Genomic DNA, 143,610 nt, shown 5'->3' on the forward strand with positions numbered 1-143,610 from the left:
ACTTTAGACTTCAATAAGTTAACTGAGTTGCAGATTGGGAGAGGTGTTGTCTGTGAATCATGGGATGGCAATGAGGTCATAGAACTGTACAACCAGCTAAGTCACAACAGTAACCCGCATAAGCAAGACTGCAAAGCAGAGGGATATGGAGCGCCAGGTCCACGGCATGTGACACTGCAGGAGCAGGTGTCAGGAGCCAGCAGTCACTGCCATCCACTACAAGCCGGCGCTTCCCTGACATCACGTGACATGAGAGGAACCTGCACCTTCCGAGCCAAGGACCATGAGTTCGAGGCCCAGGGCTCTACCTCATTTGGTCCTAGGACCTGGCTCTAAGGCCCAATTCCTTTCTTAGATTCTTCTCTAAGAATTCTTTTTTGTTTGTTTGTTTGTTTGAGGTAGGGCCTTGCTTTAGCCCAGGCTGACCTGGAATTCACTCTGTATTCTCAGGGTGGCCTTGAACTCACGGCAATCCTCCTACCTCTACCTCCCAAGTACTGGAATTAAAGGAGTGCACCACCACACCCAGATTCCAAGATCGATTTGTAAAAAATTATATTTGTGAGCCGGGCGTGGTGGCACACGCCTTTAATCCCAGCACTTGGGAGGCAGAGGTAGGAGGATTGCTGTGAGTTCGAGGCCATCCTGAGACTACATAGTGAATTCCAGGTCAGCCTGGGCTAGAGTGAGACCCTACCTCGAAAAACCACACACACAAAAAAAATTGTACTTGTGAAGAGAGGGAGGGTGAGGAAGAGGGAGAGTGAAAGTATGGGCACACCAAGGCTTCTTGGTGCTGCAAATAGACACCAGACACGTAGGCTGCTTTGAGCACCTGGCTTTACATGGGTACGTGTGGACTCAAATCCCAGGCTGGCACACTTTGCAAGCAAACACCTTTTTACCACTGAGCAATCTCTCCAGCCCTAATTGGCAAGTTTTTTTTTGTTTTTTTTTTTTTCCCAGGTAGGGTTTTGCTCTAACCCAGGCTGACCTGGAATTCACTATGTAGTCTCAGGCTGGCCCCCAACTCACAGTGATCCTCCTACCTCTGCCTCCGAAGTGCTAGGATTAAAGGCGTGAGCCACTACACCCTATTATTTTATGTTTATTTATTCTGGATACAGGGTCTTGCTATATTGTCCAGGCTGGTCTAAAACTCCTGTGCTCAAGCAATGCTCTTGCTGGAACTACAGCCATGCTGTGGTGTTCACCTTGGCAGGTGTGTGTGTGTGTGTGTGTGTGTGTGTGTGTGTGTGTGTGTGTTGCTGGCAATGGATCCAAGGGGTCATGCATGTGCTAGGCAACAGCTCTATCACTGAGTAACATCTCCATCCCTTGGCAAGATTTTTGTTTTGTTTTTTGTTTCTTTCGAGGTAGGGTTTCACTTTAACCTAGGCTGACCTCCCAAGTGCTGGGATTAAAGGTGTGTGCCATCATGCCCGGCTCCCTGGCAAGATTTTAAAAAATTATTTATTTATTTGAGAGAGAATCAATATGCCAGGGTTTCTAGCCACATTGCAGACAAATTCCAAACACTACACCACCATTTGCATCTGGTTTACCTGGGTACTGGGGAATTGAACCTGGGCCCATAGTTTTCACAGTCAAGCACCTTTACTGCTAAGCCATGGCTCCAGCCCCCTAGGCATGATTTTTTTTTCTCAATTTTTATTAACATCTTCCATGATTATAAAAAATATCCCATGGCAATACCCTCCATCCCCCCACTTTTCCCTTTAAAATTCCATTCTCTATCATATCCCCTCCTCATCTCAATCAGTCTCTTTTATTTTGATGTTATGATCTTTTCCTCCTCTTATGATGGTCTTGTGTAGGTAGTGTCAGGCACTATGAAGTCATGGATATCCAGGCCATTTTATGTCTGGAGGGAGCACATTGTAAGGAGTCCTACCCTTCCTTTGGCTCTTACATTCTTTCCGCCACCTGTTCCGCATTAGACCCTGAGCCTTAGAAGGTGTGATCAAGATGTTACTCAGGACTCCAGTCACTTCTTTCCAGCACTATACCTTCTGAGTCGTCCCAGGTCACAGCCTAGGCAAGATTTTTAAAGACTTAGAAAATTGTAGTACATTTCAAGTACATCATACATAATACCTTTTCTCCAGTTATTTCTTTTTTGTGGTTTTTCAGGGTAGGGTCTCACTCTAGTCCAGGCTGACCTGGAATTCACTATGTAGTAGTCTCAGAGTGGCCTCAAACTCAGTGATCCGTCTGCCTTTGTTTCCCAAGTGCTGAAATTAAAGACATGCACCACCACACCCAGCTTTCAGTAATTTCTTTCTTCCTTTTTTTTTTTGAGGTAGGGTATCACTTTAGCCCAGGCTGACCTGGAATTCACTATTAGTCTCAGGGTGGCTTCAAACTCACATCAGTCCTCCTACTTCTGCCTCCCGAGTGCTGGGATTAAAGGTTTGCACCACCACCACTTTTTTTTTTTTTGTCTTTGAGGTAGGGTCTCATTCTAGCTCAGGGTGACCTGAAATTCACTCTATGGTCTCAGGGTGGCCTTGGACTCTCATCAATCCTACCTATCTATGCCTCCCAAGTGCTGGGATTAAATGCGTGTGCTCGGCTTTGTTTTCTTTTAAAGGAAAGTGCACTGTATGAGCACTAAGGCTAAGACTAGCTTTATTTTTATTATTTACTTAGAGACATGGTCTCATTCTGTACCCCAAGCTAGCTTTGAATTTATGGCAGTCCTCCAGTCTCAGCTTCCCAAGTGCTGGGATTATAGGAGTAATCCTATTTTCCTATTTGGGATGAAGAGAAAGCTCCAGATTGCTCTATGGTCTGAACCCATGAGGTCTTCTATAACTAAGAATTTGGGCTGAAAATTGAAGGGTTCATCCCACATCAGGGTAAGCAAGCCCTGATCACTCTCCCTACATGCTGGGCACTGCACCTTTGGAGGCCCCTTCCTCAGCGTTCTTTGAACCTCCATAATCACCTTTCCATTGCTGGGTAGGTCCTGGAAAATGACCACTTGATGTGTTTGGAAGATACTCCTCAGAGATTGTCGTGTTTTATGTGTCTGAGAAATGATGGAATACTGAGACTCAGAGGACACTAGACAATGAGGATGTAAGTCATGAAGCACTTCCTGGAGGAAGGGCTTCAGGATCATGGCTTGTCTTGTCTCATGAGAAAGTGAGGACACCAGTCAGTGGCTACTTTAGAGCCAGTCCTGGGAAAGGGCCAAAGGACTAGATACTGTTCTTAGTATATGCCAGTCAGCCATCACACACTCTGTGTGTAAGACCCTGTGTCTCAGTATCTCTCTGATGTCAAGATGAGGACACAGGAACCCGCAGAGATTAAGCAATTTATTTGAGGTCCCCTCTCCACTTCATAAATAGAGTTATGGGTAAGGGAGGAATTACCATGGTTTATTGTCTATACTTATGAAAGCTGTCAATAAAAAGTGAATAAAAATGGACTTAAACACTAGGTAACCTTTTTGTTACCTAGCCTAGCTTCTTCCTTGATGGAGGAGACTGAGGTACCTCAGAACAGGAGGGTTAGAGATAGGCTGTCGTATCACTACTGGGACAGGATGGTAGTAAATATGCCAAGGACAGAGGAGAGGAGTCCTTTAACAAACTGCCAGTGAGTGTTCCCACCCTCAGGCTTGCGTCTTTTTTTTTCCTTTTTGGTTTTTCGAGGTAGGGTCTCACTCCAGCTCAGGCTGATCTGGAATTGTAGTCTCAGGGTGGCCTTGAACTTATAATAATCCTCCTACCTCTGTCTCCCGAGTGCTGGGATTAAAGGCGTGTGCCACCACACACGGCTCAGGCTTGCATCTTAACAGCCTCTGACCAACAGCTCACTTGATGGCCACATTAGAAAGGATTAAAAAAAAAAAAAAAAAAAAGGCGGGGTAAATGTCCCAGATATATTGCTGGTGGATCTGATGTCCTCCGCTGTCAGTCACAGGAGCTTCCTCACCATCACCATCCCTGACTATTAGTCCAAAGGCCATGAAGTTTGGTGAATGGCATTGGTCCAAAAACTGACCTCCCTTTCATTTAATTTCATGCCAGCACCAATACACACCCAGCTGCGCAGACCTCCTCTAACTAGTGAGCTGCTCAGACACAAAGGCCTCTAATTACCATTCGCAGCCAGGCTGACAGAGATTTCAAGTGTTTTCATGTTTATGGAGATCAGAGCAACGCGTTCTGTACATCTTTCCCACTGGCGGCAAGTAGAAAATAAAAGTGAACAAAAAACCCCAACACATTTATTCAAAACAGTTATTTCAGTTAAGTTAAAATCCTATAATCAGGACAGCCACAATTTCAGACACTCCGCTGCGAAGTGTAGATATGTCAATAGCCACATCTGGACGCTGAACAAGCCATTGACTATAAAACTAAAATGAGGCGGTTGCTCAGAATGAGTGAACAGCATTTCCAAGTACTTCACCCCGAGCACAAAGGCAACGCCTGCAGTTTCTCCGCTGGAAGGGTCACAATTTCATCTGGGCTTCTTTTACTTACAAAGGCGGGTTGGCACTGCTGGGGGGAGGGCCAGAGGGAGGAAGCCAACTCTATCCAGGGAATTGCAGCTGTCATTGCAAATGGCCCCAGAGAGCCCATTATAAGCGGCTGTGTCCCTGGAGTGCCCGTCACGTGGCTCCTCCCCAGGCCCTCTCCTGGGCCCCCGGGATCGCCAATGCCACCCTCTTGAGGAGAGCTGCGGAGCCCAGGGGGTGAGGTGGGACTTTGAGCTAGTGTCTCAGGGCCATTTCTGTGAAAGCCAGAAGCTGGGGGTGGGGGGAGCCAGGGGCGGTGGCCGCTGGGGGGAACCACAGGCGTCCTGCATGCCCCCTTCTTCCCACTCGCGGAGGCGGCGCGTGTGTCCTCGAGAGACTCTGGCGCTCGCGGCCAGCACAGACAGCTGGGTTTCTACTCTTCCCATTAGAGCCCCGCAACTCAGTGCATGTCCAGGAAATAGTGACCTTGAACCCATGAGGAGGGGCGCGGACCCCCTGGGAAAACACGCTTGAGACAGGACGGAGGATTCACTCTCCACTTCACCATACTCTTTGCATCACCCGACACCCCCCCCCCCACGCCGCCTCCCAGCTCTACTTGTGGCGAAAGGCCTCCCCCACATCCCACACTCTAATAGCAACCAGTTGCAAGAGGGGACAGAGGCATAGGTACTGCAATCCCAGAAGGCCCTTTCATGGTACCACATGGTCTACATTAAAACCAGCACCACAAAAAGATAATCAGACGATCTTTTAAGTGTCGGAAATGTTCAAGCGTGACTTTTTGGGGTACTCCCTGAAATTACGGTCTGCTCACGTCTTTCCCTCCCCTAAAGCGGATCAGGAACCAGCCCTGAAAAGAAAGGTAAAGTAAGTAACTGGGGCCATCATCCGTCGTTCCAACGCTGGGCAATCCGGAGAAGCATGAACCATGACCACGTGGTCCCTGGTAGGCCCCCCCCCCCCCGAGTCTGCGTGGAACTGGACACTGCGTGGCCAGGATGGGTCACACCAAATAAGGATTCCTACTGGCAGATTGCGGTGCTTTCCATAAAACCTGCCTTAAATAGGCTTAAGTCCTAAATTTCAAATAGTTTGAGGCCCTCGACCTCAGTCTCCCCGCCCCCCCCATCCCCTCGTCTCTTCCTCAGCAGATTTTTCTCGCTTCCAAAAGAACCAGGTCTCTATCAGCTTGAGCTGGGTTGCAGCCCTAGGGCGAACCCCTGGCCCTCCAGTCAAGGCCAGTGCTGTGGCCACCCTGGTAGTTAGCTACCAGGGACAAGAACATCGTCCCCAGTTCTGAGCTGCGCCCTCCTCGCGGACGGGCCAGGGTCACTGCAGGCCGCGCAAGGACTTCGGGGCGAAGGGGGCTCGTGCACAGGGGCGGACAGAGGCCCCAGGAGTGGCCGCGGGGGAAGCTTGGCATGTAACTGTAGCCGTCGCGAATGAAGCCTCCGCACCGCCTCCTTGATGAGGTTTCCCGAGAGCACGAGCTGCTGCAGGAGCCGGTGAGGGTCGTCGTCGCCGGTGCGGGTTTCGGGCTGGGACCCGCGCCGTTGTTGCAGGCGGCGAGACGCAGCGGCGTTGCGGAACCATCCTCGCCGGCACGGGCCAGACAGCGGCTGAGGGATGCTTGGCTTGCCAGCTCCGGGAGGTCCATCAAGGCCGGGCTGAGGGGACCGTGGGGACAGCGCGTTGGGGCCTGCGGCGAGCTCCGCCACGCAGTAGGGCGCAGCCCGGCCCCGCACGCGGCCGCGGTCCCCCAGGGCGCAGCGCAGGGCCCCCGGGGGCGCCGGGCCCCCAGCCTCAGCCGACCCGAGCGGCCGCAGCAGCGGCACGGCGGGGGCCCGGGCCTTGGCCGCCGGCAGCGCCGCCTGGGGCCTCGGGGGCTGCGGCGGCGGCGGCCCGGGGGGCGCACACGGGGAGGCCGGGCTGTCGTGCGCCGCGTCCAGCTGCAGCGTCTCGCCGATCTGGGCCACCAGCCGGTCCACCTCGCCCGAGCCGCCCAGCGTCACCGACTGCTCCAGCAGGAGGAAGCTGTCCTCCTCCTCCTCCTCCCCCTCCGCTTCCTCGCCGGCTTCCTCTTCCTCCTCCCTCCGGCACGGCATGGCCCCCCGCCCCGGCCCCCGAGGCTCCGCGGGCGTCGCTGGCGGCTCGGCTGCCCGCCGGCTCGGCGGGTCACGGCGGAGGCGGAGGCGGAGGCGGGAGCGGGGCCGGGAGTGGGGCTGGGGCCGGGGGTGGGGGACGCGGAAGCCGGGGCCACCGGGCACTCGGGCCGCGCGCCTGCAGCCGCGGGAGCCGGAATCCTGCCGGCTCCGGTTGATTTGTAAACAATGGGTGACGTCGCGCGGCTCCTACCACCGCGCGGGCCCGGGAGGTGCGGTACTGGGCAGCGGGAAGCCGGAGGGGCCCGGGTTGCCGAGAGAAGCCTGGCTGTCCCCGAGCAGCATCTTTATGCATGCTGCCTGCGGGGGTGCCTTGGAGAGCTGACTGTGGCGCGCTCAGCCCTTGGTGATTGGCATTCCAGCAGATGGACACCCCGGTGGATTCGGTTGGTTCCGTCCACACACAAACGCCTACACTTACACCTCCTCACACTCTTCCCCCTCAGCATGTCAACTGCTGTCGCTCCGGCGTTTGCTTATTTATTAATTTATTTTTATTTTTATTTTTTTAAGGCCTGCGTGACGGCTCTGGCGAGGAAAAGAAATAGAAGGAGTGAGACTACATTAGGGAAAACAGTGGTTGACAGCGATGGACAGCGGGAAGGTCGTGCCTTGGTGATGGCTACGTTGCAAATAGGACAAAACGGCCTCAGAATGGATCTTGACTGGCGCCTGCGCGTGTGGGAGCAGCGCAGACCCGCGGGGCTGGGTGGCTCGAGGTCGCTAGCTCCTGGGGCGGGGGTAGGCTGTAACGTGGAAAATCTTAAAGATTGAATTAGCCCAGCCTGCGGGGCGTGGCGGTTCACAGCTGAGGAAGGAGGATCTCCGTGAGTTCGAAGCTAGCCTGGGCTACAGAGTGAGTTCCAGGTGGAGTAGCAGAATTGGCCAGCTCTATCTAGGTTGAGGAAAACACCTGAGGTACATACACCTCTGGCCTCCACATGCATATGCATATGCATAATACAAAGAAAAAAGGAACGTAAACCTCACAGGAATAATTTCCAAACCTAATGCTTGGAAATGGGAATTTGGTAGGCCAGACTATTTTTTTTTTTTTAATTTGAGAGAGAGAGAATGAGAATGGGTATACCAGGGTCTCTAGCACTGCAAATGAATTCCAGATGCATGTGCCACCTTGGGCATCTGTCTTACGTGGGTCCTGGGGCATCGAACTGAGGTCTTTTGGCTTTGCAGGCAAATGCCTTAACCACTAAGCCATTCCTCCAGCCCTCAGGTTGACTTTTAAAGACTGGCCCACTGGACTGGAGAGATGTCTTACCGGTTAAGGCATTTGCCTGCAAAGCCAAAGGACCCAGGTCCCATTCTCTACGACCCACATTAGCCAGATGCACAAGGGGGCGCACCTGTCTGGAGTTCGTTTGCAGTGGCTGGAGGCCCCTGCACGCCCATTCTCTCTCTCTTTCTCTGTTAAATAAATGAATAAATAAAAATAAAATATTAAAAAATTCATTCTGCCGGGGGTGGTGGCACTACGCCTTTAATCCCAGCACTCGGGAGGCAGAGGTAGGAGAATCGCTGTGAGTTCGAGGCCACCCTGAGACTACATTCCAGGTCAGCCAGGCTAGAGCGAGACCCTATCTTGAAAAAAAAAAAAAAAGTCATCCTGAGGATAATATCTACATGAAAATATTTAATAAAATTTAACCTAAAAATTGAATAAAATCAGCCAAACGTGGTGACCCATGCAGAGGTAGGTGGATCGCCATAAGTTCAAGGCCACCCTGAGACTACATAGAAAGTTCCATATTAGCCTGGGCTAAAGTGAGACCCTACCAAGCCGGTACACTCACTCTTGGTAGACAATCTTCTCTTTTCAGATGGCAGTGATCTTGGGAAGACTCAGAAGGTATCATGGTGCTGGAAAGAAGTGACTGGACTGCTCAGTACTGTAATATCTCTATCACACCTTCCAAGGCTCAGGGTCTAATGCAGAAGAGGTGGCGGAAAGAATGTAAGAGCCAAAGGAAGGGTAGGCCTCCTTACGAAGTGTTCTCCCCAGACACAAAATGGCCTGGATATCCATGACCTCACAGTGCCTGACACTACCTACACAAGACCATCATAAGAGGAGGAAAAGATCAAGACATCAAAATAAAAGACAGACTGAGATGAGAGGGGGTATGATGGAGAGTGGAGTTTCAAAGGGGAAAGTGAAGGGGGGGAGGTATTACTATGGGATATTTTTTATAATCATGGAAATTGTTAATCAAAATTTGTAAAAAAGAAAAGAAAGAAACCAAGCCGGGCGTGATGGCACATGCCTTTAATCCCAGCACTGGGGAGGCAGAGGTAGGAGGATTGCCATGAGTTCGAGGCCACTCTGAGACTCCATAGTGAATTCTAGGTCAGCCTGGGCTAGAGTGAGACCCTACCTCAAAAAACCAAAAACACAAAATGAACAAACAAAAAAAATTGAATAAAATCATTAAGAGGTCCCAGGTTCTATTCCTACCAGTGCAGTGCACACACAGACATACAACACAAATACATATGCAAAAAGCTCATGTAGATGTAGAATGAGTGAATTTACAATATGTGCATTGTACAATAAAGTTTAAAAAATTATTCATAAAGAGCTCAAAGAGGAACACAGAGAAGCCGAGCTAGAGAGTTTGGACTATATACAAGACAGTGTAAAGCCGCCTTTCAGTACTGAGCAGGAGCCAAGCACAATAGCGGGGTGCACAGGCAGTGGGAGGATCATTTGAACCCATGAGCTTTAGATTTGGACAAAGTAGTTTAAAGGTCCACTGTAAAAATGAATAAAATACTGAACAGGAGGTCAGATACAGAAAGGGGGGGGGGTAAAAGAGGCAATTGGATCTTAGAGAGCCAGATAGTAGGAAAGAAGGGTCTCGGTAGGTTATTCCAAGGATGAGAGGCCAGCCTGGGATTACAGAGTGAGTTCCAGGTCAGCCTGGGCTAGGGTGAAAAAGCAAAAACAAAACAAAACAAAATATATATAAAATTTTAGGATCTATCAGCCTCAGAAATGGGGGACCAATAGTGTGACACCCTTCTGAAGGGCTAGGACTGATAGTTGGGGGGAGAGGGAGGAGAGGGAACATGAACCCCTGCCCCAAGGTTGGCAGGTGCATTTCCCTCCAGGGGGAAAGAATGTCCTCGAAGTTGACTGTGAGTTAACTTACTGTAGGCAATTTTATTTATTTATTTATTTTTCAAATTTTTATTAATTTCCATGATTATGAAAAATATCCCATGGTAATATGCTCCCTCCTCCCAATTTCCCCTTTGTATTTATTTATTTTTATTCTTTATTTTTTTGGTTTTTCGAGGTAGGGTCTCACTCTAGCTCTCAGGCTGACCTGGAACTCACTATGTAGTCTCAGGGTAGCCTTGAACTCATGGATATCCTCCTGCCTCTGCCTCCCGAGTGCTGGGATTAAAGGCATGTGCCACCATGCCCAGCTCATATCTCTTTATTTTTAATTAATTTCTTTATTTATTTGAGAGATAGAAAGAGGGAGAGATTGAAAGCGGGCAAGTCAGGGCCTCCAGTCAGTGCAAACGAACTCCATATGCATGAGCTGTCTTGTGCATCTGGCTTACGTGGGTTCTAGTGAATTGAACCTGAGTACTTTGGCTTTGTAGGCAAGCACCTTAACTGCTAAGCCATCTCTCCAGCCCTATTTATTTATTTTTAAACTTTTAATTTTACTTTATTCATGAGAGAGAGAGAGAGAGCAAGCCAGGGCCTCCAGCCACTGCAAATGAACTCCTACCTCTGCCTCCTGAGTGCTGGGATTAAAGGCGTGCGCCACCATGCCTAGCTTTTATATATATTTATTTATTTGAGAGAGAGGCAAATCAGGAGAGAAAATGGGCATGCCAGAGCCCCTAGCCACTGCCAACAAACTCCATATGTACGTGTCACCTTGTGCATCTGGCTTATGTGGGCACTGGAGAATTGAACCTGGGTCCTTAGGCTTCACAGGTAAGTGCCTTAACTGCTAAGCCATCTCCTCAGCCTCAAATGAGGCTTTAAACACTTCCTAATGGAACTGTTGTGGAAGACAAAAGTTGAAAAGTCTTTAAGCTTCTAATGCTGTAAGGAAGATAATCAGCCATTGGTTATACAGGTACCTGAACCTGTAGTGGTTAACATGGCCAGGTGGCTTTGGTCTGACACCAATGCAGTGGTATAGATTAATAAAAGGAGAAAACCCTCATAGGGGTTCAGAGGGACACGGCCCAAAGATGGGAAATTTATGTCATGTACTGTATTAAATAGTGTCCCCCAAATTCCCTACCATTTTGACACAAAGATATATGAGAACTGCAAGGACAAAGAAACAGGAAACGGGCGTTATTTGCATGGCTACAACTCAGACTGGCATCAGATGGCCTGGGTGGTGGATGTTGGGTCACAGTTGGCCTAGTGGGTTTCCTTCCCTTGCACCCCCCAAAAAAACAAGTATCAGCGTGAAGAGATTTAAATACAAGGGATCCACAAACCCCTAATGGTGTGCTGACCAAGAGCCTCATGAGGACCCCATCTCAGAGCTGATTAGGATAATCCCGTAGGCTGAAGTACCCGGGACAGCAGCAGCCTAGTGAGTGGGCTGCAGTGTGGGTGGGAAAGGCCATGCGGGCCTTGCAGTGTGATTGCTCACAGTGGCCGAGGGGAGGAGGCAGTCTTGGATCTAGAGGCTTCCTGTCTGTCAGGATGCCTGTGTTAGCTGAGATGCAGGCAGTGTTGGAAATTAGGAAACATGATCAGTTACCATAGTAACTGGGATTCACTCACTCTGTAGCCCAGGCTGGCCTTGAACTCATGATCCTCTTACCTTAGCCTCCCAAGTGCTGGGATTAAGAACCTATACCACCACACCCGGCTGTATTTGTCCTCCTCCTCCCTCTCCTCCTCCGTCTTCTTCTTTTTTGTTTTTTCGAGGTAGAGTCTCACTCTAGTCCAGGGAGACCTGGAATTCACTATGGAGTCTCAGGGTGGCCGGGAGTGCTGAGATTAAAAGTGTATGCTACCACGCCCGGTTCTCTCTTTTTATCTGCCTCTTTCTCTCTCTCTCAACTAAATAAATTATTAAAAAATCATTAGCCAGCCTGGTGGCACACGCCTTTAATCCCAGCACTCGGGAGGCGGAGGTAGGAGGATCGCAGTGGGTTCGAGGCCACCCTGAGACTACATAGTAAATTCCAGGTCAGCCTTGACTAGAGCGAGACCCTACCTTGAAAAACCAAAAACAACAACAACAAAAAATCCTATCTATCTATCTATCTATCTATCTATCTATCTATCTATCTATCTATCTACACATGGGTCCATGCATACAAACTGTGTGTGTGTGTCGTTGGGGTTCTCCTTGTGTATGTCTGTGTGCACACCGGGGTCTCTTGCCAGTGCAAATGAATGCCTGTCTAGCTTTATGTGTGTGGGTGGATGGCTGAACCCAGACTGGGAAGCTTTGCAAGCAAGCACCTTAATTGCTGAGCCATTTTCCCAGGCCTTTCTTCCCCCGCCATCTCCCTTTTTTTTTTTCTTTTGAGGTAGGGTTTCACTCTAGCCCAGGCTGACCTGGAATTCAGTGATCTTCCTACCTCTGTCTCTTGAGTGCTGGGATTAAAGGCGTGCACCACCATGCCCAGCTGCCCTTTATTTTCTTTTCTTTTTTATTTATTTATTTATTTATTTATTTGAGAGCGACAGACACAGAGAGAAAGACAGATAGAGGGAGAGAGAGAGAATGGGCGCGCCAGGGCTTCCAGCCTCTGCAAACGAACACCAGACGCGTGCGCCCCCTTGTGCATCTCCCTAACGTGGGACCTGGGGAACCGAGCCTCGAACCAGGGCCCTTATGCTTCACAGGCAAGCTCTTAACCGCTAAGCCATCTCTCCAGCCCTCTTGTTGTTTTTTTCCAGGTAGGCAGGATCTCACTCTAGTGCAGGCTGTTCTGGAATTCACCATAGTCTCAGGGTAGCCTTGAACTCACCATGATCTTACCTCTGCCTCCTGAGTGCTGGGATTAAAGGTGTGCACCACCATGCCTGGCTCCCTGCTCCTTTTTTTTTTTTTTCGGAGACAGGGTTTCACAAAATTGCCCAGGCTGACCTTAAGCTTCCCAGATTATAGGTGTGTGCCATCATGCCCAGCTTTTTTTTTTTTTTTTTTGTCTTTGTGTCTGGATTATGGCTGTGCTCATGAAGCTCTAACAGCCATACTGAACTCTGGGGATATGAGTCTAAAGAAAAAAGGCAGGGAGAGATGGTTTAGCTGTTAAAGCCTGCGAAGCCTAGGGACTCAGGTTCAACTTTCCAGGTCCCACATCAGCCAGATGCACAAAGTGATACAAGCTTGCAAGGTCGCACATGCGCACAAGGTGGCACACACCTGTAATCTATATTATATTTTCTATTCCTGGCACCCTGAAAAATGATCTCTTCCTTTGTTATTCCAATAATGTCTGAGTTTGGGATTATTATCCCCTTTCAGTTAAATTTTTTCAAGGTAGGGTCTTGCTCTAGCTCAGGCTGACCTGGAATTCACTCTGTAGTTTCAGGGTGGCCTCAAACTCACAGTGATCCTCTTACCTCTGCCTCCCAAGTACTGGAATTAAAGGTGTGCGCTGGGCTGGAGAGATGGCTTAGCGGTTAAGCGCTTGCCTGTGAAGCCTAAGGGCCCTGGTTCGAGGCTCGGTTCCCCAGGTTTCACATTAGCCAGATGCACAAGGGGGCGCATGCGTCTGGAGGTCGTTTGCAGTGGCTGGAAGCCCTGGCATGCCCATTCTCTCTCTCTCCCTCTATCTGTCTTTCTCTCTGTGTCTGTCGCTCTCAAATAAATAAATAATAAAAAAAAAATTTAAAAAAAAAGGTGTGTGCCACCATGCCCAGCTTCTAAAAAAAACTGTATTTTTTTTTGTGGAGGAGTTTCGAAGTAGGGTCTCACTCTAGCCCAGGCTAACCTGGTATTCACTATGTAGTTTTAGGCTGGTTTCGAACTCCTAGTGATCTTCCTATTTCTGCCCTCCAAGTGCTGGGATTAAAGACATGCACCATTATGTCTGGTTATTATTCCCTTTCTATGAATAAGAAAACTGGAACATAGAGATAAAGTAAACTTGGCCAAGATCATACAAATTTCTAGCGCCAGAGTCAGTGTCAAGGATGTTTTGTTTTCTGACATAGGGTCTAACTAGCCCAGGCTGGCTTGGAACTCAGTCTGGAGCACCAGGCTGGCCTTGAGGTCACAGTGATCCTTGTACCTCAGTTTTCCTTTTCTCTCTTTCTTTCTTTTCTTTTTTTTTTGCATTTGTGTGGGTGTTTATGTGAGAGAGTGCAGGCATGCATGTGCAATGATGTGTTTGTGGAGGTCAGAGGACAACTTTGGGTACTAGATCTAACCTTTCCCCTTGTTTGAGGCCTTGTTTCTTGTTGTTCGCTACTGTTTGTCAGGCTAGCTGGCCCTCCAGCTTCCAGGCAATTCTCCCATCTCTGTCTCCCTTTGGCTCCTAGGTGTACCGGGATTACAGAGGCTAGCACTACAGAGTCTAGTTTTTTTTCTTTTTAAAATCTTTTATTTTTACTTATTTGACAGAGAGAGAGAGAGAGAATGGGCCTGCCAGGGCCTCCAGACACTTTAAATGAACTCCAGATGTGTGAGCCCCCTTGTGCATCTGGCTTACGTGGGTCCTGGGGAATTGAACTTGGGTCCTTAGGCTTTGTAGGTAAATGCCTTAACTGCTAAGCCATCCCTCCAGCCTGAGTCTAGTTTTTTTTTTTTAAGATTTTAAAATTTAATTTTATTAATTTATTTGAGAGCTACAAACAGAGAAAGAAGAAGAAAGAGAGAGAGAGAGAGAGAGAGAGAGAGAGAGAGAGAGAGAGAGAGAGAGAGAATGGTCACATCAGAGCCTCCAGCCACTGCAAATGAACTTCAGATACATGTGCCATCTTGTGCATCTTGCTTATGTTGGTCCTGGGGAATTGAGCCTTGGTGGGGTCCTTAGGCTTTACAGGCAAGTACTTAACCACTAAGGCAACTCTCCAGCCCCAGAGTCTATTTTTTTTTAATGTAAGCTTTGGGGATCGAACTCAGGTACTCAGAAGTACCTTATATATTGAGCCATTTCCTCAGCCCCCTTTATTTGAGATGAGTCTCATGTAGCCCAGGCTGGCCTCAAACTTGCTATGTGGCTAGGATGACCTTAGACTCCTGATCCTCTTGACTCTGCCTCCCTGTACTGAGATTATAGGTGTGTGTCATTGTACCCAGTTTAACCTTACTTTGGATTGGTGCCAAAGCTTGATCTTCTCACACCACTCCCCAGACACCAGTACCGCAGCTCTGGAAGCTGCCTTGCTTGTTCCTTATCTTATTTTCTGTGTTGTGGATTGAGCCTAGGGTCTTGTACGTGCTGGGTAAAGACTCTAGGGAGCCACATTCCAGCGCTCTGCCTTGTTCCAGTTCCCTCCCGCCTGTCCATATTCCTTTTTAGTGCCCTGGCCAGCAGTCCTGCCCTATTTCTATCCCATTGCCCATGCCCTTCATATTTCCTTGGCCGGTCTTGAGCCATTTGAGTCAGGCCCAGCCTCCTTCCTTTAATCCACTCTCCTGACAGATCAGTTCCTTAGTGCCCAGCTGTGCTCGGGTTACCCACCACCCCCAACAGGAATAGGTCTGGGCAGCCTCCCGAGCTTCCTCTCAGCTCCTTCACATGGAATCCTGCGCTCAGACACCTGGCCCTGGTCCATATTTTCAACTTAGCCTGTCCTCCACCCCCACATAAGCCCTTTGCTCCTGTCACAGTGGGCCCATGCCAGCTTCCAAATATGTCTTGCATGTTCCCATCCCTCAAGCATGCCCGAGTTCCTTACATAGTAAATATCCTTCCACAGTCTCCAGCTGATGATCCATCCATTCTAGCTGCAAGCCCTCCAGGAAGCTGACTCTGCTCAGATAGGCGCCGCTCCCTTAGCCTCGGCCCTTCCATACCGCTGACTCCCCTAGACCCTGCACTTCCTTTCCTCAGCAACTTGGGCTGCTGTAGCGTGCAAGACCCTTCAGTTCAGGGGTAGAGCTATCTTGTTGACCCAGCCTGAGTCACTTGCTCCAACCCCATAGCCCGAGGTAGGGCCAGCCCCATTCAAAACACACAGACTGAGGTTAGGAAAGCAGAAGACCCCTAAAGAAATGTTAGAGATATCAAAACAAAATTATGTTCAGTAGGATGGGTGGGATGTTGTTTTCCCATAAGACCCCCAACATAAAATTGTTTCATTTGTTAACTTATTATTTTTCGTGTGGGAGAGTCCATCTAGGGTCTGGATAATTCTAGGTTAGTGCCTGACATTGAGATATGTGCCTAACTCACATTAGTTCTTTGATTCAATTCATGTGTCCAACCAAAACAATTGAGTGAGCTAAACCGAATATGGTTTGTAACCTGTGGATCCTACAGTGCAGTGAGAGAATCCAACAATAATCAGAAAGTCATATAAACAATTGTAGATGCACCACAAATGTAAACAGTAACCTGGAACCTGAGGATTGAGTTTTCAGAAGGTTTTCATGTTTCCTAGTACAAATGATTATACGAGGGCTAGAGAGATGGCTTAGCGGTTAAGCACTTGCAAGTGAAGCCTAAGGACCTTGGTTCAAGGCTTGATTCCCCAGGGCCCACGTTAGCCAGATGCACAAGGGACGCACGTGTCTGGAATTTGTTTAGTTCCTTTGCGGTGGCTGGAGGCCCTGGCGTGCCCATTATCTTTCTCTCTCTTTCTGCCTCCTTCTCTCTTGGTCTGTCATTCTCAAATAAATAAATAAAAATAAACAAATGATTATATGAAATTAACTAGGAGGGCTGAAAAGATGACCTAGCAGTTAAAGCACTTGCCTGCAAAGCCAAAGGACCCACGTTTGATTCCCCAAGACCCACATAAGTCAGATGCACATGCATCTGGAGTTTGTTTGCAGAGGCTGAAGGCCCTGGCGTGCCCATTCTCTCGATCTGCCTCTTTCTCTCTCTCTCAAATAAATAAAAATAAATTTAAAAAAGTTAACTGGGTGTGGTGGTGCACGCCTTTAATCCCAGCACTTGAGAGGCATAGGTAGGTTTGCTATGAACTTTAGGCCACCCTGAGACTGCATAGTGAATTCTAAGTCAGCCTGGGCTAGAGTGAAACCCTATCTCTAAAAATAAAAATAAAAATAAATAATAATAATAAAGCTGGGCATGGTGGCACACGCCTTTAATCCCAGCACTCGTGAGGCAGATGTAGGAGGATCTCCATGAATTCAAGGCCACTCTGAGACTACATAGTGAATTCCAGGTCAGCCTGGGCCAGAGTGAGATCCTACTTCAAAAAACAAAAACAGACAAAAAAAAAAAATTAACTAGGAGAACAAGCCTTTATTTAATAATTAGAATGCTCTCTCTATATGTGTATATATATTTCATATTTTATTTATTTGTGAGAGAGATAGATAGTGATGGGTATGCCAGGGCCTCCTGCTACTGCAAGCGAACTCCAGATGCATGCATCCCTTTGTGGATCTGGCTTTACATGGATACTGGGAAACTGAATCTAGACCATCAGGCTTTGCAGACAAGTACCTGTAACTGCTGAGACATCTCTCCAGCCCCTAGAATTAATTTTCTTTTTGCGTGGGTATGTGTGTTTGGGCTGATGCAAATGATTATCACATACTTGTGCCTCTTTTTGTATCTGTCTTATGTGGGTGGCTGGGGAATTGAGTCTGGGCTGGTAGGTTTTGCAAGCAAGTGCCTGTACCTTCTGAGCCATCTTCCCAGCTTTGTTTGTGATTTTTATGTATTGATTTGTTTCTGAGGTAGAGTCTTGCTCTAGCCCTTACTGACCTGGAATTCACTATGGAGTTTCAGGTTGTCCTCAAACTCATGGTGATCCTCCTATCTGTGCCTCCCAAGTGCTGAGATTAAAGGCGTGTGCCACCATACCCGGCTCCGTGAGTGGTTTTTATGTGTTCATTTTGTCTCTCCAAGTATACTGTGAACTCCTTGAGGGCTGAGGACGCTTTGTGACCTTTTGTTCAGCTCAGATGCTTGTACAGGTTGTCACAAATTGCCGCTGACAGTCACGTTTATCACTAGGCTGATAATCTGTACCTGGGTAGAGTAAAGACCTCAGGTGCATTGTGACACTTTCAGAAACTGATATCAGCTGAGTGCATATTTCTGCAGCATGCAGCAGTGATATTTGCTTTTAATCAGCAATCACAGCAGCTGAACAGTAGGTTTTCAGGAGAAACACGCTCCTCTCCAGAGTAACTGATTAAGCTGTAACTCCACTGTCATGTCTGGTCCTCACAATTCAAGGCAGAAAGATGTGTTTTCTGAGAAGGCCAGATGGCGTCCTGAATGTTCTTCATGTCATCTCAAACACTGATCTGGTCTCAGTACATGCCAGACACTGTGTTGCCAAACAGCTTTCTGAGATTAGCACATTTAATTTTTTTTTTAATTTTTATTTATTTATTTATTTATTTGAGAGCGACAGACACAGAGAGAAAGACAGATAGAGGGAGAGAGAATGGGTGCGCCAGGGCTTCCAGCCTCTGCAAACGAACTCCAGACGCGTGCGCCCCCTTGTGCATCTGGCTAACGTGGGACCTGGGGAAGCGAGCCTCGAACCGGGGTCCTTAGGCTTCACAGGCAAGCGCTTAATCGCTAAGCCATCTCTCCAGCCCACATTTAATTTTTTTTCTTGGCTTTTCAAGGTAGGGTCTGTGACCTCAAATTCGCTAATGATCTTCCTACCCCGGCCTCATTTTACATAAGTGGAAATGGGATCAGAAAGTTAAAAATCTTGTTCAAAGACACAAAGCTAGAATTTATGGAACGGGGATTTGACCTGGGTTTACCAATTCCAGAATCCATGCTTTTAACTACTATGATATTTCCCCAGCATTATATGAGTATGATTTTTTGGAGGGCTGGAGAGGTGGCTTAGCGGTTAAGCGCTTGCCTGTGAAGCCTAAGGACCTCGGTTCGAGGCTCGATTCCCCAGGACCCATGTTAGTTAAATGCAGAAGGGGGTGCATGCGTCTAGAGTTCATTCGCAGTGGCTGGTGGCCCTGGCGCACCAGTTCTCTCTCTCTCTGCCTCTTTCTCTCTGTCTGTCGCTCTCAAATAAATAAATAAAAACAAGCAAAAAAAATTAAAAAAAAAGATTATGATTTTTCATCAAAGCAGCAGAACCAGAAATGTTCGCTGAAGGGCTGACGAAGGTGTCGCTCAGAGGTAGTATGGTACGTGCAAATCACTGGGTTTGATTCTCAGCACTAGGAAAAATAAAAGGGAAAAGTTTTGCTGATACATGCTGAATTTTATGTAACTTTTCATGTATTTGTTCAATAAAGATGATGTGTTAGACATAAAACAAAATGTGATTTTTTTTGGGTTTCACGGTAAGGTTTTGCTGTAGCCCAGGCTGACCTGGAATTCACTGTGTAGTCTCAGGGTGGCCTCAAACTCATGGAGATCCTCCTACTTCTGCCTCCTGAGATTAAAGGCATATGTCTACCATGCCCGGGTAAATACAATATTACTTGGACAAATTTATTTATTTCTTTATTTGGTTTTTCGAGGTAGGGTCTCACTCTGGCCCAGGCTGACCTAAAATTGACTATTTAGTCTCAGGGTGGCCTGAAACTCCCAGCAATCCTCCTACTTCTGCTTCCCAAATGCTGGGATTGAAGATGTGTGCCGTCACGCCCAGCTACTTGGACAAATCCAACAAACTTCCTAAATAAATTCAGCAGTTGAGAAAAAGCAACCTTTTTTTTTTTTTGGTTTGGATAATGTAATTTGAAGACTTGCTTATATTTATTTGAAAAAATTTCTCGCTGGGCATAAGTGACACCCGCCTTTAATCCCAGCATTCGTGAGGCAGAGGTAGGAGGATCATCATGAGTTCAAGGCCACCCTGAAATGACATAGTGAATTCCAGGTCAGCCTAGGCTAGAGTGAAACCCTACCATGAAAAAAAAACAAAAACAAAAACAAACAAAATAAATAAATAAAAATAAAAAATAGTGGCTCATATGTCTGGAATTTGTAGTGGCTGGAGCCTGGTATAGCCATTGTTTCTCTCTTTGCCTCTTCTCTTTCCCTCCTTCTCTCTCAAATAAATAAATAAATAAATAAAATATTAAAAATATAAACTGGGTGTGGTGGTTCATACCTTTAATCCCAGCATTTGGGAGGCAGAGGTAGGAGGATTGCCTTGAGTTCGAGTCCACCTGAAGCTACATAGTGAATTCCAGGTCAGCCTGGACTAGAGTGAGACCCTACCTGAAAAAAAAAACAAAACGGGGAGCAATTGAGGAATATACCTGATATTGACCTCTGGCCTCCACATGCATACATATACAAGTATGTGAGCACCTGCACACATGTATACCCCTCCCACAGATACATACATATATACCACTCACATATACAAGCAAAAATTTTTTCCTAAGGGGAGACATTTTCTTCGATGGTGTAGTCACTTGTAAACTCCCTGGGCTCCACAGAATAGTCTCTCTGCCCATGCCTATGCACACTCAGGCGACCCTAATTCAATTCAGAGGGTGGCCAGGCCAGTCTGGGCTAGAGTGAGACTCTACCTTGAAAACCTCCAAAATTCAGAGGGTCGCACACACACACACACACACACACACACAAAAGACATCAAAGTAGGAGTGAGAGATAAGAAAAAGTAATGATAGGCGTGGTGGCACACGCCTTTAACCCCAGCACTTGGGAGGCAGAGGTAGGAGGATTGCTGTGAGTTTGAGGCCAGCCTGAGACTGAATAGTGAATTACAGGTCAGCCTGGGCTAGCGTGAGAACCTACTTTGAGAAACCAAAAATAAATAAATTTAAAAAACAAAATAAATTACTTACATCTATAAAATTGATTGCAAAAGAAATTAATTTTTTTGGTTGTTTTGAGAAATTAGTTTTTAAAAATTGCCTCTTTTGCCTGGCATGGTGGTACACACCTTTAATCTCAGTACTTTGGAGGGAGAGGTAGGAAGATCAGTGTGAGTTTGAGGCTAGCCTGGGACTACAAAGTGAGTTTCAGGTCAGCAGTGCTAAAATGAGCTCCTACCTCAAAAAAAAAAAAAAAAAAAAAAAAAAAAAAATTGCTGAATAGCCTCTATGTGCCAGACACCATGGGGAACAAAGTGGATGTAACCTCTGCCCATTTGTCAGGAAGCCTTGCTGGAGATGCTCACATCAAACCAATAGTCACAGAAACAAATATATAACTGGTGGTGAGAAATGTGAAGGGTCTTCCTAAAAACTGTGGGGTCAAGGGGCTTTCTCCTCCTATGTGGTGGAGGCTGACCTTGGCTTTACCTTCTCCTGAAGGCTGGGATTACACGCATGACACACCACACTGGCTTGTTCGGCAGTGGGTGGAATTGTGCTTTATATACTGGGGCTATGGACTTGAAAGATGATCAAGTGAAAAGGGGGTCAGCCAAAAACAACAGTGTGTGCAGAAGCCTTGAAGCAGGGCTTATTTGTTGAGAAACTGAACTGTGTGGGTAGTATGTGAAAGACAGGGCAAGAACAGGGCATGATGGCACATGCCTGTAATACCAGCATTTTGTAGGCTGAGGCAGGAAGATCATAAATTTAAGGCCAGCCTGAATTATCTAGAGAGTTCAAGGCCGGCCTGGGCTTCAGAGTTAAGACCTTGTGTTAAAAGAAAACAAATAGGCTGGAGAGGTAGGTTAGTGGTTAAGGCTCTTGCCTGCAAAGACATGGTGGCTCACCTCTGTAATCTCAGCTCTTGAGAGCAAGAGGCAGGAGAATCTCTGCAAATTTAAGATCAGACTAGTCTACACAGTAAGTTCCAGTCTAGTCAGAGCTACTTAGCAAGATCCTGTCTCAAAATCTAACCAACAAGCCAGGCACAGTGGTACAACCATTCATCTCAGCACTTGGGAGTCTGAAGTAGGGGGATTGCCATGAGTTTGACAGAATGAGTTCCAGTCATCCTGGGCTAAAGTGAGACTCTACCTTGAGAAAAGCTAAAAAAATAAAAGTTCGGGCTGGAGAGATGGCTCAGCAGTTAAAAGTGCTTCCTTGCAAGCCTGAAAGCTTTGGTGGATGTGCCTGGAATTCATTTGCAGTGGTAGGAGACCCTGGCATGCCCATTCTCTCAAATAAATAATAACAACAACAAAAAAGAAGGGCTGGAAAGATGACTTAGTGGTTAAGGTGCTTGCCTGTGAAGACTGAGGACCCATGTTTCACTGTCCAGATCCCATATAAGCCAGATGCACAAGGTGATGCAAATGTGCAAGGATGCATATGTGTACCACGTGGTGCACGCATTTGGAGTTCAATTACAGTGGCTGGAGGCCCTGGTGCACCAATTCTCTCTTGTGGTCTTGCTCCCTCACATAAAACAAAACCAAAACAAAAAGGCCAGTCTGTTGGGTTTGACTCAAAAAAAAGAAAGAAAAACAAGTTTCAGTTTACAACATTCTCATACCATTTGCCTCACTACTCAGCATTGGTTTGTGAAAGCAAGAACTTTATGGTTATTTCTACCATGGAAGAAAGAGGAAAGCTCATTTAGGAACAAAGTCATACAGCTTTGGGTGCCATGGTTTGTACTAGGTCAGCAAATTATGTGGGGTCTCTTGTGAAGTGGGAAGTGAGCCGATGGAATTTAGAACAGAAGCGACCCACTGCTATACTATGTGACTACCTGAAGCAAGAAGGCTTTGAACTATGTAGTCCCTTGGGTATCTGTGGGGAACTGGTGCCCTGATCCACACACAGATGCTCAAATCTGTCATATAGAAACAAGTAATATTTACTTCATACCTACTTATTTCTTCCTGTATTTATCCTTCCTTCCATTTATTTATTTTGATCTTTCAAGATAGGGTCTCATACTAGCCCAGGCTCAGGGTGGCCTCGAACTCATGGTGATCCTTCTACCTCTGCCTCCCAAGTGCTGGATTAGAGGCATGCACACCCTGCTTCTTTTATCTATTTATTTATTGGTTTTATAATTTTAATTTTTTTTTAAATTATTTATTTATTTATTTGAGAGCGACAGACACAGAGAGAAAGACAGATAGAGGGAGAGAGAGAGAATGGGCGCGCCAGGGCTTCCAGCCTCTGCAAACGAACTCCAGAGGCGTGCGCCCCCTTGTGCATCTGGCTAACGTGGGACCTGGGGAACCGAGCCTCGAACCGGGGTCCTTAGGCTTCACAGGCAAGCGCTTAACCGCTAAGCCATCTCTCCAGCCCTATTTATTGGTTTTAAGAGGTAGGGCTTACTCTAGCCCAGGCTGATTTTTTTTTTTTTTTTTTTTTTTTTGAGGTAGGGTCTTGCTCCAGCTCAGGCTGACCTAAATTCACTATGCAGTTTCAGATTGACCTCGAACTCACGGTGAGGCAATCATCCTACCTTTGCCTCCCAAGTACTGGGATTAAAAGCGTGCGCCACCACACCGGGGGAAAGTGACTTTTAAAGTCACTTTCAAATTCGACAGTTTTGTACCACTGGGAGTTATTGGGGATTTCTGACTTTTGATTCTAAAACCGACGGAATCGATAGTTAGTCAAAACGAGAAACTACATGTCCCGATAGCAGTCAGGGTCATGCCTCTTCTTTTCCATCAGGCTGAGCCACCAATGACAGTTAGATATTTGAATAGACCAATAGTATCACGGAACTGTTCAGGCGTAGGCGGGATAGTTGGATCCTCCAATCACGAGGGAGAAGGGGAAACACCTTAGCCAATCTGCGGGCGCGGGGCGGGGCCTGAGGCGGGGACAGGGAAAGGCTCTGCTGACGAAGATGGCGGCGGAGGCGCTGAGTGAAGGGGAGGTGCCAGCTGGCGACCGTAGCCGGAGGTGAGCTAAGTTCTTGGTCCAGCTGCCTTGGAGACGAGACTGTTGGGCCAGTCGTACACGCTCCCTCGCTCTGAGTCACTGTGACCCGCAGGGCCCGGCTTTGCTCCTTCCTCCCACGGTGTTTGGAGGTGCGGCGGTGACGCTGGGCGCCGCGGGTCCCGCCGGTCCGCCCGCGGCACGGGCAGCGCACCCACCGGCCCGCGGCCAGCGCTGCCACCCGTGCTGCGGGGACTTGGTGATGGGCGCCGAGGGCCAGAGTGGGTCAGCGTGTTTCCCACAGTCAGACTGGGCTTTCCAGCGGGCACCCGGGCAGCTCAAGTCCGAGCAAGGATCCCAGTGTCAGGTGCCAAACGACTTTGCATCCTCTGGCTGCCTTTTAAACCACTCGGCTTCCGCTTCTTCGTCATCAAAGCTGTTTCACAAAATCGACCATCCCTTTAGAGCGCCTCGTGCTGAGCCTCGCAGACAGTCCATTGTCTAAGTGACAGATCAGATCCCAGCTCTAAAGTCCAGGAAACTTAGACTCTATTTCTACAGAGTCTTCTTTAAAAAAAAAAAAAAAAAAGCTCTGAGATGTAGCGTTACTAGAAAAGATCTGGACTTACCCAAACCATAAGGCTGAATCTGTCTTGATTACAATTTTGTTTTTTTTGGGGGGAGGACTAATAACATCTAATAGAATGAGATTGTTTAGGTTGTCTCAGCATAAGACCAGTAACATAATCTGCTGTGTTTTTGGTACCAGGCTAAGCGAATAGGAGAGTCGAAGAATCTTTAGAAACTGAGCTTGCGGCTTCTTCCCGAGCCAAGATGAGCTTGTTTAGATTTTTTTTTTTTTCCAGGCTGACCTGGAATTCACTATGTAGTCTCAGGGTGGTCTCGAACTCACGACGATCCTCCTACTTCTGCCTCCCAAGTGCTGAGATTAAAGGCATGTACCACCACGCCCAGCTTAGATGTTATTTAATATTTTATTATGGATGAGTTTTTCATTCTTTGGTCTACTCATAAATGGTTGGCTGTTTTTGCATGGGAACTATACAGTGGGTAGATAAATGTCATTCCCTCATCCAACTCTAAAATCCTGAATTGTGATGAAAATCCGAGGACAAATGAAATAGTGTTCTGTATCAAGAGTACTTTGAGTTCCTTTACAAGGACATTGCCAACTGAATTTAATTTGTGTGTGTGCGTGCATGTGTGTAGGCACACGTTTATGTGCTCAGGGCTGGGAAGGCCATTGGTCTATGTAGGGTGACTTTTTCAGTTGTTCTCCACCTTACTTACTTATTTTGAGGTAGGGTCTAGCTCTAGCCTAGGCTGACCTGGAATTCACTATGTAGTCTCAGCCTCAAGCTCACAGCAGTCCTCCTGCCCTGGCCTCCCAAATGTTGGGATTAAAGTCCTGTATTACCATGCCTAGCCACTTTATATGTTGAGACAGGGGTCTCTCCCTGAATCCAGAGCTCACTGATTTTCAGCTACTTTAGCCAGCCAGCTTGCCCCAGGGGGTCTGCTTCTCTTCCTCTTCCAGCACTGGAGTTACTGGGGGCTTGCCCAGCATTGAAGTGAGTTCTGGGGATCTGAACTCAGGTCCTCATACTTTTGTGGCAAGTACCTTACCAGCTTAACCATCTCCTCATTTAAATTTTGGGAGTGTTACTTATGTATCAATAGATGTTAACATAATTTTATGTGAAACTAAAACCTTTTTTTTTTTTTTGGGGCCAGGTCTTGCCGTGTAGCCAGGCAGGGCTAGAATTCCCAGTTCTTCTGTCTTAGCCTCCCAAGTGCTAGAATTGCAAGTTTACCACAATGGCTGGGTTAAACTTGAAGCTGTTTAATCAATTCCATATTACTAAAGAGAACCTTGAGGTGCTCATGAGGCATGTGTTTACTACATTCCTAGTGCTTTAATAATGCTTGAGTAATATAGTCTGTCATTTCTTTTTTTTTTTAATTTTTTTGTTAATTTTTATTTATTTGAGAGTGACAGAGAGAGAGAGCGAGAAGGGGGGGAGAGAGAATGGGCACACCAGGGCCTCCAGGCACTGCAAACGAACTCCAGATGCGTGTGCCCCCTTGTGCATCTGGCTAATGTGGGTCCTGGGGAATCGAGCCTTGAACCCGGGTCCTTAGGCTTCACAGGCAAGTGCTTAACCACTAAGCCATCTCTCCAGCCCTAGTCTGTCATTTCTAAACCATAGATATTCTCTTGTGATAATAGTATACAGATTTTATTTTTATTTATTTATTAGAGACACAGAGAGAGAGAGAGAGAGAGAGAGTGAGAATGGGTGCATCAAGGCTCCTAGCCACTGCAAACGAACTCTAGATGCATGCGCCACCATGTGCATCTGGCTTATGAGGGACCTGGAGAATCAAACCGGGGTCCTTAGGCTTCGCCAGTGTGCGCCTTAACTGCTAAGCCATCTCCCCAGCCCCAGTTTTTTTTTGCCCTGCAGATATTAACTTTTTGACATTCTGTTGTTTGGGTAGACCCTGTATTTCATAAAGAGGACATAATTATCTGATTTTCACAGATCAAGTCTTCTTATGAAAGTCGGATGGAAAGAGGATTATCCATTTAAACCTTTATAGTTTTCTATTCATATTCTATCCTTCATCATTATTTTTGAAGCCTATTCCTAATAATTAGGAATGCCTAAATTTTGTTGTTTTGAAGCAAGGTTTCACTCTAGCCCAGGCTGACATGGAAATCATTCTTTTTAAAAAAAAATTTTTTTGTTTATTTATTTTTATTTATTTGAGAGCAACAGACAGAGAGAGAAAGAGGCACAGAGAGAGAGAGAGAGAGAGAGAGAGAGAAAATGGGCACGCCAGGGCTTCCAGCCAGTGCAACCAAACTCCAGATGCCTAACGACCCTGGTTAGATTCCCCAGTACCCACATAAACAAGATGCACAAAATGATGCATGTATCTGGAATTCGTTTACAGTGGCTGGAACTCTTGTGTAACCATTCTCCCACCCCTCTTCTCTCCGTCTTTGAGTATAAGTAAATAAATTAAAAAAAAAAACACTGCATACTGTTAATCACATTTTAGCAGTAATTCTCAAGGTGACCTTGAACTCAAGGTGATCCTCCCACCTCTGCCTCCTGAGTTCTGGGATTAAAGGTGTGTGCTACCACACCTGGCTCATCTCTCCTTTTATTTTTTTGATTTTGCTTGGTGCGCATGTAATTTTGTGTGTGTATATGTGTGTGTGGCGCATGCATATGTATGTGCCCCTGCAGCGCTCCATGTGCTTGTCTGTGGCTGGTGCGCTCACCTGTGGTGGTTGGGGTGGAATGTCAGGGATGCCTTATTGCTCTTCCATTGGTTCTTCTTCTCTTCTTCTTTTTTTTTTCTTCAAATTTTTATTAACAACGTCCATGATTATAAAAAATACCCCATGGTAATGCCCCCCCCCCCCGCTTTTTCTTTCTTTTTTTTTTTTTTTTTTTGGTGTTTAGAGGTAGGTAAGGTTTCACTCTAGCTCAGGCTGACCTAGAATTCTCAGGGTGGCCTTGAACTCACAGTGAACCTCCTACCCCTGCCTCCCAAGTGCTGGGATTAAAGGTGTGCGCCACCATGCCCGGCTCATTGGTTCTTCTTAAAAAAAAAAACAAAAAACGTAGGGTATTACTGCAGCCCAAGCTGACCTAGAAGGCTGGCCTTGAACTCATTGTGATTCTCCTAACTCTGCCTTCAGAGTGCTGGATTAAAGGTGTGTACCACCATGCCCAGCTAAAAAAATATATGTTTTTTATTTGTGTGTATGTGTGTGTGTGTGCGTGTATAAATGGGCACACCAGGCTCTCTTGCACCTACAAGTTTGTGTCTGGCTGTACATGGGTGCTGGGGAATTGAAACCATGCCAGCAGGCTTTGTAAGCAAGTACCTTTAACCACGGAATGATCTCTCCAGCCCCGGAGTCTCATGTTGCTCCTGGAACTTGCCTTTTTTTGCTTTTTTCATGATCCTTGTTGATTCTCTTCCCTGCTTCTGTACAGGTTTAGGATTACAGACATGCATAGCCACACAACTGTTCACATGGGTCCTGAGGATAAACTTGAGTTATCTCAGGCCTCTTCAGGCCTTCATGCTTGCATAGGAGGTGCTTTCAACCACTGAGCCTTCTCTCCTGCCCACATTTTTATTTTTTTTTAATGTATGAATGTACACATCATATCTTTTTTTGTTATTTATTTTAGTTATGCTGGGAACTGAATTCAGAGCCTTGCACATACTAGACAAATTCTTTTTCACTGAGCTACAGCCCTAAGCCTTAGCTTTTATTATGCTATTTTGGAGACAGTATCTTGTTCTGTATCCTAGGCTGGCCTTGAACTTGTGATCTTCTTGCCTCAACCTCCCAAGTCCCTGCATTACAAAAGGTGTACTTCCATTGGGGATGGAGAGATGGCTCGGTGGTTAAAGGCAATTGCTTGCAAAGCCTGCTAGCCTAGGTTAATTCCCTAGTACTCATGTAGAACCAGATGCAGAAAGTGTTGCATGGCCGGGCGTGGTGGTGCACGCCATTAATCCTAGCACTCTGGAAGGCAGAGGTAGGAGGATTGCTGTGAGTTCAAGGCCACTCTGAAACTACATAGTGAATTCCAGGTCAGCCTGGGCTAGAGTGACACCCTGCCTTGAAAAACAACAACAACAAAAAAGTGTTGCTTGCATCTGGAGTTTGTTTGCAGTGGCCAGAGGCCCTGGCATGCCCATTCTCTCTCTCTGCTTGTAAATAATCAAAAATATTAAAAAAAAAAAAGCATCCTAGGGAGATAGCTTAGTTAGCTCAGTCAGTAAGATCCTTGCTTGCTGAATTTGATACCCAGATCCCACATTAAAGTAACAACAAAAATTCCCTCAAAAATGCATGTGATGGGGGCTGGAGACATGGCATAGTGGTTAAATGCTTGCCTGTGAAGCCTAAGGACCCTGGCTTGAGGCTCGATTCCCCAGGACCCACGTTAGCCAGATGCACACAAGGTGGTGCATGCATCTGGAGTTTGTTTGCAGTGGCTCGAGGCCCTGGTGTGCCCATTCTTTCTGTCTCTTTCTGCCTCTTTCTCTGTCTGTCGCTCTCAAATAAATAAAAATAAACAACAACAACAAAAAATGCATGTGATGGCCAGGCGTGGTGGTGCATGCTTTTAATCACAGCACTTGGGAGACAGAGGAAGGAAGATAAGTTCGAGACCAGCCTGACCCTACGTGGAAATTCCAGGTCAGCCTGGGCTAGAGTGAGACCCTACCTTGAATCCCCTGTCCCCCCAGAAAAGCATGTGATGGTGCCTTTGTGATCCCAGTGTTATGGAGACAGATCTGGATCAGGCTACTCTATGCTACTCTATTCTACTTGGCAAGCTGCAGACCTTTGAGAGATCCTGTGACAAAAAAGTGAACTACGCCTAGGAGTCACATCTGAGGTTGTCCTCTGGGTATGTGCACCAGCACTTGCGCACACATGCACCCCACCAAAGACACACGTGTATACAATATAAAGAAAACCATAAATGAAAAGTTTAGAAAGGGTTTGTTTATGCCAAGCAGAATTTATTTGGTTTCTGGGCTGGAGAACTGGCTTAATGGTTAAGGCGCTTGCCTACAAAGCCTAAGGACCCAGGTTCGATTCCCCAAGTGCCTACGTAAGTCAGATACATACAGTGGCGTATGTATCTGGAGTTCGTTTGCAGTGGCTAGAGGCCCTGTTGTACCCATTCTCTTTTCTCAAATAAATAAATAAAATACTAGGGCTGGAGAGATGACTTAGCAGTTAAAGCACTTGGCTATGAAGCGTAAGGACCCAGGTTTGATTCCCCAGGTCCCACTTAAGCCAGGTACACAGGGTGGCTTTTGCGTCTGGAGTTTGCAGTGGTAGAGGCCCTGGTGCTCCCATTCTCTCCCTCCCTCTCTCTCTCCTTCTGTCTCTAATAAATAAATAAAAAAATTATAGAAAATATAGCTGAATCTTTAAAAAATATTAAAACATAATTTTATTTAGTGTCTAACATCCACATGTATGTTGTATAATTCTTTGTTTTGGGTGTTGCAAGTGTATCTGGAGAAGACACTTGTCCTATTAGAACTGCATCTGTGAGATAAATATTTTGCAACAAGTAGATAGCAGCTGTTGTAATTTTCATAGTGGATGGTGATATGTATAATTAAATATTGTTTTATTTCTAAAATGTTTTATAACAACTTTCTGTAGGAAGGAAAGTATAGGAAGGGCAATAAAGAGGGATGACAGCTATCTGCTTGGACTACCAAGATGTGTGAAGATTGCTTAGTGAGATTGTATTACTTTGTTGTCTTGGTAGCACATATCTCCTAGTTTGGCATTGGCCTTATATTCTGATGTCTTCATTGTTACAGTCTTGACAAATTGAGCCCTCATGTTGTTTTGCTGGGCTAATGCATTAAGAACAAATATCAAGCTGGGCATGGTGGCGCATGCCTTTAATCCCAGCACTTGGGAGGCAGAGGATCACCATGAGTTCAAGGCCACCCTGAGACTACAGAGGGAATTCTAGGTCAGCCTGAGCTAGAGTGAGACCCTACCTTGAAAAACCAAAAGAAAAAAGAGAAAAAAAAAAGAACAAATATAACTGTAATCTATAAATTCCCCTTCAGTCTGTATTTCTTTGTTTTATTTATTTATTTACTTATGAGAGAGACAGAAAGAATGGGCGCACCAGGGCCTCCAGTCACTGCAAATGAACTCCAGACACATGTGCCACCTGCATCTGCCTTATATGGGTCCTGGAGAATCAAACCTGGGTCCTTTGGCTTTGCAGGCAAATGCTTTAAACACTAAGCCATCTCTCCAGCTCTGTTTATTTGTTTTAAATAGGTTCCTTTTAGTAGACTGCTTAGTGAATGTTAATACAACTTTTTTTTTTTTTTTTTTTCAAGGTAGGGTCTTACTGTAGCTCAGGTTGACTCCTAGAATTCACGATGTAGTCTCAGGTTGGCATTGAACTCACAGTGATCCTCCTACCTCTGCCTTCTAAATCCTGGGATTAAAGGCATGTACCACCACACCATGCTCTAAAACAACATTTTTCTTTTTCAAGGTAGGGTTTCACTCTAGCTCAGGCTGACCTGGAATTCCCTCTGTAGTTTCAAGGTGGCCTTGATCTCATGGTGATCCTCCTACCTCTGCCTCCCCAGTGCTGGTATTGAAGGCGTGCGCCACCAGACCTGGCTTAATACAACATTAATTTTTTTTTTTTGAGGGGGCTGGAGAGATGGCTTAGTTAAGGTGTTTGCCTACAAAACCAAAGGATCTCTGTTCAATTATCCAGGACCCATGTAAGCCACATTCACAAGGGGGCACATGCGTCTGGAGTTCATTTGCAGTGTCTAGAGGTCCTGGTGTGCCCATTCTCTCTCTCTCAAATAAATAATTAATTAAAAAATATTTATTTATTTATTTAGTTATTTATTTTGGTTTTTGAGGTTAGGTTTCACTCTAGCTCAGGTTGACCTGGAATTCACTATGTAGTCTCAGGTTGGCCTCAAACTCACAGTGAGGAGGCTACCTCTGCCTCCCAAGTGCTAGGATTAAAGGCATGCACCACCACACCTGGCTCTAAAATTTTTTTTTTAATGTATTTTGTTTATCTGAGAGAGAGAGAAAGAGAGAGAGAAGGAGGGAGGGAGAGAGGCAGATACAGAGAATGGGCATGCCAGGGCCTTCAGCCACTGAAAATGAATTCCAGACTCATGTACCACCTTGTGAATCTGGTTTGTGTAGGTACTGGAGAATCGAACCTGGGTTCTTGGACTTTTGCATGTATTGCCTTAACTGGTAAGCCATCTCTCCAGCCCTAATACAACATTTTGAATTTGTAAAATAATGTTATTTTAAAAGATTATTTATTTGTATGGGGGTGAAAAGGCCTAAGTGAGGTCAGGGGAAGAGATTGAGTAAAGGAAAGGTGGAGGGAGGGCTAATCAAAATCTAAGAGGATATAAAAAAATCATATGGAAACCTACTTTTTTGGACAATGGAACCCTCAGGAGCCATAGCTTGTTACTAGAAAAATTTCAGTGCCAGGGATTGGATACTTTCCAGTGAGTTGTTGGCCAGGGAGGCCCCTGATGCCCCCAAAATATTACAGGCCATTGTCGAGGCCCTTGGTTTCCCACCAGGAATAGATGGTAAGACCCTATTGCTGAAGACTCCACATACTTGGGTTGCAAAGCCACTGAGAAATCCTGCTGGAGCTGAGCTGATAACCTCCTCCGTGTAGACCAGCTGACAGAAAGCTAGAAGAAGCCATTCTGCATGTAGTTCAGTGGGAGAGAGAGAAATCACTAGTGAAGATACTCAACAGTGGATACTGCAAACCTTATATTTGGCCAGCCAGGCCAAATGAACCAATGGGTGCAATAGTGGCCCATCTGTCATGGTAGAAACCACCTGCCCTCCAGTTGGACTGGAGGCCCACTCCATGAAAGGGAATACATCCCTGATACTGAAAACCTACAACAGGGGTAGTCATGAGCCTTAGGGGTGTAACGTCTGCTGCTGCCTGCCTAAATGTGTATACTATGCTCATCAAACTACCCAGTAGGCACTTCTCTTAATGTTCATACCCATATATTAATGCTACTCTCACTTTTGGTTAGAGAAGCTTCTCTTTTCAGATGGCAGTGACCTTGGGATAACTCAGAAGGCATCATGGTGCTGAGAAGAAGTGACAGAGGAGTGCTCAGCACTGAAATATCTCTTTCACACCTTCCAAGGCTCTGGGTCTATGGTGGAAGAGGTGGTGGAAAGAATGTAAGAGCCAAAGGAAGGGTAAAACTCCTTATAACGTGTTCCTCCAGACCAAAATGGCCTGGATATCCATGACCTCACAGTGCCTGACATACCTACACCAGATTATCATAATAGGAGGTAAAAGATTGTGACGTCAAAATAAAAGAGAGACTGATTGAGAGAGGGAGAGGATATGATTGAGAATGTAGTTTCAAAGGGGAAAGTGTGGGGAGGGAGGGCATTATCATGGGATATTGTTTACAATCATGGAAGTTGTTAATAATAAAAAAAATAAAATTTGGCCAGCTAGGCCAAATGACTCAATTGGTGCAAAGGATTTCTAGCTCTAAAAACAAAACAAAAAAGCAAAAAAAAAAAAAAAAAAAAAAAAGAAAAAAAAGAAAAGAAATTGTCAATAAATAATTTTAAAACTTAAAAAGAATTATTTATTTGAGAGTGAGAATGGGCATACCAAGGCCTCTAGCCACTGCAATAAACTCCAGATACATGTGCAACTTTATGCACCCAGTTTACATGGGTTTCTGGGGAATTGAACCTGGGTCATTAGGCTTCATAGGCAAGTGCCTAAACTGTAAAGCCATCTCTCCAGCCCTTGTTTTTGTGTTTTTCAAGGTAGGGTCTCAGTCTAGTCCAGACTGACCTGGAATTCACTCTGTTGTCTCCGGTTGGCCTCAAACTCACAGTGCTCCTCTTGCCCCTGCCTCCTGAATGCTGAAGTTAAAGGTGTGTGCCACCACATGTGGCCCCAAAACTTAATACATACATACATACATACATACATACATACATACATACATACATACAAACATAATCATTCAGTTATTTGCAAAGAGAGACTGGAGACAAACACACATACAGATAGTGAGAGACAGAGAGAAGGCTCTGTAAACAAACTCTAGATGCATGTGCCTCTGTGCATCTATAGCTTTATATGCGTACTGGGGAATTGAACCAGGCCATCAGGCTTTTAAACAATATTTTTATTTATTTGAGAGGAAAGAGACATATAGAGAACATGGGCACACCAGGGCCTCTAGCTACTACAGATGAACTCCAGATGCATTCACCACCTTGTACATCTGGCTTTATATGGGTACTAGGGAATCAGACATGGGTCCTTTGGCTTCACAGGCTAGTGCATTAAGTGCTAAACCATCTATGTAGCCCCCATCAGGCTTTGCAAGCAACCACCTTTAACCTCTGGCCATCTCTCCAGCCCTATTTTAAAAACTTTAAAAATATTTATTTATGTGTAAAATTATATCCTGTATATTCTGGGATTAGGTGGATTTAGAGCAAAGCCAGGTTGATGTAGTGGTTGAATGTTAATTAATTGAAGCCTAAGTATAAAATTTTCTGATTCTGCTCAGTTTAGAAGAGATTCAATTTTTGTTTTGTTTTGTTTTTTGAGGTAGGGGTTCACTCTAGTCCAGGCTGACCTGGAATTCATTATGTAGTCTCAGGGTGGCTTTGAACTCATGGTGATCCTCCTACCTCTGCCTCCCAAGTGCTGGCACACATCTGGCTGTAGACTAGATTTTTTTTTAAAGATTAGATTAAAAAATATTTTATATTTATTTACTTACTTGCCACAGAGAAAGAGGGAGGCAGAGGGAGAGAGAGAAAATGGATGTGCCAGGGTACCCAGTCACTGAAAACAAACTCCAGATGCACCCCCTTGTGCCCAAGATTCAATTTTTTTTTTTTTTTTTTTTTTTTTTTTTTTTTTTTGTTTCTCGAGGTAGGGTCTCACTTTAGCACAGGTTGACCTGGAATTCACTGTATTCTCAGGGTGGCCTGGAACTCATGGTGATCCTCCTACCTCTCCCTGCCGAGTGCTGGGATTAAAGGTGTGTACCACCACACCCGGCAAGATTCGATTTTTTAAAACAAGATTTATTTTTTATTTATTAGAGAGTGAGAACGAGAATGGGCGTGCCAGGGCCTCTTGCCATTGCAAATGAACTCCAGATGCATGTGCCTCCATGGGCATCTGGCTTATATGGGGCCTGGAGAATCTAATCTGTGTCCTTAGGTTTCATAGGCAAGCAAAGCCATCTTAACCACTACACCATCTTTAGCATGATGTTAGATTTTAAAGCCATATTTTTGGAGTATAGTTTGCTGTTTGATTGATGTAAAGAATATTGTTATAAGCTTTTTTTCTCTTTTCATGGAAATCTGACATTTTATTTACATTTACTAAATATTCCTATTATTACTAAGTGATATATACTGCTACCTCCTTTTTTTTTTTTTTGTGGGTTTTTGAGGTAGGGTCTTGCTGTAGCCCAGGCTGACCTGGAATTCACTATGTAGTCTCAGGGTGGCCTTGAACTCACGGAGATCCTCCTACCTCTGCTACCTCTTATTTTTTTATTTACGCTTTTTAAAAAAAAATATTTATTTATTTATTTGAGAGTGACAGACAGTGAGAGAAAGAGGCAGATAGAGATAGATAGAGAATGGGCGTGCTAGGGCCTTCAGCTACTGCAAATGAATTCCAGATGTGTGTTCCCTCTTGTGCATCTGACTAACATGGGTCCTGGGGAGTCAAGCCTCAAACCAGGGTCCTTAGGCTTCACAGGCAAGTGCTTAACTGCTAAGTCATCTCTCCAGCCTCCCTCTTTTTTTTTTTTTTTAGTGAACCATTGGTTTTATTGGGGTTGCTTATAGAGCAGTGTGGGGTTGCTTATTCCTATAGCCATGGATGACTCACAGGTAGCTGTGTCACTGAGAAGCCCACTCCAGCATAGGTGACGACTCAGGGAAACCGCATCTCTGGAGCACACTTCTCCACTTGCAGTCACTCAATTCTCTCTCTCTCTCTCTTTTTTATTTTTTATTTTTGGTTTTTTGAGGTAGGGTCTCACTCTAGCCCAGGCTGACCTTGAATTCACTATGGAGTTTCAGGGTGGCCTTGAACTCAAGGCAATCCTCCTACCTCTGCCTCCCGACTGCTGGGAGTGCTGGGATTAAAGGCATGCGTCACCACGCCCGGGTCTCTATCTTTTTTTTTTGAGGTAGGGTTTTACTCTAGCCCAGCGTGATGTGGAATTCGCTATATAGTCTCAGGGTGTCCTCGAACTCATAGTGATCCTCCTACCTCTGTCTACTGAATGCTGGGATTAAAGGTGTGTGCCGCCACGCCTGGCTCTCTCCTTTTTTTTTTTTTTTAAGGTAGGGTCTCACTGTAGCTCAGTCTGACCTGGAATTGACTATGTAGTCTCTGGCTGGCCTTGAACTCACAGGGCTCCTCATGTTTCTGCCTCCCCAGTGCTGGGATTAAAGGTGTGTGCCACCACGCCTGGCTCTCTTCTTCTTCTTCTTCTTCTTTTTTTTTTTAAAAAAAAAACCAGAACATTAATTAGACTGGAGAGATGGCTTAATGGTTAAGGTGTTTGCCTATGAAGCCTGAGGACCCAGGTTCAATTTCCCAGAGCCCATATAAACCAGATGTACATGGTGACACAAGTGTTTAGATTTCATTTTCAGAGGCTAGAGGCCCTGGCATGTCCATTCTCTCTCTCTAATAAATAAATAAATATTAAAAATAATTTATTTATTTGAGAGAGAGACAAAGAGGTAGTTAAATCTAGGTCCTTAGACTTTGCAGGCAAGCACACCTTGACCACAAAGCCATCTCTTCAGCCCTGCTATCTCTCTTTATATATTTATTTATTTATTTTTATTGACAATTTCCATACTTGTAGACAATATCCCATGACAATTCCCTCCCTCCCCCCACTTTCCCCTTTCAAACTCCACTCTCTATCATATCTTCCCCCCTCAATCAGTCTCTCTTTTATTTTGATGTCATGATCTTTTCCTCCTGTTATGATGGCCTTGTATAGGTAATGTCAGGCACTGTGAGGTCATGGATATCCAGGCCATTTTGTGTCTGGAGGAACACGTTGTAAGGAGTCCTACTCTAACTTTGGCTTTTACATTCTTTCCGCCACCTCTTCTGCAATGGACCCAGAGCCTTGGAAGGTGTGATAGAGATATTTCAGTGCTGAGCACTCCTCTATCACTTCTTCTCAGCACCATGATGCCTTCTGAGTTATCCCAAGGTCACTGCCATCTGAAAAGGGAAGCTTTTCTAACCAAAAGTGAGAGTAGCATGAATACACGGGTATGAACATTAAGAGAAGTGCTTACTGGGTAGTTTGATGAGCATAGTATATACATTTAGGCAGGCAGCAGCAGACGTTACACCCCTAAGGCTCATGACTACCCCTGTTTTAAGTTTTCAGTATCAGGGATGTATTCCCTCCCATGGAGTGGGCTTCCAGTCCAATTAGAGAGCAGTCACTTTCCTTTAATACAGATTTGCCACTCTTGCACCCGTTGGCTCATTTGGCCTGGCTGGCTAAATTTAAGGCTTGCCATGTCCACTGTTGAGTTTCTTCACTGGTGATTTCTCTGTCTCTGATTGAACTGCATGCAGAATGGCTTCTTCCAGCTTTCTGTCAGCTGGTCTACATGGAGGAGGTTTTCAGCTCCGCTCCAGCAGGATTTCTCAGTGGCCTTGCAGACCAAAAATGGTGATTTTACCTCTGCCTGTCGAGTGCTGGGATTAAAGGCATGTGCTACCATGGTCAGTTTCTATTATCTCATACATCTATATTTACTACATAATAAGCATTTTGCACAATGAATATATGCTAATAATAATAAACTAAAATTAAAAAAATAAAATATTAGCCGGGTGTGGTGGTGCACACCTTTAATCCCAGCACTGGGGAGGTAGAGGTAGGAGGATCGCAGTGAGTTCAAGGCCACCCTGAGACTATATAGTGAATTGCAGGTCAGCCTGGGCTAGTGAGACCTTACCTTGGGTGGGAGGAGAAAGATTAAATATAGGGACTAAATACATGTCCAGACTATTGGAATTGAAGTTAGAGATAAAAGGTCCACATCATAAAACCTTGGACAGTACTTTTTAAGGGACCTGAGGGTGTAAATGTTTTAAGAGATTATATTAGATACTGTTTTCTGAAATCCTGTGGTACTATTTATCAACTCTGAACTGTTGCTAGTAGTTTAAAAACCTATAAGCTTGGGTCCATGGGGACCATGTTGTTTTCTCTATGTATAGCTTTTATGATTTAACTTAAATTTGGTATGTGAAAAGAATATACTAGTCTTTTGTTTGAACTTTATTCCTTACCTAATAGCTCCACAATAAGGTGACATTTATTCAGAGTCATGTTTCAGAGCCTTTAGGGTTGAAGAAGCAGCAAAAGAGTACATACTTCTCTCAGTGTGGTAAGTTGGGCTTGGACAGCTTTAAATATAGCTCATATTTTGATAGATGCTGCCAGGATTGTGGTTCCTGGAAAACAAGTCAAGTTTTAAGTACTTCTCTAGAGAGGAAACATTTCGTTTTGTGGGTATGCATCTTGGGTAGCAGTCAGTCAAAAGATAGATCTGCAGGGTGCAGGGTTTTGTTTTATTCTCTTTAATTTTGCAGATTCACGGGTTCAGCATGCCTCTAAAGCACTTGCATTTCACTTTGTTTTAATTGATTTTAAGCAGAGGATACTGTTTCCAGTCCTTTCACCAAGCATATCGCTTTACATGGGGAGTACATCTAGTGGTAACAGTAGTAACTGTAGACTATAAATAGGTTATAAACATTCTTCTTTTTGAAGGGTCTTCCTCTATGACTCTCTTAGGAGGAGAGTTGCTTGTCTGTGTGTCTATATATCTAGTTACAAATTCTCTGTATTCTTTTCTTCTTTGTATATGTTTGTGTTTGTGTGTGTGTGTGTGTGTGTGTGTTGCAGAGACCAGACCCAGGGCACTGAGAGTGCCAGGCAACCACTCTCCTGCTAAGCCAAGCCTCATCTCTGAAACCATTTTTTTTTTTTTTTTTTTTTGAGGTAGGGTCTCACTCCAGCTCAGGCTGATTTGGAAGTCACTGTGTAGTCTCAGGGTGGCCTCCAACTTGCGGTGATCTCCTACCTCTGCCTCCCAGATGCTGGGATTAAAGGCATGTGCCACCATGCCCAGCTCCCCAAAACTTTTTATACTGCTTTTCTTTCTTTCTTTTTTTTAATACTGCTTTTATAATGAGGAAATAAACAGACAATGTCCATTTTGATTTTCCATGGCTTTTTATGAGACAGTCTCATGGACTCCAGGCTCAACTTCAAGTAGGTATGCTGAGGATGACCTTGAACTACTTATTCTCCTACCTCTACCTCCTAAGTGTTGAGATTACAAGGGTGCGTCACCACATCCTGTGAATGTGGTGCTGGGGATTGAATCCAGGGCTTCATGTATCTTAGCCACATGCTCTGCCTGTCTTCGTTACTTTCTTGTTGCTGCAACAAGTACCTGACAGAGCAACTTAAGGAAGGTGGGGCTTGTTTCAGCTCACACTTCAGGGAGATGGAGCCCATCGTGGCAGGGAGGCACAGCAGCAGGAGCATGAAGTAGCAGGAACGTTGCTTCTGCGGTCAGAAAGGAGAGATGCATGCTGGTTTTCTCCTCTTGACCTGGACTCCAGCCCACCCCAGTTAACCTAATCTAGACAGTGTTTACAGACATGCCCAGAGATTTCTGCTAGGTTATTATAGTTCCAATCAAGTAGATAATAGAGATTAACTGTCATACCAACTGAGTTATATCCTCAGCCCCTATGCCGCCTTTTCTTCTTCTTCTTTTTTTTTTTTTTTTTTTTTTTTTGTGTGTGTGTGTGTGTGAAGATTTAAAAAAGCTAATTTATTTGAGAGGAAGAAAGAACAGAGAAAGGGGGGAATGGGCTTGCCAGGGCCTCTAGCTGCAAACTGCAAACAAACTCCAAATGTATGTATGTGCCACCGTGTGCATTTGGCTTTATGGGGTACTGGAGAATCCCTAGTTCTGTGTTTTTTTTTTTTTTTTTTTTAATTTCCTGAGGTGGGGTCTCGCTCTAGTCCAGGTTGACCTGGAATTCACTATGTGGTCTCAGGGTGGCCTCAAGCTCCTAGTCATCCTCTTACCTCTGCCTCCTCAGTGGTGCTGGGATTAAAGGCGCGAGCCACCATACCCAACCTGAAATTGTTTTTTTTTAAACTATTCTTATTGCCAGGTGTGGTGGTACACACCTTTAATCCCAGCACTCAGAAGCCTGGGCTCTACCTCAAGAAACCAAAAACCAAACCAAACCAAAACAATTTTTATTTATTTGGGAGCAGAGAAACAGAGAAAGTATGAGTGTGCCAGGGCCTGTTATCACTGCTAACAAACACCAGGTACATGTGCCACATTGTGTATCTGACTTTATCTGGATACTGAGGAATTGAACCCAGGCCGGCAGCTTTTGCAAATAAATGCCTTTAAACTGCTGAGCCATCTCCCTAGTACTGAAATTTTTTTTTTTTTTTTAGGCATAAACAGTCTTTATTGGGCTCGTATCAGGACCAGCCCTGAAAATCCTTATTGATCTATGGGAATTCTTTTTTTTTAACTTAAAAATTTATTTTCTTTTCTTTTATTTTTTTTTGTTTTCTGAGGTAGGGTCTCACTGTAGCTTAGGCTGACCTGGAATTTACTATGTAGGGTGGCCTTGAACTCATAGCAATGATCCTCCTACCTCTGTCTCCAGAGTGCTGGGATTAAAGATGTGTGCCACCATACCTGGCTATATTTATTTATTTAGTTGAGAGAGAGAGAGACTTTAAGAATCAATGAGTATGTGGACGTGGCAGGGTCTGTTGCCATTGCATATAAACTCCAGATACACATATCTGGTTTTATGTAGGTACTGGGGCATCAAACCAGGCCAGCAGACTTTGCAAGTAAGTACCTTTAACTGCTGAGCCATTATCTTGGCCCTTTTGTCAACCTTTTATTGATAACTTGCATACATTTAGACAATATGCCATGATCATAGTTCCTTCTCACCATCTTCTTTTCCCTCCTCTTGAATCCCTCCTCACCAAATCCCTTCTTTGTTCCAGCTAGTCAATTTATGGAAATTCTTTTTTAAAAAATTTTATTAGCATTTTCCATGATTATAAAAAATCCCATGTTAATTCCCTCCCTCCCCCACCCCCCACACTTTCCCCTTTGAAATTCCATTCTCCATCATATTGCCTCCCCATCTCAATCGCTTTTTTTTTTTAAATTGCTTCTTTATTTCAAAGGCAAATAAAAGACCCTCCCAAGGAAATTCTTAATATATTTAGGATATGAACTATTTTTTTCTTTTTTTTTTAAATTTTAAATTTTTATTAACATTTTCCATGATTATAAAAAAATATCCCATGGTAATTCCCTCCCTCCCCCACCCCCCACACTTTCCCCTTTGAAATTCCATTCTCCATCATATTACCGCCCAATTTCAATCGCTTTTTTGCTTAAATTGTTTCTTTATTTCAAAGGCAAATTAAAGACCCTCCTAGGGAAATTCTTAATATATTTAGGATATGAACTTTCTTTTTTTTGGTTTTTTGAGGTAGGGTTTCACTGTAGTCCAGACTGACCTGGAATTCACTATGTAGTCTCAGGGTGGCCTTGAACTCACAGGGATCCTCCTACCTCTGCCTCCCAAAGGCTGGGATTAAAGGTGTGCACCACCATGCCCAGCTTGAACCTTTTTTGCTATTTATGTTGCAGATCTGTCTTCACTTTTATGGTTAATGATTTATTTTAGTTTTTTTTTGTTTGTTTGTTTTTTTGAGGTAGGGTCTCACTCTATCCCAGGCTGAGCTGGAAGTCACTATGGAGTCTCAGGGTGACCTTGAACTCAGGACAATCCTCCTACCTCTGCCTCCCGAGTGCTGGGATTAAAGGCATGCGCTACCACACCCGGCTTATTTTGGTTTTTCAAAGTAGGGTCTTGCTGTAGCCCAAGCTGACCTAGAATTCACTATGTAGTCTCGGGGTGACTTTGAACTCACTGCAAACCTCTTACTTCTGCCTCCCATGTGCTTGGATTAAAGGTGTGTACCACCACGCCTGGCTCTTAATGATGTCTTTTTTAAAAATCTAATTAATTTATTTATTTGAGAGAGAAAGAGAAAGAAGCAGATAGACAGAAAAAGAGAATGGACATGCCAGGGCCTCTAGCCAGTGCAAACGAACTCCAGATGCATGCGCCTCCTTGTGCATCTGGTTTATGTGGGTTCTGGGGAATTGAACCAGGGTCGTTAGGCTTCACAGGCAAATGCCTTAACTGCTAAGTCCTTTTCCCAGTTTAATGATGTCTTTTAATGAACACAATTTCTTTTTGATAAGACCAGTCATATGTTGTGGTTAATATTTTTTAGGTCTTGTTTAAAAATTATTTCCTGACCCATAGTTCAAGAATATATCCTGGGGGCTAGAGAGATGGCTTAGTGGTTAAGGCCTGTGAAGCCTAAGACTCCTGGTTTGATTTTCCAGGTTCAACGTAAGCCAGATGTACATGGTGGCGCATACGTCTGGAGTTCGTTTGCAGTGACTAGAGGCACTGGCATGACCATTCTTTTTTTAAATATTTTTTTGTTCATTTATTTATTTGAGAGCGACAGACACAGGGAGAAAGACAGATAGAGGGAGAGAGAGAGAATGGGCACGCCAGGGCTTCCAGCCACTGCAAACGAACTCCAGACGTGTGCGCCCCCTTGTGCATCTGGCTAATGTGGGTCCTGGGGAACCGAGCCTTGAACCAGGGTCCTTAGGTTTCACAGGCAAGCGCTTAACCACTAAGCCATCTCTCCAGCCCTGGCATGACCATTCTTTCACCCTAGTCTCTTTTTTATTTTTTTTTATTTTTAATTTTTTGAGGTAGTGCCTTGCTCTAGTCCAGGCTGACCTGGATTTTACTATGCAGTGGCCTTCAGGGTGGCCTTGAACCCATGGCAATCCTTCTACCTCTGCCTCCCGAGGGCTGGGATTAAAGGTGTGCACCACCACACCTGGCTGCCTTTTTTTTTTTTTAAATATTTATTTATTTATTGGTGGTTTTTTGAGGTAGGGTCTCACTCTAGCTCAGGCTGACATGGAACTCATTATGTAGTAGTCTGAGAGTGGCCTTGAACTCATGGTGATCCTCCTACCTCTACCTCCGGAGTGCTGGGATTAAAGGTGTGCACCACCATGCCTGGCTATTTACTTATGAGAGAGAGAGAGGGCATGTTTCTGTGTGCGTGTGTGTGTGTTTGTGTATGTATATATGTATGTTTATGGGCAAACAAGGGTCTCCTTGTTGCTGCAAATATATTCCAGACACGTGTGACAGTTTGTACATCTGGCTTTATACAAGTAGTGGGAAATCAAACCTGGGTTGGCAGTCTTTGCAAGCAAGTCCCTTTAACTGCTAAACCCTTTCCCCATCCCTCTATCTTATTATTATTATTTTTTCAAGGTAGGGTCTTAGTATATATAGCCCAGGCTGACCTGGAATCCACTGTGTAGTGTGGCCTCAAATTCACGGTAATCCTCCAACCTTAGCCTCGCTAGTGCTGAGATAAAAGCCTTAGGCTTTGCAGGCAAGTGCCTTAACAGCAAAGTCATCTCTCCAGCCCGATTAAAAAAAAATTTTTTTTTTGAGGTAGAGTTTCACTCTAGCCCAGGCTGACCTGGAGTTCACTATGTAGTCTTAGGGTGGCCTCGAACTCATGGAGAGTCTCCTACCTCTGCCTTCCAAGTGCTGGCATTAAAGATGTGCACCCCCATGCCCAGCCTTTGTTTTTATTTTTAAGGTAGGGTCTTGCTCTAGCTCAGGCTGACCTGGAATCAAGTCTCAGGCTGGCCTTGAGCTCACAGAGATCCTTGTACCTCAGCTTTCCAAGTGCTGGTATTAAAGGTGTGCACCACCATGCCTGGCTGAAATTCTTATTATTTTAAAAAATTCTTTAAAATATTTTTTAACTTTTATTTTTTTATTTGAGACAGAGAGGGACACATACACACACATATAATGGGCACACTAGGGGCCTCCAGCTGGTGCAAACAAACTCCAGGTACATGTGCCACCTGTGTATCTGGCTTACATGGGTCCTGGGGAAATCAAACCTGGGTCTTTTGGCTTTGCAGGCAAGTGCCTTAACTGCTAAGGCATCCTTCTAGCCCTGAAATTATTTTAAAATATTTAAATTAGAGAGAGGGAGAGAGAGAGGATGGGCATGCTAGGGCCTCTGGCTGCTGCAAATGAACACCAGATGCATGTGCCACCATGTGCATCTGGTTTACATGGGTTCTGGGGAGTTGGACCTAGGTCTTTAGGCTTAAGGCAAGTGCCTTAACTGCCAAGCCACCTCTCCAGTCCTGAAATTATTTACACACACACACACACACACTTTTTTTGGTTTATTTTTATTTATTAGAGAGCAACAAGCAGAGAGAGAGAGAGAGAGAGAGAGAGAGAGAGAGAGAGAGAGAGAGAGGGGGAGAGGGAGAGGGAAGGAGAGAGAGAGGGAGAGGGAGAGAATGGGTGCACCAGGGCCTCCAGCCACTGCAGACAAATTCCAGATGTGCGTGCCCCCTTGTACATCTGGCTAATGTGGGTCCTGGGGAATCGAGCCTTGAACTGGGGTTCTTAGGCTTCACAGGCAAGCGCTTAACCGCTAAGCCATCTCTCCAGCCCACACACACATATTTTTAACATTTATTTATTTATTTATGAGAGAGAAGGAGAGAGAGAGAGAGAGAGAGAGAGAGAGAGAATGGGCACACCAGGGCCTCCAGCCACTGCAAACAAACTGCAGAGACATGTACTCCTTTGTGCATCTGGCTTACCTGGGTCTTGGAGAATCAAACTGGGGTCCTTTGGCCTTGCAGGGAAATGCCTTAACTGCTAAGCCATCTCTCCAGCCCTTATTTTTTTTAATATTTAATATTTAATTTTAATTTATTTATTTGAGAAAGATACAGAAATAGGCAGGGTGAGAGAGAGAAAGAGTGGGTGCACCAGGGCCTCCAGCCACTGCAAACAAACTCCAGATGCATGCACCCACCCTGTGTATCTGGCTTATGGGAGTCCTGGGGGATGGAACCTGGGCCCTTTGGCTTTGCAGGCAAGCGACTTAGCCATTAAGCCATCTCTCCAGCCCCCTGAACTTATTTTTAAAGACTCATCCATTTTTGATTTCTTCCTTGTGATCCTCCCCCAGTCACTTCTAGGGCTCACACCCAGGTCTTCACACTTGCTATACTGAGTTTTTACACTTTGGTTAGTTTATTCCTAAATACTGTTTTCAAAGCTGGGGATTTAGCTCAGTGGTAGAATGCTTTCTTAGCATGCATGAGGATGCATGAATCCCCAGGTTCTATTTTCATTATTGTAAAAAGTCTGGTTAAGAGTATTGCTGCACAAGCATTTGGACCCAAGACCATCTGAGTTTGATTTCCCCAGCACCCACCTGGAGAATCATTACCATTTGTGAAAATTGCAGCTGTGGGTTCAGAGAGAGGCCGCTGTCTTAAGGAAATACATGAGGGAGTGATGGGGAGGACATCTGATGTTCTTCTTTGGCCTCCACACATGCACACATCTGCAGACATACACATGAGCATACACCATAGCACATATACGACATATGCCAAAAACAAAATAAAACACAAAAATGAGAAAAAGTACTTTTCCAGAAGGCCTTCTTTTCTTTTTTTTTTAATTTTTTGTTCATTTTTATTTATTTGAGTGTGACAGAGACACACACACACACACACACACACACACACACACACAGAGGGAGGGAGGGAGGGAGGGAGAGGGAGAGAGGGAGAGAGAATGGGCATGCCAGGGCCTCTAGCCACTGCAAACGAACTCCAGATGCGTGCACCCCCTTGTGCATCTGGCTAACGTGGGTCCTGGGGAATCAAGCCTCGAACCGGGGTCCTTAGGCTTCACAGGCAAGCACTTAACCGCTAAGCCATCTCTCCAGCCTGGAAGGCCTTATTTTCTAAAGTTTTTAAAGTTTAGCATTTTTTAAATTCTGTCTAGAATTTTTTAATGTTTTCTGTGAGGTAAGGATCCCCTTATATCCTTGTGTTCTTCCAGTATGAAATTGTCTCATGCTATACACCTTTCAGTGTATAAAGAGGTGATGGTAGTCTGTTGAGTTCATCTACAGGTTGGCAAACATTGCTAGTTTTTTTTTTCTTTGTTGCGTGTGTATGTGTGAGTGTAGTATGTGTGGCATGGTGTGTGTGTGTGTGTGTGTGTGTGTGTGATATGCACATGCATGTGCAGATGTGCATGTCCTGTGTGCATTTATGCAGAGGCCAGAGAAGAGTGTTGTGGTGTCCTCCTCTATTGCCATTCCATTGTGTTTCTTTGAGACAGTCTCTTATTGAATCTGTAACAGAAATTGTTAGATTGGCTGACCAGTGAGCCCCAGAGATTCTCTGGTTTCTGCTCCTCCAGGACTGTGTTTACAGGTATGTGTGGCTATGCCCAGCTGTTTACATGGATGCTGTGGAATGGAACTCTGTGAAACAGGCCACTAAACTTGCGCAGCAAGCGCTCTTACCCGCTAAACCATCTCCCCAGCCCCCAGTCTAGTTTTTACTTGTGTTTTGCGCCTACTTGTGGAGTGGTGCTCAGAGTCCTAATAAGTACTGCCTTTCAGGCCCTATAATATGTCCTTGTGCCTTCTAACATGTCTGGAATTTGTGTAGGCTGTGCTGGGGTAGGGAAAGGAGAGTTCCTTTGTCACACAAGAGGAAAGCTTTTTTCCTGTCTCTTCGATTTACCAATGCCTCATCAGAAGCTCTCAGCATTTATGTAAGAAATTTACTTATTTCTTGAACTTAAGAAAACTTAGTTTTAAAATATTGTAGAGTAGGATGTTGTTATTGCTTAAACATAGTGGTTTTTAAGGCTGGGTGTGGTGGTGCACGCCTTTGATCCCAGCACTCGGGAGGCAAGGGTAGGTGGATTTCCGTGAGTTCAAGGCCAGTCTGAGACTACATAGTAAATTCCAGATCTGCCTGGCCCAGATTAAGACCCTACCTCGAAAATCAAAAACCAAACCAACCAAACAAACAAAAAATTATATATAGTGGTATTTTTCCCTTAGTTCTACAAATCTCTTGTTTTTAAAATATATTTCTCAATTTTTTAGCCTTAAAGGTATTATGGTATTGCATATTCTTTGAGAAAGGACCAGTGGGCTTTGTGATGTGGGGAGAACTGATCATAATTATCTCCTATTTTCCATCTTTTAAAAATCATTTCCATTTTCCAAATTCTCTTACCAGATGTCCCAGTCAGAAAAAGTGAGAAAGAGGTTAAGAAAAAACAAAGAATTAGCTTAAAGTATGGCATAGTAAGAGTGAATGAATAAAGGAGGAAAATTGGGGGTGAGTAGAAGAGAAAATAAATGAGATTATTTATGTATGACTTATATGTTAAGATTTCTAATGTGTCTTTTTTTTTATCATATTTCTCATAAATAGCTAGCAGCAGCCTGGAACCTGTTCAGAAATGTTCAGCAGGAATTCAGGGCTGCTCAGGAGGAGTCAGTTTCAGGGTGATGACCTGTTGGGAAGGATTCCCTTGGGAAACTATAGCTAAACTTTGTGCTTGTAGCTCCCTTTTCAATGATATGTTTGGTTGAGCTTAGTGCTAGAAGAGTCAGCTGTGATTAAAAAAAGGGGCTGGAGACATGGCTTAGAGGTTAAGGCATTTGCCTATGAAGCCTAAGAACCCAAGTTTGAGTCCCCAGGACCCACATAAGCCAGATGCACAAGTGATACATGCATCTAGAGTTTGTTTGCAGTGACTGGAAACCCTGGCATGCCCATTCTCTCTCTGTATCTGCCTCCCTCTTTCTCTCCAGTAAATAAATAAATAATTTTTAAAAATCTAGATAATAGGGCTAGAAAGATGGCTTAGTGATTAAGGTGTGTGCCTGTGAAGCCAAAGGTCCCAGGTTTGATTCTCCAGTACCCACATAAGGCAGATGCACAAGGGGGCGAATCATCTGGAGTTCGTTTGCAGGGGCTGGAGGCCTTGACATGCCCCTTCTCTCTCTGTCTCTCTTCTCTTCATCTCTCTCTCTCTATGCTTGCAAATAAATAAAAATAAAATAATTTAAAAAATCTAGATAATACTTTGGACATAAAAAAAGATCTGTAGGATTTACATGTATGTATGTTTTACTTTAGGAATATAATGTATACACTTCATATACAATATGTTAGAACTAATTTGACTTGAAACTAGCAATTCAGGATTTAAATAAATGAGAATTATATAAAATGATTACTTTAGACATGATAAAGTAGGATTTTTATTAGCATGTATGTGTGTATGTGTGTGTGTGTATGGGTGAGTGTACAAGGATCTCTTGCTATTGTAAACACACACCAGATGCTTTTGTACTTTTTTTCTCTTTTCGAATTAGGGTCTATTCTAGCCCAGGCTGACCTAGAATTCACTATGTCACCTCAGGCTGCCCTTAAACTCTCAGCAGTTCTCCTACCTCATCCTCCCAAGTGCTGGGACTAAATGTGTATCACCATGCCCAGCTGCTTTTGTGCTTTTTGCATCGGGCTTTATGTGAGTGCTAGGGAAATGAACTCAGGCTGGCAGCTTTGCAAGAAAGTGCCTTTAACTGCTGAGCCATCTTCCCAGCCCCAAGTATGATTGTCATTTTTTGTTGCTAACACATTTCCTTACTTTTTGGCTGTTTTTTTTTAACATTTTATTTTTATTTATTTATTTGTTTGACAGAGAAAGAGAGAGAGGGAGAGAGAGAGAATGGGCATGCCAGGGCCTCCAGCCACTGCAAACGAACTCCAGATGCATGTGCCCCCTTGTGCATCTGGCTAACGTGGGTCCTGGGGAAATGAACCTGGGTCCTTTGTCCTTGCAGGCAAATGCCTTAACCGCTAAGCCATCCCTGCAGCCCCTTTTTGTCTTTTTATTACAGTGTTAATTTCTTACTGGCAGTGATTATGAGTAATTTCTCTATATTGACTACTATTTTTTACCTGAAATAAACTGACATTAAAAAAAGAGGCTAAAAAAAAAAAAGAGGCTTTTAGGAGGCCATGGTGGTGCACACCTTTAACCCCAGCACTTGGGAGGCAGAGGTAGGACTGTCACCGTGAGTTTGAGACTACCCTGAGACTGCATAGTGAATTCCAGGTCAGCCTGAGCTAGACTAAAACCCTACCTCAAAAAACAAAACAAAAAAAAAAGAGGCTTTTGCTGGGCATGGTACATTCCTATAATCCCAGTACTTTGGAAGCAGAGGCACAGGCAGGAGGATTGGGAGTTTAAGACCAGCCTTGGCTACATGAAGGCCCTGTCTTGGTGCACACCTTTAATCCCAGCACTCGGGAGGTAGAGGTAGGAGGATCACTGTGAGTTCTAGGCCACCCTGAGACTCCATAGTGAATTCCAGATCAGCCTGAGCTAGAGTGAGACCCTACCTCAAGGACAACAACAATAGCAATAACAAAATTGGGCTGGGGAGATAACTCAGAGGTTAAATAAAGGTGCTTGCTTGTAAAGCTTGGCAGTCTGGGTTCTATTCCCCAGTACCTTTGTAAAGCCAGATGCTCAAAGTGGTACATACGTCTGAAATTTGAGGGGTACTAGGCATCCAACTAGGCTGTTGATTAAAACTATGTAATCATTAAGTAATAAGAGCAGTAGAAATGAACTTTGAAGCTTATCCATGTAAGTCTTGTTTTCATTATGCTATCATTAAAACTTATCAGCTGTGTAGGGGATATGTCCTAGAGGTAGAGCGCTTGTCTAGCGTGTGCTAAGTATTAAGTTCAGTTTTAGTATCACAAAAATGATCAGCCCTATGTGTGACCTACTTGGGAGTCTGGGTGGAGGATTGCCAAGAGTTCCAGCATAGTCTCTGCTTTAGGATGACACTCTGTTTTCATTGAAAACATACACATAGACACAGCCAGCCAGCCAGCCAGACACACATATACACATATACATGATGACATTCTGTTTTCAGAAAACACCTCACCCCCCACTCACCCAGGGCTGAGGATACAGCTGAGTAGAGAGCTTTCCTAGCATGCAAAAGGCCCTGTGTTCCATTTCCAGCCCCACAAAATGACAACAAACTATGGTGTATTGGCCAGGTATGTTGCTGATTAGTTATATTTATATTTAATATTCAGAGGTTTCACCTTCTCCTGGAATAGATGATACTTTGATATCTGGGTGCATTGTACAACTTTTTTTTGAAGCTTAATACAGACATTTTTGAATGTTTATTATGAAAATAAAACACAATATTTTCTGTAACCTCTCCAGTTCTTTAAACTCATGTCCATATCCACATACTATGAGCAGGAGTGGTTAAAGTTTCACCATGTTTTTAAATTTTTTTTTTAATTTTTTTTATTAACAACTTCCATGATTATAAAAAATACCCCATGGTGATACCCTCCCTCCCCCCATTTACCCCTTTGAAACTCCACTCTCCATCATACCCCCTTCCCATCTCAATCTCTCTTTTACTTTTGATGTCTTGATCTTTTCCTCCTCTTTTGATGGTCTTATGCAGGTAGTATCAGGCTCTGTGAGGCCATGGATATCCAGGCCATTTTGTGTCTGGAGGGAGCATGTTGTATGGAGTCCTGCCCTTCCTTTGGCTCTTACATTCTTTCCGCCACTTCTTCCACATTAGACCCTGAGCCTTGGAAGGTGTGATAGAGATATTGCAGTACTGAGCACTGTGGTCATTTCTTTCCATCACCATGATACCTTCTGAGTCATCCTGTACAACTTTCAAGTTGTGATTGTTGTGGAAGTCTTTGTATGAGTCAGGTGATTTTAACTTTGCTTGATTAATATATGGTAACTGTCTTCTGGTTTGTATTATATGTATTCATCAGTTATATAATAGATGTGTTTACATAATGTGGGTCAGAACAAGCCATTAGAATTAATTCATAATGGGCCAAACAGTGATGTATCTGTCATAAGATATGGAGTAATGTAGCTATTTTTAGTTATTATTTTCTTTTAGACAGGTCTCACTATGTAGGAAGGCCTCAAACCAGCTTATATGGTCAACACTGGTCTTAAACTCCAGATCTTCCTACTTCAACCTCTCTAGTGATGGGATTATGGGCATGTGCTTCCATGCCCAGCAATAAAGTTTTTGAATATATTAGTAACATATGTTGCATACTGTGGCTTCTCCTCAGATCATAGAAAATTTCCACCTTCACATATATTAGAAGTAAAAGAAGCCTAGTAGCAAGGTGCTGGGAAGCAGAACAGAGAAGAAATTTCTGAGAGTCAGAGGGTCTTTGCTAAGAGTATAGTCAACAAGGAGCAGGGGACCTCATGAGGACAATTGTTCTGAGCACTTAGATGATGTGTGGATCAAAGCATCCACAATTGAAAGGTTTTAAATTAGAACTGGGCTTGGGAATGGAGCTTGATGGCAGAGCACTTGCTTAGCATGCATGAAACACCAATAAATAGATAAGTAAGTAAGTAAATAAATCAATAAACACATAAAGTAAAGCCTATTTGTACACATGGGCAAAGCTGAATTAATATCTACTTGTATGTACCTGTAAATGTCTTTCATTCTGTGAAAGCTTTTTTTTCTATGAACCATAGAATCCAGGGCTGGAGAGATGGCTTAGCTGTTGAGCACTTGCCTTAATGACCCTGGTTTGAGGCTCGATTCCCCAGTATCTATGTAAGCCAGATGCACAAGGTGGTGCATATGTCTGGAGTTTATTCACAGTGGCTGGAGGCCCTGGTGCCTCTCTCTCTCAAAAAATAAAAAGATGAAATAAATAACTAAATAAAAAAGAATAGAATCCAAGGTCAGCTGCTTCAATTACAGAAAGCTAACTGCTCGGAAACCTTTGGGAGAGTGTGGATCCAGGTCCCAAAGAACCTGCTGGGTAAGACATAAGAAACACAAAAATAATCCCTTCAAAGATTGTTCTGTTTTACTTTTTTTCAGTGATGCCATCTGTAATTTTGTGATTTGCAATGATTCTTCCCTTCGAGGTCAACCGATTATCTTCAATCCTGACTTTTTTGTGGAGAAACTTCGACATGAGAAACCTGAGGTGTTTACCGAGTTGGTGGTCAGCAATATTACAAGGCTTATCGATTTACCTGGAACAGAGCTGGCTCAGCTGATGGGGGAAGTGGACCTTAAGTTACCTGGTGGGGCTGGTCCAGCAGGAGGATTCTTCCGATCTTTAATGTCTCTCAAGCGGAAGGGTAGGAGTTATGTCTATGAAGGGTGGGTGGTTTTAGCTATTCCTTGGCCTTTACTGTTAACATTTACATAATCACTAAGGACATAATTATTAAAGCATTTTTCATTAGTAGAACCTTAAATAAAAATAACAGCATTTGTTATTATTAATATTATTATAAAACTATCTAGATGAAAAAATAATTAAACTGGATGTCTATAATCCTAGCACTTGGGAAGCTAAATTAGGAGGAGCTAAAAGCTTAACTCTAGCCTGGTCTACTTAGTGAGTCCCTGCCAAAAAAAAAGAAAGGAGATTGGCATGGTGGTACATGCCTTAATCCCAGCAGAGGTAGGAGGATCGCTAGTAATTCAATAGCACCCTGGCACTATATGGTGATTTCCAGGTCAGCCTGGGCTAAAGTGAGATCCTACCTCAAAAAACAAAAGAATCCAAAAAGAAAATTAAAGAGAAAAGGAAAGAAAGAAAGGAAGGGAAGGAGGGAAAAATATGTTCAGTACTTAAGAAATTATATGATTAGATAGCCTTCCATATCTTAATTTTCATGCCCTATGATACTGTATTAAAATAATGCTTCATTTCCAAGTGTTTTTTTTCTTTTGTTTATTCTTTCTCTTTTCTTCCTCCCTCCCTCTGTTCTCTCTCTCTCTCTTTTATAGTTTTATATTTATTTATTTATTTGTAAGAAAGAGGCAGAATGAGAGAGGGGGGGGGGAAGGAGGGAGAGAGAGAAAGAGCGAGTACATGAGCGCACACGCACCAGGGCCTCCAGCCACTGCAAACAAACTCTGGATGCATATGCCCCCTTGTGCATCTGGCTTCCATGGGTTCTGGGGAGTTGAACCAAGGTCCTTTGGCTTTGCAGGCAAGTGCCTTAAGTGCTAAGCCAACTCTCCAGCCCCTGTCTTTTTTTAAGAATATTTTATTTGTTTGCAAGCAGAGAGAGAGAGAAGAGAGACAGAGAGAGGGAGAGGGATATGCCAGGGCTGCTTGCTACTGCTAGTGAACTCCAGACTCATGCACCACTTTGTGCTTCTGGTTTTCTGTGGATACTGGGGAATTGAACATAGGCCATTAGGCTTTGTAGGCAAGCGCCTTTAACCATTGAGCCATCTCTCCAGCCCCTCTTTTGAGATGGTGTCTTGCTCTGGCTTTAAACTCCTGGGCTCATGCTGCCTCAGCCTCTTGGGTGACTGAAAGTACTGGCATGTACCATTGTGCTCGGATGTTAAACAAAAGAAAGTTACATAGAAGGATAGAAAGAACTTGAACATTATTTTTTTCTTTTTTCCATTGCTGGGGATTAAATTTAGGACCTCATCCATGATAGGGAATGTCTTTTCCATTGAGCTACATCCTCAGCACCTGAACATTTATTTATTTATTTGTTTTTTTTTAGATTTTCTCTCTCTCTTTATTGACAACTTCCATAATTATAAACAATATCCCATGGTAATTCCCTTCCCCCACTTTTTCCTTTGAAACTCCACTCTCCCTTATATCCCTTCCCCCTCTCAATCAATCTCTCTTTTATTTTGTTGTCATCATCTTTTACTTTTATTATGATGGTCTTGTGTAGGTAGTGTCAGGCCTTGTGAGGTCATGGATATCCAGGCCATTTTGTGTCTGGAGGAATGCATTGTAAGGAGTCCTATTCTTCCTTTGGCTCTTACATTCTTTCTGCCACCTCTTCCGCAATGGACCCTGAGCCTTGGAAGGTGTGATAGAGATATTTCAGTGCTGAACACTCCTCTGTCACTTCTTCTCTGCACTGTGGTGCTTTCTGAGTCATCCCAAGGTAACTGCCATCTGATAAGAGAAGGTTCTGTAACCAAAAGTGAGAGTATATGGGTATGAACATTAAGAGAAGTGCTTACTGGGCAGTTTGGTGAGCATACATTTCGCCAGACAACAGCAGACATTACACCCCTAGAGATCATGACTACCACTGTTGTAGGTTTTCAATATCAGGGGTGTATTCCTTCCCATGGAGCAGGACTCCAGTCAAAGTAGAGGGTGGTTGGTTTCCCCCATATTTATTTGTTTTTTTGAGGTAGGGTTTCACTGTAGCTCAGGCTGACCTGAAATTCACTATGGACTCTCAGGGTGGCCTCAAACTCGTGGTGATCCTCCTACCTCTGCCTCGTGAGTGCTGGGATTAAAGGCGTGCACCACCGCTCCCAGCTGAACTTTTTTTAAAATTGCAGTAGTTCTCAAATGTTTTATTCCATAGAGTGCTTTGATAAAGCAGGCTCCTATAAGTCTTCCCCCAAAACACCTTCTTAGGAAATGAAGTCACACCTCTGCTTTTGATAAGTTCTTAAAGGCATTCTATTTTACTTGATTAAATATAATGAAATCATTAGGTAGAATGAAGCGTTGACATGTTAACAGATCTGTTTCCATACCAGTTCCAGTGGGTAATCTGTCATGATTTGGCAATCATGGTTTAAATTCTCATTTTGTTTTTTTTAAATTATCAACATACTATGTATTGTTACTTAAATTAGAAAGTGATTTTTGCCTTCCACAAACCTATGGTCTAATATTTAACTTGAAGAGAGGTGATGAATACAACTGACTACATTTTGAGTTTTAAGATTTTGTTTATCAATTCTCTGAAAATGTTCAATGGAAATAGAATGCTTAATCTGATGGCTTTGCACTATTTGGGTGAAATATAGTCCTGTCCTGTTTTATGGTTTTGCAGAGAAAGGAGTGGTGTTTGGATCCCCCCTGACAGAGGAAGGCATTGCCCAAATATATCAGCTGATTGAGTATCTGCACAAAAGTAAGGCTTGAGCTTTAGTGTTCTCTGTTCAGTGAAGACTTGCCAGTTCCCCTTTGACTTGAGTTGGTAGATGTTAGGTGTCGTCCATTGAAGAAGCTAATCATTGATACTTAAGTTCCAGTGGCAGATTTTGTTTTTTAAGTATTTTTATGAGGGGAGAGAGGGAGAGAGAATGAATGGGTTGCTGCAAATTTACTCCAGATATGTGTTACATTGTGCATCTGGCTTTATGTGGACACTGGAGAATTGAATCTAGGCTGGCAGGTGTTCACACAGGCACCTTTAGCCTCTCAGCCATCTCCCCAGCCCTCAAGTGGCAGATTTAAAAATATATATATTTTTGAACTTTATGTCAAATATTGATTTGCCTTTTACTTTCACAGATGTATATAAATTAGGTTGCTGACCTGGAATTCACTATGTAGTCTCAAACTGGTCTCAAACCCATGGTGATCTTCCTACCTCTGCCTCCCACTTGCTAGGACTAAAGGTGTGAACCACCACTCCTGACTTACATTTACCTTTTAACTCAGACAATTCTGGATGAATTCATTATCCCTAAAGAATTGCCGAGGGGAGAGCCCCCTAGCTCTTACTCCCCACGTGGGCTCTTTACCCCCTCCAGCTCCCCACCTCGCAGGAGATTTTTGAATTTTCTTTTATTTCTCTTTTCTCCACAGTATCCCAGGCCCTCTACATGGGCTCTTAAGCCACGTGGGTGTCTTTCCTTGGTTCTGTACTTCAAGTCTTAATAAATATGATGAATTTCTTTTTTGAGGTAGGGTCTCACTCTAGCTTAGGCTGACCTAGAATTCATTATGTAGTCTCAGGGTGGCCTCGAACTCATGGCAGTCTTCTTACCTCTGCCTCCTGAGTGCTGGGTTTAAAAGGCATATGCCACCATGCCTGGCTCTTTTTTTTTTTTTTTTTTTTTTTGGTTTTTGACATAGGGCCTTGCTCTAGCCCAGGCTGACCTGGGATATACTATGTAGTCTCAGGGTGGCCTTGAACTCATGGCGATCCTCCTACCTCTGCCTCCCAAGAGTGCTAGGATTAAAGGAGTGCGCCACCTCACCTGGCAAATATGATGATAATAAAAGAATTATGACATTTATTCAAGGGGACACCATACTTACTTCTCTAGAATTCTATGATTAACATACATTTTTTCACTTATTTCTCATTTCAGTTTTTAGTAGTCAGGCTTAGTTATATTGTTACAAGAGCTTGGCATAGCCAAATGTATGTCAACTGTATGGCCTTACATAATGACCTGCTAAATTAAAATATTTTCTTGGGCTGGAGAGATGGCTTAGCAGTAAAGGCATTTGCCTGCAAAGCCAAAGGACCCAGATTCAATTCTCTAGGACCCACGTAAGCCAGATGTACAAGGCGGTGCATGTATCTGGAGTTCATTTGCAGTGGCTACATGCCTTGGCACACCCATTCTCTCTCTCTCTCTTAAATAAATAAATAAAAATAAAATATTAACAAACTTTTTTGGGCTGGTGAAATGGCCTAAGGACCCTGTTTCGATGAACCCAGGACCCACGTAAGCCAGATGCATAAGGGGGAGTGCATGCGTCTGGAGTTCATTTGCAGTGGCTAGAGGCCCTGGTGCACCCATTCTCTCTTTCTCTCTATCTGCCTCTCTTTCTCTCTCTCTCTCTCTCAAACAAATAAATAAATAAAATATATATAACTTTTAAAATAAATCAACCCAGACACTTAATCTATTTTTATTATTTATCTATTTGTTAGAGAGAGAGAGAGAGAATGGGCATGCCAATGCCTACAGCTATTGCAAACAAACTCCAGATGCACTCCCCACCTTGTGCATCTGGCTTACATAGGTTCTGGGGAATCGAACCTAGGTCCTTAGGTGTCACAGGCAAACTGCTTAACTGCTAAGCCATCTCTCCAGTCCCCAGACACTTCTTTATGTTGTTCTCAGACATGGTTGTAGGAGGATCTAGAACAGAGGTTGCCAAGTAGCAGCTTGTTTGTTGGCAAAGAATGACACTGAAAAATAAAACTAGTTATCAGTGTTTCAAACCAGGATGAGCACAGTTTTCCTATTTCTTTGGGCAGTAAGAAGATCTAGCACCCTCAGCCTTCTTGCCACTTGTATGAAGTCAGCTGGAGCACAGGGTTATCTTCCAGTTCATTGTGGCTCCCACGTATTTATTCCTTTGCTATTATTACCTGCCTGACCCTGTCGGCATGTGAATCAGGAAGCTATACACTAGTGAAAACTTGAACAGGCTTCCTCCAGATCCAACTGAAATATGTGTCTCTCCTTTCTTTTTAAATCTCATGTGCACTAAGAACTTAATTTGAAGAGAGTAGTTTAGTTGGGCTAACTCTAAGCTTCTGAGAATGTCTTAGATTGCAAATGATCTGACATGTTAAGAGTTTTAATTCATGGAATGATGCAGCGACTATAAATATAATATGGGATGGATTAAACAGTTCCCAGGAACAACAAACCTCCACAGGTGAACTCAGCTCCTTGACATTCTGGGAGGAGTAAAGAGAAGTCCTGAGGGATATTTGGATTTCCTTTCCATTTATAGTTCAAGCTTGTTCTGACTATTGATTAGGTTATATTTTGAGTACCCAGATGTACATCAGGAGGGTGAATGATCCCTGGGAGGGCCATCTTTAAGTTTGGGTGATATGTAAGAGCACCAGGGGACCAATAGATTACAAATGTCCCTGGAAATATTCTTAAAACCTTTTCTTTTTTTTTTTTTTAAATATTTTTTAATTTATTTATTTATTTGAGAGCGACAGACACAGAGAGAAAGACAGATAGAGGGAGAGAGAGAGAATGGGCGCGCCAGGGCTTCCAGCCTCTGCAAACGAACTCCAGACGTGTGCGCCCCCTTGTGCATCTGGCTAACGTGGGACCTGGGGAACCGAGCCTCGAACCAGGGTCCTTAGGCTTCACAGGCAAGCACTTAACCGCTAAGCCATCTCTCCAGCCCTCTTAAAACTTTTTCTAAGGGCTTTGTGAAGGGTCTTTTGAGGGAAAGGTAATATTTTACATATATGAACATTAATCATGATTTTTCTTGTTTTCTTTTGATCTGTCCATGCTAAGCAGACTTGCGAGTAGAGGGTTTGTTTAGAGTACCAGGCAACAGTGTTCGACAGCAGCTTTTAAGGGATGCTCTCAATAATGGAACTGATATTGACCTGGAATCAGGGGAGTTTCACTCAAATGATGTTGCCACCTTGCTGAAGATGTTTCTAGGAGAGTTGCCAGAACCCCTGCTGACACATAAACATTTCCATGCACACCTCAAAATTGCTGGTGAGTATATGTGGTGGTTTGATTCAAGTGTCCCCATAAATGTAGTTGTTCTGAATGCTAGGTTCCCAGCTGGTGGCAATTTGGGAATTGGCTCCTCCTGGAGGTGGTGTATTGTTGGGTACAGGCTTGTGGGGTTATAGCCAGCTTCCCCTTGCCAGTGTTTGGCACACTCTTCTATTGCTATTGTCTTCTTCTTTAATGATTTCTTTTTTAAAATATTTTTTTCTGATTTATTTATTAGAGAGGGACAGAGAGAAAGAGAGTGAGAATGGGTGCACCAGGGCCTCTAGCCACTGCAAATGAACTCCAGATGTGTGTGCCATCATGTACGTCTGGCATAGGTGGATTCTGGAGAATCGAACCTTGGTCCTTAGGCTTCACGGGCAAGCACTTTAACCACTGAGCCATCTCTCTAGCTCAATAATTTCTTTTCTTCCCTTTTATTTATTTATTTTTTTCAAAAATTTTTTGACAACTTCCATAATTATAGACTATAACCCATGGTAATTCTCTCCTTACCCCCACTTCCCCCCCCCTTTTTTTTCTTCTTTTAAGGTAGGGTCTTGCTCTAGCCCAGGCTGACCTAGAATTCACTATGTAGTCTCAGGGTGGCCTCAAACTCATGGTGATCCTCCTACCTCTGCCTCCCCTGTGCTGGGATTAAAGGTGTGCGCCACCACGCCTGCCTTCACTTTCCCTTTTGAAACTCCACTTTTTTTTTTTTTTTTTTTTTTTTTGTGAGGCAAAGTCACTGGAAAACAACTCACTGGAAAGCATCCCATCCCTAGCACTGAAAATTTTCTAGTAACAATCTATGGCTTCTAAGTGTTCCATTGTCCAAAAACGTAGGTTTCCATATGACTTATTCATACTCTCTTAGATTTTGATTAGCTTTCCCCCCAACCTTCCCTTCACTCATTCTCTTCCCCTGCCCTCACTTAGGCCTTTCCACCCCCATTAATCTGTTCTTCTACTTACACATATACAATACTATCCTATTAAGTCCCTTCCCCCCCTTCTATCCCCTTTCTAGCTTACTGGCCTCTGTTACTGAGTTTTATTCTAGTTCATATGGAGGTCCAATCATTTGTATCCACATATAAGAGAGAACATGTGACGTTTGGCTTTTTGGGCTTGGGTTACCACACTAAGTATAATCCTTTCTAGATCCATCCATTTCCCTGCAAGTTTCATTTTTCTTTACCATTGAGTAGAATCCATTATATAAATGTGCCACATCTTCATTATCCATTTATCAGTTGCACCTCTTTAATGATTTCTTCTGTTTTCAAGATTTGATGCAGTTTGATGATAAAGGGAACAAGACCAGTATACCAGATAAGGAACGGCAAATTGAGGCTCTTCAGTTGCTCTTCCTCATCCTCCCCCCACCCAACCGGAACTTGCTGAAGTTATTGCTTGACCTCCTATACCAGACAGCGAAGAAACAAGACAAGAATAAGATGTCTGCCTATAACCTTGCTCTTATGTTTGCACCCCATGTCCTTTGGCCAAAAAATGTGAGTGTTGAGGGAAGAGTAAAGGCAGTTTGGCTTTCTTGGGCTGGGCCTCACCCTATGGCTGTACACTGGTGAGATTATGAAGGGTTCAGGGTCCAGTCTTCATCTGTATGCGGTTAGGAACTTACTTTATTAATTAGTTCACTCAAGTCATCAAACCTGAGGGGTCCAGTTCTTATAACTTTTCCTACCAATCTGTCTCTGGTTAACCTGCATAACTATTTATTAGTAGAAGCTCTTAGTGGAAAATTATAGCTACTAAAGAAACTAGGACACTTATTTTGGCCAGTCAGTATGAGTTCTTTCTTAATAGGAAAACTTCCTTGGGAAATCAAATTAATTTCTAATGATTGAATGGCATACATTTAGGAAAGAGTGGTGCAATCTTAAGAGATAATGTTGCCTGGTGTGGTGGCGCACGCCTTTAATCCTAGCACTCAGAAGGCAGAAGTAGGAGGATCCCCATGAGTTGGAGGCCATCCTGAGACTACATAGTAAATTCTAGGTCAGCCTGGACTAGAGTGAAATCCTACCTTGAAAAAAAAAAAAAAAAAGATAATGTCACCAAGCTTTATATGAGATGTCACAGAGCAATTGTAACTGGTCCCAACATTTCTATTTCTTATACATTTAGGATTTTTTTTCTTGTTTTGTTTTTTGTTTTTTCGAGGTAGGGTTTTGCTCTAGTCCAGGCCGACCTGGAATTCACTATGTAGTCTCAGGGTGATCTCGAACTCACAGTGATCTTACCTCTGCCTCTCAGGTGCTGGGATTAAAGGTGTACACCACCGTGCCCAGTTAGTTTATTTTTAAAATTAATTATTTATTTATTTGCAAACACAGAAAGATAGAGAGGGAGAGAGAGAGTGATAATGGGTGTGTCAGCTGCTGCAAATGAACTCCACATACATGCATGTGCCACTTTGTGCATCTGGCTTTATGTTGGTATTGGAGAGTTAAACCTCGGCTGTTAGGCATTGCAAGCAGGCACCTTAACTGCGGAGCCATCTCTTCATCCCATGTTTAGTTTTTTTTTTTTAATTTTTATTTATTTATTTGACAGCGACAGACACAGAGAGAAAGACAGATAGAGGGAGAGAGAGAGAATGGGTGCGCCAGGGCTTCCAGCCTCTGCAAACGAACTCCAGACGTGTGCACCCCCTTGTGCATCTGGCTAACATGGGACCTGGGGAACCGAGCCTTGAACCGGGGTCCTTAGGTTTCACAGGCACGCGCTTAACCGCTAAGCCATCTCTCCAGCCCCCATGTTTAGTTTTTTTAAAAAATTAATTAATTTATTTATTTGAGAGAGCATGGGAGAGAAAGAGGCAGACTCAGAGTGAGAGCAAGAATGAGAGAGAGAATGGTTGCGTCAGAGCCTCTAGCCACTGCAAACAAACTCCAGACTCATGTGCCACCTTATCCATCTAGCTTACATGAGTCCTGGGGAATTGAACTGAGGCAGGCAAATGCCTTAACCACTAAGCCATCTATCCAATCTTTTATTATTATTTATTTATTTATTTTTTTTTTTTTGGTTTTTCGAGGTAGGGTCTCACTCTAGCTCAGGCTGACCTGAAATTTACTATGGATTCTCAAGGTGGCCTTGAACTCACAGCGATCCTCCTACCTCTGCCTCCTGAGTGCTGGGATTAAAGGCGTGCGCCACCACGCCCGGCAAATCTTTTATTTTTGAGTAAGCTGAATGTGCTTCTTACTGAGGCCACTGTATTCTATCAGTGACTTACATAAAAAATCCATCCAAAAGCTGGGTGTAGTGGCGCATTCCTTTAATCCTAGCACTTGGGAGGCAGGGGTAGGAGGATCACCATGAATTTGAGGCCACCCTGAGGCTACAGAGCTACAGAGTGAATTCCAGGTCAGCCTGGGCTAGAGTGAGACCCTACCTCGGAAAAAAAAAAAAAAATCCATTCTAATCTCTCCTACCCATCACATATTAGGCTTTACTGTATGATGGGATTTGAACCAGCATTCTTGGGCTGGAAGTTGCAAAATGCTTCCTTCCCTTTTCTGTGCTTAGGCTGTACTCTGTAAGCTGGGCATGAGAGTAGCTGCTAGCATTATCTCACAAGTTGTTAGAGACACAGTATTGGGGGTTGGGAAGGTGGCTTAGTAATGTTAAAGACACTTGCAAAGCCTGTTGTCCCTAGTTCAATTCCCAAACCACCATGCCATCTATGTAAAACTGGAGGCAAAAAGTGGTGTAACTGCCTAGTGTTAATTTGCAGTGTGTACACACACACACACACACACACACACACACACACGCAAATAAAGAAATGGAATTTATGGTGGGCATGGTCGTGCATGCCTTTAATCTTAGCACTTGGGAGGCAGAGGTAGGAGGATCTCCAAGAGTGCAAGGCCACCCCGAGACTACAGTGTGAATTTCAGGTCAGTCTGGGCTAGGGCCAGACCTTACTTTGAAACCCCCACTCCCCCACATATATATATATTTTTAAAAGAAATGCAATAGAAAATAGGTATTATGATGAATAAAAGATTTTCTTCCTTTTTTTTTTTTTTTTTTTTTGAGGTAGGGTCTCCCTGTAGCCCAGGCTGACCTGTACTTACCTGTAGTTCCAGGCTAGTCTCAAACTTATAGTAATATTTCTGCCTCTTGGGTACTGGGATTAAAGATGTGCACCACTACTTCTGGCCTTACAAAAGTTTTTTTTTTTTTTTGGTTTTTCAAGGTAGGGTCTTGCTATAACTCAGGCTGACCTGGAATTCACTATGTACTTTTTTTAGGGTGGCCTCAAATTCTTGGCAATCCTCCTACCTCTGCCTTTGAGTGCTGGGATTAAAGGCATGCACTACCACACTTGGCTTTCCACCCAGATTTAAAAAAAATTTTTTTTTTATTTGTAAGCAGAGAGAGAGAAACAGAAAGAGGGCTGGAGAGGTAGCTCAGTGGTACCCTTGTAAAACCAGGTGCTCAAAGTAGCACATGCATCTGAAGTTTGTTTGCAGTGGCTAGAGGCCCTGGTGCGCCCATTCTGTCTGCATCCCATCTGTCTATCTCTCTGTTTGCAAATAAATAAGTAAAAATATTTTTTAAAAAAAGAGAAACAGAGGGAGAATGGGCACACCAGGGCCTTACAACCATTGCAAATGAAGTGCGTATCTGGCTTTACATTGGTACTGGGAATTTGAACCTGACCCATATCTCCACCCTGCCTACTTGTCCATTTTAAAGAAATCAAGGGGCTGGAGAGATGGCTTAAGTGGTTAAGGTGCTTGCCTGCAAAGGCAATGAACCCAGGTTTAATTCCCCAGGACCCATGTCAGCCAGATGCACAAGGTGGCATCATTTGCAGTGGCTAAAGGCCCTGGTGTGTCCATCCTTCCTTTCTCCCTCTCTCCTCTCTCTCTCTCTCTCTCACATAAGATAAATAAATAAATAATTAAAAATATTTTAAAAACAGTTGGGCATGGTGGCACACACCTTTAATCCTAGCATTTGGGAGGCAGCGGTAGGAGGATCACCATGAGTTTGAGGCCACACTGAGACTACAGAGTGAATTCCAGGTCAGCCTGGGCTAGAGTGAAACCCTATCTCAAAAAAAAAAAGAGAGATTGAGAAATCAAGCCTTGTAATTAAGGATTTTAGAAGCACATAAATGAGGCTATCTATGGCTGGGGCTGTAGCTTGGTGGTAAAGTACTTGCCTAGTATGTGCCAGATGGGTTTGGTCTCCCGCACTGCTAAAACCAAACCAAACCAAATAACCAAAGCTATAGAAAAGAAACAAACTGATTATAAAAGAAAGTGTATATGGGGTCCTTGGAAAACAGATAAAAATCACAAAGGTACATCCATGTTGAGGATGTTGGCTCTGGCATTATCGAGGTGCTGAAGTACTTTAAAAAAAGAGGCAGGGGAAAGAAAAGGATCAATGCCAATTTGACTGTATTTGGAAGAAACAGATGTCACCTTTAGTATCAGTTAGTAGTGAGAGTGTGCCTTTGTCATTAGAGAACTTGCAGTGTCTCTGAAGAGACATTGTCCTTGACAGCTGCTGTAGGTTGATTGTATTCTTCCTGTCTGTCCATTCTGAATCCTAGGCCCTGTTTTCTCTAGCAACTTTGCTTACATGTCTAGTTCTCAAGCTGAATTAGGAAATGGATACTGCTTCTCTAGGATTTCCTAGTCACTGCAGGGACACATGGTTTTTTAGATTATGTCATATCCAGTGGAAACCTGCCAACCCCAAACCCTTTCCAGAGCTTCCCAACTCCTGACTGCTCTGATTGGTCTCTTTTCATCTGAATAGGTCACTGCAAATGACCTTCAGGAGAATATCACAAAGTTAAACAATGGGATGGCGTTTATGATCAAACACTCCCAGAAACTTTTTAAGGTAAGTAAGGGAAGGCATTTGGTTGGTAATAGGACAAGGTGGAGCAGAGTGGGATCCTAGATCAAAAATGAGCTGGGTGTGGTGGCTCACGCCTTTAATCATCCTAGCATTCAGGAGCCAGAGGTAGGAGGATGTCTGTGAGTTCAAGGCCACCCTGAGACTACATAGTGAATTCCAGGTTAGCCTGGGCTAGAATGAAACTTGACCTTGAAAAACAAAAAACAAAAAAATAAAAAAGTGAGGTCTTAGATGAGAGTGGTTTTGTCTGATGGTAAACCGGAATAGACATGGTGAACCCTCCTCTGTGGGGAGGACTGGGGATAAGGGCAGTGTGGCCTCAGTCCTCAAGCCAATTGGTTCTGCCTTCTCAGTCATCTGACCTTTTTCATGAAAGAAAGCATTCACTGACCTGACAGATACCTAGTTGAATTTTGAGGGTTTGATAGCTCCCTTTCATTTTATGCTCTGTGTCTTGTTCAGCCCAAACAGGCAGTGTTTCTAGAAGGTAATTTTCTTAAGAACTTTGTAAGTCTTCTGTAGATTTCAGAGGGTTTCATTCCATTAGACAGAAGACAAATCTATTAATCTTTGGTTGGTAAACCCTCCACCTTGGTCTCCTGCTGATACCCTTAAGTTTCCTAAAGGCCTTTGGTTCAATTGAGAGATCCTGCAGGCAAACTCCTGCCCTAATGAAAGGGCTCTTTGTAGACTGAACTCTCTGACCTGCTGATGTTTCTAGGGTCTTAGCAATGGCTTATGTACTCACACTTTTTTTTTTTTTTTTGAGGCAGGGTCTTACTTTAGCTCAAAATGACCTGGAACTCATTCTGCAGCCTAGGCTGTCCTTGAACTCATGGCCATCCTTCTTTCTCAGCCTCCCAAATACTAGGATTTAGTGTACACCCTGTCTATCTATCCTATTACTTTTGCTCACGTGTGTGTGTCTGTGTGTATGTGTGTGTGCATGCACATGAAGGACAGAAATTGACTTCGGGTGTCTTCCTCTGTCACTCTCTCTCTTGTTTACTGAGGCTGAGTCTCCCACTTGAACTCAGAGCTCACTGTTTCTAGCCAGCCATTTTGCCCTTGTCCCTGCCTCCTGAGTGCTGGGATTACAGGTGGGCTGCTGTGCCCACGTGGCATTTATATGGCGACTGGGTCGGGTTCTGAACTCTGGTCCTCACACTTGAACAGCAAGCTGTTTACTGACTGAGCCACTGCCCTAGCCATTCCTAGCCATAGTTTTTTTCCCTCTTTGAGATAAGTTACTGTGTAGACCAAGCTGGCTTTAAGTTTGCAGCACTTCTCCTGCGTCAGCATCCTAAGTGCTGGAATTGCAGGTGTGTGCCGCCATGCCTGTTGTGCAGCCATCGCCGCGTTGTCCCTTTTGCGTATCTGAAACTACCCATGAAACAGGAACCCCCACTCTCCTTCCCCTAGCACTTGGCAGCCACTCTTCTACTTTCTGTCTGAGTTTGCCTACTCTAAGTACTTCATATACATGGAGTCATGTATTTGTCTTTTTAAAAAATATTTTCATTTATTTATTTGCAAGCAGACAGAGAGAAAGAGAATGGGCTCACCAGGACCTCTTGCCAGTACGAAGGAACTCCAGGTGCATGTACTACTTTGTGTATCTGGCTTTATGTAGGTACTGGGGAGTCGAACTCAGACTAGCAGTCTTTGTAAGTAAGCACCTTTAAATTGCTAAGCTATCTCCCTAGCCCAGTATTGGTCTTTTTCTGGTTTATTTCATTCAGCATAATATTTTCTTCCTCCCCTTCCCTTCCTCTTTTTTCTTTTTTTCTTTAATTTTTATTAACATTTCCTTCCTCTTTTTTCAAGGTAGGGTCTTGCTCTAGTTCAGGCTGACCTGAAATTCACTCTGAACTCACCCTTGAACTCATGGCCATCCTCCTACCTGTGCCTCCCGGGTGCTGGGTGTGATTAAAGGCGTGCGCTACCACGCCTAGTCAGCATAATATTTTTTGAAATTTTTTTTATTAACAACTTCTATGATTATAAAAAATATCCCATGGCAATACCCTTCCTCCCCCCACTTTCCCCTTTGAAACTCCATTCTCCATCATATCCCCTCCCCATCTTAATCAGTCTTTTATTTTGATGTCATGATATTTTCCTCCTATTACAATGGTCTTGTGTAGGTAGTGTCAGGCATTGTGAGGCCATGAATATCCAGGCCATTTTGTGTCTAGGGGGAGCACGTTGTAAGGAGTCCTACCCTTCCTTTGGCTCTTACATTCTTTCCTCCACCTCTTCTGCAATAGACCCTGAGCCGAGGTGTAGTAGAGATATTGCAGTATTGAGCACTCCTGTCACTTCTTTCCAGCACCATGACAGCATAATATTTTTAAGGTTTATTCACATTGTAGCATATGACAGATTTTCTTCCATTTAAAAAATTATTTATTTGTAAGGAAGGGGTGAAAAATATGGTCTTCTTCTACTGCAAGTGAACTCCAGACACAAGTGAGGCCAGACACATGTGCCACTTTGTGTATCTGGCTTTATGTTGGTACTTGGGAATTGAACCTGGGTTGTTAGGCTTTGCAGGCATGTACCTTAACTGCTAAGCCATCTCTCCAGCCCAAGATTTTCTTCCTTTATTTAAAATTTTTATTTGTTTGTTTATTATTTATTTATTTATTTGCAAGCAGAGAGAGAGAAAGATAGTGTGAGAAGAGAGAGAGAGAGAGAGAGAGAGAGAGAGAGAGAGAGAGAGAGAGAGAATGGGCACACCAGGGCCTGTAGCCACTGCAAACAAATTCCAGACACATGTGCCCCTTGTGCATCTGGCTTATGTGGGTCCTGGGAAGTTGAACCTGGGTCCTTTGGCTTTGCAGGCAAATGCCTTAACTGCTAAGCCATCACTCCAGCCCTTTAAAAAAATTATTATTTATTTTTAATTAATTATTATTATTTTTGTTTGGTTTTTCGAGGTAGGGTCTCACTCTAGCCCAGGCTGACCTGGAACTCACTATGTAATTTCAGGGTGGTCTCGAACTCATGGTGATTCTCCCGCCTCTGCCTCCCGAGTGCTGGGATTAAAGGTATGAGCCACCACACCTGGCTAATTAATTAATTTTTTTATTGACAAGTTCCATGATTATAAACACTATCCCATGGTAATTCCCTCCCTCCCCCCACTTTCTCCTTTGAAACTCCACTCTCCATCATATCCCCTTCCCCTCTCAATCAGTCTCTTTTATTTTGATATCATGATCTTTTCCTCCTATTATGATGGTCTTGTGTAAGTAGTGTCAGAGGTCATGGATATCCAGACCATTTTGTGTCTGGAGGAGCACGTTGTAAGGAATCCTACCCTTCCTCTGGCTCTTACATTCTTTCCACCACCTCTTCCACAATGGACCCTGAACCTTGGAAGGTGTGATAGAGATATTTCAGTGCTGAGCACTCCTCTGTCACTTCTTGTCAATACCATGGTGCCTTCAGAGTCATTCTAAGGTTACTTCCATCTGAAAAGAGAAGCTTCTCAACCAAAAGTGAGAGTAGCATTAACATATGGGTATGAACATTAAGAGACGTGCTTACTGGGCAATTTGGTGAGCATAGTATATACATTTAGCCAGACAGCAACAGACGTTATACCCCTAGGGCTTATGAGTACCCTGTTGTAGGTTTTCAGTATCAGGGATGTATTCCCTCTCATCGAGCGGACCTCCAGTCAAATTAGAGGGCGGTTGGTGTTCCCCCTAACAGACATACATTAAATGACATGTATCCTGTCATTTAATTGATCTTATGTAAATATGTTTTGTGTTTCTGGAGTTATATCTTCAGACAAATTATCAGAACTGAGATTTCTGGATTAAAAGGCAAATGCAAATGTACTTTTATCAGATATTACTAAGTCCTCCTCTAGTGGTTGTATTAGTAAAATGATTTTTTTTTTTACTTTTTTATGTGTGTGTGTATGTGTAGTATGTGTGGCATATACACATATATATGCAGAAGATGTGTGTTCACCATGTAGAGGCCAGAGGAGAATGTCACATGTTCTCATATTGCTCGTCTACATGCTTCCTTGAGACAGAGTTTCTCACTGAACTAGAGCTTCCATGTTTGGTCAGACTGGCTGGCTAGTACTCCAGTGACTTCCCCTATCTTTGCTCCTCACAGGACTGGGCTTACAGCTGTGTGCGCCAGTCAGCTGTTTACCTGGGTTCTGGGGATTGAACTCTGGGTGAATCAGGCCCTCAGGCCTGTGTGATAAGTGTTCTTACTTACCGAGCCTCCTCTCTAGCCCTTGTCTTATATTTTATTTAGTAGGTTGTATCAAGATACTTGCCACAGGTTTCTTCCCATAGTCATCTAAATTCTAAAATGTGGTATGAAAACCACTAGCAATTTGCAAGGATTTTTTGTTGTTGTTGTTGTTCAAGTATAAATACCATTACATAGCTGAGTGTGGTGGTGAATACCTGTAATCTCAGCTACTTGGGAGGCTGAGGCAGGGGGAGTATTTGAGTCCCAAAGCAAAATAAAAATTAAACACTACTAAAGATGTCTGTCTGTGTTTTTGTTTCTGGCCCACTTGAGTGTATTCACAACATGTTTGATTTTAAAACAGCAATAACTACCATTAGTGTCCTCCCAGAGTTTTCCCATCAGATTTGTTGAGGTGTCTATTTGGTGGTAAGAGAAAGGAAGTTATGGGATAGGCTATTTTGAATAGTTTTTGGCTTTTCTAGAGTAAATTGTCAGTCAGATAATTTTGTGATCATCTCTTTCTGTGTTCTGAAAGATCTTAAGGTCCTACTAACCACTGGGTTCTGGTTTTTCTTTTATGTTCTGCCCAGGCTCCTGCTTACATTCGGGAATGTGCCAGATCCTACTATTTGGGTTCTAGAACTCAAGTGTCAAAGGTAAGAATGGGAAACTGTCTTAACCCAAGCAAAGAAAAAGTTTAGATCAGTAAAGATTAGAAACAAAGCATGGCATTAGCCAGTGCTTTTAATGGTATAAGTGAAACTTATCTAGTCACTTAAAAAAATATATATATTTTAAATTATTTTTATTTATTAGAGAGATAGAGAGAGAGGAGTATATAGAAAGAGAATGGGCGCTCTAGGGCCTCCAGCCACTGCAAACGAATGGGTTTTCCAGGGCACTTCAAATGAACTCCATGTTCATGTGGGTGCTGGGGAATCAAACTTGGGTAGTTAGGCTTTGCAGGCAAGTGCCTTAGCTGCTGAGTCATCTCTCCAGCCCTAGTCAATTTTTTTTTTTTTGAGACAAGGAAAAAGACTGAGAAGGAAGTTATATGTTGAAATAAAAATGCTCCTATGTATAGTATTTTTGCTTGTTTTCCAAGGTTCTCCACTGGTGAGTGATACCCTCTATGTAAGTGTCATTGTATAGATTTTCTTCATAAAATCTGTATGCATTTTTATAGGCTATGATCTAAGCAACCTATAAACATCAAGTACAGTAACAAAATTTCAGTTTTATGTAATTCATTCTTACTCATGTTCACTGGTATGGTTAAATTCTGTCAAATGGCTAAAAGATTTGAGACCAAATAAGTGTAGACAGAGGAACGTGTGATGCATATTGACAGAAAAGAATATATGATTATTGGGTTTTAACACTGAGAAGTAAAACAAACTTCATAAGCACTTTTAGATGGATTGTAGTTAGCCTGTCTTGATTAGAAATGTAGACACTGTCATATTGACCTGTTTTATTCTGCTCCTATTTCTCCATCTTGTTCAGCAAATACTTGGTTTGACCAGGAAACCATATGTTTCATCTAGTTTAACTAGAATGTGGCTTTTCTTCGACAGCTCTTATTTTTATTGTTTACCACTGGTGTGTAATTGTCATATTAAGTTATCATGTTTAGGAAAGAGTTTCAGCCAAGAACCAGCACCCGTGGTCTCTATGGTGGGTCTGTCACTTTAGTCTAGATGACATTAAACTGATAGCTTAACCTCAGGTTTTTCCCTCTCTAATGGGAATGATATATTACCTGCTTTTGTTATAGTGTGGCAGTGAAGATTGCTTGTGGTTACAAAATGTTTTGCAAATTGAATTCATAAAATATAACTCTACAGCAGTATTCTAAATACATGTAGGTTTTCTAGGAAGATCATGAGAGTGAACTGTTGATACCCTCTATTAATAGATGCCTATTTATCTGATAATTGTGTTAAGATTTTTCTTGTTCCTAGATATGAGAATATGAATATACTATGGTTCCATTCTCTCTTCTTATGGACCAGGTTTATAAGGGAACCCAAAACAATACCAGCAGGATATATTAATTTACTTCTCTATTAACTTTTCTTTAGGATGACCTTGATCTGACAACTTCATGTCATGCTAAATCCTTTCAGTTGGCAAGATCTCAGAAACGAAACCGGGTAGATTCTTGTTCTCAACAGGAGGAAATCCAGCAACGTACAGAAGAGGCACTGAGAGAGCTCTTCCAACATGTTCACAATATGCCTGAGTCAGCAAAGAAAAAACAACTTATTCGACAGGTGCCCAAAGGCAGGGGATGGATGGCTTTGGGAATATGATCATGACTGTAGAGTCTCTGGAGAATAGTGTTGAGAGTCTCATTTAATGTTTGGTTCTCACTGAGACACGCTTTGGCTCAACCAAGAAAACAAGTTTGTCAATGGAATCTTAACAAAGTCCTGTCTCTGGAGAAGGATGTGGAGGTTCTTGGATTTCTGTAGTTGGCCAGGAAAATCCAACTGTGGTTAGAGTATCTCTAATTTTGGTCATGTACCAATTTTGCTTTCAGAGAACCAGCAGTTATAGTGTATTGTTCCAAAGTTTAAATGTTTCAGATTTTTTTGGGGAAGTAATTGGACTTTCTGAATCTCAGTTTTCAGATTTGTCAAATGGTAAAAGTAGCATCCATATGTCATGTTTGTGAAGTTAGAGATAACGTATGCAGAATGACTGGTATAACAGGAGGAGCGACTCTTCCTTCCGAATAGCCTTGTTTGCAGTCAGAAAACATTGCAAACCAGAGTCCTTGTCTGATATTAGAAAGTAGGAATTGTAGTGGATAGGTATGCTTATTTTGGAGCTGTGTAGGAGTAAAGTTGGGCCTTTCTTTTTTTTTTGTTTTTCGAGATAGGGTCTCACTCTAGCCCAGGCTGACCTGGAATTCACTCTGTAGTCTCAGGCTGGCCTCGAACTCATGGTGATCCTACCTCTGCTTCCCGAGGCATGAGCCACCATGCCCAGAATGGACCTTTCTTTTCTTTTTTTTTTTTAATGAGGTAGGATTTTACTCTAGTTCAAGCTGACCTGGAATTCATTATGTAGTTTCAGGTGGCCTCAAACTCATGGTAATCCTCCTACCTCTGCCTCCTGAGTGCTGGGATTGAAGGTGTGTGCTACCATGCCTGGCTCATTTTTTAAAATTAATTAATTAATTAATTAATATTTTTATTTTTTGTTTTTTTAGGGTAGGGTTTCACTCTAGGTCAGGCTTTCCTGGAATTCACTATGTAGTCTCAGGGTGGCCTCAAATGCATGGCAATTCTCCTACCTCTGCCTTCTGAGTTCTGGGATTAAAGGCGTGTGCCACCATGCCCGGCTATTTATTTTTATTTACATGCAAAGAGAGACAGACAGGCAGACAAAAAGAGTGAAAGTGAGTGAGAGAGAGAGAGAGGTTGAGGATGGGTGGCCAGGACCTGTAGCTACTATTCAAACCTGGTCACTAGGCTTTGCAGGCAAGCACCTTAACCACTGAGCCATCTTTCCAGCCCTGAGCTGTTCATTTCTTGAGGATGAAAGCATAGTTTGAGTGGGTAACTTTTTTCTTAGCTAGTTTGTCTCAGGCCTTATTGAATTTAGCTGATAGGAAAGGTCATTGTATTAGTCAGCTTTCCCTTACTGTAGCAAACATCTGAGATAATAAACTTATACAAGGAAAAAGAGGTTTTGGCTCACAGTTGTGGAAGTTGTAGTACATTGGGTGACCCTGTTGCTTTTGGGTCAGGTTGAGTAGGAACTCACTCTATAGCTCCAGGCTGGCCTTGAACTCACAACAATCCTCTTCTTACCTCAGCCTCCTAAGTGCTAGCAGTAAAGGTGTGCACCACAATGCCTGGCTTCTTTTTAATTTCTTCTTTTTCCTTTTTTAAAACAATATTTTATTTATTTGAGAGAGAGAGAAAGAGGCAGAGAGAGAGAAAAGGAGAGTAAGAGTTAGAGAGAAAATGGGCACACTGGAGCCTCTAGCCACTGCAAACAAACTCCAGATGCATGTGCCACTTTGTGCATCTGGCTTATGCGGGTACTGGGGAATCAAACCTGGGTCCTTAGGCTTCACAGGCAAGCACCTTAACCACTAAGCCCTCTCTCCAGCCCTTTTTAAAAATTTTCTTTGCTAACAATTTTCATACATATACATAATATATTTTGATCATAACCCCTTCCCATTATTTCCTTTTTTCTTTTTCTTTTTCTTTTTCTTTTTCTTTTTCTTTTTCTTTTTCTTTTTCTTTTCTTTTCTTTTTTATTTTTTGGTTTTTCAAGGTAGGGTCTCACTGTAGCCCAGGCTGACCTGGAATTCACTATGGAGTCTCAGGTTCACAGCAATCCTCCTACCTCTGCCTCCCGAGTGCTGGGATGAAAGGTGTGCGCCACCACGCCCGGTTTCTTTTTTTCTTTTTAAACAGTTCTTTATTTTATTTATTGGGGGGGGGGGGCGCAACAGATAGAGAGAGAATGGGTGTGCCAGGACCTTCAGCCATTGCAAACAAACTCCAGATGCATGTGCTACCATGTGCATCTGGCTTACATGGGTCCTGGGAAATCAAATTTGGGTCCTTTGGCTTTGCAGGCAAGCACCTTTACCACTAAGCCATCTCTCCAGCCCCCTATTACTTTCTTTTGAGTCCCCTTTAATTGAGCCTCTTCTTTCCAGTTAGCCCCTCTTCTGTTTTTTCTTTTCTTTTTAATATTTTTTTTTAATTTATTTGACTCTGGAGGGGCAGATAGAGAGAATGGTGCTCCAGGGCCTCTAGCCACTGAATCTGGCTTTATATGGGTACTAGGGACTCAAACCTGGGTCATTAGGCTCTGCAGGTAAGTGCCTTAACTCCCCTCTTCTACTTTGAGGCCTTTCTTTTTTTCTACTCAATTATTCATGATGACATTGTTGATGGACTCAATATTGTACAGGCCTTGTACAGTCTTTTCTTTCTTGTTTTTGAGACAGAATCTCATGTGTTCCAGGCTGTCAAACTTGTTCTGTAGCCGAGGATGACCTTGAACTCCTGATCTTGCCTCCACCTCCTGAGTGCTGGGATTATAGGTGTAGACTACCATGTCTAGTTTATGTGTTGCTGGTGATTGAACCCAGGGCTTAGCGCATGCTAAACAAGCACTGTGTGACTGAGCGCCCTCTGTTCATTGTAAAAGATGCCCAAGAAGTGCTCCTGGATTTCATGTCTAGTCGTCGTCCCCACCTACACACAAAAAAGTATCGCTCACAGCAAACCAAATGTCTTTCTTCCTTTACCTCCACCTACACATCCACAGTGCCAGGAAAAACTAAAATCCAGAAGGATAAAATTATACCTACATAAAAAAAAAGGGCTGGAAAGATAGCTTAGGGGGTTACGACACCTGCCAGCAAAGCCAAAGGACCCAATTCAGTTTCTGGGTACCTATGTAAATCCAGATGCACAAGATGGTGCATGCGTCTGGAGTTTGTTTGCAATGGCTGGAGACCCTGGCATGCCCATTCTCTCTCTGTCTCTCTCAAATAAATCTTTTTTTTTTTTTTTTTTTTTTTGAGGTAGGGTCTCACTCCCGTCTAGGCTGACCTGAAATTAACTATGTAGTCACAGGGTCCTTGAACTCATGGCGCTCCTCCTACCTCTGCCTCCCGAGTGCTGGGATTAAAGGCATGCACCACCACGCCTGGCTTCAAATAAATAAAATATTTTTTTAAAAAGATAAAAGGATACAGGCAGAAGGAACTGAGGCTACTGATGAGAAGAAATCAGGTAGCAGGGGAAAAAGCAGAGGTTTTGAATTTTTAGATAAAAACATTGTGGAGGGGAGTTCTCTGTGTAGTGAAACTTTGGAGGGTGGTAAAAAGAATATCCAAAGTCACTGAGGTTTTGTTATACAGTGTTCTTTCTCTGTTGCTAGTAAACTTTCAGTAACTGTTTTCTTTCACAAATAAAAGATAATACAGGGGTGGAGAGATGGCTTAGCAGTTAAGGCACTTGCCTGCAAAGCCAAAGGACCCAGGTTTGATTCTCCAGTACCCATGAAAAGCCAGATGCATAAGGTGGCACATGTATCTGGAGTTTGTTTGTGGTGGCTAGAGGCCCTGGCACATTCATTCATTTATTCATTCATTTATCCTCTCTCAAATAAGTAAATAATAATAAAGGATAATCCAGAGGACAAAACATTATTTTTACTGTTGTTAGAAAAATAGGAAATAAGAGAGAAGAGTAAGAAGAAAACAAATCATTCCTGTATCCACTCACCTCAGCAGTGGGGTTACAGGTATGTGTGGTTATGCCTCACTTGTTTTACATGGATCTTGGGGATTGAACATAAGTCCTCATTTTTGCACAGCAAGTGTGCTTACCCACCGAGATATTTCCCCCACTCTGGTCATTGTGTGTGTGTATGGTGTCTGTATGGTATATGCATGAGTGTGTGTGTGTGTATACACACACACACACAGATACATGTGCCCAGTATTCACACATGCAGAGGCCAAGGGTGAATATTCATTGGGTGTCCTCTATCACTCTTTTTTTTTTAAATTTAAATTTTATTTATTTGCAAGCAGAGAGAGAGAGAGAGAGAGAGAGAGAGAGAAGAGAAGAGAAGAGAAGAGAAGAGAAGAGACATGAAGAGATGAGATGAGATGAGAGACAGAGACAGAGAGAATGGGCATGTCAGGGTCTCCCAGCTGCTACAAACGAACACCAGATGCATGTGCTACTCTGTGCACCTGGCTGTATGTGGGTACTGGAGAATCAAACCCAGGCCATCAGGCTTTGCAAGCAAGTTCCTTTAACTGCAGAGCATCCCTGTAGCCCTACTCCTGGACTTTTGTGTGCATGCTGAGGATCAACATAGACAATGTGACATACAGCTTAAATGAAGAGAATATAAAATAAAACTTAACACATACTTCACTTTAGAGAAGAGTTGTGAATGTACTCAGAGTTCCTACATATTTCTTGCCCTTTTCCAGTTCCTCCAAATGTTAATGTTATCAAAAACGAAACTGGGCTGGGGACATGGCCCAGCAGTTCAAAGTACTCGCTTGCAAAACCTACCAGCCTGGGTTCAATTCCCTTATCACCCACATAGAGCTGGACAGGCATTAGATTTCAGTGGCAAGAGGACCTTCCCCCAACATATGTGTAACCAAATAAATAATTAAAAGAGAATTTATCATTTTATTATATTTTGAAAAACTGTATTTGCAAGCAGAAAGCTATAGAGAGGAGAGAGAAAGAGAATGTGAGCACACCAGGGCTTCCAGCCATGACAAACTAACTCCAGATGCATGTGCCACTTGTGCATCTGGCCTTATATGGGTTCTGGGCAATCAAACCCAGGTCGTTAGGCTTTGTAGGCAAGCGCTTAAACTACTGGACCATCGGTCCATCTTCTATTTCATTACTGTTAACATTGTAGACTTTATTCAGATTATTATTATTATTTTTTTTTGAGGTTAGACTCTTGCTCTAGCATAGGCTGACCTGAAATTTACTACATAGTCTCAGGGTTGTCTTGAAGTCATGGCAATATTCCTTCCTACTTCTACCTCTCAAGTGCTGGGATTAAAGGCATGTGCCACCATGCCTGGCTTTTTTTTTTTTTTTTTTTTTTTTTTTTTGAGAGAGAGAGAGAATGAATATGAGAATGAATGGGTGGGCCAGGATCTTCAGCATCTGGCTTACGTGGGTTCTGGGGAATTGTATCTAGGTCCTTAGGCCTTGCAGACAAGGGACTTAACCATTAAGCCATCTCTTCAACTCTCATTCTTTTTATAATCTTAGTTTTCATTATTCTGAATCACATTTGATGATACAACCTATATATTTATATTGACAAACCTCACGTAAATGAAGGAAGCATACTGTAGAAATAAGCAGATAAAATTTTTCTCTTCTTTCTTTCCCTCTCCGCTCCCTCCCTCCCTCTTCTCTCTCCCCTTCCTTCTTTCCTTCTCTCCTTCCTTCCTTTCTTTCTTTCCTCCTTCCCTCCTTTCCTCCTTCATTCCCTGCATATGTCTCCTGCCTTCTTTTGCTCTTTCTCTTTCTTTCTTTCTTTCTTTCTTTTTCTCTCCTTCCTTCCTTCCTTCCTTCCTTCCTTCCTTCCTTCCTTCCTTCCTTCCTTCCTTCCTTCCTTCCTTCCTTCCTTCCTTCCTCCCCCCCCCCTCTCTCTCTCTCTTTCTTTCTTTCCTATCTTTTAAGGTAGAATAGGCATGCCAGGATCTCTAGTCATGCAAAAGAACTCTAGATCATGTGCTACCCTATGCATCTGGGTAACGTGGGTACTGGGGAATCCAACCTGTGTTCTTTGGCTTTGCAGGCATGTACCTTAACCACGAAACTATCTCTCTAGCCCCCATTTAAAAAAAAATATGGTTATTAAGCTTATTGAGGGGAAAAATCACAAATTGTAGCATTTATCCTAGGGAGAAATTACAAATTATGTGTTTTTTTTTTTTTAAGGGAGATTGGGATCTAGGAAGGAATGCTAGAATAGAGTCATAAGCACATGGGAAGTAGGAATCTAGGAGCTTGGGTAGGAGACTTAGGAGAAACTGGCATGGCATCTGCCAAGTTTTTAGAGACATTAATAGGGCAAATGGTGAGGCTCAAGTTAAAAATGAGAGGGCAGCTATCAAAGCAAAGACCAAGAGATTCGGAGAAATGAGTAATGAGAGTTACACTCATGGTTGTCCTGAGTTGAAAGAAACTCTACAGGTAGCAAGTCTAGAGTTGGTTAGAGCTCCCATGTGGTAGATCTGGAGTGTAAGAAACATATGCACATGGTAGATTCAGAAACCAGAGAAAAATCATGCATGTAATCAAAGTGAGAAGTTACCCCAAACTATAAAGCAGAGACAGGAAGAAAAGTTTCCCCAGACCAAAAATCAGTTCCATGCTTCCCTGTCATCCGGCAGGTTTGGTGAGGGGGCAGCTAGACTCACTTGTATCCTTGTTGCCTAAATGAAGAGAGGTGGGCAGGCTGAGCACGGCCAGAGAAGCAGAGCTGAGCTGAGCTGAGAGCTAAGAGGAGCAGCGTGGGGTCAGTGCCTGGAAGGCCGCAGCCTTGTAGGCAAGGGCAGGGCCTGTTGGCTTGTAGGGGGGACGGCCCGTTCGGCCTCCACTCCAGTGGTGAGCTACACTGCGACGGCAGGGCTGCGAGGCTCAGCCTCACCAGACAGCACTTCCATTCCTGCTGAGTTCCATTCCGGGTCTTTGGCCTCAATCTCTAACTAAAACTGCCTAAAAAAAAAAAGTTAGCTTTCTCCTTCTCCTATCCTCCTTCATTCCCCATCCCGACACAGACAAACTGCTGTTAGAGGGAACAGGGACACACACTGCTCTGACTTCTTCAGGCTGAATGGGTCACAGGGTGTAGCAGTTAGGGTCTCGCGTAGAGGGTGCGCTACTCTAGAAGCCCAGGAGAGAAACCCCTGAGCCAGCCTGATGTCTCATCACCATCTGTATGTAGGTCTTTTTCTTTGTCCCTGAGAAAAACATTTAGGAACAACAATAACATTATAAGGGTTCGAGGCCATAGGAAGTAGTTTTGTGTCACTGGAACAAAGCAGAAGTTTAAGTGGAAGCTTGGCAAAGAAAATTTAGAATCAACGTCTATTGGGAAACTTACCTGTTTGTTTGGAAGGAATTTTAAATTTTTGTCACATAAGAAGCCTCTTTTTAAAAAAAGCTTTTTAAAAAAGGTAGGGTTTCACTCTAGTCCAGACTGACCTGGAAATCACTAGGTAGTCTCAGGGTGGCCTTGAATTTATGGTGATCCTCCTACCTCTGCCTCCCAAGTGCTGGGATTAAAGGCATGTGCCACCACACCTGGCTATTTTTTTTTTTTTCAAGGTAGGTTTATTACTCTAGCCCAGGCTGACCTGGAATTCACTATGTAGTCTCGGGGTGGCCTTGAATTCACAGTGATCCTCCTACCTATGCCTCCATAGGAGCCTAGGTCTTATGATGAACCTGTACAGATTGGCTGTCTTAGCTGGACTGATTTTTTTCCCTCAGACTTCAGAATTAATATTTCTTCCATTAGAGGTAAGCGTAACATTGGTCCAAGGGCCCAGGAAAATGGAAGTCTCTGATTTAGCTAGATCTCACCCTAATAGTGGGGAGATTTTGATATAATTTAAAAGTATGGGAGGGCTGGAGAGATGGCTTAGTGGTTAAGTGCTTGCCTGTGAAGCCTAAGGACCTTGGTTCGAGGCTAGATTCCCCAGGACCCACATAAGCCAGATGCACAAGGGAGCACATGCATCTGGAGTTTGTTTGCAGAGGCTGGAAGCCCTGGCACGTGCCCATTCTCTATCTATTTATCTGCCTCTTTCTTTCTTTCTCTGTCTGTCGCTCTCAAAAAAAAAAAAAAAAAAAAAGAAAGAAAAAAAGAAAAGAAAAGAAAAGAAAAGAAAAAAGGATGGGAGAAAACTAATTTTTCCTAGTTACAGCTGAGAGGCATGAAGAGGTGTTTAGTCATGCAAACCCAAATTTTTTATTTCTCGGTCTCCATCATGTTGACGCATCCCTGTGGTGTTACTTACCATATCATTCAGTCCTGTATTTGCTGTAAATTTCCTTCTGGGGCTTGATCTGATTCCAGTTCTTCCTTTCCACCTTTCCTCCCTCCCTCCCTCAGTCCCTTCTTCCCACCCTCCCCCTCAGTCCTTTCTTCCTTCCCTCTGTCCTTCTGTCCTTTGTTGCTTCCTTCCTTTCTTTCTTTCCTCCCCCTTCTTTCCTCCCTTCCTCCCTTTCTTCCCAGGGTCTCTATCTGTTCTTGTTTGACCTAGAACTCTGTGTAAACCAGTCTGGCCTTAAACTAGAGGTGATCCTCCTATCACTGTTCTAGGACTATAGGCATGGTTGTATAGGCATAGTGTATACATTTTTAAGTTTCTTTTTTGTTTTTATTTATTTGAGAGCAACAGGCAGAGAAAGAAAGAGGCAGATAGAGAGAGAGGGAGAATGGGTGCGCCAGGGCCTCCAGCCACTGCAAACGAACTCCAGATGCATGCGTCCCGTTGTGCATCTGGCTAACGTGGGTCCTGTGGAATCAAGCCTTGAACCGGGGTCCTTAGGCTTCACAGGCAAGTGCTTAACTGCTAAGTCATCTCTCCAGCCCCATTTTTAAAAGTCTTTGGATCCATGTTGATGAGTAGCTTCCCAGAACATTTTACTAATTAGCTCTTCCTACAGCTGGATATGAGAAAAGCCACCTTACTGCATCTTTGCTCATGTTATCAGGAATGATGGTTTTAAATTTAATTTAATTTTGAGACAGTCTTACTCTGTAGTTGTGGTGGTTTGGATTACAGGTCCCCCATAAACTCATGTGTTTTGAATGCTTGGTTCCCAGCTGTTGACAATTTGGGTGGTAAACCTTGCTGGGGGAGTTGTGTTCCTGGGTGCAGGCTTAGGAATGTTACAGCCAGCTTCCCTTTGCCAGAACTCAACTCACTCTCCAGCTGCTGTTTTCTACCTCTGTGTGACAAGGAGGTGATGCCAGCCTCTGCTCATGTCATGTTTTCTCCTTCTATCATGAATCTTTCCCTTGAAACTATAAGCGAAAATAAGTCCTCTCCTCCCGTCAGCCTCTTTTGCTGGGATCCTTTATCCCAGCAATGAGAAGAAACCAGAGTGATCTTGAAGCCTCCTGAGTGCCGGGAATACAGGCATGTACCAGCGTCCTGCCCAGTAAGGGATGATGGTTGAGTGTGTTCAGGAAGAAGATTTACTAAAATCTGTCTGCTGAGATAATTAACATTTTGAAAGCTTCTTGGTACATATGTTCAAAAAAGTTCCTTTCTCTTTCTGGAGACATAGCCTCACTATGTCCCATGCTTACTGGGAAACCTTCTTGCCTCAACCTGCTGAGTGTTGGAATTAACCGTGTGAGCCACCATGCTTGGCTTTAACAGCTTTTTTTTTTTTTTTTTTTTCCTAGCCTGGCTGATCTGGGACTCACTGTGTAGTCTCAGAGTAGCCTTGAATTCACAGCAATCCTACTACCTCTGCCTCTCAGGTGTTGGGATTAAAGGCGTGTGCCACCATGCCTGGCAGAGAGAATGGGTGTCCCAGGGCCTCTAGCCACTGCAGACAAACTCCAGATGCATGCACCACTTTGTGCATCTGGCTTTATGGGATACTGGGGAATTGAACTTGGCTCTTTAGGCTTTGCAGGCAAGTGCCTTAACCATTAAGGCATCTCTCCAGCCCAAGTTAATTCATTTTGACTTCTTCTTGGAAGCATCATTTTTGCCTTTTTGGTCTTCTTGCCCACATATTACTATAGATATGTACAGAACCACTTATTTCTTAGATGTGTATTGTCATTGACTATCTTGGTGGGACAATTTTAATAAGATACTATCTATATTTTCTTCTAGTTCCATAAGCAATCTTTGCCTCAAACACCAGGCCGAGAACCTTCTTCTCCCCGGGTACAGAAGAGAGCCCGTTCACGCTCCTTTAGCGGCCTTATTAAGGTGAGTGCTATTGTTTTTAGCACTGGTTCAGAGGAAATAGGTCTTATTTTTCTTATGCATAAACAACTAAATCCTATTCCTTAGGATTCTATGAAGGGTATATTGTAAGGGTATAATGATAGTTTGGAAAAGTTTTTTTTTAACATTTGGATCTTTTAAAAAAAAATTATTGCTGGCCATGGTGGCATATGCCTTTAATCCCAGTACTCTGGAGGTAGAGGTAGGAGAATTGCTGTGAGTTCAAGGCCAGCCTGAGACTGCATAGTGAATTCCAGGTCAACCTGGGCTATAACAAGACCCTACCTTGGAAAAAAAAGTTATTTACAAGCAGAGAGACTCAGAGAGGGTGGGGGGAGGGAGGGAGAGGGAAAGAATGTGTGTGTGTGTGTGTGTATGGGCATGCCAGGGCCTCCAGCTATTGCAGATGTACTCCAGATGCATGCACTACTTTGTGCACCTGGCATTATATGGGTACTGAGGAATTGAACCCAGGTTGTTAGACTTTGCAGGCAAGTGCCTTAACTGTTGAGCCACCTCTACAGCCCTTTGGAAAAGGTTTTATTTTACCCTTGATCTTAGCCAAAAGGCTGAGAAGTGATAAGTTTTTGTTTTTACACAGCACTTTGCTGTGCTACAAATCAAAGGAGCTCCGCGGAGTGAAGAAAGACCCTTCCTTCTCCTGTGGCTCTGAGGGCAATTTCATTCGGGTGCAGGGTAAGGAGTCTCACTTGCTGCCCATCTGCTCCACACTCCATACTGTGCTAAATCTGTGGAGAAGTGGAGGGTGAGAAATGAGGGTCATTGTTGGAAAGATGGATTTTCTATAAGCTTGTGAATTTTGGTACTTCATATTTTTGTGAGCTTAATGTTTTCAGTTTACTCTCTTTTCATGTGGCAGATTCATTAGAAATCTTGATTTTAAAACAAATACAAATTAATTCCATGTTGTTGCTTCTACCACAGTTTGCAAAAGTTTTAAACAAGCCTCCATCTAAACTTACATGCAGTTGCTGAATATTGCCATTAGGTGGCAGTAGACAATTTGGTTATGGGGTTCAAATTTTAGTGTATGAGGTGAGGTCCAGGTTAACTAATCTCTAGTTTTGTTCTCTTTCTCTCTCTCTCTCTTTTTTTTTTTTTTTTTTTTTTTTTTTGGTTTTCCTAGGTAGGGTCTCACTGTAGCTCAGGCTGACCTGGAATTCACTGTGTAGTCTCAGGGTGGCCTCAAACTCATGGCAGTCCTCCTACCTCTGCCTCCTGAGTCCTGGGACTAAAGATGTACACCACCATGCCTGGCTTTTTTTTTGAATGTTATTTTAATGTTATTAACATTTTAAAAATCTAGCCAGAAGCTGGGCTGGAGAGATGGCCTAGCGGTTAAGCACTTGCCTGTGAAGCCTAAGGACCCCGGTTCAAGGCTCGATTCCCCAGGACCCACGTTAGCCAGACGCACAGGGGGCGCATGCATCTGGAGTTCGTTTGCAGTGGCTGGAAGCCCTGGCATGCCCATTCTCTCCCTCCCTCTCTCTCTCTCTCTCTCTCTCTCTCTCTCTCTGCCTCTTTCTCTGTCTGTTACTCTCAAATAAACAAATAAAAATGAACAAAAAATATTAAAAAAAAATCTAGCCAGAAGCAACATTAAGGAGCCTTTTGACCAAATCTTAAAATTTTTGCCCTGACAAATATATACACCTTGAAATTATTTTCCCTTTAAGATGAAGCTGTAAGCACTTGAAAAGTTATTTAGCCCGAGTACTGGTCCTTGTTTATACGAGTCTAGAATCCAATCTCAATTCTGTGTACTGGGACCAGAATACCTAGGACATAAGACTTACTTAATGGCAGTATTTCCTTTGCTATCAACAATAGAGTGAAAAAGTCAACTTGTGGAATAGGAGAGAATATTTGCAAATCATATATCTAGTTAGGTGTTAATATTGAGAATATATAAAGAGCCCCTAAGCACAAAACCCTCCTCATTAAAAACTAGCCAAAGAACTTCAATAGATATTTCTCCAGCGAAAACATACATATGGCAAAGAAAATGTGAGAAGATGTTTACCATCACTAATACCATTGGGGAAATGGGAATCAAAACCACATTACATCATGGGGGTGGCTATTATCTAAAAAACAGAAAAAAAAAATGATGAGGATGTTGAGAAATTGGAACCCTTGCTCACCACTGGTAGGAATGTAAAGTAGTGGAGCTGCTGGGACAAACAGTTCGGCAGTTTCTCAGAAAATTAAAAAATACGATGTTTTCATCTACCCATTCTATTCCATTTCTTTTTTTTTTTTTAATTTCATTTCTTTGTTTATTTGAGACAGAGAGAGAGGGAGACAGAGAGAGAGAAAATGGGCACACCAGGGCCTCTAGCCATTGCAAATGAACTTCAGACACATGTGCCACCTTGTGCATCTGGCTTATGTGGGACCTGGAGAATTGAACCTGGGTTCTTAGGCTTCACAGGCAAGTTACTTAACTGCTAAGCCATCTTCCGGCTCTACCCATCCCATTTCTATGTAGATGCCAAAGAATTGAGAGCAGGATCTCAAGGAAATTGTTTGTATATTAGTGTTAAAAGATAATGTCATGTATAGTAGCCAAGAGATAGAAGCAAGGCAGTTGTTCACTGATGGATGGATTGATAAACAATGGAATATTCTTCAAAGGGGAGGAAATTCTGACTTATTCCACAGTATGGATGGACTCCAAGGACACTGTGCTAAGTGAAATAAGTCAGTCCCAAAAGGATAAATAATATATCATTTCATTTCTTTGAGGTACTTAAAATAACCAACTTCATAGAAGATAGATTACTTCCTGTCACTGGCAGGGAGTATGAAGGAAATGAGTTGTTGTTGTTGTTGTTATTATTATTATTATTATCATTTTCGAGGTAGGGTCTCACTCTAGCTCAGGCTGACCTGGAATTCACTCTGTATTCTCAGGGTGGCCTTGAATTTACAGCAATCCTCCTACCTCTTCCTCCCGAGTTCTGGGATTAAAGGCATGCACCATCACGCCTGGCAGAAATGAGTTATTTTACCCTCTGTTAAGAAGGAAAACATGATGGTGGGGTTATGGTTTATGACACTGTGAATATACTTTTTTTTTTTTTAAGAGGGCCTCGCTGTAGCTCAGGCTGACCTAGAATTCACTATGTAGTCTTAGGCTGGCCTTGAATTCACAGTGATCCTCCTACCTCTGCCTACCGAGTGCTGGGATTGAAGGCATGCACCATTAGGCCTGGCCTGTGAATATACTTAATGCCACTAAATTATATACTTGAAGTAGATGAAATGGTAAATCTTTTGTATATTTTAATATAGTTAAGTTGGGGGCTGGAGAAATGGCTTAGCAGTTAAGGTAAATTGTCTGTGAAGCCTAAGAACAAAGATTCAATTCCCCAGAACCCACATAAGCCAGAGTCATATGGTGGCACGTGTCTGGAGTTTGTTTACAGTGACTGTAGGCCCTGGCATGCCCATTTTCTCTCCCTTTGTCTCATAGATAAAAATAAATAAATAAGGCTGGGTGTGGTGGTGCATGCCTTTAATCCCAGCACTCGGAAGGCAGAGGTAGGAGGTGCGCTGTGAGTTCGGGGCCACCCTGAGACTACACGGTGCATTCCAGGTCAGCCTGAGCTAGAGAGAGACCCTACCTCGAAAAATTAAAAAAAAAAAAAAAACTACTTTAAAAAAGCAAATAAATAAATTGGGACTGGAGTGAATCTGGCACACTGGTTAAAGGCACATGATTATATAGCCTGATGACTGGGTTCAATTCTCCAGTAAGTACAGAATGGCACATGGGTGTGGAGTTTATTTGCAGTGGCATGAGACTCTGGCGTGCCCAAAGCCACTATTTCTGTGTATGTGTGTGTGTGTGTCTCTCGCATATATGTGTGTGTTTGTGTGTGTGTGTGTGTGTGTATTTGTTTTTATTTTTATTTTTTGAGAGAGAGAGAGGGAGGAAGAGAGAGAAAGACGTAGAGAGAGAATGAGAGTGCCAGGGCCTTTCAGCCACTGTGAACAAACTCTAGACTCATGCACCCCCTTGTGGGAGTGCGTGGCATTGCACGTTTGCATCATTGTTGCGTCTGGCTTGTGACCTGGAGGACTTGAACAGCCTGGCTAGAGGGAGACTTGAACAGGCTTTGCAGGCAAGTGCCTTAACCAGTAAGCCATCTCTCTAGCCCTAATATATATATTTTTAAACATAACTTTTTGCTAGAATTTTAGCACATTTATCTGCTCAAACATGACTAGTAAAATGAACGACCTTAGTGTATTTTCCTCTGTTGCCTTCCCTGTGAAATTGGCCCTTCCCTCTGACTCCTCTCTCATAGAGATGACTAATAAAGTTATAGACATGTCAGTATAAATGCTTCTCTGTTATTCAAATAAGCACTTGTTCTCTCTTTTTGTGGCGCTGGGGATGGAATGAGGCTTCCATGCGCAGTAGGTCGTGCAGTATTCCACCACTGAGCTCCATTCCCAGCCCTGAAATAAGCGTTTCTGTGATTGAAGTTAGGTGGATGTTGAGTTCTGCTTTATGAGTTCTGCAGTTGGCTATAGGTGTATTGCCAGTTATTACTTGGTTTATCCTTATTTATTTATTTTTGAGGTAGAGTCTCTAGCCCAGGCTGACCTGGAATTCAATATGTAGGCTCAGGGTGGCCTTGAACTTCCACCAATCCTACCTCTGCCTCCAGAGTGCTAGAATTAAAGGCATGTGCCACCACACTCAGCACCAGTTATTACTTGGAATGTAGATGCATAGTATCCACTTGGCAGCTATCTACTTCTTTACTAAGGGAGAATTTAGAGCTTTAGAATTTATAAGAGTGATAGCATTCTATCAGAGTGGACGGGTGTGTTTGTACCCACCTTGAATCCCAGCTCAGGAGGCAGAGGTAGGAAGATCATAATGAATTCCAGGTCAGCCTAGGCTAGAGTGAGACCCTACCCCAAAAAAGGAGAGAGAGAGAGAGAGAGAGAGAGAGAGAGAGAGAGAGAGAGAGAGAGAGACAATGTTTTTCTGACACTCCCCAGGCTGACTCATGCTCCCAGGCATGAGTACGAGGCTCATCACCCCCGCTGCTCAGAGGCCCAAGGCGCCAGTTTCGAGTTCCAGTTGGTTTGCTTGTTGGAGCTCCTCAGCTAGGACAGTGCTTCCTCTTTGTGGGTCTCTGGGCGAAGAGCCCAAGGCCTCTCTTCTATCCAGTGTGGGAATGTGGTGCCCAGCTTCTTAGCTAGAGATAGAAAATCTAGGCTGTTCCTCTTGGCCTTGGCTTTCGGACGGGTTGGAGTGATGGAAGCCCATTTCCACTTAGCCCACTCGTCTGAAGCTCTGTTTCTTGGGTGGTATGTTGGTAGGGAGGCCCCATGGGACAGACTTGGTGAAGCATTCTGCTATGAGGGCTGACCTTCAAGGGTCTTGGAAGTCAACTTGCTTGGTGTGACAGTGCATGCCTTTAATTCCAGCACTCAGGAGCAGAAGTAAGAGGATTGCCATGAGTTCAAGGCCATCTTGAGACTACATAGTGAATTCTAGGTCAGCCTGGCTAGAGGGAGATCCTACCTAGAAAATCTACACACACACACACACACACACACACACACACACACACACACACGTTATTCTGACAGGTGTGAGATGGAATCTCAAAGTAGTTTTAATTTGCATTTCCCTGATGGCTAAGGATGTAGAACATATGTTTTTTTTTAGGTATTTATAGGCCATAAAGGTCATCTGCATTTCTTCCTCTTCTTTTTTTATGCTTAGTGGTTCTGAAGTGAAGTAATGAAATGTCCCTTTTGTTTGTTGTGTTGGGAGTTGAACCCATGACTATGCACATGTGTTCCACCACTGAGCCACACCCCACAGCCCTGAAGCGTCGTTTTGAAAAATTCTCTGGAAGCTTTACAACCAGTCCTGTAGCTGGCATCACCAGTTCACTTCCTCAGGTGATAACTTGTTATGAAAGGAGGATGTGCAGGCCTTATTTTTTCAGCATTTATGTGTCTTAGCTACTTGATTTCTATCCTTTAAAAAAAAATTGAGGAACTTCGGGCTGGAGAGATGGCTTAGCAGGTAGCACTTGCCTGTGAAGCCTAAGGACCCCGGTTCAAGGCTGGATTCCCCAGGACCCACGTTAGCCAGATGCACAAGGGGGCGCACGCGTCTGGAGTTCATTTGCAGTGGCTGGAGGCCCTGGTGCGACCATTCTCTCTATCTGCTCCTTTCTCTCTATGTGTGTTGCTTTCAAATAAATAAATAAAAATGAACAAAAAAAATTGAAAATATTTTTGGAATTCACATTTATTCTCTAAGGGGAAACAAGGAAGAGGTGATAGAATTGTCACTGTTGGATGTTGGAGTAGGTTACATCAGCTTCTAAGCTGTTCAGATGAAAGCTTTTAGAGTTGCACTAAATGTCTAATGTCTGCTTAGTCATGTGACCCTCTTAAGAAGGCCTGGAGACTCTTGTGGCTATATTAGGAACTCTTATACAATTTCTATAAATTTTCTAGTACAAAATGAAGAAAGAACAGAGGAACAAAATATTAAAATAGACCCAGTTTATGTGTCCCTTAGTGGGGTGGAGCAAAGGACTCTTAGCAGGTGCCAGAGACAACACACTTCTGGTGAAAACAAACAACAAATGAAGAACCTTACTCATATGTAACTGGTGTTTTCTTTATTTGAGAGAGAGAAAGAAGGAGAGAAAGAGAGAGAGAGGAGAGAGGGAGAAAGAGGAAGAAAATGGGTGTGCCAGGGCCTTCAGCTACTGCAAGTGAACTCCAGATGCATGTATCACCTTGTTCACATGGCTTGTGTGGGTCCTGGGGAATCGAGCCTCGAACTGGGGTCCTTAGGCTTCACAGGCAAGTGCCTACCTGCTAAGCCATCTTTTCAGCCCCCTCTCAGGCCTTTTAAATAAAGAAAGACAATGTCCTGTTTTGGTACATGCCTTGTCTTGAGAGCCCATGCAGGAGCTATCAGAGTGCTGAGGTTATTTATTTATTTATTTTTTTCAAGGTAGGATCTCACTGTAGCTCTGGCTGACTTGGAATTCACTATATAGTGTCAGGGTGACCTTAAACTCACCATGATCCTCCTATCTCTGCCTCTGAAGTACTGGTATTAAAGGCATGTGCCACCACGGCTGGCAGGTTTCTTTTCTTTTTGGGTTTTCAAGCAAGGGTCTGACCTGGAATTCACTCTGTAGTCTCAGGGTGGCCTCAACTTTACATCAATCCTCTTACCTCTGCCTCCTGAGTGCTGGGATTAAAGGTGTGTGCCATCATGCCAGGCTAGGTTTCTATTTTTTTCAAAGTTTTTTTTTTTTAAATTTTTATTTATTTATTTGAGAGCAACACACACAAAGAGAAAGAGGCAGAAAGAGAGAGAGGAGAGAGAGAGAGAGAATGGGTGTGCCAGGGCCTCCAGCCACTGCAAACGAACTCCAGATGCGTGCACCTCCTTGTGCATCTGGCTAACTTGAGTCCTAGGGAATCAAGCCTCGAACCGGGGTCCTTAGGCTTCATTGACAAGTGCTTAACCACTAAGCCATCTCTCTAGCCCCTTTTTCAAAGTTGTAAAAAATTTTATTTGCAAACAGAGAGAGAATGAGAATGTGAATAGTATGCCAGGTCCTCCAGCCACTGCAAACAAACTCCAGACACATACGCCCCCTTGTACATCTGGCTTACGTGGGTACTGGGGAATCAAACCTGGGTCCTTTGGCTTCACAGGAAAGTGCCTTAATTGCTAAGCCATTTCTCCAGCCCTAAGGATTAAAAAATATATATATATTTTTATTCATTTGAGAAAGAGAAGCAGATAAGAGAATGGGCATGCCATGGCCTTTAGCCACTGCAAATGAACACCAGACACATGTGCCACTTTATGCATCTGGCTTACATGGATACTAGGGAATTGAACCTGAGTCCTTAGGCTTTGCAGGCAAGTGTCACAACTGCTAAGCCATCTCTACAGCCTGTTTTTTTTTTTTTTTTTTTACCCTAAGGAAATTATAGTTTTGAAGGTCAGTATAGTTGCAGTGTAGTAAATGCTTCTAAATCAAATGTTTTCTGTTCCTAAATCAGCGTAAAGTCCTGGGAAATCAGATGGTGTCAGAAAAGAGAATCCAGTCTCCAGCCACAGAGCCTATGGCCATGAGTGAATTGAAGAGAGCCAGCAAAGAAAATGTGAACTTAGTAAGATGATGTTCTTTGGTCTTTCTATACCCCCCACCACCAATCTCTCCTTCTCTTCTTCCTTCTTCCCTTCCTCCTTCTCTCCCTCTCTCCATCCTACCCCCCATCGCTGTGGGAAGCAGGAAACTGCTATACTGTCATTTGTTTTATTGTGTTTCTTTGGACCATTAACATACTGATGACCTTCTTTCTATAGATTTCACCAAATCATTCAACTAATATATACATATATATTATACATACATATATATATATATATATATATATATATATATATATATATATATATTTTATTTACTTAGTTATTTATTTGAGAGCGACAGAGAGCAAAAGAGACAGATAGATAGAGTATGGGTGTGCCAGGGCCTCCAGACACACTGCAAATGAACTCCAGATGCATGTGTTACCTTGTACATCTGGCTTATGTGGGTCTTGGGGCATTGAGCTTTGAAGTGGGGTCCTTAGGCTTTACAGGCAAGCGCTTAACCACTGACTGCTGAGCCATCTCTCCAGCCCTCAACTATTTTTTTTTTTCGAGTAGGGTCTCACTCTAGCTCAGGCTGACCTGGAATCCACTCTGTAGTCTCAGGGTGGCCTTGAACTCACAATGATTCTCCTACCTCTGCCTCCCAAGTGTTGGGATTAAAGGTGTGCGCCACCACGCCCAGCCTTCATCTAATGTATTTTGAGTGTAAGAAAGCAATGGCTAGTAACAAGTACACATGGCAAACACAGGCAGTAGGCCCGTAAACAAGTGGTGATGGTGGGTGCTCTTACTGGGGGATTGCGCAGGGCAGGAGCATTGGAGCCAGGCTTCCTTTGTTTGGCATCTCCTATGGGGTACTCCTTTAAAGTATTCCAGGTATGTATGACTACCTTATTAAGTCAGCAATAAGTATCAGTTAAGGTTTGTGAGGTATGAATTTGTCAGTCTCTGTAAAAAAAAAACCCTCACATTGAAATTAAGTAAATAAGTCCTCTGTTAATAAAGTCTGTCTATAATGCTAATATTAGATCATTTAAGTCATTGTAAAATTTTCTTGTTCCAGTTATTTTCTTGCTCTCCAGCTGTCAGGATGACACCAACAAGATTGAAATGGTCTGAGGGGAAGAAAGAGGGGAAAAAAGGTACTCTTGGTCTTTAATCTCTGTTCTTACTAATGAAGTTCTTTTCTGCATCTTGTCAGTCAGTAGCATATCTTTTTTTTTAATTCTTAAGGTAATGTAGTTGTAATTAGAAGGCATTTAGATGGTTAGACTACTCAGCACTGCTAAAATACTTATGTTACTTCTGTGGGGAAATCCTGTCATACACGTCCCTTAGGCTGTTTGGTTCAGAGAGGACTCCTTACTGCTGGGACTGCTCATTGTCCAAGCTCTTTTGGTAAAAGGTTGCTGTGAGCCAGGCATGGTGGTGCACAACTCTAATCATAGCACTCAGGAGGTGAAGGCAGGAGGATCATGAGTTCATGTTCATGGCCAGTCTGTATGACACAGTGAGAGCCTCGCAAAAACAAAACAACACACACACACACACACACACACACACACACACACACACACGGAAAAAACAAACAAACAAACCCCAAAACCAGATTAGATTTTGGCCTTCTTAGGCAGTGCTTATGTGGCACATGAAGTGATCTCGTGTGACTTGTTAGTTTTACAACTTTGACATGAGTTTAATTACTGTCAAACATAGTTTCTATTTGATACATTAGCAATAGAAAGAGAATAAGTGGGTTGGGAATGTAGCTTAGTGGTAGAACCCATGCCTAGAATGTGTGAAGTCTTGAGTTCATGCTCCAGGACTGTAACAAAACTAAAACAAAGTAGTTTAGAAAGAGAACAATGGGGCTGGGGAGATGGCTCAGAGGTTGGCACTTGCTTGCAAAGCCTGCTGGCCTGGGTTCAGTTCCCTAGTACCCATGAAAGCCGATACACAAAGTAGTATATGGGTCTGGAGTTAGTTTGCAGTGGCCAGACTCCCTTTCACACCTACATTCTCTCTTTCACACATGTATAATTGTTATTTATTTATTTATTTATTTTGGTTTTTCGAGGTAGGGTCTCACTCTAGCTCAGGCTGACCTGGAATTCACTCTGTAGTCTCAGGGTGGCCTTGAACTCATGGAGATCCTCCTACCTCTGCCTCTCGAGTGCTGGGATTAAAGGCGTGCACCACCATGCCTGGCTAAAAAAATATACATTTTTAATTTTATTTATTTATTTATTTATTTGAGAAAGAGAGAGGGGGGAAATAGGTACAGAGAGAGAGGGGGAGAGAGAGAGAATAGGCATGCCATGGCCTCCAGCCACTGCAAACAAACTCCAAATGCATCCACCCCTTGTGCACCTGGCTTATGTGGGTCTTGGGGAATCGAACCAGGGTCCTTAGGCTTCACAGGCAAATGCCTTATCTGCTAAGCCATTTCCCCAGCTTAAATTTTTTTATAAAAGAACAAAAGGTCAATCTCCATGGGTGAATCTTTAGTCTTTCCTAGAAAATTAGATTTTAGGATAGTTTCACTATCTTTTAGTACGTGTGTGTGCTCGTATAAGTGTGTGCGTGTTCATGTTTGTGAGTATGACTGTGCACGTGCTATGGTGTGGTGGGAAGGCAAGTTTTTGGTGCTGGTCTTTGACTTCTAGCTCACTTGAGTCAGGGTCTCTCGTTCACTGCTATATGTGTTAGGCCGATTCTCCTGTCTTCTCATTTCTCAGTGCAGATGTGCCGCTGGCCTTGCAGACACTAGCCTTTCATACTAATCTTCGAATGCATTACCTGAGCTCTCTTCTTTTTTCTACGTTGTTTCTCATTTTCTGGTCAGAATTATTTGATTGAAGCCAGGTGTGATGGTGCACGCCTTTAATCCCAGCACTTGGGAGGCAGAGGTAGGAGGATTGCCCTGAGTTCGAGGCTACCCTGAGACTACGTAGTGAATTTCAGGTCATCCTGAGCTAGAGTGAAACCCTACCTCAAAAAGCCAAAAAAAAAAAAAAAAAAAAAAGGTTTGATTGAGGCAAGATCAATGTTGAGTTTTGTGTCCAAATATTTCTGTTTAGGTGTCCATGAATCAAAACTTAAACATACAATTTTTTTGGGGGGGGGTTGAGGTAGGGTCTTGCTCTAGCCCAGGCTGACCTGGAATTCACTATGTAGTCTCAGGATAGCCTCGAACTCAGGGCAATCCTCCTACCTCTGCCTCCCGAATGCTGGGACTAGTGTGTGCCACCACGCCCCAGCAAACATACATTATTTTTAAGGAATATGTTGTTTTGTACCTTTTGTAACTTTTATTTATGAAGATAAGCAAAATATAATGTCTTTCTATTTCTTTTCCTGTTTTTTTTTTTTTTTTTTTTTTTAGGTCTCACTCTAGCCAGGCTGTCCTATCTTGCCACTATATTTTGGAAAGAAATGAATTCCTTTAGGGAAGTCTGGGCTCACAGACTGTGAAGACCTTCAGGGCATGAGGCAATGACATTTTTGCTTCCCTCTTCCTGTCCCATCCCCCACCCCTCCACCCCCTACCCCTCCGCCCCTCCCTCCCTCCCACCCCACCCCACCCCACCCCTTCTTCCATCTGCAGATGCCTCACTTGGTGTTATAGTGCCAGATATTCTTCTTTGCCTCTTCCTCTTTTTTTCCTTGTCTATAGTGGCTTACTGTTATCTGCCAATCCCTCTACTTCTTTCTATTTCATGTTGTTATTTTTTGTGGTGTTGGGGATTGAACCCAGGGCCTCACACATGCTCTGCCACTGGGCTGTATTCTCAGGTCTCTCTGTTTCCTGTCCTATTTATTTATTTTTATTTTGAGATGTGGTTTCTTTAAGTTTATCAGCTTGGCCTTGAACTTTCAATCCTACTTCAGCTTGCCTGCGTAGCTGTGGTGATGGGCACTCACTCACACCTGGCCGGTTGTTTGGTCGATGACGTTCCCTGCTCCTCTGTCCTCTTGCGCTGCTCCCTCAGCACCTCGGTCTTTTGTTCCACAGTTGATGTCAGCAGTCTGTGTGCAAGCTACTCCCAATTGGCATCTCTCCACACCTATAGCTCCAGGACCTTGCCACATATTTCTTTTTTATTTTTTAATTGTTTTTGTTTATTTTTATTTATTTATTTGAGAGTGACAGACAGAGAGAGAAAGAGGCAGTTAGAGAGAGAGAGAGAGAGAGAATGGGAGTTCCAGGGCATCCAGCCTCTGCAAATGAACTCCAGATGCGTGCACCCCCTTGTGCATCTGGCTAATGTGGGTCCTGGGGTATTGAGCCTCAAACCGGGGTACTTAGGCTTTACAGGCAAGTGCTTAACCGCTAAACCATCTCTCCAGCCCACATATGTCTTTTATACAACAATGAATACAGTGCTAGAGTTTTTTTTTTTTTTTTTTTTTGGCTTTTCGAGGTAGGGTCTCACTCTAGCCCAGGCTGACCTGGAATTCACTATGTAGTCTCAGGGTGGCCTCAAACTCACAGCGATCCTCCTACGTCAGCCTCCGAGTGTTGGGATTAAAGGCATGCGCCACCATACCCGGCTTTTTTTTTTTTTTTTTTTTTTTAATGTAGATTTTCACCGTAGCCCAGGCTGACTTGGAATTTAATGTGTAGTCTCAGGGTGGCCTTGAACTCATGGCAATCCTCCTACCTCCCGAGTGCTGGGATTAAAGGCATGTGCTACCACACCCAGATTCTAGATTTTTCTGATGCTGATCCTTATAAATGTAACAGATATTCCATAAAGAAGATAATACAATTTTATTATCAACAGCATAATTAAAAAGACTTCTTTTTAGCACAGGGTTTCTCAGCCTTGGCCCTGTTGGTATTTCGGGTCACCTAATTCTTTGCTGTGGTGCCCTCTCTGTGCACAGTGTGGTGTTGAGCAGCTTCTGCCTGGTAACACGCCTTTTCTCGGGTGTGACGCTGTGACATTACCCGAGGGGCAGGGGCAAAATTATCCCCCAATGGGAACAACTGATTTAGCACCTGCTTATTAAGAGGCATTGTTTTCAGCAGTCAGAATCTTTCTTATTCTTCAAAGCTCAGCCTAACCTCTGTTCTCCTCTGAAGTCTTTTCTGACTTACTCAGCCAGATTGAATAACCTTTCTCTTTTGAACTTTTTATGACACTACTAAAATGTAGATATTTACTATGATTTGTGGTATTTTCTTGTCTTACCACTCTATCACAATATGTGGTTTCTCTTGTAGAAGACAAGAAAAGGTAGACATAAGAATATATTTGTCAAGGGGCTGGGGAGATGCCTCAGTCGTTAAAGGCACTTGCTCTGCAACTGTGTTGAACAGAGTTCAATCCTCTGTACTCATGTAAAGCTGGACAAATAAATGGCACACACATCTTGAAACTTGCAGGGCCAGCTTGTCTGGCTTTCCCAGTAGCAAACAATAAGAGCGATATTGTCTCAAGGTGGAAGGAGAGGTCGTTCTCTGACCTTCACATGTGTGCCGTGGTACACATACATTTGTACACTTGTGCGTGTGTGTATGTGTATGTGTGTGTATATCCTCCCCCCCCTCAAGGTAGGGTCTCTTGCTCTAGCCTAGGCTGGCCTGGAATTCACTATGTGATCTCAGGGTGGCCTCAAACTCACAGTGATCCTCCTGCCTCTGCCTCCCAAGTACTGGGATTACAGGCATGCACCACCACGTCTGGCTAAATATGTTATTTTTAACAAGTACATATATTGGGCTCAGTGCTTATCATGTGTGAAGCCTCAGCCCATGCCCTCCTCTTTTCCCCAATAATCACAGTGCCTGCAGCAGGCGGCACAGCACACGCTCTGCGTCACCTAGACATAGGTCCACTCCTCTGTTCTGGCACTTGATAGCTTTGAGTTCTGAGGCAAGCAGCTAACTTGTGTGGGATGGTGACTCTACCTCTGTAAGATGACAGGAGTGTGGCCTCATATGGGTATGGGTAGTTTGAGGGTAAATGAGGTATTGTATGTACATAAAGAATTTAGAGCCAGGGACGCTGGTACACACCTGAGCCCCACACTCAGAAGGTCAGAGTCATCTTCAGCTTCAACTCATCCCCCAGAGGAATAAGTAGCACCTGGCACAAATAGGCCCTTGCTAAGTGGTAGTGACTTAATAAACTGGGATTAGATCAAGAGACTAAATAATGTTTACTTAGTAAAGAGTCAAATTCTAAATTACATGCTTTAAATTTGGAGAAAATACCAAGTGTAGATTCTGTAGTTTTTAGGTAAGATGTTTGTAATAACTTTTATTTTTATTTTTTAATTTTTTTTTTGGCTTTTGTTTTTTGAGGTAGGGTTTTCCCCAGCCCAGGCCGACCTGGAATTCACGAAGTAGTCTCAGGGTGGTCTTGAACTCACAGTGATCCTCCTACCTCTGCCTCCCGAGTGCTGGGATTAAAAGCATGCGCCACCATGCTCGGTTTAAAAATACTTTTAAACATGTCTAATGCTCTCATTTCTTCTTTAACCTAGGATTTTTCTGAAGGATCTAGAGTTCTCCTGTCACCCATTCAGGATTTCCTCTTCAGTGGGACATGCATTGATTGTGCTCAGTGGAGCTTGGACCTGAAGCTTGCTTTGCTGCATTTGAAGTGTGAAAGTCAACTCACCCCGTGACCCAACTGATACCTCTAACGTGCTCACTGGATGGCTCTTGCGAGCTGTGCCTCACCGTAGAGAGTGCTGCGCTCTCTGTGTCTGTGTCGTTTCTTTTTCTTTTTCTTTCTTTCTTTTTTTTTTTTTGTTTAGTTTTGTTTTAAATATGGGAACACCACTAAACAGCTTACCAGCTGACACAATGTCTTAGGAGGGCATGGTCAGCTGGGCTTCCATGCTTAACATTTTGAGCTGGTTCTGTTTCTTAAAGATAGGAAACTGGGTTCTCAACTGCTAGTTATTTTTTTAAAGTACTGTCAATCTAGGTGGATTGATATTATTTTTAGCTAGTATTTTGGACTTTTCTCTGTTTGATAGTATTGAGGGTTTGCTTATTTACTTTTGTTTTAAAGCCATATTTTTGGGTGGGCAGTCTTAATGCCTTTGACTCCTTTTCACTTTGAGCTTAACAGATCTTTATTTTATTTGTGTTCAAAGAATTTATAGCATTATTGGAAATTCTTTATTATTTCTTGGGTTTAGCATAGGGGATTTGACTTGTGGCATTGGAAAGGAATTCAGAATAATACTTAAAATTACAGCTATTAAACTATTTTTTCCCTTCTTCCCTCCTCTTTCCTCCCCTTCCTCCCTCCCTCCATCCTTCTCTCCTTCCTTTTCTCTTCCTCCCTCCCTTTTCTCCCCCTTTCCACTTCTCACTGTTTTCTCTGTCCTTGGTGATGTGAAAATAGTTTGTGGGTTTGAACTGTTTCCTTCATTAGTATCCTCTCACCTAAAACATCTCTGGTGCCACTGGAACACTTCTGTGCTAAACCCCTGTGACTCAAGGAAAGCCATTGGCAGCTACATAGGATTTACTCAAATCTGTAGGCGGTAGGAGGCTCTAGAGTACACCTGGGTGGGGCTGGCTGGCTTTGGGTGGGTCCTCTTGCTCTTCTCCAGGGATCAGATATGCAGCTAGATTGTTTCCTGAGAGCAAGTTGAACCAGGAAAGCCATAGCCGCCTTCTGCAAGGCTAAGACTCAATGGAGGACTCTTAGGGAAGCAGTTGTGGCATGCTACCAGTGCTCTGGAGTGGTTGCTTACTGCCCCTCTCCTCGTCAGAGTGGGCACAGGCAGGCATTTGGAGCTAGCCCATGCTCTTGGCTTTAGGAGGGCGTGTGTTCACCTGTGTTTGACGGGAGCAAAGGCTTGGCGTTGGTCTAGATTGAGATTCTCTCTGCCCGGCAAGCAGCATGTGGCAGGTGAGAACCCTGGGCTTGTGCCTGGTGCTCTTGAGCTATGCTGCTGTTCTCGGGGCTGCAGGTGAGGTCACTGTGACGATGCAGGTTCCACACAATACGGTTTGCTGACTAATTGTAGACAATTGAAAATGCTGCAGTGAAAGGTGATTTGGGGCCATAGAATGTGACTTTGTGTGTGGCTGTCAGCCCTCTCTTCCATGTTATGCCATTTCTTTTGCTGCTCTAACAACAATAGTAAAGAAACCTGATAGATTGGGAGCAGTAGAATTATGAGGAATCTAGAACTGTTAGAAGTCCCTTTCTCTAGAGCAGTTTAGGTCATTCTGAAAGATAGATGTTCATTAGTACATTTGTTTGTCTAGGTTTCAGTTTGACCTTTTTTTCTTATTAAGCAAAAGTGAAATTTCTTATACCAGCTATCAGTGAGTTCAAACAGAAATCTCGTGTGTCCCCCAAGCAAAGAAGTGTTGGGTATAGCGTGACCTTAGGCAGAGAGAAGAGCTGAGTCCTGTATCTCCTTGGTTTTGTGCTCTATTTGAGAGAGGTACTTGGATACAGTATAGGAGACAATTCTGGGATGGATGGAAGCTGTAACCAAGTGTGGTGGATGGTAAGGGTGGTGAGAGAGTTTACTACATGCACATACCTTTATTTAGCTGTCCCCCTTGTGCAGTTAATGTTTGTATTTGGGTATATGTGTTTTATTTAATGAATAAATCTTCTCTTGCTTTAGGGGTATTATAGGTCATTTTTTCTTATAGAAGCTGTGATCCTGGTACAAAATAAGTCTGAGAAATGAGCAGCACAATCTTCTGCCTTGCAATACATGACTTTTAAATCCTGTGGAAGCTTCTGGGAAACCCAAACAAAAAGTCTGTTATTGCTCCAGAAGATTGCTGCTTCTCCTATGACTTGGTGGACAATTGTTGTTTTTGAGTCAGTATTTAACTAATTTTTTTAACCTATAAGATGTCTTAAGAATATGTTTATTGTATTTATTTTCATGTTGAAGCAATCTCTTTGGAAGAGCCATTTCTTATGTCTTAAAGTTTCATTTCTTCCTGAGGTTAATTGACATGGATTTTGATGCAATGTCAATATGAGGCATTGTATTTGTGCCAGAGGGACCCACATGTGAAGAGACATTGCAGAAGGAAACAAGGATCAGGAGACACTGGTTGTGTGTGAGGGCCAGGACATACTGGAGTTGATGAATCCTAATAGCCCTCCACAAAGGAAAGCCTTTTACACTAAAGGTCAGTCAGAGATTGACAAGGGGACACCCCTGGGAGATGAGGTAATCTAGGGCTATTGACTGGTGATCACTGGGTAGTCCAGAGCTGTCTGTTTTGTTGAACTGTAAGGAAGCCAGTCCTTCCTAGGTGTGTCAGAGCCATTTCTTTCCCCTCTCTGTTCAGCTTCTCTTACAAAAGCCTGCCAGCATACGGTTTAAAATACTGCCTTTGTGGGGAATTGGGGTCATGGGGTTATGCCCCAGTGACTGGCCATGTAACTATGCATAGCTTGGAGGCCATTTTAGGAAATGGTTGTGTCTAGACAATCTGCCTCCTTGCTTTATATAAGTCCTTGCACAGGGGCTGGCAGGTCTTGCCTATGTGAAGCGTTTTTCTCCAGGAGAGACACTCATCCCTACTCTCCTGTATCCTGAATCCTGTACACTGAAGATGGGATGTAATATAAATCTGAGGACCAGTAGGACTGCCCCAGAATTTGAGGAGGATTTGGCTTTCTAAGGGATATAAGATTTTGAATGAGTCCATTGGTGATTACCTTGATGGCAGAATCACTGTAGAAAGCTAGTTTCCCTAGACAGCTAATGCTGAGAACAGTTTGGAGTTGATGGACGTGGGCTAGCAAGGAGGTAGAGTATAAATAGCCTGAGTGCTTGTGTTACCATGGAAACTGGAGTGTGTGAAGCCATAGCCCATGCTAAAGAGCCATTGAGTATGCCACTGACATGTTTAGGACCAGTGAACCTGTCGGGGAAAGCATTCTCTCATCCCAGGGCCTTTTTTCATAGCAAGGGTTGCCTTTGCACTACCCCTGAGCTGGCTTGACAACCTAAAGGTTTCTTAAGAGAGGGTTTCTCCATTTAAACTTTTCATTCTTATTTGATTTGATTATATGTATACATATATATGTAACTGTAAAGAAAGTCGTATGCATTTCCTTTCATTTATATTCATATGTTATTCTGAAATTAAATTTTTTTGTTTCATATCCATATGCTTTAACTGGCCTCTTGATTTACGTGTGACTAATGGGTTGTTTTGAGAAACATGAGCCTTTGCAAAGGGCTCTTGCTGGCATATTTTCCAGGTGAGTGGATTTTGGAGGAGTGGGGCTTTGGCTGATGAGTGAGACTGAGCAGCAAAGCAAGAGAGACCTGTCTCAGACAAGGTGGAAGGTGAGGACTGACATCCCGAGATGACCCTTTGACCTCACTCATGTACCATGTCATACATGCACCAACACAAAACGCACATACACGTGCACCCTTCCTCCCCACATAAAATGGGTAGGTGTTCCTTGTGGAGGGTAGGCTCTGCCGTGGTTTAAGTTATTCCATATTGTATAAAAGAGTAGCTTTCAGGCCACTATGCCTTGCCCCCGAGACTCCATTTTATAAAAGCACCAGTAGGCTCCATTTTGAGGGCAAATGACTACATTGTTAGTGAAAATAGTCACCACCTGCCCCTGGCCTTAACCGTGAGTCAGACTGTTAGAAAACATATTCCTGCAAGTGAAATATCATCACCTATGAGCTTATCAAAGAAAATTAAGCCAATGTGGGCATATCAGAACCATATAAGAAGTAGACACATCAGACCAACAAAGAATACAACTCCTCACCGATGGCATATAAAAGTGTAATGAGGGCTAGAGAGATGGCTTGGTGATTAAGGTGCTTGCCTGCAAAGCCTGAGGTACCATGTTTGACTCTCCAGATCCCAAGTAAGTCAGATGCACAAAGGTGAGGCAAGTGTAAGGTCTCACATGCCCACTAGGTGGCACAAGCATCTGGAGTTTGATTACAGTGGCTGAGGCCCTGGCACACCAATTCTCTCTCTCTCTCTCTCTCTTGCTCTCTTTAAAATTTAAAAAAAAAAAAAAAAGTATAATGGGGGCCTAGAGAGATGGCGTAGCAGTTAAGGTGCTTGCCTATGAAGCCAAAGGACCCAGGTTCACTTCCCCAGGACCCATGTAAGCCATATGCACAAAGTGGCACATGCATCTGGAGTTTGTTTGCAGCTGCAGAAGGCCCTGGCACATCTATCTACCTCTTTCAAATAAATTAAATAAAAATTTTTTTTAAATTTTATTTATTTGAGAGTGACAGAGAGAGAGAAAGAGACAGAGAGAGAGAGATTGAGAACGGGCGCGCCAGGGCCTCCAGCCACTGCAAACGAACTCCAGATGCATGCGCCCCTTGTGCATCTGGCTAACGTGGGTCCTGGGGAACCAAGCCTCGAACCGGGGTCCTTAGGCTTCACAGGCAAGCGCTTAACGGCTAAGCCATCTCTCCAGCCCTAAAAAATTTTTTTAAAAGTGTAATGGTGTGCTCAAGGTTCAGGAAAGTCCTTGAGCTCTAAACCCTAGGTCTGTGTTACTTTTAATCAAAGAATTGACTAAAAGAAGACTGAGAAGGATAATTATTAAATTATCATATTTATTTAGGGAAGTATAGAGCCAAGGAAAGGGGCCCATGTGACTAGAGCTCTCACGTGGAGGGCCTGGGAAAACCATGGAAAAAAAAGATAGAAAGTTTAAAGAGCCTTGTGGGAAGCTGGAGTGGGTAAAGAGCCCACATGAAGGGTAAGGGCTAGGAGGATCTCCCCTTGGCTTAGACAAGCCAGAATCTGAGAATCTTCCTTGGAACCAGGACTGGTGAGCAGGAGGGGACTGTTGGTGTCATGGTTAACTGTCAGTTTTTTGGTTTTTTTTTTCGATGTAGGGTCTCACTCTAGCTCAGGCTGACTTGGAATTCACTCTGTAGTCTCTGGTTGGCCTGGAACTCATGGCGAGCCTCCTACCTCTGCCTCCCAAGTGCTGGGATTAAAGGCGTGCGCCACCACACCTGGCTCGCTTGCTTTGTTTTGAAGCAAGATCTTTTGTGGCCCAGGCTGACCTCAAACTTGCTGCTTTTCCTTCCTTCCTTCCTTCCTTCCTTCCTTCCTTCCTTCCTTCCTTCCTTCCTTCCTTCCTTCCTTTCTTTCTTTCTTTCTTTCTTTCTTTTTTTTTGAATGTTTGTTTAAACTTTATATAAGATGGGCCTACCTTGAAAAGCTAATACATAAATAAACTTTATATAATTTTATACAACTTTATATAATTTTATATAATGTTACATGAAAGCCAAAACTACAGGACTGCTATAATTGACCTTCTGGGTGTTTAGTAACCATACCTGGAAACCAAAGCCAGTGAAGATAAAGAGGCTTAAAGGGGAACCAGTACTTTGGTCCTGTCCCCAGGTCAAGCAAGCCCCAGGTCATGACAGGGCACCTCTAAAGGGTCCTACAGCTCTGTAATCCACAGCAGTCTAACTTCATCTGTCTTGTCCCCTTTGATCACCTTTCAAGAACTAAAAATCAGCAAAAGTACAGACCCTGAAAACCTTTATTTGTCCCATTCCAGCCTGAAGTAGTGAGATCTATGCCTATCACCTAAATAAGTTTAGGATTTCAACTCTTTTTCTGTATTTTTTATATTTTGTTTTTTCGAGGTAGTGTCTCACTCTAACCCAGACTGACCTGGAATTTACTATGTAGTCTCAGGGTGGCCTGGAACTCAGTAATCTTTCTACCTCTGTCTCCTGAGTGCTGGGATTAAAGGCGTGTGTCACCATGCCTGGCCTTTTTAGGATTTCAACTCTTGAAGGGGGAAATGATAAATGTCTAGGCAGACATTAGCCTTGGAGGTCACTGAAGGACATGGAAATTTTCTGTTTCCATGGTAATATTAGGAAGGGAAGAGCCACTCCCTTCTAAGCAGACTGGTTCTGGATGGTAAAATATATGATATATACTTCTAAGTTAAAAGATTAAAAAAATTAGGCTGGGCATTGTGATACATGCCTTTAATTCCAGTACTTGGGATGCACAGGTAGAAGGATTGCTTGAGTTTGAGGCCAGCCTGAGACTACATAGTGAATTCCAGGTCAGTCTAGGCTAGAGTAAGACCCTATTGTGAAACCCCTCCCCGCAAAAAAAATTTAGATTGAAGGTCATTAGGGCTGGAGATAATGGTGTAGTGGTTAAGGTGCTTGGCTGCAAAGCCTATGGAACCTGGTTCAATTCTCCAGTATCTGTGTAAGCCAGATGCACATGGTGGTGCATGTGTCTGGAGTTTGTTTGCAGTGGCTAGAGGTCTGGTGTGCCCATTCTCTCTCTCTCTCAAGTAAATAAATAAAAACAAAATATTAAAGATCATTAAATTACTAATTATGGTATATTTGAGAATTAAACTGAAGAAGGTGAAATGATTATATTATTAAAGGTTATTAAATTTCTAAGGTCAAAATTTTAAATTTTCTTTAAAAATTAAAAAAAAATTATTTATTTGATAGAGGCAGATAGAGAGAGAATGGGCACACCAGGACCTCTAGCCACTGCAAACGAGCTCTAGATTATGTGGGTCCTGGAGAATCGAATCTGGGTGCTTAGGCTTCATAAGCAAGTTCCTTAACTGCTAAGTCATCTCTAGCCCTAATTTTTCTTAAATATGGTGCTCCTCTTAATAATATTTACAAAATGGTTATGTTTTTTTATTTGTTTGTTATAACAGTCCCTGTTTATAATAGTAGGTTATTTTATTTTATTTCTTCCAAAGTAGGGTCTTGCTGTAGCCCAAGCTAAACTGGAATTCACTCTGTAGTCTCAGGATGGCCTCAAACCCATGGTTTTCAGGTTTTAAAAGTTTCTTATAAGCTGGGCATGGTGGTGCACGTCTTTAATCCAGCACTTGAGAGGCAGAGGTAGGAGGATTGCCATGAGTTCGAGGCCAGCCTAAAACTACATAGTGAATTCCACTACCTTACCCTGGCCTCCTCTGTGCTGGGATTAAAGACATGCACCACTATGTCTGGCAATTATAGGTTTCTTAAATATTATTCTACTCTTATGTGTTTTCTCATTGGATGAAACCTTTATTTATTTATTTATTTATTTCAAGGTAGGGTTTCACTCTAGTCCAGGCTGACCTGGAATTCACTATGTAGTTTCAGGGTGATCCACCTACCTTTGCCTCCCAAGTGCTGGGATGGATAAAAACCTTTATTTGATAGAGAACGTATTCTAAAATGCAAAAATTGGGCCTAATTATACAAAATTTTATTTGCCAAGATTACAGCTTTTAGGGCTGGGGAGATGGCTCAGCAATTAAAAATGCTTGCGCAGCCTACGAGCCCAGGTTTGATTCCTCAGCACCCATGCAAAGCCAGATGTGCACGAGGTCCTGGTGTGCCCATGCTCACTCTCTCCCCTTTGCAAATAAATTAACTATTTTAAAACACCAGTTTATTAAGCTGGGTGTGGTGGCGCATGCCTTTGATCCCAGCACTTGGGAGGCAGAGGTAGGAGGATTGCTGTGGGAAGCCGCGCTGGCTTCCTCAGGCTTTGCTATGTCAGCTTGTTTACTGCTTTTGTATGCTAATTGTCTGCACATGAGCATATGTCGTTATCCTAACATGGCTGCTCACCTATCCCGATTGGGTGATGCAAAGTCGTCTGATGAGACTTAAGCCAATCAGACAACGCTTCACATCCACATGACCACAAGTATATAAGCTTGGCACTCCTAGGGTCGGGGTCCTTCTCTCTTTCAGCTTGGAGCTCCCAATAAAGTGTGGTTGAGAAGAATCCTGTTGTTGTCATTCTTCCTGCTGGCGGGAGGGGCACAACAGATTGCCATGAGTTCGAGGCCACCCTGAGACTCCATAGTGAATTCCAGGTCAGCCTGGGCTAGAGTGAGACCCAACCTCGAAAAACAAAAAACAAACAAACAAACACCAGCTTATGAAAAAAGATAAATGTTTTTGGCTTCTTTGTCCTGACATACTTTCATTAGTTCTTTTATGTCCCCCCCCTTTTTTTTTCTGAAGTAGGGTCTCACTCTAGCCCAGGCTGACCTGGAATTTGATACGTAGTCTTAGGATGGCCTCAAACTCATGGCAGTCCTCCTACCTCTGCCTCCCAAGTGCTGGAATTAGAGGCGTGCACCACCACACCTGGCCATTAATTCTTTTAAATCTCAGACTTCTTTTGATCTCTGTATCAAGTATATAAGAAATATGATTTACCTATATTAAAGACTTTTTTTCGAGGTAGTGTCTCACTGTAGCTCAAGCTGACCTGGAATTCACTATGTAGTTTTATGCTGGCCTCGAACTCATGGCAATCCTCCTACCTCTGCCTCTCAAGTGCTGGGATTAAAGGCGTGCACCACCATGCCCAGCTTATAAGAAATTTTTAAAACCTGAAAACTAAAAACTTCAAAGTTGGTTCATTTCTTAAATTCTTTCATTTTTAAATTGTCCAAGATATTTCAAATGTTGCTTGATATATAAAAGTAGGATTAAAGGCAGAGGTAGGAGGATTGCCGTGAGTTTGAGCCCAGCTATAAACTACATAGTGACTTCAGGTCAGCATGGGCTAGAGTGAGGCCCTACTTTGAAAAAAACAAAATTAATAATAATAGTAATAATAAAATAATAGAAAGGGCTAATCTTTTTTTAAAATATTATTTACTTTTTTTGAGAGAGAGAGAGAAAGAGAGAGAGAGAATGGGCCTGCTAGGGTCTCCAGCCACTGCAAACGAACTCCAGATGTGAGCACCTCCTTGTGCATCTGGTTTATGTGGGTCCTGGGGAATCCAACCAGGATCCTTTGGCTTTGCAGGGAAATGCCTTAACCACTGAGCAATCTCTCCAGTCCAGGGCTAATCTTAATTTTAGTTAAACTGCCAATGAAAATAAATTTCTACACTGGAGAGATGGCTTAGTGGTTGAGGTGCTTGCCTGCAAAGCCTAAGCATGCATGTTTGAATTTCTAGGTCCTATGTAGCCAGATGTGTACTGACGCAAGTGTGCAATATCTCACATACACACAAGGGGGCACACACACCTGGAGTTTGTCCAAAGTGGCTGAAAGGCCTTGGCATGCCCATTCTCTCTCTCTCTCTGCCTCACCATCTCTCTCTCTCTCTCTCTCTAAAAAAAAAAATTCTTATGCTTTGTAACTTAACTAAGCCAAGCCTTCATGTGTACAAAATTTTAATTAACTCTTCTTATCCAAATTAAGAATACCTTCTTCCTGGGCTGGAGAGATGGCTTAGTGGTTAAGTTGCTTGCCTGCAAAGCCAAAGGATCATGGTTTGACTCTCCAGGACCCATGTAAGCCAGATGCACAAGAGGGCACATGCATTTGGAGTTTGTTTGCAGTGGCTGGAGGCCCTGGTGTGCCCATTCTCTCTGCCTTTTTCTCTCTCAAATAACTAAAATCTATTTTAAAAAAAGAATGCCTTCTTCCTTCTATATTTTATTTATTTATTTTTTTTTTAAAAGATTTTTTGTTGTTATTTTTATTCATTTATTTGGGAGCAACACAGAGAGAGAAAGAGGCAGAGAGAGAGAGAGAATGGGCGAGCCAGGGCTTCCAGCCACTGCAAACAAACTCCAGACGACGCATGTGCCCCCTTGTGCATCTGGCTAATGTGGGTCCTGGGGAATCGAGCCTCGAACTGGGGTCCTTAGGCTTCACAGGCAAGCGCTTAACCGCTAAGCCACCTCTCCAGTCCTATTTTATTTATTTATTTGAGAGAGAGAGAGATAAAGGCAGAGAGAGAGAGAGAGAATGGGTGCACCAGTGCCTCAACCTGCTGCAAATGAACTCCAGACACATGTCACCTTGTGTATCTGGCTTACATGGCTCCGAGGGAATTGAACCTGGGTCCTTTGGCTTTGCAGGCAAGTACCTTCACCACTAAGACATCTCTCCATCTTCCTTTTTTCTATATACAACACTCCTTGTTTCCTCATCTACTGCCTATGTTGGTTACTATTCTCCATCTTATGTATAATACTTGTATTGTGTGTTGTCTATGTGTTATGTGTTAGTCATGACACACACACATGGAAAGAGAGAGACTGGATCATAATGGTTAATAGATTAATGTGATTCAGGAGTTTCTTTCCTAATGGCTGATAGTTATCTCTCTCTCCTAAAGAGCTGGCTTCCTGCCTATTCAACTTTTTCTATACCAGACCTGAGGAGTAAGCCTTCTGGTAATATGGGACAAGAGCTTGCCATGTGCACAAAGTGTAACATGATGTTTGGCAAAAAGGGAAACAAAAACTGAGGCGCCCAGAAGTCATACCTATGTCACTAGAACTTCAGTGACTGATTCCAGCAATTGTGGAGAGCTAAATGTTACAGGTTCAGAACCAAAATTATTTTGGGCTGTATTCGTCTTTGAAAAATATTTTAGGGCCTGGACAGATTGCTTAGTGCTTGAGGCACTTGCCAGCAAAGCCAAAGGACCCAGGTTCAATTTTCTAGTAACCTTGTAAAGCCAGATGCACAAGGTGGCACATGCATCTGGAGTTTGTTTGCAGTTAGAGGCCCTGGCATGCCCATTCTGTCTCTCTCCCTTTCTGATTTCTGCTTGTAAAGAAATAAGTAAATAATTTTAAAATATTTTATTTATTTTGAGGGAGCGAGGGAGGAAGAAAGAGAGAGAGAGAGAGAGAGAGAGAGAAAGGGCAAGCAAACGAACACCAGGACCTCTAGCCACTGCAAACAAACTACAGATGCATGTACCACTTTGTGGATGTGCCTTTACACGGGTACTGGAGAATCAAACCTGGGTCCAGTCTAATCCTGGTGCCAGGTGTCTGGAGTCAAGATGTCCAGAAAAGAGCAGTCTTCTCAGAGTCTTAGTTCTCTAATACTCCTCCTCAGTAGGGAGTAGAAGGACTCCCTAAGGGGGAGGGATAAGGAAAGGCCAGATCCTTTTAAGGAGTACACTTTACTGAGTGAAGTATAATGACCTAGATTCTCCTCTGTACACGCAAGGACATTTCCCACTTTTAGTCAAGGAGAAAGTTATTCACTTTGGGGTTCTGTCACCCATGAACTAACTGCCTAGCCAATTTCTAGCACCTGTGCTACACCTTCTGTCCCCCATTACACAATGAAGTCTTGGGTCCAAGCAACTGTGAGTCTCCCTGATTAGAAACTTCCCTCTCCCTCCTTTTTTTTTTTTCCCCCCCCCCGAGGTAAGGTCTCACTCTAGCCCAGGCTGACTTGGAATTCACTATGTAGTTTCAGGGTGGCCTTGAACTCATGGTGATCCTCCTACCTCTGCCTCCCGAGTGCTGGGATTAAAGGTGTGCACCACCATGCTCAGCCAAGACACTGTCTGTCTTGGTCCTTCATCATTAACCCCAAACCTAACACTATCCTTTGCCTCAGCCTCCTGAATACCAGGACTACATGTGTGTTCTGCCCCAGCTAACTTCATTGTTTAAAAATATTTTTATTTGTTTATTTGATAGCGAGATGGAGACAGAGTCAGAGAGAATATGGGCATGCCAGGGCCTTCTGCCACTGCCAGATGCATGTGCCACATTGTGCATTTGTCATAATGTGGGTACTGGGGAATCAAATGCTGGCCATTAGGCTTTGCAAGCAAGCGCCTTTAACTGCTGAGCCATCTCTTCAGCCCCCAGGTTCATTTTATGATTTCCAAAAATAAGTTGTTTTTATTTCTAGTGTCATGGTATTTAGGAATGCTTAATTCAGTTAGCTGTATCTGTGGTCAAAAGACCAAGGAAGAGGAATGTCTAAACATTGTGGGCCCAAGGAACCAAGCAGCCAGAGAGGGAGATAGCGTGCTTCAAAAGAGCTGGTTCAAGCAAGTAAGGTGGGCCTTCTGGGGGTGTCTGTATACCCACCAAGGGGAACGTCCACATGGATATAGCTGCAGTTCTCCTGAGGTGTGTTGGCCATGGTCATTGCTAATTTGTGCATTTAGCATATTTTATTTATTTTTAATGATTTTATGCACATACATATATATATAGAGAGAGACAGAGAGAGAGAAAGAGGAGAGAATGGGTACACCAGGGTCTCCAGTCACTTCAATTGAACTCCCAAGGTGTGTGAAACCTTGGGTGCTTACAATACCTTGTGTTTCTGGCCTACATGGGATGTGGAGAGTCAAACATGTGTCCTTAGGCTTTGCAGGCAAGCACCTTAACCACTAAGCCATCTCTCCAGCCCCACATTCAGCATCTTTTTATGATCCTTTTCTTCTGGTAATGGCACAGAAGGGACAGTAATGTCCCTGAAGGAAAACTTAATGGCCACGCTGTGTGCTGGGAACTGTGTCATTACATGGCTTTACTCTTGTGGGATGTCATAGGCTGTACTTATAACAGCCTGGATGGCATAGGTCAGTCCCTGCATGTAGTTTCCAGTGGTCTTTGTCAAGAGACATGGTAAAGAAGATGTAGGAGGTGCTGCCAGTTTAATGTGGCATGCTGCTTTATCGTAAACTTTTTTTTTTTGAGGAAGGGTCTCACTCTAGCCCAGGCTAACCTAGAATTCACTATGTAGTCTCAGGCTGTTCTTGAACTCACAGTGATCCTCTTATCTCTGCCTCCTAAGTGCTGCGATTAGAGGTATGCACCACCATGCCCAGCTAATTTTTATTTTGTTTTTTTGAGGTGGGGTCTCACTCTGGTCCAGGCTGACCTGGAATTAACTATGTAGTCTCAGGGTGGCCTTGAACCAATGGTGATCCTCCTATGTCTGCCTCCCGAGCTCTGGGATTAAAGGCGTGCACCACCATGCCCGGCCTAACTAGATGGTTTTTCGAAGCAGGAGTATGCTCTATAATAATGAGAAAAGGCATAGTAAACATATAACCAGAAACATGGTCATTTACTGTCATTATCAAGTATCACCTACTATAAGTGTATGGATTACCCTTTTCTACAGCTGGTGCCAAAGTAGGGTTGGTGTAAAGCGGCACCATGACACAATACTCCACTCTGTGTAACCCTTATGACTTCAGTAAGAAATAGGAATTTTAGCTCTATTACACTCTTATAGAACTGCCATTGTATATACAATCTCTTTTGTTCTTCAAAACATCACATGATTGTGCACATTTACAAATATTTGATCTATGTTTTTTTGTGAGAGAGTGGGAGAGAGAGAGAATTGACACACCAGGGCCTCCAGCTACTGAAATCGAACTCCAGTTGTGTGCGCCACCTTGTGCACATGTGCAACCTTGTGTGCTTGCCTCACCTTGTGTGTCTGGCTTATGTGGGATCTGGAGAGTCAAACATGGGTCCTTAGGCTTTGCAGGCAAGTGCCTTAACCACTAAGTCATCTCTCCAGCCCTCAATCTAAAACATGAGCACAGGGCTGGGGAGGTTAAATGCATTTGCTTGCAAAGCGGGCCAGCCAGGATTCAACTCCCCAGCCACCCACATAAAGCCAGATGGCAAGAGACCCTGGAAAACACACACACACACACACACACACACACACACACACACACACACACAGATAAAAATTAAATATAGACATTAAAGAGAAGATGAATCCTCAAATGGAAAGCTTCTGCCCTGTCAGATTGCATCACATCATACACTTTATATGCCTTATTGAATTTAATTGTTATAACCCCATGGTACAGGCATCACTGACCCATCAAGCTCTGCCTGGATAACAAGCATCTTCACCGCTCAGGCCTGCCTCCTTAACATGGATCAGTTCCCGCCTGGTGGAGTTGACTTGTTTTACTAAATATTCCTGCTTCTTCTATTTCTAATAGGAAAGTGTCTCATCAATGTACAATAAATAGAAACACTTGTTTGATTTTTCTATTTTTACAGTAAGTCTTCAAGACTTTACACTTACAACGTATCTCAATTCAGAAGCTGTATTTCATTTCCAGTGTTCAACAGCCCCATTGGACAGGCTACCTTCCAGGATAACGTTTAGCCTGTAAACACCACTTCTGCCACTAGATGGCACAGGTGACCTTTTCTGCTTCACACCCCAGGCAGTAAGAAATCTAGAGGGCAGGGACTTCCCTTCAATCTTCCAGTCTGACCGGCTAAACGTTAAGCCAAAGTAAATTAAGCTCGAAAGATCAAACCATTGAGAGCCCAGTCTAGGAATGATCACAGATAGCTGGGTCTGTGTGGCTGTGTCACTGAGAGTAGTTCTGTAGGTAAATAGCCATGCAGAATGCACTTTTAAAAGATAAATAATAAGATGTAAAAATTAAAGCTTGCATGTTATTATTAAAATATAGTAGAAAGCAGAAGGAACTATTTGAGGAGAGGAAGGGGCTGACTTGGAAGGACAGTAGGAAAGGTGACTATCAGCAAAGCACAGTGGTATTTATTCATGTATAAAAATGTCACAATGAAACCAACCACTATTTTGACACACAAGCTAAAAAAAAAAATGAAAAGGTCTTAATAGCAACTAACAGCCGGGTGTGGTGGTGCACGCCTTTAATCCCAGCACTCAGGAGGCAAAGGTAGGAGGATCACTGTGAGTTCAAGGCCACCCAGAGGCTACATAGTGAATTCTAGGTTAGCCTGAGCTAGAGACCCTACCTTGAAAAACCAAAAAAAAAAAAAAAAAAAAAACTAACAATTTTTTTCTTTCTTTTTAATATCCTATTTATTTATTTGCAAGCAGGGAGAGATAGGAGGCAGGAGAGAGAGAGAGAGAGGGAGAGAGAGAGGAGAGAGAATGGGGCACCACTGCAAACAAACTCCAGATGCATACACCATTTTGTGCATCTGGCTTTATGTGGGTCCTGGGGAATCGAACCTGGGTCCTTAGCCTTTGCAGACAAGAGCCTTAACTTCTGAGCCATCTCTCCTGCCCGATAGCTAACAGATTTTTAGAACTTAGCAAATGAAAGTTTTTTTTTTTTTTTTTTTTTTGGTGGGGAATGAGGAATATTCTTACATTGTTCAATTTTTTTTTAAATAGTTATTTGTGTGTTTGTGTGTGTGTGTGAAAGAGAGAGAAAGAGAGGGAGGAGAGGTGGGGTGAGAGAGAATGGGCATGGCAGGGCTTCTTGCCATGGTAAATGAACTCCAGATGTATGTGCCACTTTGTGCCCACCCTGCATCTGACTTTAGTTGGGTACTGGGAACTAGACCCTGGATAGCAGTCTTTTCAATCAAGTAATCTCCCAACCCTCTTACATTGTTTAGAGTTGAAGGCCTATAATGATGATAAAATGAAGACCAACTGTATTAGTCAGGGTTCTCTAGAGGAACAGAATTACTAGAATGAATTATTTTATAAAGGGAATTTATTGGATTAGCTTACAGTAGTCCAATAGCAGTTGCAGGCCTGAGAATCACCGAACCTGGTAACTGCTCAGTCCACGTGGCCAGATGCCTCAGCAGTCCCGACCAGCACTGCAGATGGTGCCGGAAAACCTGGAGGCCTCCTGAGGAGCCGGAAAGCCTGGAGGCTTCCTGAGGAGCCGCTGGGTTTCGATCCACGTGGGTCTTCAGTTGATGTTGGTCTTTAGTCCGCGCTGGTCTTCAATCCACGCTAGAAGGTAGGGAGCAGCTCCCGCAGCCAAGTGGAAGGAAGGAAGGAAAAAAGGGACTCTTCTACTCAGAGCTTCCTTATATCAAGTCCCTCTCTGAGCTGGGCCGCCCACTCTGGGGGAAGGGCTCACCCTGGGAGAAAGACCTCCTCCTTTAGTTGATCCTTCCTAGAAGCAGCCTGTGGGTTACTAAACAGATCAAGTTGACAACACCTTAACTATCACACCAACTATTAGCTGATTATTTAAAAAATTCTTCCTTATTACCCTACTCATGGTCCAAGGCTGCTTCCTGTGAGCCTGGCACTTCCATTTTGTGCCAGTGATGAGGACACAGCCTACAGAGACCACTGTCCCCATTCCTGTCCCAGGAGTGTGGGTGTTAAGGCCTCCCCGTCCTTCCACGTGGTACTGGTTTGAGAGGACTATTTCTCTGTAAGACAAGCCGCTGGGCCTTAGCACCCAGGTCCTACTGTGTCATTTCTAGGTTGAGGACTTCCCTGCCCATGGCTGGGCCCAGAGGAGACCCTCAGGACAGTATTGTGTGAATGAGGAAAGGAAGGAGACAACGCTTCTTACAGGCATGTTAGAAGCTCACAATTCTGGATGAGGGGCCAGTCAGCTGGCCATCTGCTGCCTGATTGATTGCCTTGGCCCCTTCCATTGCAGAGGGGCATTGATTTGTCCTATTGGAAGGGGCACTTACTCTGGATTTGCCATTCCTTATGAAATATATCTGCCAGTCCCGCCATCTGTGTGTGAATGGAGAGCTTCAGTGTGGGGACACAGAGAGGTTCTGTTGGCTTTAGACTGCCTTGGGCATGGGAGTCTCCTGCTTCTGAGCCAAGGAGAAATTGGGTTGCTGCTGAAGAATAGGTCTGCAACTCTAGGGCACCTCTTAGTGTCCCCATGTCAGCAGGGTCAGGGAAAACCGTAGCAAGCGATGGGAGGTGGGCCTCTGAGGAAGGGGCATCGCAGCAGGGAAAGACCCCCATAAACTGAGGGAAAGGAAGGTAAGAGGAACCTGGAGTGAGTCAAGGAAGAAGCAAATTTTGACTACCCATGCCAGACTGCCCCAGTCAGACTTTTCACTTATTATGACTACCAGAAAATTTTATATCACCTATAAAATTATATCTAGCCTTGGTGATGGTCTACCTTTTTGCCCTGTGTGTATGTTAATGTTAACTCATTTCTTATTTTACCTTTAAAATATTTCCATTTATTTATTTGAGAGAGAGAGAGAGAGAGAGAGAGAAATCTGCCACTGCAAACTAATTCTAGCGGCATGTGCCACTTTGTGCTTCTGGCTTTATGTGGGTACCAAAGAATCAAACCCAGGCTGTCAGGGTTTGCAAGCACGTGCCTTTAACTACTTAGCCATCTCTCCAGCCCATTTTTTTTCATTTCTTATTTTATATATGGAATAATGGTATCTTAACCTTATAGATGTATTCAGGCTGGGCTATGGCTGAATTTGAGGACTAATGAAAGCCTTTTAGAGGTACATGTTGTAACTCTTGCCAGTTAGATACAGTGACTCTTGGGAACTCTGAGTATCATATTGTCGCTTTTGGGAAGAAGGAAAGAGTGATCTTGTCCCCTTGTGCAGAGGGTAGTTGCAACTTGAATCATGGAATCATTCATGGAAGTTGAATGATGGATGTGAAGGTGTGCCTTATATATGGTGAATCATATCCTGCTGTGGTGGGCTGTATGTGCATGTTTGATTTAAGCTAGTTCAAAAGAATTCATGATCTTATTTTTATAATAAAATTTCAGCAGGTGTGGTGGTGCATGCCTTTAATCCTGAGAGGCATTGAGAGGCAGAGGTAAGAGGATAGCTGTGAGTTTGAGGCCACCGAGACTGCATAGTGGATTCCAGGTCAGACTGGGTTAGAGTGAGACCCTACCTTAGAAAACAAAAAACAAAACAAAACAAAAAATCAGATACATTAGGTTAAGTGAAATATATTATTGGAATAAATTTCACTTGTTCTTTTCACTCATTGTGACTACCAGAAAATTTTATATCACCTATAAAATTATATCTAGCATATGCATATGACAAGGGTTTCTAGAGTGTTTAAAGAACTCTTATAATTCAACAAGAAAAACCAACCCAACTAAAAGTGGGCACTGGGGCTGGAGACATGGCTTAATGGTTAAGACACTTGCCTACAAAGCCAAAGAACCCAGATTCAATTTCCCAGGACCCCTGTAAGCCAGATACACATGGAACATGCACCTGGAGTTTATTTGCTGTGTCTGGATGCCCTGGCATGCCCATTTTCTTTCTCTCTCTCTCCAATAATAATAAATAAATATAAAAATAAATAAAGTACTTTAAACAGTGGGCACTGGATCTGAATATACATTACTTCAAAGAAGTGATACAAGTAGCCGGGTGTAGTGGAAGTGGGTCTGTTTATTCTAGACTAGGAACTGGGGGCTGGAATTGCCCTGTGGCTTATCATGACGCTACAGAGCCAAGTACAGGGAAATGATGAACGAGGAAGGCGTGTTTGACAGTGTAACGTCAGCAAGCCCTGCTCCATAGTCGTGGCTTGCTGAGAACACACTGTTAGGCAGGGACCTTGGTGGTAACATGAGGAAACTTTTTTACTTTTTAAATTTTTTTGGTTCATTTTAATTTATTTATTTGAGAGCAACAGACGCAGAGAGAAAGAGGCAGATAGGAAGAGAGAGATTGAGAATGGGTGGGCCAGGGGCCTCCAGCCACTGCAAACGAACTCCAGACGCGTGCGCCCCCTTGTGCATCTGGCTAACATGGGACCTGGGGAACCGAGCCTCGAACCGGGGTCCTTAGGCTTCACAGGCAAGCGCTTAACCCCTAAGCCATCTCTCCATCCCAAAAGGAACATTATTTTTTTTTTAAAATTTTTATTTATTTATTTATTTGAGAGCGACAGACACAGAGAGAAAGACAGATAGAGGGAGAGAGAGAGAATGGGCGCGCCAGGGCTTCCAGCCTCTGCAAACGAACTCCAGACGTGTGCGCCCCCTTGTGCATCTGGCTAACGTGGGACCTGGGGAACCGAGCCTCGAACCGGGGTCCTTAGGCTTCACAGGCAAGTGCTTAACCGCTAGGCCATCTCTCCAGCCCAAGGAACATTATTTTTTTAAACTATTTTTTTGGTACTTTTATTTATTTGAGAGTGACAGACAGAGTGAGAAAGAGGCAGATAGAGAGAGAATGAGTGTGCCAGGGCCTCTAGCCACTGCACACGAACTCCAGCCGTGTGCGTCCCTTTGTGCGTCTGGATAATGTGGGTCCTGGGGAATCGAGCCTGGAACCGGGGTCCTTAGGCTTCACAGGCAAGCAATTAACCGCTAAGCCATCTCTCTAGCCGGTTGCATGATTTCTACCAGCAATGCGAACCTGACTGCAACATCAACACTCCTGCATTTAGGGCTTGACTTGGAGCCAGGAAAAGTGCTAGGGAGAAGCTGGAGTCTGAGAAGCCACTGGGGCCTCTGGTCAGGGACTCCACTAGGCCCAGGAAGCTGAGGTGTTGAGAGCTGTATATGAGCTGTTCAGCAGGAGCACGCTGTCCTGGGGTCTGTTGGCTGTCTGCGGTCTCTCCAGGTGGGCACATCCCACCTTCTTACTGTCCTCTAGGAGGCTTGCCACTGCCTGTCAGGGTGGAGAGGAGGGCAGTAAGTCAGCTAGCTCTCCTCCTTGCCAAAAGCCACTGTGGGGCGGCCAGATGGCAGGGAAGACACAGAATACCAGTTTCCATGACAGACCATCAGCTGAATACTTGGCTGGACGCCAAACCCAGTTAGGCTTTTGAAATGTCCGTAGACAATGGAACAATGGAATCTGAGCTGGTCTCCTTCTCCACCCAGCTTTGTAATTGTCCTTTCAAGCCCTTGCTGTGGCTCTACACCTCTCTCCCTCTGTGTTCACGTGTGTGAACATGGGCACACATGGGCTACAGTTTGCATGTGGAGACAGGGGACACCTTTTGGTGTCAGTCCTTGCTTCCTACCTGTTCCAGGTAGGGTCTCATGCACTGCTGTGTTCACCAGTAGCCTTCGGGCTTCTGGCAGATTCTCCTGTCTCTGTCTCCCTTCTTACCATAGGTGTGCTGGGATTATAGATGTCCTTACAGAGGTCAGGTTTTATATGGGTTCTGGGGCTGTGAACTCAAGGACTTAGGCCTGCTTAGGCAAATACTTTATCCACTGATCAGCCTCCTCAGCTCCCCACTCATTTATTTATTTATTTATTTATTTATTTATTTATTTATTTATTTAGAGACAGGGTCTCACTATGTAGCATATACTTGCTTTGAATTTACTTTGTAGCTCTGCCTGGCCTTAAACTTTGAAGTCCAACAGACTGGCCTTTTTTTTTTTTTGTTCATTTTTATTTATTTATTTGAGAGTGACAGAGAGAGAGAGGGAGAGAGAGAGACGGATAGAGAGAGAATGGGCACGCCAGGGCTTCCAGCCACTGCAAACGAACTCCAGATGTGTGCGCCCCCTTGTGCATCTGGCTAATGTGGGTCCTGGGGAATCGAGCCTCGAACCGGGGTCCTTAGGTTTCACAGGCAAGCACTTAACTGCTAAGCCATCTCTCCAGCCCCCCCCCTTTTTTTTAAATGAGAGAGAGTGAGCGAGAAAGAGAGAGAAAGAGAGAGAGACAGAAAGAATTGGCACACCAGGGTCTTCAGCCACTGTAATTGAACTCCAAATGCACGTGCCGCCTCGTGCACATGTACAACATTGCACATGTGTCACCCTGTGCGTCTGGCTTATGTGGGGAGTCAAACATGGGTCCTTAGGCTTCGCAGGCAAGTGCCTTAACTGCTAAGCCGTCTCTCCAGCCCTGGCCCCAAACCCTTCTGTCCGCCTGTGTCTGCCTCCCAAGTATTGGGATCATAGGTGTGGCCCACCATGACTGGCTTATGCATTTTTTTTGCCAGTTCCTATATAACTTTTATTTGTGGAAGTTAAAGTAGCTGTAATATTCCCAAAATGTCCCACAATAATATGAATTTTTACACTAGGAAGTGTAGATTGGAATTGGAATGCAGTGGCCAGGTCAGCAGTGCACGTGCCTCTGTATAGGGAGGTTGAGCAATCCACAGCCATGGCTCGGCTGGGCTTGGCGCAGTGCAGGAGGGGAAGGGAAGACAAGTGAGCAAGGGTCTGCGCCTCTCAGAACGTCTGCTGCACCTAGTTAAACCCATATCCACATTCTTACTAAATCCATGAACTTTACAAAATGTGCTGCAGAAACACGCAGGCCCTCTCTGTCCCAGGAGCCCCGTGTTTAAATCCAAGGGTAAGCCAAGTCTCCTGGCAGCCTATGAGCCTAGCTTATTGTGTTACAAAGAGCTGCTGGGGAAGGAGGAGCTCCAGTGACCATCTCAAGGCGGGAGGACAAGGGTGGTCAAGTGTCTCAGACACGGTTCCTGCCCCCCTAATTCCGACGACTGCTAATTTGGGTGAAGCAAGCCGAATTCCACAGACACTGATGAGCTGAGACAAGATGGTCTTGAGTCGTCAAATGCAGCCTTGTGCCTGGGTCAGAGAAGACTTACTTGGCCCACTGGTAAGTGCATAGGCCAGCTGACTGGCTGAGGCAGGCAGGTGACTCAAAGGTCACAACAGGAGCAAGGTCTCTGGTTGCTCTGCCTCTCGTGGTGGCCTGATGAGGAGCACAGTCCCTGGGGGACACTGGGAGCCCACCTTTCACATGGTGGGCAGATCTGGAGCTTATCAGTCCATCGTTGCCCTGAGTTTACAGGTGAAGGAAAGATGCAGATGCCTTGGAAACCACACCACTTCTACTACCTTACCTAGGCCCTGTGGCCCCTTCCCTTTCCTCTTAGGAGGTCCCGAGACCAGGATGCCTAAAGCAAAGAGGACAGGTGTATAACCTGAAATATACTTACACATATGTATAAGTGTGTTAATGTACATGTGTGTGTATGTGTGCATCTCAGAATAAATACTATTTCCAAAAATCCAAGGTAGGTTTTTTGTATTCTCTCCAATCATAACTGTCTCAAAGTCAATGTTTATGGTCTGGAAAGATGGCTTAGTGGTTAAGGCATTTGCCTGCCAAGCCAAAGGACCCATGTTTGATTCTTCAGGACCCACATAAGCCAGATGCACAAGGTGGTGCATGCATCTGGAGTTCGTTTACAGTGGCTGAAGGCCCTGGCGTGCCCATTTTCTCTCTCCCCCTCTCTCTCTCTCTGAAACAAATAAAATAAATTTAAAAAAAAAAGAATTCAAAGACAACCTTTATTTTATTTTATTGTAGTTGTTTTTTCACATAGGGCTATGTTTTAAAATTTTTATTTATTTATTTGAGAGCGACAGAGAGAGAGAAAAAAAGAGGGAGAGAGAGAGAAAGAGAGAGAGAGAAATAATGGGCTCACCAGGGCCTCCAGCTACTGTAAATGAACTCTAGACACGTGTACCCCCTTGTGCATCTGGCTAACATGGGTCCTGGGGAATTGAGCCTTGAACTGGCGTCCTTGGCTTCACAGGCGAGTGCTTAACCGCTAAGCCATCTTTCCAGCCCAGGGTCTTACTCTTTAGACCATGCTAGTCTAGAATTTACTGCTTAGCCCAGGCTGGCCTCAAACTCATAGCGATTCTTCTGACTCAGCTCGCCCAGTGCTGGGATTATAAGCATGAGACCCCACAGTTGGCTGCAACCTCTGTTTTGACTTCTGTCATTATAAACCCCCCGACTTTATTTTTGGTTTGAAACAGGCTAAAAAGCCTTGCACTTGGTATGTAGTTGAGGATGACCTTGAACTCATCCTCCTGCCCCCACCTCCAAAGTGACATGATTACAGACATGAGCTGCTAGTCCTGGTTTATGCAGTGCAGGAGGTGGAATCAGGGCCTTCTCCATGCTAGCTCAGCCCTCGATCAACCGAGCAGATCGCCAGGCCTATCATTGTATATTGATTTTGTTTGTGTTTGCTTCATTTACATTGAATTAAACAATGCATGCTTTCAATGTGGCCTCTCATTCACGTTGTCGAGTGGTTTGTTCTTATTCATTACTCCACCATGCGCTGTGACACACCTCCTGCGTGTTCTCCTGTTCAACCTTTGTGCTGTTTCCAAGTTTGAGTGACTATGAATGAGGCTGCTATAAATATCCCTTTACATGCTTTTTTTTTTTTTTTTTTTTTTGGTTTTTCAAGGTAGGGTTTCACTCTAGCCCAGGCTGACCTGGAATTCACTATGCAGTCTCAGGGTGGCCTTGAACTCATGGCAATCCTCCTACCTCTGCCTCCTGAGTGCTGGGATTAAAGGCGTGCGCCACCATGCCCAGGCCCTTTTACATGCTCTTTTGGTGAACTTAATTACATCCATCCATGACCCAGTAAAGAACCTGCTGGGTTCAGAAGGTGGGTAAGTGGATTCTGCTCCCTACACAGTGAGTTACACCAAATGTGAACATTCCCTGTTACGTGAACACTGTGCTGGATCCAAATTAACTTAGTGCAAGACTTAAATGAAAGCAAATGCTGAATACAGCCAGGTACCTCATTCTCATTATCTAACCTTTTGCTATTATCTCTGTCTGCCTTTCTCTCTCTCTTTGAATTTGTTTTCTTTCTTTCTTCTTTATTATTGTTATTATTATTATTATTATTATTTTTTTTTTTTTTTTGGTTTTTTGAGGTAGGGTCTCACTCTAGCCCAGGCTGACCTGGAATTCACTATGTAGTCTCAGGGTGGCCTCAAACTCACAGTGATCCTCCTACCTCTGCCTCCCAAGTGCTGGGATTGTACCATCATGCCCGGCTCTCTTTTTTCTCTTTCTTTCTTTCTTTTTGGTTTTTTGAGGTAGGGTTTCACTCTAGCTCAGGCTGATCTGGAATTTAGTCTTAGGGTGGCCTTGAACTCACGGTGGCCCTCCTACCTCTGTCTCCCGAGTGCTGGAGTTAAAGGCGTGTGCCGCCACACCCGGCTTAAATTTGTTTTCTTTTTTTTGAATTTGTTTTCTTAAAGGCATGAATAAATCATCACTCCTCTAATTCTTCCTTGACTTTTCAGGGGTCTGCCTGGGCTTATTCTGCGAAATGCCCAATTTTCAGTTTTCTGTAGTTATCCTAGAACCAGCCCTGTGTGTACTGACTAGAAAAGGCTTGCGACACCTTTCCATTCACCGCTCAGTTCTCTACACCTGAAAATTGTAACTGAAACGCAGAAGGGAATAGTTTCTCCAAAAATGACCTCCTTTTACCCAGACTTAAAAAAATTATTTATTTATGAGAGAGAGGTGGGGGGGAGAAAATGGGCATACTACAGCTTCTAGCCACTGCAAACGAACTCCAGATTCATGTGCCACCTTGTGTATCTAGCTTACATGGATACTGGGGAATTGAACCTGGGTCTGTAAGCTTTACAGGCAAGCACCTTAATGACTGAACCATCTTTCCAGACCTACCTGGGGTTTTTGAAATGTAGTCGCCACGTGCATACTCAGTGTTGCATCCTTGTTAGCTCACTGTGTGCTCTGTTCTACAGGACTTCTGCCTTGAAACTTGCCTTTGATTTTTTTTTAAAATTTATTTATTTGAGAGCGACAGACACAGAGAGAAAGACAGATAGAGGGAGAGAGAAACAATGGGCGCGCCAGGGCTTCCAGCCTCTGCAAACGAACTCTAGACGCCTGCGCCCCCTTGTGCATCTGGCTAACGTGGGACCTGGGGAACCGAGCCTCGAACCGGGGTCCTTAGGCTTCACAGGCAAGCGCTTAACCGCTAAGCCATCTCTCCAGCCCCAGTTGTTTTATTTTTGAGATGAGGTGTCATGTATCCCACGTGGGCCTTGAACTGGGCTCAGACTGCCTATGTCACTAGGATGATCTCTGTGTTATGTGGTGCAGAGGCTCAAATCCAAGACTGCATGCACTTTAGGTAAGGACTGTACCAACAGCTACATCTACATCCCAAGCCTTCCAGGCCCTAAGCTTTTTTAAAAAATTATTTATTTTTATTTATTTAAGAGAGAGAGGTGGGGGGTGGGGGGGTGGAGAGGAGGAGGAGGAGGAAGAAGAGGAGAAAGAGAGGTGGGCCACGGCCTGTTACTACAAACAAACTCTAATTACATATGCCATCCTGTGCATCTAGCTTTATGTAGGTGCTGGGGAATTGAATCCAGGCCATCAAGCAAGTGCCTTTAACCACTAAGCACTCTCTCCAGCCCATCCAGCCCTAAGGTTTTAAGGCCAGGCCTTCAGAATCCTCTCACCCTTGTCTTGGAGAAAGGAGTGAGGAGGCAGGGAAAGAAATGAGCAGCTAAACCGGGTGTGGTGGCGCACGCCTTTAATCCCAGCACTTGGGAGGCAGAGGTAGGAGGATCGCGTGAGTTCGAGGCCACCCTGAGACTACATAGTGAATTCCAGGTCAGCCTGGGCTAGAGTGAGACCCTGCCTCATAAAACCAAAAAAAAAAAAAAGAAATGAGCAGCTATTCCCCTGTGGCAAGTGCAAGCTTCTTTCCTTCCTCCCTTCCTCCCTCCCTTTCCTTTCTTCCAGTATCCCTCTCTCACTCCCTCCTTCCCTTCCTTTTTCCCTCCTTCCCTCATTCCTCCTGCACTTTCTTCCTTGTATTGTATAGTGCCGGGGATCAAACCCAGGACCTTACATGCTAGGCAAGAACTCTACCAGTGAACTGCATCCCTAGCCCCAGTATTTCTGGATTTCTAGTCTGTAATTCCCTAAAGGTTGTGGACATGGGTTTTCTGCTTCCATCCCATGGTTCATTTTACACACGCACACATATGCACACCCCCTTACTGAGCACTTTCTAGGTTTTAAGTCCTGGGACCCGGAGAGCACATAGGTGGGCGGGTAGACACAGGAAGGAGGAAGTTCAGTATGCGAAGCATGATGGGAAGGTATTCTCCTCGGCCGGTCACCTCTGTGTCCTTGGGTCAGTTACTTGTGCTCTAGGGATTCTATTTCCTTATCCGTGCAGTGGGGAATTTCAATGCTTCTCCTTGCTGAACTGTGAAGCCTTCAGCTGAACTGTGCCGAGGTGCTGGTCGCCTGTCCCCACCAAGGGAAACTGAGGACAGGGTGGTTGGAAAACTGGGTGGGCCTCAGAAATGGTCCAGGGAAGAGCTGTAAGCCGCTCCCTCACAGAAGGTGCTGGGAACCTCCCTCTTGAGGACCTTCACTGACCCCCACTCCCCTTTGTCCAGAGGCAGTGTTCTGATTGATCCAACAAAGGGTCCTGGTCTCCATTCCCCCCCTCAGCAAACACCCCACCCTCCAGGCAGGCCTTGATGGCCGCACTCCCCCAGGGTGAGTCCTCCCAGCCTCTGACCTCTCTTCCTCCCCAGGGAGCTCAGTAGCATCCTGTGTGCTCGGAACACCTGTGAGGTGGAGATGGTGAATATTCCTCATAGAGGATGAGAACCCGCAACCATGCAGATGAACATTCCAGTCATTTGTTCTCAGCACTTTGATGTTTTTTTTTTTATGTTTCTTTTAAAATTTTTATTAACATTTTCCATGATTATAAAATATATCCCATGGTAATTCCCTCCCTCCCCACCCCCACACTTTCCCATTTGAAATTCCATTCTCCATCATATTACCTCCCCATTACAATCATTGTAATTACATATATACAATATCAACCTATTAAGTATCCTCCTCCCTTCCTTTCTCCACCCTTTATGTCTCCTTTTTAACTTACTGGCCTCTGCTACTAAGTATTTTCATTCTCACGCAGAAGCCCAGTCATCTGTAGCTAGGATCCACATATGAGAGAGAACATGTGGCGCTTGGCTTTCTGGGTCTGGGTTACCTCACTTTCCAGGTCCATCCATTTTTCTGCAAATTTCATAACTTCATTTTTCTTTACCGCTGAGTAGGACTCCATTGTATAAATGTGCCACATTGATGTTTTCTTAAAAAAATATTTTGTTATTATTTATTTATTTATTTATGAAAGAGAGATTGAGATAGAGAGAGAGAAAGACACTAGAGAATGGGCATGCCAGGGCCTCCCGCCACTGCAAACAAACTCCAGACACGTGTGCCACCTTGTTCATCTGGCTTTTGTGGGTCCTGGCGAATTGAAGCTGGGTCCTTTGGCTTTGTTGGCAAATGCCTTGACTGCTAAGCCACCTCTCCAGCCTAGCACATCCATTTAACCAAAGAATAGCAGTCATTCCCTCCTAGGCCCTCCAGCCACTGCAATTGAACTCCAGACACGTGTGCCACCTAGTGGGCATGTGCAACCTTATGCTTGCATCTCCTTGTGCATCTGGCTTACATGGGATCTGGAGAGTCAGACACAAGTCCTTAGGCTTTGCAGGCAAGCACCTTAACTGCTAAACCATCTCTTTAGCTTCAGGTTGCTTCTTTCAATCACTCTCTGGAGTTTTCAGGTCCAAGTTCAAACTTACTAATTTAGCACACCAGGCCTTTATTCTTAGGCCATGGTGTCTGGAAACCCATGCATTTAAATGATACTGCCTTCTACTTTCAGTAAAAGTTCTGATTAGGAAGGTCTGGGATAGGTCCCAGGAATCAGCATGGAAAATAACATCCCAAGTGATTTTTCAAAAAGTATTGGAGTCATGGAAATTAGACTGTACTATATAGGATAAAACTCCCAAGTAGTTGAAAGGAAGCATATGCTCAAATTGTCCCTCTGCCACCATCCAGGCCCCTCCCTGAAAACACCTAGGTTCTAGAGACAGTACATGTCTATGCACATTCACATAAAGATGATACAGAGGACCCAAGAGAGCCAGAGAGGGCTGGAACCTCTGGGACATGCTCTAGTGACTATAGCTCCCTCCTTTCTCAGATGGTTAGTCTTGATCATCAACTTGATGGCATTTAGAATCACCCTGAGACAAAGTTCTGGGGCATGTCTGTGAAGGGATTTCCAGAGTGGTTCAGCTAAGGTGGAATAGTGTCCTGAATGTGGCTGACACCATCCTACAGGTTGGGGTCCTGGACTGAATAGAAAGGAGAAAGTGAGCTGAGCATCAGTGTTCATCTCGCTGCTGCTGCTGCTCCTCCTCCTCCTCCTTCTCCTCCTTCTTCTCTTTTGTTTTTTTTTGCGGTAGGGTCTCACTCTAGGCCAGGCTGACCTGAAACTCACTACGCAGTCTCAGGCTGGCCTCAAACTCACAGCCATCCTCCTATCTCTGCTTCCTGAGTGCTGGTAATAAAGGTGTGCGCCACCATGCCTGGCTTCTCTCTGCTTCTTCTTCTTTTTTTTTTTTTTTTCAAGGTAGGGTCTCACTCTAGCCCAGGCTGACCTGGAATTCACTACTGAGTCTCAGGGTGGCCTTGAACTGGCAGCAATCCTCCTACCTCTGCCTCCCAAGTGCTGGGATTAAAGGCATGTACCACCACACCCGGCTCTCTCTCTGCTTCTTGACTGCAGATACAATGTAACCAGCTGCCTCATCTTCCTGCCACCACGCCCTCCCCATTTGGATGGACTGCACCTCACACTGCGAGCTAGAATAGACCCTTCCTCCCTTAAGTTGCTTTTGTCACATCACAGCAATGGGATCAGTTACTAACACATACCCTGTTGCTGAGGTGCTGCCCCTGGCCTGGGCGTCTTGCCTCCTGCAGCCTTGCTTGCTGGGAAGCCCATCTCTTGGTGTTGCTGTCCAGCCAACACCTGCTTATTCTTTGAAATCAGCTCAAGTGCCTTAGCCTGTAGAGTGACACCTAGCCCATTGTGGAGAGACTCATGCCTCGCTTACTCTGCCTCACCTCTAGCTCCTCTGAAGTTCTGCATCTCCCGCTATCATGCTTACCACACCAACAGGGCTTTTTTTTTTTTTTTTTTTTTTTCCTTTTGTGCCTTTGCTGGACTGTGGATCACATAGGATTGGGTCCCTCCTATTCCCTGAGGAATGACCGAGTCCCAGGACACTGTCTAGAGCCAATCAATATTTAGTAAGTGGCGTTGAAGCCTGAGTGGTAGATTCTGTCTCCTGTTTTGCAGCTTGGGTTCTCTTCTCTGGTGTCCCACCAGGAGCTGACGGTAGTGGATGGGGGCTGCAGGGGACCCTTGCCTTTAAGCTGGATGGAGGGAGCTCTAGCCTGGAGTATTAGGCAGCTGGTGGCCCTTAACAGTCGATGACTGAGGGGGTCTCAGTGGAGGCTCATCCCAGTGGGAGGAGGAGACCTGATCCCATGTGTTCTTTTGGGGGCTGCATGCTGGTAGCCAGTGGGCAGAGTTGGCTTGGTGGATCATGCCTGGCAGAAGCAACGTGCCTGGCCTGCTCCACCCCACCCATGCAGAGGGAGCAGGTGGCCTGGGCTGTGGGGATGGGGCAGGGAGACCAGCAGAGGGAGGGGTATGGGAGAGGAAATTGAAAAAGCAAGGAGGGGGGCAGCACGGGGTGTGTGGCTGGCCAGGCGGTTGTTTAACGAGAAAATGTGCTGGGAACGCTAATGAGCTGTGTTCATTCATGGCTGCCTCTAGAATTGGGGAGCCCGCCAGGTTCTGAGGTGGAGGAACTAGGGATGGGAGCCAAGTTGGGGAGCTGCCCAGCTGCTGGGGCAGGGCCTCATGTGACCGGCTGGCGGGGGAAGTCTTTGTCCTGGGTCCGAGTTGCCTTGTTTCCTTCCCTTCCTTCAAAGGCCAGGCCAGGCCTTGCCAGGTGCTGACAACTTGGCTCAAGGCCCGCTTGGAACTCACTGGCTGGGCTAGTCTGGAAGCTTCTAGGGCTGGCTCTTGGGAGCCATTGGCAAGGCTGCTCTTGTACCCCACCTATCCTTTCTCACCCCTCTTCCTACCCTGCTGCTCTGAGGACCCCAGGGCATGTCCTCTGCTTAATCAACACTCTCCCCTTTCCCACATGGGTCCCCGCTTCCATGGGCCTCTGACGTTAGGGGGCTGTGGGAGGGGAATACTGCTGGAGCAGTAGATTGTGCCCAGGCACCATCATGTTCAACTCTCTCAGTGCCGCCTGTGATAGGCCGACTAGGTGCCAGGTGCCGGGGAAGTCAGGGGGAGGATATGGGTAAGGATCTGCGTCTGGGGTATCTGGGAAGGAACACAAGTGGAAACAGAGCTCTAGCCATGGATGGATGAACAAAGTGAGCACAGGGAAATGAGGGTTTCACTGCCCCAGGCTGGGGATGCCTTGGAGAAGGAGCTGGCGTACAAAGAAGGGGGGAGAGGTGGCCCTTTTGCACTCTAGCCTGGTGGTACACTGAGGTTCTCTTTGCTGGTAGAAATCACCCAACCGAGAGCAGCTTGTGGGGGAAAAAAAAGAGGTTTATTTTGGCTTTCAAGCTTGAGGGGGAAGCTCCATGTTGGCAGGGTAAATGATGGCATGAACAGAGGGTGAACATCACCCCCCTGGCCAACATAAGGTGGACAACAGGAACAGGAGAGTGTGCCAAACACTAGCAAGGGGGGAGCTGGCTATACCACCCATAAGCCCGCCCCCAACAATACATTGCCTTCAGGAGGCATTAATTCCCAAATCTCCATCAGCTGTGAACCTAGCTTTCAGGACATCCAAGTTTATGGGGGACACCTGAATCAAACCACCACACCTGACTTTTGGAATGTTTCTTCTTATCTATCTATGACATGCATATGTGTGTGTGCCTGTGTGTATGTATGATATCTATGTATGGATGCATGTTGTGTACGGGTGTGTGTGCACATACATGTGGAAGCTAGATGGCAACATTGGGTATCTTCCTCTATCTCTTCTCCATGGTTAAAAAAATTAAAAAAAAATAGACTTTCAGGTAAGATGGCTGCTTAGGAGTCATGCCAAACCGGCCTAGGGAGGAATTTAAGCAAAACCACAGCAAAGTACACTTTTCTTCTGAAAAGTGAAGGTGTATAGGTTTTTACTGGCCACAGCAGAGAAGCAGGAGACAGCAAGATCTACCAGAAAGGAGGAAACCAGCCAGAATCCCGCCAAGGCACTTGTGGCCCTGATCTGTGCAGATACAAGGGGATTTTCCAACCTCATCAGCCTCCTTGCAGAGTCAAGAAACTTGAAGGGGGGACTGCGGACACCAGCTGAAGAGGACACGGGTGGGACCAGCTGAGCAGTTCCCGTACAACTCCAGGCTTCCCGTACTCTCCCACCCCAACCATCAGAACTGCGGCCTCCAGAGGAGGCAGTGAGCCCCCCAGCGGCAGGGCACCCAGCACAGCTGATCAGAGCACCAGCTCCACAGCACAACACAGAGGGATAGAGGTGGGCACTCGGCGTTGGTGAGAATGGAAGCCCCCCAAAAGGTGACGAGGCTGACTGACAACAAAAAGCAGGTGCATAGGCCTACACTGGAAGTGCTGATCTCTCTTCCCATGTCAGGGCAGGTTGTGGGTTACATATTCGTGGTTGGCTTTACCATTTTCAGTTAAGCTGTATTTGGGGGTTGACTATTGTTGCCTTTGATGCTTTCCGATTCATAGGGCCTTTGTCTTTTTCTTCTGTCATTATTGGGGGCAGGGTCTGATTCAGAACCAGGCTGAAATGGAAACCATTTCAGAACAGAAATCCCAGCTTCCCAGATGACGGGATTAAGGGTGTAGAGCAACACACACCCTTAGGGATTTGGGCCTTATAAAGTTATCTGTTTGTTGTAATGCCCACACTTGCATACTCTGTGTTGGTTTTTATTGAATATGTATTTTGCTCAGTTGAATTTTATAATTTTGCCCGTAAATTGCTCCACCCAGCCCACTAGAATACTTGAATAGCAGGCAGACTCAACACCTAGGATTACTTCTGCAGGTGGGTTGCAGTACAAGAGCTACACTTGGCTCCTTAAACTCCTACTCTGAAGGTACATAAAGTTGGATTTCCAAGCTGGACATGGTGGTGCACGCCTTTAATCCCAGCCCTCGGGAGACAGAGGTAGGAGGGTCACCATGAGTTTGAGGCCACCCCGAGACTACATAGTGAATTCCAAGTCAGCCTGGGCTAGAGTGAAACCCTTCCTTGAAAAATAAAACAACAACAACAAAACAAACAAAAAAGAGAAGCTGGATTTCCAAGTTTAAGAGCAGTGCAGATAACTAGAAAACCCAAGCATCAAATCAACTCAGGATGCAAAAATCACTACATTATAATAAAAGAAACACAGAAAATAAAAACAATACAATTCCACCAAAAATTATAAATTCATCAGCAATGATCCCCAATGAGACTGTTTTAGAATAAATGCCTGACAAAGATTTCAAAAGAATGATTTTATCTATACTCAAAGAAATCAAAGAAGCAATCAAAAGAATCAAAGAAGAAAACAAACTCCTGAAGGAATTCCAAGAGAACACAGGAAACCAGCTTAATGAAATAAGGAGATCATTATAATACATGAGTAAGGAAATAGAAATACTGAAGAAAAACCAAGCAGAAAAACTAGCACTGAAAAAAACAGTAATTCAAATAAACTGTGGGAAGTCTCACCAGTAGAATGGATGTAGGAGAGAACAGAATACCTAAACTAGAAGACCAGGTAGAAGATCTAATACAGTTCAACAAAGAGAAGGACAAGCTAATATGAACGTATGGTTTGGAATTTCAAGATATTGGGACACTATGTAAAGATCAAACATAAGAATTCAGAGGATAGAAGAAGTAGAAGAATTTCAATCCAAAGGTATAGCAGACATATTCAACAAAATCATAGAAGAACATTTTCCCCAAATTGGGAAAAATGCCAATGCAGATACAGGAAGTTTTGAGAAAACCAAACAGAAAAAAAAACCTGGAAAGAACTTCCCTCGCCATGTTATAATTAAACTACTAAACATGCAAACCAAAGGAAATATATTGAAAGCAGTAAGAGAGAAAAAGCAAGTCACCTATAAAAGCCAGCCCATCAAGATTACAGCAGATTACTCAACACAAACTTTAAAAGCCAGAAGGGCTTGGAATGAAGTATTCCAAGTTCTGAAAGATAACAACTGTCAACCAGTATTACTTTATCCTGTAAAACTATCTATCCAAACTGAAGGAGAAGTAAGAACATTCCATAACAAAAACAGGCTAAAGGAATTTATGACAACTAAGCCAGTTCTACAGAAAATACTTGAAGGAATCCTTCATGCTGAAGAGAAAGCAAAGCATACATAGGAGGAAAAAGGAAAAAATAAGCCATATTCAAATAATAGTTAAAACAAACGAATAAAAGGAAAACAGGAAGCACTATAAAATAAGAAGAATGGCAAGAATAAACACATACCTTTCAATAAGAACTCTTAATATCAATGGCCTCAATGCCCCAACCAAAAGAAACAGGCTTGCAGACTGGATTAAAAGGCAGGATCATGCTGTTTGTTGCCTCCAGGAAACTTGTCTCTCAATAAAAGATAGATACTGTCTTAGGGTGAAAAGATGGAAAATGGTATTTCAAGCAAATGGGCCTATGAAACAAGCAGGGGTTGCTATCCTAATATTTAACAGGATAGGATAGGCTTCAAACCAACATTAGTGAGGAAAGATAAAGAAGGTCACTTTAGAGCCACATGTGGTGGTGCATGCCTTTAATCCCAGCACTTGGGAAGCAGAGGTAGGAAGATCACCATGAGTTCAAGGCCACCCTGATAATACATGGTGAATTCCAGGTCAGCCTGAGCTAGAGTGAGACCTCAAAAAAAAAAAAAAAAAAAAAAAAAAGAAGGTCACTTGGTCATTTTATACTGATTTAAGAAACACACCAACAGGAGGATATTACAATCCTAAACATATATGCACCTAACATGGGGGCTCCTAATTTCATCAAATGCTATTAGAACTAAGGTCACAGATAACACCAAACTCAATTGTAGTGGGTGACTTCAATAACCCACTTTCAGCAAAGGACACTGTGAATAGAACAAAGAGACAACCTACAGAATGGGAGAAAATCTTTGCCAGCTTTACATCTGACAGAGGATTAATATCCAGAATATACAAAGAACTCAAAAAGCAGAACAATAAGAAATCAAACAACCCAATCAAAAAATGGGCTATGGAACTAAATAGAGCGTTCTCAAAGGAAGAAATACAGATGGCATATAAACATCTAAAAGATGTTCTACAACCTTAGCCATCAGGGAAATACAAATTAAAACTACTTTGAAATTCCATCTCTCTCCCATCAGAATGGCTACCATCAAGAAAACAAATGACAATAAATTTGTCGAGGATGTGGTAAGAGGGGAACCCTTCTACACTGCTGGTGGGAATGTAATCTGGTATAGCCATTGTGGGAATCAGTGTGGAGTTTCTTGAGACAGCTAAAAATAGATTTGCCATATGATCCAGCTATAGCACTTCTAAGCACATATCCTAATGACTCTACTCTTCTCACTACCTTAGAGATACTTGCACAACCATGTTTATTGCTGCTCTATTTGCAATAGCTAGGAAATGGAGCCAGCCTAGATGTCCATCCACAGATGAATGGATAATAAAGATGTGGTACATCTACACAATGGAGTTCTATTCAGTGGTAAAGGAAAATGAAATTATGAAATTTGCAGGGAAATAGATGGATATGGAAAGGATTATAGTACATCAGGTAACCCAGGCCCAGAAAGCCAAACATCACATGTTCTCTCCCATATGTGGATCCTAGCTACAAATGTACAGACGTGTTTGTGATATGGAACAAAAAATCAGTAGCAGAGGCCCATAAACTAGAAAAAGGCCATAAGGGAGGGAGGAGAGGGGAGATCTTAAGGGGATGGTATTGTATATATGTAAGTAGAAGAACAGATTACAGGGAGGGGAAAGGCCTAAGCGAGGTCAGGGGAAGAGATTGTGTAAAAGAAGGGTGGTGGGGTGGAGGGTCAATCAAAATTCAAGAAATTCTGAATAAGACATATGAAAATCTACTTTCTTGAATAATGGCACATCTGGAAGCCATAGATTGCTACTAGAAAATTTTCAGTGCCAGGGATGGGATACCTTCCAATGAGTTGTTGGCCAAGGAGGTCCCTGTTGCCTCCAAAACACTATAGGCTATTGCCAAGGCCCTTGGTTTCCCATAAGAAAGAGATAGTAAGACCCTATTGCTGAAGACTTCACATGCCTGAGCAGCAGAGTCGCTGAGAAATCAAGCTGGTGCTGAGCAGAAAACCTTCTCCCTGTATCCCAGCCAACTGAAAGCTGGAAATAACTGCACTGTATGCTGCCTTATAGGAGACAAAAGTCATCAGCAGTGAAAACAGTGGACACTGGAAGCCTCAAGTTTTGCCAGACAGGCCAAATGGCCAAATGAGTGTAATAGTGGCACGTCTGCTCTGGGGGAAACCAACAGCTCTCTAATTGGACTGAAGGCCCACTCTATGGGAGGGAATACATGCCTGGTACTGAAAACCTAATCAAAAGCCTATGGCAGGGGAGGTCATGAGCCTTAGGAGTATAAAGCCTGCTCTTGTGTGGATAAATGCATATATTACTCTCACCAAATTGTCCTGAAAGCACTACACTTAATGTTCATACTCATATATTAATGCTACTCTCACTTATGGTTAGGGAAGCTTCTTTTTTCAGATGGCGATGTCCACTGGGATAGCCCAAAAGGCAAAATAGTGCTAAGAAGGGATGGAGGAGTGTCCAGCACTGAAACATCTCACACCCTTGAAGGCTCAGGATCCATTGCGGAAGAGGTGGTGGAAAGAATGTAAGAGCCAAAGGAAGGGTACCACTTCTTTCATAAAACTGTCCCGGACAGGATTTGGCCCCAATATCCAAGACCTCACGGTGTCTAGCAATACCTACACAACACCCTCATAATAGGAGAGAAAGAAGATGACATCAAATTTAAAAAGAGACTAATGTAGAGAGGGAGGGGAATGAAAGAGAGCAGAGTAATGAAGGAAAAAGTGGGGGAGGGGAGGGAAATACCATGGTTTGTCTGTAAGTATAGAAGTTGTCAATAAAAAGTATATATTTAAAAATATTTTTAAAAATAGTTTATTTATTTGCAAGGAGAGAGATAGAAAGAGAGAGAATGAGAATTGGTGCACTAGGGCCTCTAGCCAGTGCAAAAGAACTCCAGAAGCATGCACCACTTTGTGCATCAGGCTTTATGTGGGTACTGGGGAATTGAATCTGGGTCATTAGGCATTGCAGGCAAGCATCTTAACCACTGAGCCATCTCTCCAGCCCTCAAAAACCTTTTATTTTTTTAAGACATTTATTTTCAAGGGGAGAGAGACAGAAAGAAAAAAGGGCACCAAAGGGCCTTATACCACTGCCAATGAACTCCACATGCATGGGGGAGTTTGTGCCTCTGCCTTTGCATGGATACTAGGGAATCAAATCTGGCCCGGCAGGCTTTGGAAGCAAGTGCCATTGACCACTGATCAATCTCTCTAGGCCCCAAAACTTTTAAATGACAGCTTTCATTCATGTGCATAATGGGTTTTCATCATATCCCCTGCGTCACCTTGCTTTGTCCTCGCTCCCTGTGCCCTCCACCGGGCACCTTCTTTCCAACCCGTCCCTCTGCTACTTTGATGTCTTTTTTCAATTTGCCTTCTTCCATCATCCAATACTGTGCAGGTCTTGTGCATGTAAGGACAGCTGCTGTCAGCTCACGAACGCAGTGGCCACTTTGTGTTCAGAAGACAGTGTTCCAAAACATTCCTCTCTATCCTCTGGCTCTTATTGACTTTCCCTACACTGTTCTCCGAGCCTTCATTACCTCATTTTAAAAAAAAAATTTTTTTGTTTGTTTATTTTTATTTATTTGAGAGTGACAGACAGAGAGAGACAGACAGATAATGGGCGTGCCAGGGCTTCCAGCCACTGCAAAGAACTCCAGACGCGTGCGCCCCCTTGTGCATCTGGCTAACGTGGGACCTGGGGAATCGAGCCTCGAACCGGGGTCCTTAGGCTTCACAGGCAAGCGCTTAACTGCTAAGCCATCTCTCCAGCCCTCATTACCTCATTTTTATGAGACAGCATTTCTCACTGAGCCCAGACTCACTTTTTCAGATAGACTGGCTAGCCAGCACGTCCTAGGGGTCCACATGTCTCCACCCATCTAACCTGGGACTACACGTGTGCACCATCATGCCCTGCATTTTACATAGGTGGCAGGGATGTGAACACAGGTCCTCAGGCTTGTGCAATAAGCACTTTACCCATTGAGCCATCTCCCCAGCCTGCAGGCTCCTCAATAAGGCAACATACAGGGACTCTTGAGAAAGCACTCTTGAGTTCACTGAACTGATGCTTAAGAGCCCACAGCTGGGATGGAACTCATGCGCAGTGGGTGTGTGAATACTTCTAGAAGAACCCAGAGCCTGCAAATCAGCCACGTGGGTGATGACTTATTGGCCACAGTGCTGTCTGTGCCATGACAATAGAGAAACAGCACAATTTTCATCCAGATAAAAAAACAAAAACCAGCCAGGTATGGTGGGGCACGCTTTTAATCTCATCACCTGGGAAGCAGAGGTAGGAGGATTGCTGTGAGTTCAAGGCCACCCTTAGACTACTAGTGAATTTCAGGTCAGCCTGGGCTAGAGTGAGACCCTCCCTCAAAAAAACAAAAAAGAACCCCCCAAAAGACAAAAACAGGAAATCCTTGAGTTTTGGAGGGGGAACCCAGGTAAGAGCTCAGCTCTAATCTTGGGGGGTCCCTACCCGTATTTACTGCTGCCACACTGGGCCTGTCCTCTGCTTCCCAGGTCCAGCCTCTGTTCCTCTGCTGCAGCACCTCTGGTGGGGACCCTGGATTTTCTAAAAAAATGTTTTACTTTTAATTATTTATTTGAGAGAAAGAAGCAGAGAGGAAGTGAGAGAGAGAATGGGCACACCAGGGCCTCCAGCCACTGCAAATGAGCTCCAGACGCATGTGCCCCTTGTGCATCTGGCTTACATGGGACCTGGGGAGTTGAACCTGGGTCCTTTGTCTTTGCAGGCAAGTGCTTTACCATTAAGCCATCTCTCCAGCCAGAAACTGGATTCTTGAGAAGCTGGGCCACTGCTGTGCAGGCTGCTGTCACCTCACAAGCACATGAGGCTCAGTCCTTTAGAGCCCCAGCAAAACTGTCCCTGATTTGGGGAGGTGCTTTGCCTTTTCTGGGGTTTAATTCTCTCCCCCTCTGTGTTTTCTGTTCCTACCCATGTCAATATGCACCTCAGAGTAAGAGTCCTTGCTCAGTCCCTGTGGGGGCTGAAGTCTGACACAGGCTGCCTGGACCTGGTAGTGCTTCTCTCCCAAGCAGACCGTGGGGCTCTTTCCACCCCTTTGATGACAGGATTGAATATTCCTTTTCATCTGTTTCCACCTGTCAGAAATGGGGGATGCCTAGGATGCGTGGAGGAGGATGCCCACTGGGCTCTGATGGGACACTCTCCACTGGGACACTAGTGAAAAGTGCTGGGTAGACCCAGCTTCCCTTCCCTGTGTAACTTCCAGGGCCATCATCCCAGCCGGCTGGCTTCTGTTTCTTGGAGAAGCGGGGTGCTACTGTAATCTGGGGACAGTGTGTGTGTGTGTGTGTGTGTGTGTGTGTGTGTGTTGAGAGCGGAGAGGAAAGTGTACCTGGCCTATGGCACGTGTGGTCCCCCATGTTTCTGTCCACAAGGTCCCAGGCCTAAACAAGGGTAGGCAGATTAGAAAGGCCACCTGGTACCAGTGGCTTCCTTTCACAATTGACAAAGGAAGTATAGTGCGGTTTATTTTTTGGGGGGGGGGGCTCTTCCTTGTCTGTGGCGGCAGGTGTGTGTGGGTAGGGCCAAAATGCATCTTTTTTTTTTCTCTGTACTCCTCTGGACAAACAGCTGGGGCCACTGGTGTGTGTGTGTGTTTGTGTGCATGCAGAGCCCACCAAGCAGGTCCAGCCGTGCCCCCTTCCTCCCCACAGCTGCCCTGGAGCGGCGCCTGGGAGATTCCACCTTTGAAACTGTACGCCAGCAGCTCACCACGGCCCCCCGAGGGGTGGTCTGGATGGGGAGGAGAGGGCGATGGTCTGGGCTTGGGGGAGGGCGGGGAGGAGTCTGGCTCTGGATGTGTGCTTTCTGATTGATGGATGACTGCCGAGTGTGTGTGTGTGTGTGTGTGTGGGGAGGGGGTGCGCGCGCGCGCGGAGCCTGCCCATTTTTCCTGCGCGCAGCAGTCAGTAGGGAGCTCGAGGGAGGGAGCGGGAGACGCAGGCGGCGAGCGCCGGGAGAGGAGCCCAGCGCCCTCAGCCCCAGGCGCCCTCCCTCCGTGGCGCACGGGCGTCGTCGCCGCCGGGAAGGGCCAGGTGGCTTCCTGCCCGTGAGGACGACGAGCCCTCGCCCTCCCAGCTCTTCGGGGGCTTGGCGGGGAGACTGCACCCGGGGCCGGCCCCGGACGGGGATGATCGGCGGCCGCCGCGCTCTGGCACGCGAGCGGGACTCAGGGAGGGTACCATGGCGCTGACGCCCGGGCGGGGGTCCTCGGCGGGGCTGGGCCGGCCGGAGCTGTGGCTGTTGCTGTGGGCAGCCGCGTGGCGCCTGGGGACCACGGCGTGCCCCGCCCTCTGCACCTGCACGGGCACCACGGTGGACTGCCATGGCACGGGGCTGCAGGCCATCCCCAAGAACATCCCACGGAACACCGAGCGCCTGTGAGTATGACCCCCCACCTGTCCGCAGGGAGCCCCGGTGCAACTGAGGGCCGGGGGTGTGTGTGCGCGGCGCAAGACTGTGGGGCTGCGCGGCCAACAGGCAGGTTTATGTCTTTCTGGGTCTTTCTGGAGCCCGGAGCTCGGCTGTTTCTAGGTGCCCATTCGAAAGGGCCTTCGTGCGCCCAGCGTCAGCCCGACCTCGCACCTGCCCACTGCGCTCCACACTAGCAGGCCCTTCCCACTGCGCCAGGACTTTAGCCGTCTAGGGTGCCTGCGAATTGGTGCCAGAAAGCCTTCCCAGCACCCAGCAGGGAAGCTCCCCACAGTGCGCCAGGCACAGTGTCTCTTTCTGGACACCATGAAGCTGGCTGGGTCCTGGGTTTGGGCTCAGGGTTTGATGCCTGGTGATGAGTAAGCGGGGTGCTGTGGAGTGGAAGTTTCTGGGCTCCGATTCTCTCCATTGTCTGTTCCTGAGCCTTGAGAATTCTTCCTTCGCAGGTGTCATTCACCCCCTGTCCCCCATTCAGCCATCCCCAACTCAGACAAACAATGGGACTTGGGCTTGGGGGTTTGGAATTTGTACAGCACTAAGACAGGGGTTTGTATGTTCTGGACTGGGGACCCCCAGGACATGTCAGGCGCTTGGAGTAGAGTCATGAGGTTAAAGACATTGACCATGACAAGCCATAAGAAATTCTCTATCCTTGTTCTTTTCTACTTTTGAATTCTTGAGGACATTTGATCCTTTCTAGACCCCGCTGAATGTTGTAGGATGTGCCTGTTTATAGACCTGTATGAGTTGTTTTCCGTTATTGTACAGAACGTGGGCTGTGTGAAACCCCAGCACCTATGGGCGCGTCAGTAGTGGTGAGGCCATGGGTTTGCGTGTGTTGATTTTCGGTCACAGGCAGGGCCTTTGTACTGCTCGCAGAGAAGACTGCACTGGGTGATTTTTGATCGGGACTTTGGAGAAGGCTGTGGCTCCTTTGAAACCTGTCTCCTCTTTCTTCCTACACTCCCGAGCAAGCTGCACTGATTCCCAGGAAAGATGGTGTACTCATTTTGCTAACTTTGGAGCACATTTTCATGGCTCTCAGCTAGTCAGATGCAGACATTTGACCCTGGGGAGAGCTGTCCCCTGGATCAAACTCTGTATCAAGGCTAGCAATTAGTGAGCACACACTTGCACACACTCGTCTTGGCTGGGTTTGAGACATTCCCATAGCGGCTTCAGAGAATTTGCAATCTGTATGCAATCTAAATGAGAACATGTGTGTGTGTGTGTGTGTGTGTGTGTGTGTGTCTGGGGAGAAATGGTGGTGATGGTAAAAAATCGCCAAATCGAGTTTCCTTGTAGCGGTGTATGCATGGACCTGGAGACGTGCTGAGCACTAAAAATCTGTTCAGAGGACCCCTGATGTGTCCTGGTCACCCACTAGGCCTGGTCCCTCTGGATCGACTCCCTGATCTCCTTGCCTTGTCCACTGGGATATTTCTCCTACAGTGTTACCCTGGCAGCAGCCTAGATGTGAGACACACGAGCCCCTCTCCTTTGCCCTGAGATCTTGAATCTTCTCCGTCCTTGTCTTCCCACCGCTTCGGATGTTTAGGATCACGTCTGGTTTGACATTTAGGAATTGCTGAGTTTTTGGTAATCAGTGAGATAGAAGTGAAATTTTCCAAGGCTGGAGGAAAGAGTTGGGGGCCCTTGGGAGTGACAGTACGTGGGTGGAAGGAAGCCACCAGTCGTGTCAATATTTACCTGTGACACTTTGGGCAAATCACGAATGTCTCTAACCCTTACGTGCTTTCCATCAGGAATGCTGAGCTGGGGATAAATCAGGTCTCTGGTCCCTATGAAGATGGAAGGTGATACACAAAAGAGACTAATGTCCTAACGCTTACATGAGAGCCAGTTGTGACAGCATGCGGGGAGAAGTCTCACGATTTTAGTTCTGCAAATGTCTGCCATGTTAGGAACTAACTTTGGGTGTGGAAACCTCAGCCGAGAGTGAGCCTGCCCCTGCCTCCAAGGGACAGAGGGTATGGAGAACCGGGCGGGCTATAAGGTCTTGAGAGGGGGCCAGCCTGGCCATGCAACGGGGCTGTGAGAAAATTGGTCCGAGGAGCGAGCTCTTTTGGGGAGTGACAAGGTGGCTTTTGAGAAGCTGGACTGTGTTATCACAGTTAGTGGGTTTGCCAGCTAGAGTGCAGGCAATGCAGGCAGAGGTGACAGCATGTGGGGCCAGGAAGATGGTTAAAGGTACCTGCTTGCAAAGCTGCTGGCTTGGGTTCAGTTCCCAAGCCACCCACGTAAGCTGGATGGAAAAAGTGGTGCAATTGTCTGCTGTTCGTTGGCAGCGAGTGGGAAGAGGCTTATGAGCGTGTGTGCACACATGCATAATAATAATAATATAAATAAGTAAATAAAAATGGCTTACTAGCGGCCATGTTTTAAGAAATGAACAAGCAACCTCCCCCCCCAGATGTGACAACATGAACACAAAGCCTGCGGCCATGAGTGGCCTGGCCCTGTGGCAAATGGACCAGCTTGTCCCTGGGGATGAACCATTCTCTATCCAGTGATGTGAGGGGCCTGAGGACCGGGGAGAGAGGTTGGGAGAGGCCGGGAAGGCCTTTATCCAGGTGCATAGTTTCTTCGGGGTGTCTGCATAGGTGTCCAGGACTAGCATGCTGGAGGTATGTGGAGCTTCTGGGCGGGGCAGAGGGTACTCTGCTCCCCAGGCAGGCCTTGGCAGAGCCATGAGAAGCAGGAAACATTCTGAAAGAGGCCTTCCCCCGAGCCCAGGCGGACCCAGCATCACTGAGGCACTGCTGTCCCTGTCCACATGGGTGCCATGTGGTATCGGAAGCTGGCGAGTAGCTCTCTCAGGCTGGGAAATTTCTGTAGGCTGCAGCCGGCTATTTTTCTTCTGTCCTCTAGGCAGCTTTATAGCAGCCCAGAGACCCCGGCCACTTTATGATCATATATCCCATGACTCTGGGTGCAGACGAATCCTCCCACTTGGGAAGCACTTGCCATTGGTTTGCTGCAGGGACCTCTGGGAAGTGGTTGTGTAGGGCCCAGTGCTACTGAGGAAATCAGTTCAGCCACAGGGGCTGTGGGCTAGGGGGCTGGGTGGAGGCAGGGATGCTAAATAATTTACTCTAATGGAACAATTGCCATACAATTACAATTGTTCTGAGAACTGGGGAAGCAAAGGTTGTGGCAGGTCCTGGAGGAGGCCTGGGAAGAGTCATCTCTGTAGAGCCCAGGTGCCGAGGGACCCAGCCATGCATGGCCAATCATTGACATTTTTCCTTCTACTTAATGACCTTGACTTTCAGATGGACATATATATATATATATACATATATATATATATATGTATATGTATATATATATACACACACACACATATATATGTATGTATGTATGTATGTATGTATGTATATATATGTATATATATATATATATATGTATGTATGTATATTTTATTCACTATGTAGTCTCAGGCTGGTCTTGAACTCTTCCTACCTTTGCCACTTGAGTGCTGGGATTAAAGGTGTCTACCACCATGCACAACCTTCCTTCCTTCTTTTTTAAAAAATAAATTTTATTTACTTATTTTCAGGGAGGAAGGGAGGGAGAGAGAGAGAGAGAGAGAAAATGAAAGAAAGAAATGGGCATGTCAGGGCCTCAAGGTGCTGCAAAGGAACTCCATATGCATGTACCACTTTGGGTATCTGGTTTCCATGGGTACTGGGGAATCATACCCAGATCATTATGCTTTGCAGGGAAGCACCTTAACTGCTGAGCCATGTCTCCAGCCTCCACCTTTTAAATTTATTTATTTTCAAGGAGAGAGAGAGAGAGAGAGAGAGAGAGAGGGAGGGAGGGAGAGAGGGGGAAGGAGGGAGGGAGGGAGAGAGAGAGAGAGGGAGGAGAGAGGAGAGACAGATAGAATGGGCACACCAGGACCTCCAGCCACTGCAAATGAATTCCAGATGCATGCACCACTGGGCATGTGGCTTTATGTGGGTACTGGTGACTCAAACTCTGGTCCTTAGGCTTTGCAGGCAAGTGCCTTAGCTACTGAGCCAGCTCTCCAGCCCTTGGATATTTTTCCTAATTGAAACAATCTTTTGCACTGGAGTATCCAGGAGTTATGACAGTATGACGTAGTAATGTGTGGGTACTATTTGTCCCTTTCCCTAGGGGCTTTTCCTGTTGGGTGCAGAGAGGGAGAAGTGTCTGCCCAGCCCTCTGCCTGGTCATGCGATGGTGGGGAGAGATGGAATAGCACCCTGGGAAAGCTGGCCTGTTGGCTGCCATTTGCTCCTAGCTCTAGCACATTCCATTTCTCATCAGGCTGTGGGACTTGCTGTCTTGCCAACCTCTTTATGTTTCCATGCCCCTTTGCCAGGTTGTGCACCCTCCCGAGCTCCATATCTCCCGCAGAAGCAGAGAATCCTTTGGGTTTTCCCTCCTGAGGCTGAAGTGTGATTCAGCAGGGCTGGATGGTCACATCCAAGGACAGCTGCCCAGGGCATCCCAGGGTGATTGTCTGGGGAGCCCACTTAGAATCCACCAAATGAAGGGAGGGAGGTCAGGGTATACTGAAACCAAGTTTGTCACCAAGGACTGGTGAGCCTGGGCTCTCCAGTGGGGGCACTGTGGAGTCTTACAGCACAGACCTGTAGCCAGTGTCTTGGATTTTACTGCAGATGCTCTGAGTGACTGAGTGTTGAGCCCCAGTGTTGTTCCTCCTGTTTGGGGACCCCACTTTCTCACCTGTAAAAGGGGACAATGACAGAATTGCCAGTTGGTGTTGAAGAGCAAGGGAGGGATTGAATGTAGGGCCTGGTGCCAAACGTGGCATGTAGCTGGGCATTCCACCTCCCCTCAGCCGCTGGAGCCAGTTCTTCCCACCCCATAAGACCTTTGCCAGGACACACACATGCTGTGTCTGTGGAAATGTGATTCAAACATTAGGTGGCAATATTGCAAGAAGCCCACGCAAAAGGCTTGAAGGTTTGAGTGGGCACGGGGGGTACCTGGGAGGTGCTGGTTGGAATGCTGGTCATGCTGCAGGCTGCTCAGAGTGCGCGGTCACTATGCCTAGGCATATTTCCTCCTGTCCCCTGCAGTTTGGAGACAGGCAGCGGGGACTCTGCAGGGTGGAGGGTTGTGGTGGCTCCTGCTTGGAGTCTAGATTTGCTCTGCCTTTTGGCTGCCGAGGCACCTTGGGCAAGCTGTGGGCTTGAATTCCCTCATTCAACAGATAGCTGCCGTCTTCCGAGCTGCTGTGCTCTGCAGAAGTTGCCTCTTTCTGAGTTCCAGTCCAGAGGGGGAGAGAGATGAATGGCACGCTGTGAGAATAAACACATCATTGCAAACTGGGATAAGTGCTTGGGAGCAGAGCACTTCCCAGAACCCCCATTTTCTTGGCGTAAAGTGGAGGTGATGCTGGGATCTGCTTCAAAGGCTGGGCTGAGGATTGAATGTGGCAATGCTCAGAGCAGCGCCGAGCACTGGGCCTGGCAGATAGACAGCAAATGCCCAATAAATGGTGCCATTATCATTGTCATTAAGGTGACAGAGAGTTGCAGGGACATGAAAGGAACTTGGGGCCACATGGAGCCAGTTTGCCCTCTTCTCTTAGCAGACAGTGGCTGGGAACTCCAGCACATTGGACAGCTTGCCTGCCCTTCTGCTGTGCCCCTTCTCCAAGCCACGAGCAGGTCACCAGTGGTCCAGGTTGCCTGAGGCTGCCAGCAGGGGTGACCCTTGAGGGGTGGTGGACTAGGCAGCTCCTGCATTATTGGAAGCAGACGTGCATTTGGCGGAGTTGCCGCCTCCAGTTCTGTGCCGGCATTAGCAGCTCGGCAGGGCTCTCACTTAATGGGATTTTCTTCCCAAATGCTGTAATTATCGCCGTACAAATACTTATTACCCAGAGCAGATGACGGCCGGGCCTTGGGCAGTAGCCAGGGAGCTGGGCTGCACTGGGGGTGGAGAATTGGCTCCCGTTTTTGATGGAGCTCACCAGCCCCCTCCTCTCCTTTTCTGGAACTCAGCCTGTGGAGAACAAACAGCTGTTGGGCACCTGCCTGGTGCATCGCATTGAGAGGGGACTGGGTGTGGGCCCAGTTTCTCTGGGTTGGGGAGGAGGAGCGAGCATGCTAAGACATCTGTAGGTCTGTGGGACACAGCATCTTCCAGGCATTGGTGTGACAATGGCCTGCTTCGAACCCTGGGAGATCTTGGGAGCCAGTGACAGGCATTTATGTGTTAAGTGCAAAGGGGATAATCCATAGAAAGGGCTTAGAATACCTTGAAGCTCTAGCCAGGGCCCATCAGCATAGAGGTGAAAGCAATGGGAGGCATCAGGTAATGGGGGGGGGGGCGTGGATTGTTGCAGCTGGTGGAGGAGAGAAGTGGAGAGAGGGAAAGGGGACTTGTGGGGCACAGAGGTGGGTGCCCCTTATTTGGTAATGATGAGGAAGAGTAGAGCCACAGGAGGAGTGAAGAAGTATGTGGGTGAGTTCTGGAAGAGGAGATTAAAGTAATGTGTGGATGTTAGGCCAGGAGGGGCCTGCAGATAGTAAATGCATGCATACGTGTGTAAAAGCTTCTTAATAATTTAGATCATTAAATTAACAGAGTTGTGTAAACATCACCCAAATCCAATTTCAGAGCTTAAAAAAAAAATCATTCAAAAAGATCTCTTGTGCTCATTATAACTTTTCACTTTGTCAGAGATGCTGCACCAGAAGTGTTGGAGACTCCTGGATCTCCTGTAACCAGATTCGCGTGTTCGTATTTTGCTCCATTTCCTTTAGCAAATATTACACACTCCCTTCCACACTTGCATGGGAACTTTATTGTTTGAGGCAGAGTGTCTCTTTGTAGCTCAGGCTGCCCTTGGACTTGTGGTACCAGGATTATAGGCATGTGCCACCATACCTGGCTTCACAATCATTTCCCCCCCCCCCTGAACTATTTAAGAGTGGGCTGGAGGCACAATTCTGCCCCAGTTCACACCGAGTGTTCAGTGGTTATGATTCTCCATTCATCTCCAACTTGACTTCCTTTGTTCATTCGAACCTTAATGGCATAGAAGACGAGGGCAGCTCTTTCCTAGAATGTCTCTCAGTTCTGTAGAATTTCTCTCAGTTTGGCTCCATCTGCTCTTTCCTCATGGAGACATTCCAGTTGTATTTTTTTTTTTTTTAATCACAATGGTAAACAAACAACATTGTCCCCTTCTCTGTATGTCACATCAGAAGACACATGATGAGGGACAGGAAGGTGGCTCGACAGGTAAGAGTCCTTGCGGCACAAGCCTTGAGGACCCGAGGTCAACCCACAGCACCCACGTGGAAAGCTGTGCCTGGCCAAGCACAGCTGTAACCTCCGAGATGAGCACACTGGCAACAGGAGGATTGCTGAGGCTCCCTGGCCAGCCAATCTAACTGCAAAGATGGGGAATCCCCAGGTTTAGTGAGAGACTCTGTCTTGGGAAAATAAGACAGAGGTGTGATAGAGAGGACATCTGGTGTCTTCCTTTGGCCTCCGCATGAGTATGCATGGCGTGTGCACATCAGCACGTACCCACCCACCATTCATAAGTCCACGCAGCACACACACAGCCCCCTCCAAACAAAGAAGACACATGATGACCGTCTGTCCCGGTATTGGTGATTTTGGCTTTGATCCCTTGGTTAGCAGATATCTGGCCAGGCTTCTCTGTTTTCATTTGTTATTAACAAACCATTTCTGGGAAGATTATTTTGAGGCTAAGTGCATATCCTGTTCTTCTAACCTTCAGCCTCTAGTTTTAGCCTCCACTGATCACTTCCAATTCCATCATTTCTTCTCTTAGTTGGCCCTCTACTTTAAGAAAGAACTTTCCCTTCATCTCCATCTGTTTGGTGTAGGCATGTGTCATTGAGCAGCTGTAGGAAACCCACCATATATCATCACAGGGCCCTGCAGGAAACAGATCTGCATGAAGGAAGAGCACAGAGGGTCAGGCGGGGGCGTCACGGCCTCCAGGTTCCAGCCTGAAGGGGAGACCATGTGATTGGAGTATAGCCTGACACAAAATGCAGATTCCCGGGCCTGTCCCAGAGCACTGATCTAGAAGCTCTGCTTGGGGCTAAGGTTTGTTTCCTGGTGAAGAAGTGCATCCTCTGAAGTTGCAGGAGGACTGTTGGAACTTCTGCCAGAGGAAGGACAGTCAGCAAGGATGACACGGGGCAGTGGCGGGCCGGGCGTGGGGGAGGGCAGAGCACTTTGGAAACAGTGGCAAAAAAAAAAAAAAAAAAAAAAAAAAAGAGAAAGCCGGGTGTGGCAGCACACGCCTTTAATCCCCATACTTGAGAGGCGGAGGTAGGGGGGTCGCCGTGAGTTCGAGGTCAGCCTGAGACTACATAGTGAATTCCAGGTCAGCCTGGGCTAGAGTGAGACCCTACCTCAAAATAAATAAATAAATAAATAAATAAATAAATAAATAAATAAATAAATAAATAAATAAAAGGCCAAAGAAGGCGCTGGGAGCTGAAGGAGGGTGGGTGGGCTGAGGCCATTAGCCTTCTGAGGACGAGGCTCGAGCTGAAGTGGGCTCGGGGGTCCCTGCCGGCTGGAACAAACAGCCCTGGGAGCAGTGGAAGGCGGGTGGGAGCAGGTGGTCCGCAGAGAGTAGGTGGTGGAAGTTTGTGAAGGCGAGGGCGGCACGGGGGTCTCTGGGGCAAGTGCGCCTTGAGGGCTGCTCGTGCGTGTGAACGTGAGCAGTGGCCAGGCGGGCAGGAGCGGGGAGCCGGGCCACTGAGGGATGGGCTGGGAGGGCGCAGACCAGGAGTCGGAGAAGGGTGGAGGCAGAGAGGCACTTTGATGGTGTCTGTGGTCACTGAGTGTCCTTTTCTCACGTCAGGCTTGTAGTAGAAGTGATTTATCCATATCCTCGTA

At 44.6% G+C, this 143,610-nt stretch overlaps 3 protein-coding genes across 4 annotated transcripts in view; 2 read left to right on the forward strand and 1 right to left on the reverse strand.

Annotated features, from left to right (window-relative positions):
- Positions 1–5,642: 5,642 nt before the first annotated feature.
- On the reverse strand, positions 5,643–6,637 carry Frat1 (FRAT regulator of WNT signaling pathway 1). The gene has a single exon (XM_045159886.1). It carries the CDS (start codon positions 6,625–6,627, stop codon positions 5,785–5,787), a length of 843 nt encoding a protein of 280 aa, XP_045015821.1. The 5' UTR covers positions 6,628–6,637; the 3' UTR covers positions 5,643–5,784.
- Positions 6,638–23,521: 16,884 nt separating this feature from the next.
- On the forward strand, positions 23,522–95,274 carry Arhgap19 (Rho GTPase activating protein 19). 2 transcript variants are annotated; one of them, XM_045131791.1, is made up of 12 exons: positions 23,522–23,594; positions 51,291–51,556; positions 54,266–54,346; positions 57,456–57,665; positions 58,959–59,185; positions 63,483–63,569; positions 68,411–68,476; positions 69,905–70,096; positions 80,236–80,334; positions 88,456–88,566; positions 89,616–89,694; positions 95,048–95,190. In XM_045131791.1, exons 1-12 carry the CDS (start codon positions 23,539–23,541, stop codon positions 95,056–95,058), a joined length of 1,485 nt encoding a protein of 494 aa, XP_044987726.1. In that variant the 5' UTR covers positions 23,522–23,538; the 3' UTR covers positions 95,059–95,190. The 2 variants fall into 2 exon arrangements, with proteins under 2 accessions (XP_044987726.1, XP_044987732.1); XM_045131797.1 differs by lacking the exons at positions 88,456–88,566; positions 89,616–89,694 and having other exon boundaries at positions 95,048–95,274.
- Positions 95,275–134,439: 39,165 nt separating this feature from the next.
- The window catches only part of Slit1 (slit guidance ligand 1), a 189,687-nt gene continuing 180,516 nt past the window's right edge, over positions 134,440–143,610 (forward strand). Inside the window, exon 1 of the mRNA XM_004669915.2 lies at positions 134,440–134,636. Coding sequence (XP_004669972.2) covers positions 134,440–134,636 — 197 coding nt within the window. The remainder of the gene's footprint in view (positions 134,637–143,610) is intronic.

Source organism: Jaculus jaculus, chromosome 1 (genome assembly GCF_020740685.1).
Source record: "Jaculus jaculus isolate mJacJac1 chromosome 1, mJacJac1.mat.Y.cur, whole genome shotgun sequence".
Lineage (NCBI taxonomy): Eukaryota > Metazoa > Chordata > Mammalia > Rodentia > Dipodidae > Jaculus > Jaculus jaculus.

What these genes read in the sequence shown, in the direction of transcription:
- Frat1 (XM_045159886.1), bottom strand. Translation starts at nt 6,627, where the DNA reads ATGCCGTGCCGGAGGGAGGAGGAAGAGGAAGCCGGCGAGGAAGCGGAG.
- Arhgap19 (XM_045131791.1), top strand. Translation starts at nt 23,539, where the DNA reads ATGGCGGCGGAGGCGCTGAGTGAAGGGGAGGTGCCAGCTGGCGACCGT. An exon ending in GCTGGCGACCGTAGCCGGAG is followed by an intron (nt 23,595 to 51,290) that starts GTGAGCTAAGTT and finishes ACTTTTTTTCAG; the next exon opens with TGATGCCATCTGTAATTTTG. An exon ending in AATGTCTCTCAAGCGGAAGG is followed by an intron (nt 51,557 to 54,265) that starts GTAGGAGTTATG and finishes ATGGTTTTGCAG; the next exon opens with AGAAAGGAGTGGTGTTTGGA.